Source organism: Eublepharis macularius, chromosome 13 (assembly GCF_028583425.1).
Source record: "Eublepharis macularius isolate TG4126 chromosome 13, MPM_Emac_v1.0, whole genome shotgun sequence".
Lineage (NCBI taxonomy): Eukaryota > Metazoa > Chordata > Lepidosauria > Squamata > Eublepharidae > Eublepharis > Eublepharis macularius.
In genome coordinates, this window is record NC_072802.1 from 43,236,877 (window position 1) to 43,356,044 (window position 119,168).

At 44.3% G+C, this 119,168-nt stretch overlaps 2 protein-coding genes across 6 annotated transcripts; one reads left to right on the forward strand and one right to left on the reverse strand.

Annotated features, from left to right (window-relative positions):
- The first annotated feature begins 6,137 nt into the window (after window positions 1–6,137).
- On the forward strand, window positions 6,138–7,352 carry LOC129340942 (nyctalopin-like). The gene has a single exon (XM_054995838.1). The coding sequence runs from the start codon at window positions 6,138–6,140 to the stop codon at window positions 7,350–7,352; it is 1,215 nt and encodes a 404-aa protein (XP_054851813.1).
- A 5,646-nt stretch (window positions 7,353–12,998) lies between these two features.
- PLS3 (plastin 3) lies at window positions 12,999–71,090 on the reverse strand. 5 transcript variants are annotated; one of them, XM_054996155.1, is made up of 17 exons: window positions 71,013–71,090; window positions 38,635–38,736; window positions 32,544–32,631; window positions 29,735–29,898; window positions 28,033–28,162; window positions 26,500–26,632; window positions 24,625–24,706; window positions 23,830–23,995; window positions 23,152–23,294; window positions 21,219–21,314; window positions 19,634–19,829; window positions 19,460–19,538; window positions 19,223–19,337; window positions 17,979–18,112; window positions 17,228–17,351; window positions 15,805–15,929; window positions 12,999–14,775 (listed from the first exon to the last, which is right to left on the reverse strand). In XM_054996155.1, exons 3-17 carry the CDS (start codon window positions 32,608–32,610, stop codon window positions 14,643–14,645), a joined length of 1,887 nt encoding a protein of 628 aa, XP_054852130.1. In that variant the 5' UTR covers window positions 32,611–32,631; window positions 38,635–38,736; window positions 71,013–71,090; the 3' UTR covers window positions 12,999–14,642. The 5 variants fall into 5 exon arrangements, with proteins under 5 accessions (XP_054852130.1, XP_054852129.1, XP_054852133.1 ...); XM_054996154.1 differs by lacking the exon at window positions 71,013–71,090 and adding an exon at window positions 53,065–53,187; XM_054996158.1 differs by lacking the exon at window positions 38,635–38,736 and having other exon boundaries at window positions 71,013–71,072.
- Between the last annotated feature and the right edge of the window lie 48,078 nt (window positions 71,091–119,168).

The following is a 119,168-nucleotide window of genomic DNA, read 5'->3' on the forward strand; positions in this document are numbered from 1 at the left end:
ATGTGCTGAGTTGACATCACTTCCGGGTGCATGGGAAATGACAGCATGTTGGGATGCTGCTGACACCCCCCCCTTTCCACCATTTGCCCCCTTCTAACCAGCTGAGCAGCAGTGGGGAGCGGCTGCTGGCACTGGGAGATTCCACACTTTGAACAGTAGTAAGACTGGGCAGTGTACGTGGTTCCTCCCTCACCATTTTTATCTTTACAACACCTAGGTAAAGTAGGGTAGCTAGCTGAACATCACTAAGTGAACTTCGTGGCAAATGGAAGATTTGAATCCAGGGCTTCCCATTCCTAGCGCAAGGTCCCCAACTTGTTGAGCCTGTGGGCACTTTTAGAATTTTGAGAAGGAGAAATGGACACCACCACAAAATGGCTGCCATGGGGAGCAATCACAAAAAGATTCCAGGCCAAAGATTCCAGCAGTTTCTGAATAGGTGATGCCTATATGCTCAAAGGTGATAATTCCCAGAGTCTTCTGAAGCACCTCCTGCTCTAGGGAGGTACAGGAAAACCAAGACTGGCCCTTGATTTCTAATGCTCATTTGACAAGCAGATGAGCATTAGGAAACACAATGAAAGGCACCATGGAATTCATGGGCACCATGTTGGGGATTGTGGCTCCCCAACACCGCACTGCATCACCACTACACCGCACTGCATCAGACACTCTATTTTGCAGTTTTTGCATGGAATATTTTTTAAGTTTCTCACCCACTTTTTTCCTCTTTTTGCTTGCTGATATCTGTATCACGCTTTGCAACTCTGGGGAAAAAAACTCAGCTGGTCTAACCAAGAATCACAATCTGCCAGGGGGAGGAAGGAGCAGCATGAAAGATTTCTTCTCCCAGATGCCAAGCTGGGCTATTTTAATCTTTCACCAGAAAGAGAATTTGGCTGCCGAGGCTGCCAATCTGACCTGTCTTCAAATCGTCAGTCATACACTGCCCTCCCCACATTCCTCCCCACACTCATTTTCTCCCCACTCCTATTTCCCCACCACTCCAAACTGTAGATTGGAATTAAAAAATATGCTTCTTGAAAGGATGGAATCTTGTTGTCTGAGGTCATCCTGTTCTCATGCTTTTAAGCTTTTCTTACATCACCCCAAGAATAAGAGCATTTGAAAAAATAGATGTTAGTATTCTCATGACTTTATTAGTTCAATATTTATTCCTTTGTATATGGTTAAAGTCACAGACTTTCTGCTGCCCTTGAGTTTCCTGGCCTTTGGGCCTCCCCCTCCTCCACCTGTTAACTAGACAGTAACATTTCGTGCATTAGACAAAATAAACAAGCCTCTGGATCATGAAAGCATCTGCCACACATTACTGCTGGCTAGACAAGAAGATGCCCCCTACCTCTTCCTTGTTTATTATGTTTAACTTTACACTTTGCAGATCTTTGTAATTCATGAATTGGAAAGTGACCAGTCAGACAATTTGGCAACTCTTGGTTTCTGGGCATCACTGGGATGTAAGTGTGTACACAGGGGCGGGGAGTGGGGGCAGGGGCAACCCTTGCCCACTGAGGACAAAACTTTGAACCAGTGAGGAAAGATGCATTGTTTAGACCCAAGGACACATAAGACCAGGGGGGGCGTGAAATGAGGCTTTCACCACATGTTTTTTCTCTGATTTCCCCCCAGTCTCACCTGGGTTGTGTCTAAATCAGCAAATATGCTTGAAAAAGCAGATTTTCCAGGCTTCAGCAAATAAGCCAATTAGCAAATATGGATTCTCTGGCATAGAATCTTCCAAACAGTGCAATATTTCACAATGTTCTGGCATGGTTGTCAAATCATACTCTTGAGTTTAAGAACTCCTCGGCATGCCAAATCTTCAATGTGGGATCCAGATGCTGAACACACAAGTTTTCCTTGTTGCTTTTAGGGAAATCAGGGGAAAGAGGCTATTACGAGCCCCCCTAAGATGTGGCACCAAATGTAGGTTACTGGAACATGTCAGCCCTATTCAGAGTTTCCAAGATGCTCCCATCCTTACCTAGCCGTAACTGTAGTGCAGCAATCTCTGCACTGCAGCAAAGATATATTCCTTCATTCCAAGCTGGTCTAAACCTGGTCCACATATTTATACCGGTGGTGGTAGAGATTGCCCTCAAGTCAGAGTTGATTTATGGCGACCCCTGGTGGGGTTCTCATGGCAAGAGACTAACAGAGGTGGTTTGCCATTGCCTACCTCTGCAACCCTGGTTTCCATTGGAGGTCTCCCATCCAATTACTGACCAAGGCTAACACTGCTTAGCTTCTGAGATCTGATGAGATCAGGCTCACCTGGGCTATGCAGGTTGGGGCAGGTATACTGGAAGTGACCTGAAACAAAGGTACTTTCTCCAATACTTGGTCATTTTTAGCCTCTGTATGTCTGTCTCCTTTTTTCTCCACTCAAGGGTGTTTCATAAAGAGAAATTTTTGTTGTTGTTTGTTTGGTAGACTTCAGTTTGTTTTTAATCTGAAGGCAACAATCTGTAAATTTTGTCAGTGATGATATTTTGAATATTGGAGAATAGATAAAAATCATTTCTCTATCTAAAATCTGTGTTGAAATTAATTGAATTTTTTTCCAGGTGCTTTATAACAAATATTTCCTTTGACTCCAGGCATAGAGAGGAGAGCGGGGGAGTGAGCTATGAAGGAAGGGAACAGAATGGAAGAAGAAACAGCAAAAAGAGACCCCTTGGCTTAGGAATGCTTAGAATTTGACCCCAAGACTCAGAAGGAGGCACTGAAGAGCTGTGATGAAAACCTACAGAATTCCATTGCAAAGATAGCCGGAGCGTTTCAGATCTGTGCAGAGATTTTGTTTGGGGTGTTTTTAAAATGTCAGCAGTGAGGGCAGATGAGCTAGCCAAATCAGTGTCTCAAGATAAACACTGTGATCTTTTCATGCCAAGGAATCCTCCGGGGCTTGTTGTGTTTTTGCCAAGGCTCTGAAAGCCGATTGAGTAAGTGCCTGAATCCAGACCACAGGCCCCTTCTGCTGCACACAGGACTTTACCCTTGACCTTGTGTGAGTAAATAAGGGACTGTCTTGCTTACACTGCAAGGATGGCTGCAGCCAGCAGCAGCTGAGCAGGGCATAATCCCCCTGAGAACTGCAGGACTGTTATCCTGTCCCTGCAGCCAGAATTCATGTCCGTGTATATTTTGTTTCGGTGTTCTGCAAACAAGTTTCACTCCCAAATACCAGAATTTCCAAGCTCAGCATATACATAACATAACAGCTGCTAGTCGGGAACCATATTGGGCAAATGTGCATTCTCTTAACCTATCTACATGTGTTAGGAAAATGTTTGTGTATAAACAGTGGAAAAGGGGCACTTTCTCAGCCTGAGGGTACATAAGGGGAGAATGCTGTGAGCCCCCTCCCAACAAATGAGAACCTCTGGGAAATTCCCTTGTCTCCTTTCAGAGCAGAGGCCTGGGGTTGGGTGACAGCCTAGGAATACTATGGAGACTTTTCCAGGGCTATTGGCAATTGCATAGAAGACAGGTCTACAAAAAGCTACTAGCTGTCATAGCTAAATGGAACCTCCATGGCCAGAGGCAATGTACTTCTGAATGCCAGAGGCTGAAGACAACAGGGGACGGCTTTGCTGGTGAGCTTCCTCCAGGGGCTTTCTGTAGGAAAAAATGGCCCCGGCCCTGCAAGGAAGGACATAGAAAGAGCAAGCTAGGTACCATGGCATCCTCCTTACCTTCCCAGTCAGCCTTACTCTGTCTCAGCTTGGGCCTTCTTGCCCCTGGGCTTAGGTTGCTAACTTCCAGGTAAGACTTGGAAATCTCCTAGAACTACAACTGATCTCCATAATGGCTGCTTTGGAGAGGGGATCCCGTGGCATTATAACCCCCTAAGATTCCTCCACTTCAGCACCATCCTCCCAAGGTTCCACCCCCAAATCTCCAGGAATTTCCCAATCTGGAGTTGGCAACCCTAACTTGCCTACACTCATCCCTTGTTGGGGGACAGGCCATCAGCCCACTGGGGAAAGTCCCAGTGGTCATAATGGCCAATCCACCCTGGCTTCTAGGAGTAGCAGACTGGCCACGGCTGGGAACGGGATGCAGAATTGGACGGACCCTTGACCTAACCCAGGAAATCTCTTCTCCCATAAGACACGCAGTTTTGGCTGGAATGTGTGTGCGCACGCACTGATTACTTGTATAATATGCAAAGCTGATCTGGTCCCGGCAGAATTAACATCCGATTATAAGCAGCAGGAAATCTGTTTTCTGTCAAGTAGGAATTGAGGCAATTCCACTTTATCTCAAGAAAACAAGCGTCTGCTGGGAAACCTGGGCCCTGGAGAACATTCTGATTCCCAAAGAGCAAAGATACAGAAATAGTATGGTGAGGTTCAAAAAAGTTGCCATCTCTGGGTTGGGAAGTTCTGGGAGATTTGGGGGTGGAGCTTCGAAAGGGTGGAGCTTGCAGAGGGGAAGGAGCTTGGAAGGGATATGATGCCATAGAGGCACCCTTGGAAGCTGCTGTTTTCTCCAAGGGAACAAATCCCTGTAGCCTGGAGATCAGCTGTAATTCTGGAAGATCTCCAGCCCCCACTTGGAGGTTGGCAACCCTAGTTGACGGGCACTGCCTCATCCACTTTAGCAGGCTAGCCTCCACTCCTCTTTACCCATGCCACCTTTTTAAGATGACCCCACCCCCATTTTCTACATGCCTGCAGACTAAGGTTGCTAAGTCCAGACTTGGAAATTCCTGGAGATTTGGAGGTGGAGTCTGGAAAGGATGGGGTTGGGGAGGAGAGGGACCTCAGTGAGTGTGATGCCACAGAGACCATCCCCCAAATCAGCCATTTTCTATGGAGGAAATGATCTCTATCGTCTGGAAATCCGTTGTTATTCCAGGAGATCTCCTGGCCTTACCTGGAATTTAGCAACCCTGCTGCAGACAATCTAAATACAAACATAAAGCTCTGTCCTGATCTTGTTCAGTCCAAAACTGAGAGATATGGAGTGGTAAGGCTGCCAACTCTGGCTTGGGGAAATTAGTGGAGATTTGGGGATGGTGCATGGAGAGGGCAGAGTTTGGTAAGGGGGTTCAGCAGAGATGTGGTGCCACAGAACCTGCCTTCCAAAGCTCCCCTTTTCTCCGGGGAAATTGAGTTCTGGGGATCAGCTGCAATTCTAAGTGAACTCCAGGCCCCACCTGGAGGTTGGTAACCCTTCCAAGTGGCTGCCTTGGCTGAGCCAGAGTCCAATGCAGATTACAGAAAGTCAAGAGCAGTTTAAGGTTCTGAAGTACAAATGGAGATGAAAAGGAGGGGGAATTCTGCAGTGACAGGCAATTGGTTTGGATGAAGGAGAGTGTTGGAATTCAGAGACCTACACACGGAAACGCAATTGTTTCTTTTTCAACAGCTTAAATGAATGCAGACTGTCACCTCTCTTTTCTTATATTTAAAAAATTCATTGCATTTTGCTTATTGCAATAACCAACTAATCTCTTTTCAGTCACCAATACCATAATAAGCCAGGTGGATCTGCATTCTTTTGTATTGCATAATTCTAAGACATCAAAAAGTAGAGTTTCTAATAAAGCAATGGTGTGTTTGGCTTCCTTCTCTTATCCGTGCAGTGGTGATCAGCATAACCATAGATGCAATACCCCAGACCTTAAATAATTTGTCCAAAGAAGGGCTGCTGGTGGTGCAGCTTTTTCCATTTTTCTGCAATAGCCTTTTATGCTGGCACTAGCAAATCTGACACCCCTTTTCAACCATCAGACTCAACTCTGTATTTTAAGTGTCACAGTACCTGTTGCCTGGTTTTTCTTCTTTTTACAGTGTGTGGCCCTCCACTCCTTAGTGATCTGCACGGGCATACGGCCTGGCTCCTCACAACACATTGGCTGTCATTAGACTAAGAACTTTATCCCTACCAGCAGCCATAAGCTCCCTTGAGTTCATTTCCTTTCTGCAGAAAACCTCATCGTTCTTACTGGATCCATCTGCCATTCACTGTCTTACAAAAGAGCTGCACGGCATTGTTGATGCTCTTTGGCCTATGCTAAGAACATGCTGTTCTTATTTTTTCTCTCTCTCTTTTCTGGTCCTCTGCCGTCTGGACTGGGCACCAGTCCCTCTTCTTGTCCGCCCATGTGTAAATGTTCTTTTGATGCAATTATCTACTGTAGCAGAGCTGGACTAAGAAGCCTCCCAAGAGACATCATAGCTTCTACCATCTCACTGAACCTGTCCAATAACTTTTTGCGTATCTTGGCTGCCGATGACTTCAGCAACTTGACCTTCCTCAATAGCCTCTGGCTGGATCACAACAACCTGACATTCTTGTACCCAGGTGCATTTAAGTCCCTCTACAACCTGAGGGTACTCTATCTCAGCAGGAATTCCAGGCTGACCTACCTTCATGCCAATACCTTCCAAGGTCTAGGCAACCTCATCACCTTGGACTTATCCCACTGCAACCTCTTTGAGATCCACCCAGTCGTGTTTTCCCACTTGCCTTCTCTGGAAGTGCTTGATCTGACTGCCAACAACATGCGCTACATCCCACAAGCTTTCCAAAGCCTGACCAGTCTCACAAGATTATCTCTGGAAAGGAATCACATCGAAGCTGTTGGCAGAGACTCCTTGAAGGTCATGAGAGCTCTGAAGGACTTGAACCTTCGCAAGAATCGCATCTGGGCCATCCATCAAGATGCCTTTCTCCAACTAGACAGGCTCAGAGTGTTAAATTTAGGACACAATTGTCTTTCTGATTTACCTAACCGGCTTTTCAGTGGATTAGCCCAGCTCAAGACCATGCACCTTGAGGCAAACAGATTCACTAGGATCAACTGTTCCTTTTACGGCCTGCGCAGCCTGAAGAAGCTGTACCTGAACAACAATCGCATCGCATTCATCGCAGCCACTGCTTTCTCTCATTTGAAAGAACTGAGCTTTCTTCACTTAAATAGGAACAACCTGAGCTACTTCTCCAGCCGCCTGTTCACAGAACTGCCCAAGCTGAGATATGTGTTCTTGTCCCACAACCCCTGGCAGTGTGATTGTGGCATGTTGTGGTTTGCCGTTTGGATACTGACCTATCAAGGGGTGATTGAAGGCTTACACTGCGCTTTTCCTGCAGTTCACAACACATCACTGCTTGGCCGTCTTGCACAAGATGCCTTAGCCAGCTGTTCACCTCCATTGGGGTTGATAGAGGAGGATGCCTGCGATGGACCCCACACAACTGGAGCTTCTCCTTCACCTGCTGCTCCTGAGAAATTGCTTGTCTTCCTGCTCTCCTTGCAGCTTTGGCTCTCGGCTGCTTGGTCCTTACGTGAACGACCCGATGTGGCTACTCGTTAAGGCTTTGAAAAACAGGGTCTTGTTTTCTGCATTCTGCCAATTCAAAAGGTGAGATGGATTTATCCTTTTGGGAAAGTTCAGTCCCAAAAGAAAAAGTCTGCTGTTAGCCATGGACACTCAAATGCAATTCATGCTGCAGGTGTGCACGCTAACAGGATGCTAATCTCGTTGTTTTAACTGGGGGGAGAGGGGGGCATGCACGCTTAAGCAGGTCAGAAATTCAAGAGATGGATTTCGAGACCAGGCATTTAGAAAGGTGGTGCTTGGACGTGGATGTTTGCAAGCTACCTGACTCTAGTGAGGTGCCTCTGATTCCCTGGCAGGCTGAGAGTACTCAGGTGAGCAGCAAGGGGCACAGACTACCCCTGAAGAAAGGAGTAGTGCTGGCCTAAGAAATATCACACCACACTATTTGCATTCTTGAGGTACCCTTTGGGGGACAAACTACAATAATCTGATGTATAATTTAAAATTTTAAAAAAGAACCGACACAAGGGGAGGGAAGCTGGATTGGGACCACAGCAGCAAGAGAAGCTTGTTAATTCTTCTGAGAAAAAACACTCCCCGCTCCTGCTCCCTGCCAGCTGCTTTTGCACTTAGTAAAAGACACGTGCAATACATTTGCCTTTCCCCCTATCAGGCTTAATCGCTACGTGGAAGGATTTCTCTTAAGAAACATCAAAATTGGAAAGAGCTACCCCTCCTATGGCCCCTATCCAGTTTGGTTCCCCCAAACTGTCTTTTAACCTTAAATTACATAGGGGAATGCTGGAGACATAGTTTACCTTGATTTCAGTAAGGCTTTTGATAAATTTCCACATATTATTCTTGTTGACATGTTGGTAAAATGTGGGCTGATTCCGCACACATTGGATAATGCACTTTGTCAATCGTTTGAGGTGGATTTTTTGTTCCGCACACAACAAAATCTGTTCCAAATGATCTATAAAAAGGATTGGAAGTGCATTATCCAACATGTGTGGAATCACTCGTGGTTTGGATCCTATTACCGTTAGGTGGATTTGTAATTGGTTGACAGACCACATCCACAGAGTCCTTGTTAGTGGTTCCTCATCTTCTTGGCGAAGACTGACAAGTGGAGTGCCTCAGGGGTTGGTCCTGGGACCTGTTTTATACAACATTTTTATCAATGATTTGGATGAAGGAATAGAAGGAATGCTTATTAAATTTGCAGATGACACTAAATTGGAAGGGGCAGCAAATACAGTAGAAGACAGAACCAGGATACAGGATGTTCATGACAAGCTGGAAAACTGGGCTAAAACAAATAAAATGAATTTCAATTGAGGTAAATGTATATAGGTAGGAAAAATCAAATGCATAATTATAGGATGGGGGAGACTTGTCTTGGCATTGTATGTGTGAAAAGGATCTAGGGGTCTTTGTAGACCATACAGTGAACATGTGTCAGCAGTGTGATGTGGTAGCTAAAAACGCAAATGTGATTTTGGGCTGTATCAACAGAAGTATAGTGTCCCAATCACGCGAAGTGATGGTATCGCTCTACTCAGCTCTGGTTAGAGCTCACCTAGAGTATTGTGTTCAGTTTTGGGTACCACAGTTTAAGAAAGATATAGACAAGCTGGAAGGAGTTCAGAGGAGGGCAACAAAGTTGGTGAGGGGTCTGGAGACCAAGTCCTATGAGGAAAGGTTGAAGGAGAAGAGAGAAGACGACTGAGGTAATATGATAACCATCCAACTTGAAGAGCTGTAATATAGAGGATGGCACAGAGTTGTTTTTCGTTGTGCCAGATCAAACCAAAACCAACCGGTTAAAATTAAATCAAAAGAGTTTTCAGCTAAACATTAGAATTTCCTGACAGAGTGGTCTCCCAGTGGAACAGGCTTCCTCAGGAGGTGGTGGGCTCTCCTTCTGTGGAGGTTTTGAAGCAGAGGCTAGATGTTCATCTGACAGCAATGCTGATTCTGTGAACCTAAGCAGATCATGAGGGAGGGCAGGAAGGGTTACATCAGGGCTTAGTTCTTGTGCCATCTTCTTACATGCCGAAGGTAATGCTGATTGCCATTTTGGGGTCAGGAAGCATTTCCCCCCAGGCCAGTTTGGCTATGGATCCTGATGGTGTTTTGCCATCAACTGGGCATGGAGCAGGGGTCAGTAGGGGTGTGGAGGAGGGGTAGTGGTGAATTTTCTGCATTGTGCAGGGGGTTGGACTAGATGACCCTGGAGGTCCTTTTCAACTCTATGATTCTAGGGAGATCTCTAAAATCACACGAGGCTGATTAGATGCCTGCCTGAACCAGAGCCTGCCCACACCAGGATGTGAGGCCTTAGCTAAGTGGTAAAATCACATCCTTTCTATGCAGAGGGTTCCAGGTTCAATCCCTAATGTCACCAACTGAAAAAGGATCTCAGGTGGCAGAGCTGCAAAGGAAGAGAGGAAGGAAGGAAAGTTTGCAAAGAGTTAGAGCCCATAAAATGTGAGGCTAGAAGGACTAGTGTTGTGACATCTCACAACAGAATGTACTTTTTAAACATTAGAACTGTTGTCAAAGACAGAGTCAAGCTGCAAGTGACGAATCACACTTGCCTGGCAAGTGAACAGACTCACGTGTACTCCTCCCTGTTTACGTGCCATTCACTTGCGCTCCACTTGATCAAGTGGAGCGCAAGCGAATGGCACATGAACAGGGAGGAGTACACGTGAGTCTGTTCACTTGCCAGGCAAGTGTGATTCGTCACTGGTAGCTTGGCTCACAGTCTTTCATCTGACCTGGTCCCTAAGGTCTGGAAACAGTCTCAGCCAAACAGCCCATTTGCTGGGGTTGAAAGATCTTGCCGAGTCTGATCAGCTCCCAATCCTGTATGTAATTTCCCAGGTCAATTTTACTCTACTCCTGGATCTGCTACCATTCGGCATTAAGGGAAGCGCGGAGTAGGAAAAGGAAATGAAAACGTCTTAAAAGAGCAGTCGAGGACCATAAAAAGGCAGCAAACACAAAAGGGAGTTTTGAGGCTCCAAGATCAGCACGTTTATTAAAGGAGTTTTTGTGGACTTCTGCTTCAGAAAATCCATTTGTCTTTAAGGTGTCCCAAGATGCTTCTTTGCTGGAAGAAACATTGTGACCTCCCCCCCATAAGCATGGGGACCCTGCTTTAATTCCTGCACTCTTCTGAAGACTCAACTATGAGGCTGCCCTGATTTTTTCCAGCCCCATAAATGCTACTAGTTACAAACTTGGCTAGGGTTGCCAGCCTCCAGGTGGTGGCTGGAGATCTTCCGGCATTGCAACTGATCTCCAGGCAACAAACGCACCCCCCTGGAGAAAATGGCTGCTTTGGAGGGTGGCTTCTATGGCATTATACCCTGGCTGGGGTCCCACCCTCTCCAGGCTCCACTCCAACATCTCCAGGAATATCCTAACCTGGAGCTGGCAACCCTATGAATCCAACCCCAAACAAAAACAACCAGGAATTTGGTTGGATCCTGCTGCTTAGAGAATAATGTTCTCTCTTGGGATACCAGCATCCTTAGCAAGCCTGAAAGGTACAGACTGCTGGGTATCATTTGAACAGAACTCAATAGCAAGTACTTGGCTGGTACTAAAGAAATGATTTGAAGAATAGAACTTTTGTGTGTGTGATAAGACTATGAGAAATCCAGACGAAACATACCCATGAAGCTGTGCTACAACCAGCATGAAGACTCAGGCTGGATGCAACTCTCTTGTTCTAATCTGAGCAGCTGAAGGGGCTAAACCATTCCATTATGCCTGGAGATTTGCAGGCGATCTTTTTTAAAACACTGGAATGAAGCTGGGGGAGAGGATTGCCATTTACTTGCAGCAGCCATGCTGGGGGTAGAAGTATTCCGCTTTCCCCCCACCTGTACCATTTTCCAGATCAGACATTCACAAGTTTCTCTTTGCCCTGCAAGGGGGAAAAACCACCGGTACCTACTTTTGCTTTGTTCTTTAAAGCCAAGGGATCAAAAGCAGGTCTCCAGGTACAATGTTCCATTTGGTTGTTTTCATGTTGCTCCATGGACAGCTCCTAGAAAGGTGCTGGCTGGCCCCCAGCTTTCTAAAGCAGCAATTCCTGCTACATTTCATTCCCACCCCCACCCCCCGGCCAGTCACTCTTTGCATTCTTGAACTGATGTTTTCAAGATCTTGCCTTGCTCTGCAGCTGCCCTGACCATGGGAGGCCCACCAATGTCACTGAAGCCTGCCATCACCTCCACCAGGAACCTCCTAAGCCCCTAGTGTATGCCCCCCCATGCAGCTCTCTTGCTTGCTAGATAAGAATGTCATAGAAAGATAATGATGAATTATGATCCAGGCGAAGTACAACCCACCCACAACTGGCACCCACCCCAAGCAGCTTTCCTCCAAGCAGAGAGACAAATTTCACCAGGGAATGTGACCTCCTGCTCCCATGCTTAGCTGCCAAGCTGTCTTGGCGCCCATGTGTTCCCTCCCCAGCTGTTAAGATAAACCCCGCTGCTTTGGTATTGCCCAGCAATGAGAAGATGTAAGAGGACCAGAAAGGCTTTCTTGAATTGCAAGAAGGCTGAGGAGGAGCGCCCCCTGGTGCCCTCAAAGGTTTATAGCAGCAGGATCCACCTTCGCCCCAAGTTGCCCTCTTCCCAAATTCAGTCTCATGCCTTGTATTCAATTGGCTGCCTGCAACCTTCAGCGATGCTCATTAAAACAATAAATACAGATGAGCATGTGTCTGCAAAATATATGGGGATGGCTAATTGTTGCTTTTAAGGGTCATGTAGAAAAGGGAATCCCAGCAGTTGCTGCTTTCCTTTTCTCCTGTATGCTAGGCTGAGCCTGCTGTAATCCCCTCTTCTTTATAAGCATTGCAAGCAAACGAGACTCATCCTCCTTTGCCTCTAGTCACTGTGGGTCAGTTGGGGGACATAGTGGAAAAGGCAGAGTTTAAATGGCTCTTCTTCCTCTTCTTTCTTGTACCTTCTCTGCCCAATAAGCTCACTGGAGTCTGTTTGTCTCCTACCCTTCTCCCAATCATATTGGAGTGATTTTTCCTTCTGGACATCCTCCAAAAGATCTTCACCTGGTCCAACCTGGTTCCAAAGAAAAGTTTTAGGCTCTTTTCATTTTTATGGGCTGAGGTTAAGTTTTGTGTGGTCTGCTCTGTAGATTCAAAACTCAATTCATGGAGCTTAAAAAAGTGTTTACTTAGGGCTCGGGACAACTAAGACAGAATTAATCCACATTAAGCAATACTGAGTCCACACTCTTGCTCAAGAATGCAACAAGGTGTCCCACTGAAGCAGACCAAGTTTCATGAAGTCTGGCATTTGAAAGTGTCCCACTACTGGCTGGCCCAAGAAACCCATTGAGGTGTGTTCTAACTTTCTACCTGTCCAGTTATATACCACATTGTAGTGATGATCCTTTATTGGGATATTGCATGGATGCTGGGCATCTTTTCTCCTTGGATGTTATTCTGAGGATCGTTTCACACATCATCCGGCCCCATCTCAGTCTTGTAGGGCCATTGTCCCCCCTTCTCCCCGGTGCAAGTAAATGGAAGTGGCTCTGTTTGAAGCTACCTGTTAGGCTAAAACTCATTTTTTAATCTAACTCAGCCTGGGGCAGCCTGATGCAAAGATGTTGGTTGACAGAAATCAGTTTGGCCTTATTAAAATGATTTTATTTCATCTACACTTTTGCCGTCATAGTACATTGCTTGGAAGATCCAGGGAGACAAATAGGATCTGAAGGATAAGCTAACAGCTTGCCAAAGCCAAAGTACACTTGATCCTATGGATAAAATGCTTCCCCCCCCCCCCCGCTCTTTGGTGACAACATTTTGTTTATTTATAAAAAAATACTTTCTTAAGTTTCAGCACATTCCGCTCTTCAAGTTACTGGTCCCTAACGTTTATGGAGCTGGCCTGATCCCATCCATCAAACACTTCTCACACAGTTTCACATACTTCTAAGAGCACTTTAAATAATTAAAAATCCAAAAAAAAAGGAGTTTGTCGTGGGAAAAGGAAAAAAAATACTATCTCAGCAAACAACAGACCCAAGCTATGGTACAAAAAAAATTGCATTCATTCAGTTCTCTGGATTTAATTAAGCCATTGGCAATGCAGTAGCCTTGGAAGGTGATACTTCTCACATGAAGAACTTTTTATAAAAAGGACATAGCAAAAATAAACTGGCTATGCTTACGTCTGTAAAGTAATCAAAAATATTGCTAGGCTGTACAGGAAAAACGAGCAGCACCATGAATGAAGAATACTGCAGGAAGACTGATCTTTGGAAGTATCTTCCCCCCACCCCCACCCCTCACACACACTCTACACCCTTCGACATCTGTGCCGTTGCCTGAACTATGCATATGCTGGGATGTTGTAGAAGTGCAGAAAACCCAAAGAACCTGGTTATTGGGCACAAAACCCCACTTCCTGAGAATCAAAGCTTTAATTATTTACGCTTCTATTTCTTGTGGCGGTAAAGACATCTTGGAAGTGAGTGGGTGTTGACTGCTTAAAATCTCAGAAGCCTGAAAGGAGGCACAACAGGTTTTCCTGTTTCTGTAACAGTAGGGTGTAGGGGGGCAGGGTTAGCGTCAGAGTCTTGCATAGCTCCCCCTGACTAAATTAAGCAAACTAGTTAAAACTGCAGAATAAGTTATGCAAAACAGAAGTTATGCAATTGCCCAATTTGAAGTTCTAATTTTTGCAGCACAGAACATGGCTTACACCCAGCCCCAGCTACAGCCTTTGTAACAACTGAGTGACAGCAAGCTCAATGAAAACTCAAAGCCTTCGCATGCCTGGACCATGAGATTTTTTTTTTAAAAAAAAGCCTTGTTTTAATTTGTAAGAACCGAAGAGCGAGATGTGTCTTTCTGAAGACTGGTGCCAGCCACCTCTAGCAGCTCACCAAAGAACTGAGCATGTGTGGGGAGAAAACTTTGGTCATCATCCTGGCAGGCTGCTCCAGGAAGCTGTTCTGATTCGGATGCATTTCCACAGGCACGTGAGGAGACAAACCTAACAAGGAAGTGTCAACACAACGCCCGGAACTCCATGGAAAGAGGTTCTGTGAGTTAACACTCCCCTTCCCCAGAAATTCTCTCTGCATTCCTGCCTTGCAAAGCGAAACTCTGAGTCCTTTTCTTAAAAACAAACAAACAAAAAATAAACAACCGCTTGGACAGTTCTTGAGGGCTGACAGCACTTCAGGCTGAAAAGGCTGATCCCGCAAGACGCGAGCCGAAGGGGAGGTGGACGTTTGGGCGCTTTGGTGTGGAGCCAGGTTTTAAACTCTCTTCATTCCTCGGCCCATCAAGCAAGCAAACACGGTCATCACCATCTTGGGCTTCACCTCTACGAGGTCTTCGGGGAGAGCATAAACTCTGGCACCAATTCTTCTAGCCATTGACACAGCATACCTGATGAGGACGGAGATGTATTATATTGTTAATACAGGATATAATGCAACATACCTTGAAAATAAAATTTGTTCTGGATCCAAAGACTATGTTATTGGGTATTTTGCCCCATAATTTCCCCCAAAGTTTTTAACTATATGATAAAGGTGGTCAGAGTGATATTTGCAGCCAAATGGAAAGCTGATTGTTGTCCCAGGCGAGAAGAATGGGAAGACAAAACTAGCGGATTATGCTACAATGGCCAAACTAACAAACTATACCAATGGAAGTCCCATATCAGAATTTCAAGAAGCTGGGGGAAGTATTATGCATATTATATTAATTAAGATAAGACGTGGAAGAAGTTTAGAAGAAAATAGCAGAAGTGGTATAACTTAATGTAAACGGAGCAATAAGACTTTGATTGAAATTTTATTTAGATTTGAAGAATTAGTTGAATTTTGAGATCTTTAGAATTATTGTGAAAGTGTATCTATTTTCTTTTTCTTTTAGCGTATATATCTTTTCTTTTATCTGTTTATATTCTTTTTTGTAATCTGCAATATGTTTTTCTGCTACATTTTATATTGCTTAAAATTAATTTTTAAGAGAGATATTATATTGTTGACTTATATATTTATACCTCGCTTTTCTACCCAGTGGGGACCTAGTGGCATACGTGCTCTCCTTGCCTCCATTTTATCACCTGCACAACAACCCTGTGAGGTGGGTTAGGCTGAAAGAGCATGATTGGCCCAAGGTTACCCCCCAACCTTCCTTGACAGAGTGGGGATTCAAACCTGAGCCTCCCTGATCCTAGTCCGACACTGATTATTATGCAACACTGGCTCTCTTGGCAATTTTAAATGCGAGCCAGTGTGTGTGGTGGTGAGTGTCAGACAAGAGCTGGTGAGACAAAGTACAAATTCTCACCATCAAATTCACTGGGTGATCTTGCACCAATTCATCTGGCTCAACATAACATACTCCAAATGGGCAGAACTCTTAGAAATGGGAGGGCAATCATCAATAAGAGTTGTAGAGGCTTACTTGGCATTACTGTGTTTGTCTTCTTCTGATAGATCTCCTGTCTTTACAAGGTCATAATTTATACAACCAGGTTGAATAGCATCAATCAAATCCACAACTGCCAAGCTGCTGCTGATAGTCTTGTCCTGGCAGAAAGTAAAGGAAGGCACTTTAACATTTTGAGGGGAGAAGGGAGGGGAAATGATATGCATACAAAAACAGAGATGTTATACAGCAAGTGCATGAGAAAATACACTCTGGAAACAAGGGCAGCAGTTGCATCTGGAAGGAACTAATGTCTCCTGGGGCCTCGTTCTCCCTGAAGGGCTAAACTGTGTGTGACTCTATCACTTCAGGCAGCAGATGGGAAGGGCACATGATTAAAGCATACGCCATACCAAATAAATAAATCCCCCTTCATAGAAAACTAGCATGATATAGAGGGTTCTATCCCAGCCTTCTACTTGACATGCTAGTTTTCTATGTGCAAGGGATTGGGGGATGGGAACATGCATTCAACCTTCTAAAATCCTCCCACTTCCCACCTGCAAGGATGCAAGCCAGACACATGGGTTTATCACTTCAGTGAAAACTAGGACTTGGGGGTAGATGTGTGTGCTTTAAAAAAAAGCCTGTATTTTTCAGATTCGGGTCTCCAGAAAGCCATAAATATTGGTATTCCAGATATCTGGGTCTGCCAATACTTGTTTTTGTATTTGGATTTTTTCAGAATTCTGGATATATTTGGCTCTATTTTTCCTTCTGGGAGAATCTCTCCAGGGAGCGTGAGGGTCTCTTTGTCATGCAAATGGCACCAAAATTGCAACAGATCAGGGGCTGCCTGTCCACTGAAGATTATTTGGGAATGCCAATACCAGTATATCCAAGAATCCTGGATTTGATTGGGATTCCCAAATAATGGCCGTTTTCACACTGTTTACCTTCTCTTGGAACGACCCTGAACATCGCGCAAAAAATGCGGAAGATCGTATTATCTCGTGCGAGATTTGCATGACATCGTGCAAATCTCGCACGAGAAAATGCAGTCTTCCGTGTTTTTTGTGCGATGTTCTGGGTTGTTCTGAGAGAAGGTAAGCAGTGTGAAAATGGCCAATGCCGATCAAGTATTTTTCTGGTATAATTGTGGACTGTATATACTGAATTAAACACCCCTAAATGGGGGCTGCGGAAAGACTGAAAAAACTGATCACCACAGAAGTGCAAGGGCCAATGGCACAGCATGCCTGGTGTCCTTCCTATATGTAGGTGTGTAAAGACATGCAGGACAACAAGTGGGTTGGCATCTCCACCAAGTGGGCATCTCCACCGAGTGTTATAGCCAAGGTGTTTTCAGACACAGAAAGCCAGCCTCCCTTCTTTCTCAGTTTGTAAAAAAGAGGGAAATTAAATGCCTATGCCCATGTGTGCATGCACACACACCTACCTTAAAGCTCTGAATGGAACTCGATTTCTCCGCTTCCCTCAAGGTCCTGTTCACCCAACTGACAATGATATCATCATTGGCTTTTTGACCATCTCCAAGATCCTCAAGGACATTCAGGGTGTACCTGGGCACAGAAGTGAGACACTGTTATCCCCTGAGTAAAGACAAGGAAGGACTTTTGAATAAAACTACCTTCTAGTTTGGAGCTCAGCATCAAGGAAGTGGGTCGGCCAGCAAAAAGAATCCCAACACCTGCTGCTCCCTGAGATACTTTAATTAGAGGTGCTGGGGATTGAACTTTGGGGCTTCTGCATGGAAAGAATTGCTGAGCAACACACTCTCCTCGTGGCTGTTTGTGTACGAGGGTGGGGATAGGAATATGGGTTGTTTTCTTGAGATAGGACCAAATTCTCTTCTTGCTGGTGATGGTGTTAGTATCTTGGTGCTGGTACTACTACTGCTGAGGCACAGCAAGATAGCCCACCCACACCAAAGCGAGGTGATGGTAAGATTGTTAGGATGAATTTCTGGGTCTTTTGGGATATCATCCATGAATGATGGCGGTTTTAGGCATATCAGGATCTACGGATGGGCACTTCTGGATGAGGCTCATGAAACAGCCTGGTTAACAAATGCAAAAACTTCTTCTACCCACACCTGTCTTTGGAAGCAGTGAGAGTCTCCTACCCCCTGCCCCCCAGGCTAGGGAGCAGCATGCGTTTACTCATCTCACACCACAGTTTGCTAATACCTTCTCATCAACTGCCAGACTAAAGCCAGCGTGAGGGTTGGGTTCCCGTCGTTAAGATCCTGCCCACCAATGCCAACCAGGGAGAACTTTGCCGGGTGCTTCCCCAAGTCTACGGCATAATTACAATTTTCTAGCTGTATGGGAGGAGGAGGAGGAGGAGGAGATGGAAAGGAGAGAAAGCAACAAATAAAATTTTGTGCCATGATATTCTACAAGGTGACAACATTTAAAGACAAATAGCAAAGGCAGGAGTGTCAAGCTGCATATTGTTAATGAAGCCCTAAACTACAGGTTGTAGAGACAGTTTGAAATAAGGTGGTACATTAATTTTAGGAAAGAATCATGCTCTGAAATAGACTACCCTGTTTTGGAGCCACATCTGAAGGACCCTTAAACAAAGCAAGGTCCTCCCAAATCACTCCAAACCACCGCATGAAACTCACAGGGAATGGAGAGGACTGCCCTGCCCTGGTAAAAGCCATCCCTGTCAAAATTGGGCCCTTTTGTTGTGCAGGGGTACACAACTCATTCACATGGGCCATAAGGGATCTTGACTGGCACTAAATGTGACAACATCCGTCTCCTTGAGTTCCTCTTGACCACTGGGAGGGTTAGACTTCCACCTCGGCTGTTCTCTGGCCTGTAAGATGGCGTTCTCCCCCTCCCATGAGAAACGTCTTGTGTTTGTGAGCACCCAGGAAGAAATCTCCCCATTGCTTCACAGGGCCTGCAAACGCCTCGTGGTGTTGTGATCTCTCCACCCTGGAAACTCCTCGTCAGGTCTGAGTGGACCAAATGAAGTAACAAATCAGCAACAACCAAAACAAACGAAATGAATATTCTCTTTTGCACACCCCTAGCTTTAACCCTGAGATTCCTCAGAAGCTTCTCAATGAGAAAATGGTGAACAAGCTCCACTGAGAACAAGTTTCTCAATGTCAAGGCATCCAGAGTTTTCAATGAGAAGATGGTGAACAAACTCCACTGAAATGCAGCTTGCACAACACAACTGATCTCCCTTTGCAATCTGGGATTGGTGGGTGTGTCCTAGAATGCGGGCAGTTGATGCCAGGCAGCAGTGAAAGCCAAGAAGTCTGTCCAGTGGCTGCCCTGAAACTTGCCCCAGAACCTTTTGCGATGCATGGGGTCTCCTCAGCAGACAAGGCAATGAGCAATGCCTTCCTGGAAGGCAGAAATTTGAAATGAAAACCCCACTGCATTTCAGCAACCAACCACAGTGTTACCTTTTTCATGTTTGCTCCAAGTTTTGGGTACGGGGGCTTGTTGACTTTATTCCAGTCTACAGGAACTTTGATCTTTTCGTAGAGCTGTAAGATCACCAGTGCATCTTGCAGGTCTCTAAAATGGAGAGGAGAAGTTAGCAAGGCCTGCTTATGAGCACTGTGCTTGTTTGTTGTTTTTAAGCTCTGTTTTCAGACGTCATTGGAACCTGACAGTTCTTGCAATTCAACAAGACCTACCCGTAGAGGTGGTTGACGTGTGGGTTTACTCCAAGGGAATTCATCCAGTTGCGGAATGTTCTCTCTTCTCTGGTCTCACCTAAGGAATGAACATGATATGGAACCAGTTCTACACATGCACGTATAGGCCTTTCAAAGACAGAGGGAGTCTGGGAGGAACACAAACATGCTCACCTTCCAGCAGGGTCCAATCAATGTCCTGGTTCTCAGGCTTGGTGAGTGCTGGGTACTTGTTAAACAAGTTTGCAACGAATGCCAGGTTCAGCTTAGGGTTGCCACTGACAACATCCGCTGGAGTAACAAATTGCCGGCAGCCCAGCCTGTCTGCCTGCTGCAGCATGCACTCAGCCCTCTTCAAGTCATCTTTCTCCTAAGGAGGAAGGAGTGGCACGTCAGTCATCTTGCCAGCCCTCATACTATTTGCTTATTTGCCGCCTTTGAGCCTAAGCCAATCTGTTCACAGCTGATCTTCTTTTCTATGTGTGAATGGTTGTCAACAGAGTAGCTTCTCTCCAAAGAAGACAGCACAGAGCTAGATTCTGGGGCTCCAGGTTGTATATGCCACTTTTATAATGAAAACTCACAACGAAGTGGTGTTTCTCTGCAATCAGTTGTGGGTACTCCAAGTTATAAGTGTGCTCTTATCTGGGGAGGTTTTTTTAAAAAATCCAAGTGTTTTATACCGGCTTTCCATCATCAACAGGCCTTCAAGGTTGCTTATACAAAGGATTTAAAATCCATCTACAATAAAATCCCATAAAGCAAAGATGCAATCATGTGTGGATTTCCCATTGTTATATCTCTCTCATACCCCATGGGGGTGAATTTAATAAGAAAGAGCAAACATAAAAGAATTACATGGTGGCATTTTCCCGGAAGACAAGATGGCATAAATCCATCTGCAAAGAGTGCCCTTATTTGTTTCCAAGATGAAACATTCCAGACAAGCACAGTGGTGCTTTTATAAAAGCATAAAGTGATGCATGGTGTGGAGAAACCAGAGAAAGAATTTTCTCTCTGTTTTCTCCTAGGTTCTTGGGTGCACCCAATGAAGTGTATGAGCAGTAGATTTAAGATGGACAAAAGTAAGCATTTCTTCACACAACAGAAAATGTCACAGGATTTAGTGATGGCTAGTAGGCTACTGGTCATGATGGCTAAAGACTTCCTGAATACTAGTAAAGAATCCAGTAGCACCTTTAAGACTAACCAATTTTATTGTAGCATAAGCTTTTGAGAACCACAGCGCTCTTTGTCCCATGCATCTGACAAAGAGACCTGTAGGTCTCGAAAGCTTATGCTACAATAAAGTTGATTAGTCTTAAAGGTGCTACTGGACTCTTTTGCGACTACATACTAATGCGGCTAACTTCTCTGATTCTTGAATACTAGTTGCTGAGGAGGCAACAAAGGGGGAGGGGTAAGGCTATGGCCTCCATGCCTTGTTTGTAGGCCTTCTGGACATCTGGATGGCCACAGATGTGGGGAAAGGATGCTGGACTATTTAGACCTTTGGACAGTCAAGACTTTCTATACTCTCTAGCCTGCCTCAATGACTAATCAGGAGCAACGTGCATGCTGTGCTCATCCTAAGGATACAAAGTCTGTTAATAGCATGTAAAAGAGTCTTTTGCAAGAAGTTGGAAATTTATTTTCAATAATGCCACAGACTGTACTAAATATTACATTTTCACTCAAAGCCAAAAGAGCCCCAAAGCTTGGTAGATTCACAGGAGACCAACAATGTGCCAATACTTACATTGAAGCCAGACATGTTAATATCAATCTGGGGCTCTCCTTCTTTCTGCCCTTTGGGTGCAATTTGGTTGAGGAGATGGAAATATGCCCTGGAGTCCTGGAGCCAATTTAAAATAAGAAGAGGAGTCAACCAGCAGCTTGCATGTTGCAACAACCAACATGTACAATGCACATTAGCCAAATTACTAATCTTAATGCTATACAAGTAGAAATCACAGCTGTACCTTAACAGAGTTATTGAAGTCAGTAAGCTTGCAAAAGTGAAATACAAAAGCAGAGGGGAAAGCAGGGCGAAAGAAAGGAAGCACGTCAAAAATCCAGGAAGCACAAGAGAAAAGAGAATGAAAGAGGTTAGTGGATCCCTTGCAACAATGGAGAAGAAACAGCCGAATGTCACTGAGTCCGTACAATTTTATATACAACTTTCATAGAGGCTGTCCACTTCCATCCTCTGTGCTTGCTAGGGAAACTGGACCAAACCAGACACCCAGATACCTGGCTAGCAATGAGTAAACTAGTCTAGGTAACACCTCCGTGGATTATGTTAACAAGACTACTGCATACCTAAACATTTTACATACCTTCTACGGCCACCGCTGTATATGCTATGGCTTTTCAAGAAATACAGGTGATGGAACTGGGGACAGCATTTAGCATCCTGAGAAAAAAAGCTTTTATTTTTCAAAAAGCGTATTTCTAGCCTTGTGATGGCAGGGATTTGAACATGGCAGGGATTTGGACACTCTGGAAATCAGCAGTGTGGCTGGATAAGATTTCAACTGCTTGGGTGGCAGTCTCGGTGCCCTGAGCGAGCTCCTTTCCCCTCAATGATTCATCAAAATAAAATGGGTTCAGTATGCATAAGTTACAAAATATTCTGATGCAAAATATTAATGTTTTTAGCACGAAGTACATTCAGTTCCCAAATGTGGACTATTAACAGAAGTTTAATGGAGTTATCATGGGATGGGGAAAGAATACTGACAACAATTCACAGCAGTGGAGGCCATATGTACCATCACAGGATGCAGAACCTAAAGGAACCCAAACCAAGCTTGCTTGTTGCGGTCTAATGGCTGCATGGATTACAGCGGCATGAAGACAAAACCCCATAACAAGCAGCTTGGGAGAAGAGGCTCCCCATCAATTTGCACCACACCGGCACAAAAAAAAAAGGGGGGGTGTATTTCTGAAACTGGTGGAATCAAATGGGAGCACTACCTCTATTTTCTTGCATTTCAGGCACCACAGCCTGTGTATGTAAATGGTGGCCTCAGCGTGTGAGAATCTGATCTGTTTGAATCAAGAGATGGGCTAGTCAAACTCTTCTTTTCAGACGTCCAAAGGGCTAAAGACGGTGTGCAGGCACGACAGAGAGGCAACAGCAGAGAGTGAGTGAGTGAGTGAGTGAGTGAGTGAGTGAGTGAGTGAGTGAGTGAGTGAGTGAGTGAGAGAGAGAGAGAGAGAGAGAGAGAGAGAGAGAGAGAGAGAGAGAGAGAGAGAGAGAGAGAGAGAGAGAGAGAGAGAGAGAGAGCGAGCACCAAGTGAAATGTGTGTCTAAAACACACTTCTAGTACTTTTTTATCCAGCTCTTCCTCCAAGGAGTTCACAGTAGCATACATGGCTCTTCCTTCTTCATTTTATTCTCACAACATACCTTTGGAGTAGGCTAGGCTAAGAAACTAGCCCAAGGTCACCCAGCATGCTTCAGGCAGAGTGGGAATTTGAACCCAGATCTCAGTCAGACTTTCTAATGATATTCCTTCAATGCATGCTGTTCACCCTGTGCTAGCTAGCTAGAAACATGTTAACAGCTGTGCCACCTTGACCCAGCTTTGGATTCTCTTCCCCAATCTTTTCAGTTTACTGAAGCTCCACAAGAATAGATAATTCAGGTGAAACCAGGCTGCCCCTTATGCCAGGCCTGCCGATACCTTAATCTCTGAGCTGAAGTTATTGATCTTGTGCCACCCAGCATTTTCCAAGTGGAAGTTTGCCCATCTCAGGAGCAGCTCCTCAGGGGACAATTTCATCAGGTCTTCTAAGGTTTCCCCATCTCGAAGCAAAGCAGCCAAAGCTGAAAAAAGAACCACACAGGCAAGATCACCGGAGGTGTCAAATAAGCATTTTAGTCCTCCCAGTGACAACTGACGGGGCAAGCTCTTTTAAATTTGAGAGAGGAGCAATCAAAACCAAGCAGTATTACACTGGGGCTTGGAAGTAGCCCATTTCCTCCCAGCCCTGGTGTACTACCGTGGTATCAGCCATCTTAAAATGGCAAAGTAAAATATTACGACTCTTGAGATGCCAGTCTAGTCATAGCAGGTACATCACATTCTGTGCACAGCATGGGGGTAATTCAAGTTCCATGCAGAGGTTAGAAACAAGCATTCATTCAGATTCTGTGACTAGAAGGAAAGCCCCCTTTTCTCTCCTTCCCCACCCCTCCCAGCCATGGTGCCTTCCCAGAAGAGAGACCAGCCCCTCTCCAAAACACAAAGAGGAAGAAACTAGCATGTGCACAACACAGCAAACCCTGCAGTTGATACAAGTGACTGGCCAGGCTGCGGTTAGTCTCCTATCCAGGTGTGAAAAGTTCAGGTCTTGTTTACCTTCATTTCGGCTGAGCTCTATGTCTGCAAACAAGCCAATCTTGATAATCTGCCACAGGAGTCCCAGGACCAGGTGCGGCTTCCCTTCCCGCAAATCCTCTGCTCCAATGTTGACCACGTGGCACCCAATGGCAGAGGCGGAGTTTAGAGCCAAGTTCAAATTCTCCTGCAGACAGAAAGGCTAGGTTAGAGAGGTCTTGTGTGAGGCTCTCTTCCACGCAAAAAACATTTTCAGTTAGTCAGATCTGCCATGGCCGTGCTGATGCCTCCAAGATTCCCAGTTATTTTTTCTTCCAAAAGTGTTACCTTTGAACTAGGTGGAATAAAAGCTTCACTAGACTGTGGCATTTAAAATTTCCTGGCAACTTTGCTGCAAAGCTTGAACATGCACAGCTGGTGAACTGTAAACAACCTTGCACTTAAAAGTCTGTGTTTGTTTTAGGAATGTGATCCAGCTTGGAGCTTTGAATGTCCAAGTGGAAAGAGAGAACTCTAATAGTTTTGGGAAAGTCAGTAAGATGGCCTCGCTAGAATGCTTTCTCAACCTAATAAGCTCCATGTACAATCATGGTCACGTGCAGAGACCCTGTCTTCTTACAGCGATTAATATTTACAGAACACTGTCCCTTGGCGACGAGGCTCCCTTTCAGGAGGAAACAAAGGCACTGTACAAAGGACCCTTTAATAATTAAAGGAAAACAAAACTCCCCTCTCAAGGCAATTCCCGAGGATCAATGAACAAATCCAGTGTTATTTCAGTCTGCTGGAAGAGCGAGTTGGAACAAGATCCCCCACCTGAATTATGAATGGTGTCAGCTTCTTCTTGTTGATTGCTCTTTCATCAATTGTGTCAGGAACAGAAAGGTTGATCATTTTACTGGGGGAGAGAGAGAAGAATATTCAAGTTAAAGTAAATTTGTTCAGTATTTCTGCAAAAGGAAAGCGAAATGTATTTTCAACTAAAACATACAGAATCCAGTTTCAAGTGACACTTGTGATTCTGTGTAACTAACTGCTAAACTAGATATTTTTTTTAATAAGAAATGTTCACAGCAAAAGTCTATGAATTAATCACAGTACCTTAACAGGCACTTCTGTTTTCGTTAAGAGAGACTATGGGAAGAATATATATTCTTCAATCATAAATTCTAAAACATACACTGTAAGTAAGCAATGTACCTGTTTAATCATGTACAGTGTGCAAACTTTAGAAGAGAGGTAAGGTGATGCACACAGAATACACAATATAATTCTATGAATGTATTGATTCCAGTCCTTCTAGCTGGTAGATGCAGACAGACTAAGATGACCTGATTTCAAATCTCCATGCAAGGCTCAAACAGACACAATGCTGGCTCTGCCAGTTAATTTTTTTCCTCTATAACTAGATGTGTGTGGCTTTGCTCGGATTAAGAATACAAACGATGAGGAAGGGGGTTTAATCCTTCTCCCTGCACCATTTTCCCCACCTGAAACGTCCCTGAAGAGCTATTTGCACTGCTGAGTAAATAGACAAGTTCTAATATCAGTATCTGTAAATTTACCCCAAAAGCACAAAAAAGCAGATCCCCAGGCCATGTCAAGTTGGAGAGGCTTAAGCCTCCATTCCCCCAATCTAAATTGGGCCCCTGAATGTCTGGATCTTTAGAGGGGGAGGAACAAACCTTGGGGAGGGGACTTATTCTTTCATTTTGAGCTTTCATTTAATATACAGATGTTTGGCTGGACTACTTTGCAACCAGTAAGAGAAGTTGTTTTTAAAATTTGAGATTTCTCTTTCTTTCTCTTGCTGTTCTGCTCCCTATCTTGTTAATGTCTCAGCTTTTTAGTTTGACCTAACAATTATTTACTATGTTCAGGGATCACTTATGGCGATGTTTTAAAAATGAAGTGAAAATTTTCTCAATCAGGTTCAAAAACAAAGGAAAATAAAATGATTATCTTTCTGCGATTTGTCAGCGCACAGGGCCATCGTCTTGCTGGTCTGGATCGGGTCAATGGCAGAAAAGACAGCCTAGAAACCCACCTCCCAACACACATGGACGCTACCTTCAGTTCCATGGAAGCAAGGCAGGATAAAATGTAATCAGAGTGTCTGTTCAGGCTTGCACTCTTTAAAGCAAGTCATTAAAATGTACTGGATAAAGAAAAATAATTGGAACTAAGAGTAAAACCAAAATTTAATCACATGAAAGGTAGTCACTGAAAATGCATTTGGTGGACTGCCCTGACCTGGACAGCCTAGGCTAGCCAAGTTTCTTCAGATTTCAGAAGCTAAGTAGGGTCAGCCTGATTAGCACTTGGAAGGGAGACGGCCAAGAATTTCAGGGTCATCATTACACAGATGCAGGAAAAGCCAAGCCTCCTCTGAATGTCTCGTGTCTTGAAAACCCTATAGGTCACCTGCCACCTGTGATGTGATGAGTTTTCTCCAACGCATTTGGTACACCGAGATCACATATAGCTGGAGTGACCTCAGAAAATTAATATGGAAATATCACTCGTGGTCTTTGCATGAACTCGCTTTTGAGCTTTTTGCAGCACAATCCTAGATTAGAAGGGTGTAATTCTGCGTAAGACTGCAGTGGGTGTGCAGCAACTGCAATTTTCTCTTCCCTGCACAGTCCCAGTTGCGTCCATAACCTGAAACAACCAAAGCTCTCAACTTACCACAGAACAATTCCATCCCCAACAGCTTTGAAGAGATCATCTGTGTTTGGGTTCATTGGAATGACATGCCTGCAATCTGGGTCATTTTCTAAGGCTTTGTTTATCCAGTTCACAAAGGCGTATTTTTCTTCCTCTAAAAAAAAGGAGGAAAGACTGTAAGGTCACTCCTTGTATATTTGCCACTCAGTTGCCACAGCAAAGTAACACAGAGCTCAATGCTACAAAAAATCTTGCACCAAGTCTACCACCCCTGCCCAAATTGCTTGAGAAAAGAAACTATGGAGGAATCAGGGGTAGAAGATTCTTCAGCAATGTGCCACCAAAAATACCAGCTATCCTGGAAGTGGTGCAGTTTTAACAGCTGTGTGACTGCAGCAACCAAAGGGTCAGGAACCTGCATGCCAAAAACTGCCCCATACAAACTGCAGAATATGGTTTCTAAGGAAGTGCTAGTCTGAATGGGGAGTCTGGACTTTGGTGTGTGTGTGTGTGTGTTTTAAAGGCCTTGATGCATGCATCAGCTCAGCCATAGCTTCCTGATCTCAACGGGCAGAGCTGGTGCCAGACAAGCATGGAACTTGCATACAGATGAGGGTAATGTTCTTTTGAAGTAACGATACAGCAAGGTATCTTCTCAGCTATGGGTAACCAAGGAGGTTGGAACAACAGAAAAAAATAGAATGGTTGAAAATGACTAAAAGTATGAATTAAAAACACTGGTATAAGCTTTAATTAGAAACTCAAATTAGATTAAAAACATCATATGGTTTTACATATAAATATTAAAACCTTGTATATAAATAAAATAAAATCACTAATATAGAGGTATAATAGGACAACTCATTGCCATATGTACAGAACCAATAAAACCAGACGCGTTTCAGCCCAAAGTGGTATGAAAATATCACAGACAACACCCCATCAATAAAATACATAAATTAAAAATAGATGACCTAACACACAACGAATGCTGAGATGAAACTGAAAATAACATGGAGTGAATTCATTCCTTAGAATTCTGCCCCGGAACAGCATGTGATAAAGTCAGGGCAATGTATTATAACAGGAGTTGTAATTTCTTTGCTCATAAAACTTATATAGCCAGGTCAAGATATACAATTCAAGATGGAATGCTCAACCAAAGATGAAAGAGCACTCCATCTTGAATTTTATATTCTTCTTGACCTGGCAATATAAAATTTATGGGCCAAGAAATTACAACTCCTAATATGATACATTGCAGCAACTAGTATTCAGAAGTATAGTGCTTCAGAAGGTGGAGGTTCCAATTATCCTGCAACATGGAGTTCCACAAGTTAATTAGGCTTTATGTGAATAAGTACTTTCATCTGAATCCCACTGTCTATCAATTTCAATGAGTACCTTCCAAGTTCTAGTTCTATGAGAGAGGGAGAAAAAGTTCTCTCTATCCCATACATCACTCTACATGCCTTTCTTGTCTCTTTTGGTAGCTTCCAATTCACAGGTTTATTTTGGTTTAACCCAAACGCTATTTTCATATCAAAGAAATACCTGAGTAAGAGTGCTGAGTGCCTTCACTAGACAGCTCAGATGTACCACCGATAGCACAAATGCCTTCTTTCCGGTTGATGGCTTTTCTGAACGTTTTAGCAATGTCACTGCTCTTCACCTCTTGAAAGATCTAATTATAGTACAAAACAGACAGCATTTTCAGTGGTATTACCCAGGCCCAGGACAAATTCACTAGATACACTCTGTGAGAATTCTAGGTAACAGCACCATGTTGTGTGTGTGTGTGTGTGTGTGTGTGTGGTGTGTGTGTGTGTGTTTCCCTGAAGGGCCATCAAATAAGGCATAGAGACTAAAGTCTTGATGTTGCTGCCTAGCACTAGTATTCAGAGATTCCTGCCTCAGAATATGGAAGCTCCTTTTAATCACCACAGCAAGCAGCCACTGAAAGACCCATCATTGGAAGAAGCCAGACACCACCCCACAGGATTTTTCCATCACATAAATTTCCCACTGCAGCAGGGTTCTCAGTGAGGTTTTAAAAAGGATTCAGGGAACTAGAATCTAGGCCTGGGTATAAGCCTACCCAAGCATGAGAGATAATGAGGTAAACTGACAGAAACATGATGGTTTACTTTCACAGTGAATAAGAACAAAGTTTATTCAGGATACACACAACTGAGGTAAATATTAACACTTAACCAGAAGTTGAGGGGAATTAGGTTTCAAATGATACATGCCTGAAGAAAAACACTCTCTCAGGCAGGATTATAGCATATAAATACATATAACATGTAAAAATATATAACATATAAATAGTTGCACTCTACTGCAACTACGTTAAATACTAGGCCTGGCAAACCCAGCTGGCATATTGCAACACATAAGTTACCCAAGTCAGGGGAACTTCACCAGAGGTGATTACTCCATATATCCTTAATTCACTCTCTTGTTAAACTAACCCTTCCCTCTCATTTCTAACTCCCACCATCTAATCCTCAAGTCCTAACTCCCTAAATCTCTCCTATCATATCTTAATCTCTCCCAGTACACAGCTCCTATGGACTGATGTAGATTTTTAATATGATTGGCTCCAGTAATGTTGGGGTACGTTTCTGTGCTCTACCTGTCACACCCGTTCAACTTCATTAGGTACCCTCAATTTCTAGTAAGAGAACTCTTCTCCTTGCACAGCTCTTTGAAAGCAGCTCACAGCTTACACTGCTGCATTTTTGGAGGGGAGACAAGAAATCCATCCCATAAAACTCAGGGAGAAACTCTACGCAGCTCAGTGTCATATGTAGTTTGGCCCTGAGGGAACCAGTTTTGAAAGACAATTTATGAACAGGCCTTTGTATTAAATCTTTCCAAAATCCAAATCGTAACAAAGGAGGACCCAGAACATCAAGGTCAGGAAGACAAAGAGCTAGTTCGTTCAAGCAAGCTAATATGTTTCCTACCTATTAAATTATAGCTTATGCCCAGGAAAACACATTTGACCTGCTTTGACTCTTGGCAACATAACAATTCTCAGTGTTACTGTATGGGTCACTGCTGGGGATAGGTGGAAGGTGGGAATGGTACTGCTTAAGGAATGGATGGGTTAATTCAAGTTATGGGCTTTTATGAAATAATTTCTGCTCTGCTGTGTAATGTTATTTTTCTATGGTTCAAAGGCAGGAGAGCAGGCCTTCTTGCAACGCAGAGAGCCACGGCCAATGAGGACTAGCAGCAGGGAACTTACATAAACAAATTCTTCAAAGCTGATCCTTCCATCTTTATTCTTGTCACCATCAATCATGAGCTTCTGAATTATTTCCCTGACTTTGTAGCCAGGAAGAGGCAGGTTGGCTTCTTTGAAGAGCTCGTGTAGTTCATAGTCACAGATAAACCCATTGCTATTGAGGTCTGGAACATAAAAGGAAGAGACAGGCTGAAAAGCAAGTTGCAAGCTGGACAAAATATTCCTTGGTAATAATCCAGCAAGTCTTGGACTTTGTCCTAGTGCATCTCCCCCCCACCCCCGCAACAAACTTTATGGAGGATGGTTGTTGGGGGTTTTCCAGGCTGTATTGCCGTGGTCTTGCCAAGACCACGGCAATACAGCCCAGAAAACCCCCAACAACCATCGTTCTCCGGCCGTGAAAGCCTTCGACAATACAATTTATGGAGGATACTTCGCTAACTCACCAGTTCCTCTAGCCCAAATGCAGTGCGTACCAAATCCCAGCAGTCCTTGGGTCATGTGCCCAGGGAGCCAACTTGGCTGCTGGCCTAACCTGTTCAGAATAAGCACAGCTCTCCAAGGCCTCAGGCAGAGAAAGGTCTTTTCCAACACCTGCTACCTGATATGGTTTAACTGCGGACAAAGAGGATTGAACTGGAAACTTTCTGCATGCAAAGCAGGTGTGTGACCAGTGAGCCACAAATAACTAATGCCACCAGTAAGTTTTCCTGCACTTGCTCCCTGTATATAGTTCAGCTTCGTGGCTTGGTTGGTATTTCCTTTATTGTTGTTGTTAATTTTTAAGTAAGGAATGCCTGCAGGACAGCATTTGTACACTAGAGGGCAATTTCAGATAAACGAGCAAGACTGGCACTGTGCTGGGGAGCCTTCTGTATCTGGCTGGCTCCCAGAAGTACAGAGGCAAATTCTCAGCGAAGGAAGTCTTCCTTTCTTTATGGATCAAATCTGACTTGAGCATCTCCAGCCATCTCTCCCCGTTTCTCAATCTTGTGCTTCCTCTGTCAACTTCACATGCGTACCAGCCGCCCGACTTCTCAGCTGCCACTCACCTGGTTGGTGAGGGGAAATGGAGGTGAGGCAGGCTGGGACATAGGCCAGGGATGCAGGAGCGTGTATGCACAGATGAGCTCCTGTTGCCTCCTGGCCCCCACACCTCTCCCCCGGTTTTACTTTGGGAGGGACCAGGCAACCCTACATCCTGCACAGTGTGGTTGAGCGTAGAAGCTCACGCAGGAGCCTAATATTATCCTGTGTTCACCAAACAACAACAACTCACCGGCTTTTCTGCAACACTCACAAGGACTAGGAGCTCCCTCCCATCCCAAGAGTGTCAACGGAAACACCTCTTCACCCCAAACTGTAGCAATCATAGGATTTGGAAGGATGGCCTTATTTTGACACTGGTGTATGTCAGGGCAAGCTGTGAACTAGGGGGGCTCCTGTTTAAATCTTAGTTCAGCTGCAGGACAAGGCAGGCCACTCGTCCTCCTTGGCCCCCTCCCCATTATAAGCCCCAGCTAGGGTTAATGCCATCAGATCTTATAAGAGGCTTGCAGGAATCACACACACACACACACACACACACACACACACCCGCTAATAAGGCCTTGCCTAAGTTTCTGTCTAAGGTGGCCTCCACAAGAAGCAGGGCCTTTTCTATCACAGCCCCAATGCCTCGAAAAGTTCCAGGAAATTATGTCTGGCACCCATTCTACCTGCAAGCTTTTCTTCTTTCACTTCACTTCGTTCTGTTCTGCTGCTGTTCATTGTTTTTTTTTTAAATCTGTTTTTAAAATTTCTTTAAAAGCATGCTGTAATTTTTTAGAATACTATAATAGCTTCTCACTGTGTTGCCTGTAGTGAGTTAAGAATTAATTGCCTTTGGGCAAGGCAACATGGTGAAAACTAGCTACCCATTTTCTTTTATGCCACAAATGATTAACAAAGGGATATTTAGATGTTAGTGGGACCAGCCTGTTTTATGGACATTCCTTTTTTTGTTTTTTGGCAAGGGTGTCTTATGAGCTTATTGTAAAAATCACTAAGACAGTGTATGTGAAATGCTCAGAAACATATACTCAGGAAAAGAAATATTATTTTATTCGCCTTCTCATTAGTGAAGGAATCTTGACGCAAAGAACCCGAGACCTACGTACATATGAAGCTGCTTTATACTGGCCTGCCTTTAGTCCCTATGACTCGGTATTTTTTATTCTGACCAGCCACTCTCTCCAGTATCTTTGAGATCTTTCAACAGACTTAAGTATTTCAAACAGCAGGCACTGGGAAACCCCCTTATTCTCCTCAGATACTGGAGAGTTTAACTGGAGATTCTGCAAGGGACTGCGGCTGGGACCTTCCCCTTCAAAGTGTGTGCTCCATCACGGACCCCGGTCATTTCTTCGAAGGATATGTTGGACCGCAGGGCTCAATTTGCTTGTCTAACCCATTCTTAGCCATCAGATCTTTCAGGTTGTTGACAGCCAAAGTTATAAGGATTTTGTGCAACATCTACCCCAACACTACCCACTTTTGACTGGAAGACAACATAATACCACAAAAGCCACCAAAAACGATGGAGGAATTTTGCCACCACATGGGGCAGGGGTGAAGAGCCCTATCAGTATTCCACCCCTTAACTCTAAATTTGTAATTCAATCTTGTGCAAATACAACGAAAGGTTGGAGGGGGGGACGTACAAATACACAACGGATGCACAAATGCTTTTACCGTGTAGCCAGGCCAATGTCCAGCTCTCGACACCCAATGTATAATTCATGACAGTGGAAGCCGTCAATCCACTTACCAACTTTGGCAAAGGCCTCTCTGAGTTCTTCTAGTTCATCTTTGGATATCTGTGTAACGTTGGCCATTTCATACACTAAAGGAGGGACCTGCCGGAAGGAGAGAGGAAGACATTACTGAGTCCGGAAACCAAAACCTGAGTCTGGAGACCAAAAGCCTCATTAACTAACAGAGTCTGCCAAGCAATGAACAGAAAATGGACTTCAACTGCTGCATCTCTTGAAGCAGAAATTTCTCCAACCACAAGAGGGATGCACACTATCCACCCCCCCCCACCCCATGCTAGATAAGCCGTTAGCGTTGTTAATATTTAGCCCTGTCTGTAACTATTTCCTTCTGAGAATGGCACAAACTGTGACTGCCCTTCAGGATTCAGTGCCACATGCTACAAACAGAAAAAAGCAACACACGAAAATCCATAAAATATCCTTTGGCAATGGAAGCACTGTTGATTTCCATAAAAGCTGAGCAGAGGTAATGCTTCGTGGTGCAAACCGTCAGGCGTCCAGTAGCCTGAGGCACCCCACTATTTGGTCTGGTGACTAGAAGGTCAGGAAGCAAGTTTTTCCTCCTATTTGGCTCCTAGGAAATCTCACTGGTTCCTGAGTTTTGCAAAACTACCTGGAAATACTGAAATGCTGCTTTCTAGATACACGTGTAAAATGCCTTACAATTGACATTGTTAAACAAGATGCACTATTTCACTCTAGTTTTGAGGTGTGCATTTTTAAAAAATGAATAGCTCTTAATTAAGATTCTGGGTTTTTAGTATCTACAGAGAAGACATTCCCAGTAATTTCATCCAGTTCTGCTTTCCTTTCTAACTTTTTCATTGTTCTGTCTTCCCACTAACCAGACACAATAGCAAATGCAAGTTTGAAACTGTTAGTTTCCCCCAACACAGTAATGGATCTGCATCCTCCTTGGAAAATCACCCAAGATGAAATAAGTTTCAGAAGTACTGTAAAACTTTCTCTTGATATGAGGATCCTTTCCAGTTAGAACAGATGAACTGACAATGTGGCAAGGACATGGGGAGAGGTTCACATAGAAAACAGGACCATGATTCTCCTCTTTGTTCTCACTTTTGTGGGAAACAATAGCAACTCCCCAAACTGGGGAAGAAACTTTGAAGGCAGAGCCATGAACTCATAAGCCACAAGTGTACTCATATTTGCAGTAATATGGAGAACTGTGCTCCACACCAGAGGGGGTGCTAACTCACCCTGTACTATCAGTGCCAAACCACCAGCTAGCATCCCGCATTACAATAACAGCTTACCCACTTCCAGCTGAATATGGAAAGGGCATTTCTAGCAAAGGGAGGAGCAGGCCCCAAAATGGGTCATATCAGAGCATTTTGTCAAGTGGCAAGAGACCGCAGTGGCTGTGCGCCAGACTATGTTGTTTGAACAAGCCCTGAAAGTGTCCCCCTACCCCCTGGCCTGTGTTTGCAGAGTGACTAAAGAGAACTTGCTTCTTTCGAGTGCACTTACAGGCAATTGTTATGTTTAGAATGCGTATCTGCCTGGGGCTGCGAACATTTTGTTGGAGAGTGTTATTCTGTGTGTTTGAGAAATAGTTTCTATGGGGTCGGTAATGAAAAAGAAAGTCACAAAATAAGGACACAGAAAGTGCCTCCAGGGAAAGGGCTACGGATGTGGGGAGCCTTAAACAGACTGCTTCTGTAACGCTGTCTGCCAAGGCTTTATCACACACATTGCTTTGCACCCAGAGCCTGGCTGATGTCAGAGTCAGGGAGGAATTTTCTTTCCCCATCTGAGATCAGAATGAGAAGTGGCCAGAGTGCTTGGTTCCCTTCCCCTACGGTGTGTGGCTTGACCATGTGCTTGAGTGATCCAACACTGCTGGCAACTTGGCTTACTGTACACCTCAAACTCCCCTGCTCTCAACTTGTGGCTAAATCTATGGGGGACTGTGCTCTGGAGCTGTGAGTGAGGAGGAATGTAAGTGCCACGCTTCTAGTTCCTACTGTTCCTAATTTTATGAAAGCATTACCTATGTTTAAGACCTGTTAGGAAAGAGCTTACTGAAATACACCACTGTTTTGCTTCCCAAACATTTTCTTTGGCTAGTCTGCTGTTTCATCTTGCTAGCGATTGAGCACATTGGATTTTGCATAGCGCACTAGGAAATGCGTGCAGATCAGCTTATCAGAGCAAGGCTCGTCTCCCTATTGTTATTATCATGAATGGACAAGACAGAACCTCCTACACACCAGAAAAATGGCCCAGGTTGCAGAAAAATCTGAAATCTAAAAAAACACAATGGGGGGTTTAAAAACCACAGGATGATAAAAGAAGCACCTGTAGCTTTAACCAGATGGCCCCAGTGGCTGATGCTAGACAACCATAACAGTTTAACCAGTATGCCAATCTTGGTTTCTGTCTGTAAAGGCAGGAGAAGTGGCAGCGCCCTTTCCAGGGCTGTTTTGATCTTTGAAGGAGGTCTCATTGGGGCCAGGCCCAGAAGCAATCTACAAATGACTTGATACCATGCAACTTACATGACTCACCCAGGCCAGGCTGTTTGCTATACTGTTCAACAGTGTTGCCTTCCTATCTCAAGCCAGTGTAGTGTAGTGGTTAAGAGTTTCAGAGCAGGATCTTGGAAACTCAAGTTCGAACTACCACTCTGCTGTAGAAGCTCACTGGGTGACTTGGATCCAGTCACACACTTTCTGGCTAACCTACCTCTCAGGGTTGTTGTGAGGATAATATGGGGGCAGGGAAAATGATGTAAGCTGCTTCGGGTCTCCATTGTGGAGAAAGGCAGTAAATAAATGAAGTAAATTAATAAATATATAATAAAAATAAACACGAAAGGGGGCAGATAAAATGTAAAGTTGTTTAGTGAGTTTGAAGAAGAGAAGGACATAGGTAAAGGTGACCATGTATAGGCTGACAGAAGGAGGGAAAGAGGAAATAGTGTGGGGGAGGGGATACAGGGGAAAGTGAAGTACCCCCGGCCAGTCCTTGCAGGTTCCCCAACATGAAACTGGGCCCAGCTCAGCCGGCACCACTCAACTGGGCCATAGGGGAGAGGCTGCCAGGGGGAGAAAAGTGAAGGGGGGCAGACCAAGGTGAGTGGGAAGGAGAGAAGGAAGCAGGAAAAGGAGGAGAGGCTATGGGGGGCAGGGAAGGGAAAGAGGACATGGCGGGGAGGGGAAAAAGAGATGCCCCTCGCAAGTTCTTGTGGGTCCGCACTTGTGTATTAGGAAATTAGCCTTCTCAGAATCCTGAGTATGTACAGAATGCTGGATGGGGAGATTTGAGTATACGTAGAGGAAGCTTCCAATTATTATTTTCCCCCATATTCCCTATTGCAGTTTTTCATTCACCCCCAAGCTTGTAAATTTATAAAAGCAAAGTGGAGCCAAATCTCCTCCTGCTTCCCCACTACCATCTTCTCCAGCCAACTGGATGATCAGTACAACTTGGCTGCACTGGGCAGCCACTCCCCAGGTCAGAAGACAATTTCCCGGTGAATACTGAATGTTCTCAGAATTCCCTGCAACAATGGAGAAGTGCTACAAAAAGACAGTTCTCTCTCACACACAAACAGGAAGAGAAGGCAAGTGACCACAAACTAGTTACAAGGGAAAGTGTGTGGGGGGGGGGGGGTGGAGGGGGGGGAACCAAAGGGGAAAGGAAGATTTCCAGGTTTGGCTAGTCCTCAGGCTCCCAGCTTCTGAGATGGCCAAAATTATCTTCCTGTTCACAACAGATAGGTTTGTTATAGCAAGCAAAGGGTTGAAATATCAGCAGATCAGGTTAGCTCCCTGCTAGCTACAACCCATTCTGACCAAGGTTCTGGTCATCTGGGTAATCTGTTTTAGCTCTGTTGACAGATCATTTCAAGTTTTATGAACTAGGTGACCGATCAAGGGCTGAGGCTTTATTTCTGTCAAGAGAACGGCAACCCCAGCTGCCACAAGGAGAGCAACACCCATAGTTTAAACACAGGCTAAACACCGGCACCCAGGGGAAGGGAGAGAGAGGAACGGCAGGTAAACAGATTGAAGGAACTAAGTCAGCTTTTATATGACTTCCTTGGACACACAGCTTGTCCTTAACAAGCCTTACATGTCGTGGCAACTTGGTTGCCCCTGCTTGCAAAAGTAAAAATGTTAAAGCCAAGGTCGATTCTTGCCAAGTAGAATCAATTTAGACAAAAGTAATATTCAATGGGATGAAATGAGGTTATGGCCATAAAAGTTTCTGCCATGATTGATCTGTTAGTCTTTAAGATGTCACAAAACTCTTTTGTTGCTGTTATTTTGGCTGCAAAAGGCTAACATGGTTGACCCCTCAGGGAACTGAAGTTAAAGAGTTATAGTTGTGTGAAAGTAGAGAGAAGAAAACAAAAAGATTTTTTAAAGAGATAATGTAGCATAATGGCTAAGATCCAGAGGAATTAGCCGTGTTAGTCTGTAGTAGCAAAATCAAAGAGTCCAGTAGCACCTTTAAGACTAACCAATTTTATTGTAGCATAAGCTTTCGAGAATCAAGTTCTCTTCTTCTCGAAAGCTTATGCTACAATAAAATTGGTTAGTCTTAAAGGTGCTACTGGACTCTTTTTCATAATGGCTAAGAATCCCTGGTTTGAATTTCACCTCTGCCATAAACTCATGGGGTGGCCTTAGGCACACTGCAAGCAATATAGCAGATAAGAATACTGACCTACATTACAGAGGCCCTAGTCACAGGTTACAGTGAACACACATACAATCCATGTACTGCATATACATGATTTTTCTTTATTAAGTACATTGAGCAATTCTTATGTTAAAGTCAACGCATGTACAGCTGAATGTGCAATACAAACCCCGCATTTATCCAGATACTGGTTTGTAGGGTTGCCCCAACTTGCCAGTCTTTCTGAAGGGGCAGGGGATTCCACTGTCAGGCCTATGGTGTGATGTCACTTTGGGAGGGGGGAATCCTAGAAGTAACATCATGCCTCTCTAGAAATTGCCAGAGATTCTATGGTAAAGCCACAGAGGAGCCAGTGATTTCTAAAGAGGATTAACATCATTTTCTAGTTTCTCTGGGTTTTACCATTAAGTTTCCAGTGATTCCTAGAGAGGTGTGATGTCACCTCCAGGGTTTTCCCAGAAGTGATGTTACACCAGCAGCTGCACCCCATGTCTCCTCCCCACCCAGCTTCCACTGGTTGCCAGGCCAGGCATACGAACCCTACTGGATTCATTCACGGAGAACATGTCTTTCTTACAAACAGATGTATGCATGTACAGGCGGGCTGTATGTGTGTTCACTGTAACATGTGAACAGAGCTAGAGTTTTAAGAATTGAGCTATGGTAGGAAAAGCACTTTGCAAAAATGCTAATGTGTTTTAAAAGTAGCCCACTGTGTATTCGGAAGTTTGTAGTTCTTGCCAGTAATCTAGAACTGAGAAAATTACAACAAGTCTACTGCTGAGACTGTGTCAGAGCAATACTGTTAGGCCAGCCCAAGATTTACTCTCAGCACACAAATAGCATGAGTGGAACGACACAGATGAAAAGGACGGTTTCAGATTATCCTGGAGATCACATGGCTGTTTTGGGGGGCAAAATTATTCCAGCTGGATGTAAAACGAGAGAATATATTGGAATCAGAAGGGCAGCACTCCAAAAATATACTGGAGGTTTGTGTACTGACAAAGAATACAAGAAGGCTACATCAATCTCTCTCTCATATACACACCCACAGAGAGAGAGAACTCGACTCCTAAGACGCTTCTCACACATACACCTAGGGTTGCCATCTCCAGTTTGGGAAATTCCTGGAGATTTGGGAGGTGGAGCCTGGAGAGGGTGGAGGTTTTGGAGGAGAGGGGCCTCAGTGAGATATAATGCCATAGAGTTCACCCGTCATAGCAGCCATTTTCTCCAGGGGAACTGATCTCTGTTGCCTGGAGATCAGTTGTAATTCCGGGAGCTCTCCAGCCACCACCTGGAGGCTGGCAAGCCTACATATATCTTTAAGGTAAAAGCCCTCATCATCAGGATTCTGAGAGAAATAACCAGGCCCGCTTCGTGAACACACACTTTGGAAGCTGTTCTTACCTACAGAGTTCTAGTTTGTGTAACGGGGTCACCCTCTGAGCCAGGAATGCATAGAAACAGAGCTGCTGCCAAATGGAGACTGCGGCTGTGGCGTTTCAGGGCCTGTCAGAGGTGAGGCGGGGTGGGGGAGGAGGCGAGAGAAAAAGAGATGTCTGTTAATAATGCCTGGTCGACTCTATTAAACACAGAGAAACAGTGAGGTCAGCTACTGCTTTTAGAAACAGAGCATGCTAATAAAACCACTCATAATGCTTTTATACAGAGGAAAAAGGCTCTGGGAGGGAGGAGTTGGAGGGGTCAGGCAGTGCTAAAGCAGAGCATGTCTGGAACACTGCAGTTAGACGAAGTCTCGAGGGTCACTTGGTTCAATTCTAGGCAGGGAAAATGCAGTTTATGAGCTGCAGAGTACGTTCCTGTAGCCCCCTTGAGATTCCCAGAGAAGTACAGTTGCTGCAGACCCAGTCCCCACTCGAAGGACAGCTGTGCACGCTCCCCACATACTTCTCTGCTATTTGCTTCCACTTAAGCTTGCAGAAGCCAACCAGAAAGTTCTCCATCAAGCATACAAGCAAATTCCTCAGAGAGTTCTGCAAACCAAGTCTGAAAACACGTCCTTCTCACACAAGGGGGGTGGGGACCTGCATACTCCATTACATGTGAAGATAGTGTCTCTCTGAGAAGCCACAATTGTCAACAGGTACCCAGAGAGTATTGCCCAGCAAAACATATTATGAGTGTCCTGGAAAGAATAACTTGCACCCTGTTTTCTTTGTGGCTATCACTCTGGGGAATTTATCCATTACCAGGAAAAAACGGTTCTCAGGCTGAGCAACAGCCATAAGCAGGCTGACATTTCTCCTGCGAGGAGCAATACATACTCTCAAGCACAGTACAGAGTTTCAGTCAGGGTTAGGGTCTTAGACATCCTGGAGTCCTAGGCAAGGGTCCACTTCTGGGACCCAGAATCATTACCATCCCTCACTAGGGACAAGCAAAAAGCAGCCCTTGCTCCAGATGGAGTGGGTGTGAAATGGTGTCACTTTAGCCCAAGCCCCCAACAGGCCAGATGTGAGTGGCGGCAGCAGGAGCCCTGCTCTTTTTATCCCTCCCCCGCCATTAGAGAGGTAGTGCCACGGGCAGTCAGGGCCCCTCCCAGCAGCTGCCCCTGTTGCCCATTGGCTAACACTGCCTTAGTTTCAGTTTCCTTGGCATAGTGAAAACAGAAGGTGTAAAGGAGGAAAGAGTCCAATTTCATATTATTTGTTCTAACCGGGCCTGGAGAAGCACAGCTCAAGAACTGAGGGTTTTCAGATGTACCATCTCCATTTTCCCACAGCAATGACAGCCAGCCAGAAGTATTAACCTATTACCCTGTTTACCGAATTCCTCCCATGCCAAGGGCACTGTTTGTTGCATCAAGATCACTCCCAAATGCTTGGCTGGAGGCACTTCAGTTCTCCTTGAAAGAGAAACCAGAGCTTGGAGGATACGGTGATGAAGACTGAAGAGTGGCTGAGCAACTACTTCAAAGGTCTCACCCACGACAAGGACCGCAGGCTTCAAGCTAGCCTTTTGATTCCACTGGGTCTCCTTCACCCTCACTGTGCAATGGACTCCCACCCTCCCCATCACTCTGAATGGGGCTTCCCTTGGAGGTCTCTTGCTGAGCACACTTCCGCCATTCTGTTCTCTCTTTCTGCACTATTTAATCCCTTTGTTCTGTTCTTCAATATTTGTATCGCTTCCTTTTGTTGCTGTTCTTCCCTAAACTTCACTTCTGCTTCCTACTTTCACCACATCTCCGCAGAGACCACAACAGGGTAATCCTTTCCCGTTTCCTCTGGGGCTTTAACTATTTTATTAAGTATTTCCCAACCTCTCTCTCCAAAAAGGAGCCAAAGACAATTTATGCATTCATTCTTACTATACAGATACATATACACACACACAGAGACTCAGCAAACATTTAAAAATGAGCATCACCACATGCTAAGCAGCAAGAAGATCACAAAGCATTAAACAAGTCAACAGACCGTTTAAAAGCATGCAGACATGACATAACACCAGCCCAAAGCCCTTTGCGGGAAAGTGACCTTGCAATGCTTCCTAAAATCCAATAGAGGGGGCTCTTCCGGACTGTTGCCTCAGAAAACTTGGACAATGACTGACCACGAGAACTACAAAGGCCCAGGGGGGGGAAACAACAGCATCAAATTGGGGGAAATAGGCCACAGCTCTCATTGTCAGATGCATCTGACGAAGAGAGCTGTGGCTCTTGAAAGCTTATGCTACAATAAAGTTGGTTAGTCTTAAAGGTGCTACTGGACTCTTTACTAAATTAAGGGAAATATCAGTGTTGCAGCAAGTGGTGCAGGACCAGGGAAGAAATGGCATTCACACACATCCATGCCATGTCGCTCACTGCTGCTGCCCTCTGCTCCTCCTCCTTTCCCCCTATCACGCCTGCACAGAAGTATCCCTGTGACGGTGATTTTGCCAGGATCCTTCTCCCGTGGCCAGAATTACTCCCCTCACTTTCCCTGATGTGAAGGTGCCCCTCATACACTGAGCTGCTACTTTCCTCCTTGTTGAAAACATCCAGAAGAAACACAGGCAACTGGTCTGTTTCCACCAGACAGGCAGGCAAAGGGCAGCTCAGGAGAAGGGGCTGTTTACAATCCGAAAAATACAACTCTGCCTCAATCCAAATCCATCACACAAACACACTTCAGCTGTTACTTCACAATTAAAAAATCACACCGGATATCCAGACATCCTTCTAGCATCTCTAGTCATCCCATTTTTGTCCAGCTCTTCCTCTGCCATTCTCTCCTTTTCCATTTTCTCCTCACGAAACCCCTGTGGGCTAGGTTAGCTTGAGAGAATGCCAGCAGCTCAAGATGACCCAGTGATTCACTGAGGAGGGGCTGCGGCTGAGTCTTGGACTGTCTGCTTTGCATGCAGAAGGTCCCATGTTCAATCCCCGCCATCTCCAGTTTAAGAAGTCAGATAGCAGGTGATGTGAAGGACCTCAAGCCGAGACCCTCGAGAGGTGCTACCTGTCAGAGTAGACAGTACTGACATGGAGAGACCTGATTTAGTATAAGGCAACTTCATGAAAGTAGCTTCAGCTCAATGGGATTTGAACCCACGCATCCCCAGTCCGAACTCTAAACTCTACTGGTTCTAATCTGGTTTGATCCTCATGCACAGTATGTAAGTTCTCAAGTGATGCAAGTCTATATGCTTTTTGCTTTGTATGAAAGTCTCTCCATCTTCATTTACTCCAAACTGCCCAGGAATATTATTTGCTGCCTCATGTTTAAACAGATTTATTAGATGGCAGAAAGACATCTTCTGGCCCACCTGGCATCCATTTTCCCTGTCCCTGCAGCAGCCATTTCCTCCCTCGCCCCAGCCACTTGGAGGGCTTATTATTTTTTCAAAATCAGAACTAGAACATCATTGTACTGAAATGCCACTGTAGCAATAGGTGTAGCTGGTTCTCTGGATTCCCAGCTTTCATTGGGGGGGGGGGGGAGAGTAAGTCTTTAGCCCCTTAAAAAGGCACATCTTTTTTAAAAATGAAAGCTGGATATTCAGAGAACCGCTATACTTATTGTTTACAATGATATAATGACATCACAATATTCTTGTGGAGTTTTTTTTTAATTGCAAAATTCCTGGTGGCCCAGGGGAAGGCGATGCCACTTCGGGAACTGATACTGGGGACAGCCTCTGTCTTGTTGTACTTCGGGAACTGGGGCAGGGAAACTGTAGGGAAACCTGCTATTTGGAGGTCCTGTGGCTGCTGTGCTTTATCTGCGGCCACACTAGCAACAAGGAAAACAACAAAATTCTGTCCCTGTGTGGAAGACACCAAAGTCCAAATGCCTCGACACAATGCAATCTCCACAAGATTGTCCAAGCTCAGCCTTGGTTTCAATTTGGTTTGTGGGAAGCCATCCATAAGAATGCTGATGATTGTTGACTGACTGATACAGCCACAATGTCTCAACGACAAAGTCACTATTTATTTAGTCAAAGGAGGAATTTATTCACAAATTAGTTAAGTATTTGCTTTAGCTTGCTGGATGCAATCCGAGGCCCTGACAGAGAGCAAACCCACAAGGTCAGGAAACGCCCAGCTCAGAGGACAAGAGAGACAGGCCCAGTTCATTCATTCTGACTAAGGGAAGACTCACCAGCCACACCGAAAGGAGTGGAAACCAGGACAAAGGAACATTTGGGTGCAGCTGTGGAAGATGCTCAACGTCTCTCCTATTACCTAACCATGGCTGCCAATAGCTGGGTTTCTGGACAGTAAATAGCTCGGTTCAGGGTTGATGTGGGGACCCTGGCAGATGAACTTTTGTGGAACAAATTATTTTTATCATAATTTACAGGGGTAACTCTTAATGTGCAGGCATGCACCCATGTCGGCTAGTGCTTTGTACCATTCATATTTTGTCCATTCTCACAACCATCTATGAATTCAACTGCATTCCCACATGGCAGACAGGGAATTGGAGACAAGAGAGAGGTGTTTCTCCAAGGCCACCCAATAAAATGACAGGAGAGGTGAGATTTCCCCTCCCCCTGCTCCCAATCTATAGGATACAGGCCCAAATCTTCCATGTGGTTGGCACCTAATGACAGATACCTGGAAGGCAAGTTTATACAATCAGCTTCGGCAGGAAAAACATTACCAATGCAAACAGGCAGAGGCAGGAGAGCAGATGGGATCAGCATTCCTCATGGAAGGATTTTGATTTTTTTGGTAGCACAAAGCAGGATAATCCTCCTGATTAAAAACGAGTTAATACTGGGGCTTAACTTAATAGGGTTTCTCAAATTTGCACTGGAGAGTATAAGACGGCTGGGACAGTTTTTCTTTATGATGCTATTGTGGCTGAAAGAAAACCGAGAGGAACGGTGCCAGCCCCACCCCTCAACACGTGCACACTTACTCTTTCCTTGGAGGAGCAGACACCACATGCCAGTTTTATGGCTTTGGCTGTAGAAGGTCCCAAATGATGATCCACGCAAGCAGATAACCCAGGTCCACTGAAACAGCTCCAATGTCTGGGTGCCAGACTCAGGCTAGATGGTGCCCACCATCAGTTTTGTTAGATATCACCTGGCTCCAAAGCAGTTTCCAATAGTATGACTATTTTCAGCCCTGCCTTTGCTAACACAAGGCAGCAAACTGGGGCAAGGTTTGGCTGGCAGGAGAGCCTCTCTTTTCAGACTAGGGAAACTCCCAGACACGTTAAAAGCTACTGCTGGGCACCTGGGAATGTGCAGAGCCTGCACTGCACTGTACTTCACCACTTGGCAGACCCACCCACTTCCTAAACAGTTGGAGCTGTATAAATACCAGGCCCAGCAGCTAGAAATGCAATTAATTTTTCAGTTGGCTCTGGTGAAGAGACATGTTTTAAAATAAATATGTGTGAGTGTTTCTACTACAACTGGAAGCAAAGAGCAATGGGAGTTTCCAAGGAGAGGCCTGTTTTGATCACATGAGCAGAAGCATAGGGAGTTCTTTCATGTTGTGCAACCGATTTTAAAAGTTGCTGAAAACGAGGGATGTGGGCTCACATGTGCACATGCACACACCTGGCACCATTAAATGTGGTGTGGTCCAATGCTTTGATGATCAGGTAAAAGACAAAGGATGAATAGAACATCCATGTAGAGAGGCTCTATACTTTTCAGCCATGCTCCACAAGCTGGCCTTTGTTGGAAACAAAATGCTGGGTTAGATGAATCTTTTGGTCTGAACCTGCAAGGCAGCTTTTATGTTCTTACTAGCAACAGAGCCCGTTGTGTGGAAAAATACAACAGGCTCTAGAAAACGGATTTGGCAGGCCCTTGCTGTGAGGCCTTGGGAGGGCCATGTTGCCGTGCCAGGCCTCTCCTCCACCTCCATGGCTGCTGAGGGGCCTTGGGAGGGCTGCGCCGCCACACTGGGCCTCCCTGCCACCTCCACAGCCCCTCAGCGGCCTGGCACAGGCATAGGATGCCCTTCTGAGAGCTTTGGAGGCCGTGTCTGGTTGGGTGAAGCAGAGCAGACTGAAGTTGAACCTCATGAAGATGGAGGTCCTGTACTTGGGCCTTGGGCTGTTGGGTGCGAGGTTCCATCTCCCAGCCTTTGGGAAGGCCCCATTGGTGCCCGTCTCATCGGTTAAAAGTCTTGGCGTGATCTTGGATTCCTCCCTGTCTATGGAGACCCAAGTCACATCTGTTGCCCAGACTGCTTTTTTCCACCTGCAGCAAGCCAGGCAACTTGCCCCCTATCTCTTAGCCCAGGAACTAATGACAGTGATCCATGCAACGGTCACCTCCAGGCTGGACTACTGTAACTCAGTCTATGCAGGGCTTCCCTTGGGTATGATCCGGAAACTACAATGGGTCCAGAATGCGGCTGCTCGTGTCCTGATGGGTGTTCCATACAGGACACATATTACACCAATCCTACAGCAGCTTCACTGGCTCCCCGTAGAATTCGGGATCCATTTCAAGGTGTTGGTTTTAGCCTTTAAAGCCCTAAATGGATTGGGACCAGCATACCTGAGGGACCATCTGTCCCTGTATGTGCCCCGGAGAATGCTTCGTTCAGCGAGTAAGAACTTACTGGTGATCCCTAGCCCCAGGGAGGCTCGTTTGGCCTCGGCCAGGGCCTTTTCGGTCCTGGCCCCAACCTGGTGGAACTCTCTGTCTGAGGACGCTCAGGCCCGCCAGGATCTTGTATCATTTTGGTGGGCCTGCAAGATGGAGATGTTCCACCAGGCTTACAGTTGAGGCCACCGTCAGGACCATCACTGATCCTCCCACCAGTCTCCGGTATTCAAGTACAGCTCGTGTGTCTGTCCGTCTCCTTTGTATGCAGGGGGCAGGAATGTGTAGCCAACTATATCAGGTTTTTGTATATATATAATTTTAATTGCTGAATATTATTGTAGAATCTGCTATGTAATTGTATTTTATGATTGTTGTACCCTGTCCTGAGCCCACTTGTGGGGAGGACGGGTTAAACACCGAATAAACCAAAACTAACTAAACTATAGGGTAGCCAGGTGCCCTTACCCTCCAGGCGGAAGACCAAGCACACATCTCTGGGTAGTCCTCATGCACATGGGCTACACAATGATGTCACTTGTAGGGCGTGACATCATTGTGCAGGCCACATGATGCCCTGGGAAGTGATCCTGCGCTCCGCAGTGGGGTGCATCAGACCCAATTCGGGCCAAATCAGGCTGCTACAGAGCGTGGGAGCATTGCCAGGGCAGCACAACCAGCCATATGGAGTGCTCATATGTTCCACAGTGGGCTGAATCAGGATTCAGGCCAGATTGGACACATTTCAGGATGAATTGGGCTGCTGTAGAGTCCGAGAGTGCTGCTGGGGCAGCGCAAGGGGCCCTGAAGCACTCCTGCACTCCGCAGTGGCCTGATTTGGCCCCCATTTGACCTGAATTGGGCTGCTGCATCACGCGGGAGTGCACCGTACCATCAGGGAGCATGCCTTCAGAGGCGTGTTCTCCCACTTTTTCCACACCGGCCAGGTAAGCAGGGCGGGGGTAGAGGGGGGGCAGGGGGTGGTGTAGGGGGTGACGTGGCCTTCCCAAGGCCCTACTGCAGCCAGCTGTGGCCACCTCCTCAGGACCTCCAAGGCAAGTAGTGTTGCCCAGGACTCCCCTTTTATCCTTCTGAGGAGTGTGTGAGTGCACCTGCGTGAGGATAAAAAATGAGTTGCCACCAATACGGCTTGCCCTTTTTATAGTAGGATGTACCTTGGGAGCAGCTAAGTGCCCCCTTAATAACGTACAGCCAATGGAGATGGAATTACCCAGATAACTTTTGCAAGGTGATGATGGGTGAGGGTGTGAACTATGGAGCCAGAGCACTGCCTCTCCGTGAAGCCAACAGCTCACCGAGTAGCTTAAGGAAAGCTAGCATCAGCTGCCCCCATATAGATGTTGATGATGGTATGACCTGTATTACAGAATTATTCAATGGTCAACATCTGTTCATACACAAAACCCAAAATATAAATACCAAGTATTGTATGTGTGTGTGCCATGAAATTGTTGTATGTGTGTGTGCGTGCCATGAAATTGCAATCAACTTATGGCGACCCCAGCAAGGGGCTGTCAAGGCAAGTGAGAAGCAGACGTTGCTTGCCAGTGCCTTCCTCTACAGAATCTTCCTTGGTGTTCACCCATACAAGTACCGACCCTGCTTATGTTCCAAGATCTGATGAGATCGGGCTATACCATGATGCCTTCTCTCCCCCTGTGATTATTACTTTTCTTTTATGTCTCCCCTTTACCTGGCAATCAAAGGCAAATGATCTCAGTGCATGCAGGTTCCATTATTTGCCATTGTGGCTGATGGCTAACCTGTCTGACATATCCTTTAAATCCATCTAAGCTACTAGATGCCACCACCACAGTTTGCAGGAAGGAGTTCGTAATTGGTCTACAGTGCACACTTCTCTTTCCCCTACTCCAGACAGCCTGTTTTTCATGCCACTTTGCAATAAGAGGGCTGGCTCTGATCCAGCTTTGAGGCCATTCAAAGCAGCAGTTCCAGCTGCGTCAGTTTAAATTACCAACACTGGAAGAATCCAGGTTAAAAAGGTTAAGCTCTCATGTCTTTAAAACTGTTTAACAGCAGCAACAACGACAGATTATGGGGGGAAATTAGCCAAATAAAGGTGGCAATGCAAACACTAGTGGGACGCTCACTGCTTACTGAGCTCTTTTGAGCCATAAAAAGTGAGTCTTCTGCATTCCTGAACCTGACGCCAGAGACTGACAGACCCATTTCAGTAGCTCCTTTTCCGGGAACTGTAGCCGGTTCCACATTGCCTGGCAAAAGCAGCAAAAATTCTTCAAACACATTTTTCAACAAGGTCATCGAAGCAGTACAAGAGTCAGACAGATGCAATCTTTAGACCGCAAAGGTTAGGAACAGGATGGCACAAATATTGCAGATTATAAACAATACATTCTAACAGAAATAAAAAATTCCAAGCTGCCAGCAAATACATTCCTAGCAAGAAAAGACACCCACAGCATCAAGACGTCATTCTGGTAACCATATACTAGAGAATACAGAGGAAGAAAAATCTCCTAAAAATCAAGAGCAGGGATTGATTTTTTAAAATCTATTTATATTGGAAGCCTACCCTATCACAAAAGATCATGGCAGAAACGAATGCCCCTGAATCTACAGATTTTTTTTAAAAAAATCTGCCTTCCCAGTCAAAAGCCAACTGGAAAGCTTTTACAGCTTTCCAGACAAGGGTTCTGGTGAGTCTTTAGGAGAAGGGTATTTCAGAGTTCACGATGCAACTAGGATACGATCACATCAGCTAAATGGGAGCAGCAGGGCAGACTTATAAACACCTACTTACCAATGGCAGCTAAGAATCAGGTAGGGAAGCTTCACAAAAGTCAAAGTTTCTTTTCCTTTAGCTCACAAACCAGCTGGGGGCCCATAAAGCACTGTTGGAGCAACAATTTGGAAATTTCCTGTTGCACAAAACTCAACCACTCTGCAGTGCTATAAGCTCTCAGGTGCTTGAGCTGTCCACACACATTCCAAACCTGACCAACTCTCAGCTGCTCTTTGTATTCGGTGCCCCCTGGAGCATGAAAAGCCCTCATCAGGCCGTTTGGGAGGGAAAGGTGGTGGTATTTTTTATTTTTGTTAATTTACAAGGTCTTGTTTTTCTGCACATCTGGGAAGTTCCCCGAATATGGAGAAACCTTCACTTTATCTGCCCAGTGGTGCTGTTTCTGTGGTTGGCACAAAGGCCTCCAGAGTTTACTATTAGATAGTGTGACAGCTAACAAAGGACGGTGTGCTAGTAACAGATTTCTTTACAAGGCTGAAAACTGGACATGAAGTAAAAAATGCCCTGGTATGAAGCAAGTCATTTGAGGTATTGCTTGGTAATCCCCTACAGTTTTATTTTTTTATTTCATTCACAGCCTGCCTTTCTAGCTGACACTCAAGGCAGGTGACAAAATATTAAAATATTGGCCGAATCCACACTTCCCTACCTTCCGCTTTTCATGTGCATTAATCGCGCTGGATTCTATCCCGCAATGTCCCAATCTGTGTTCACATCGCTTCTCTTATTGCCGCTGCCTCACGCTATACTTCATCCACATCCCTGGTAGAATCGTGCAGTACAGGGTGGGTTTAGATCCGACGTCACCGATTACGACATCACATTCATTTTTTCCCCCATTTTTTCATCAGATTTCCTCTATAGCGGTTTTTTGCTAAATTGCTATGGCGAGGCCACACCCCTATGATGCCTGTGATTGGTTAATGTTATTCTATGCCTTCTTCTTTGAAATCCATTGGACCATTATTCTGGCGGGCTAATTTGAACTGAATATTTAAGGTGGGGGTGCTCCAAACTCTCCAAACGGGCAGACTAATTATTTGACGCTTGAATGTAATGTTAGAATGACGGATTTCCGCTATAACGGTAATTTCAACAGTTAAAAAAAATTTTTTTAACAGCCACCGATATTTCTGACTGTTTAGCTTCCTAAAAATGACACGGAAATGGAAATGACGCCACCCCTTGATGTCTCCGCGGGGATTTTGGATTTATGGCCGGGATTGTGCAACAATGCTGGGAAAGTCCCCTTTTTAAAAAAAAGGGGGGGGGGGAAGGGCGGGCAGGCAGGCATGCTGCGGAGAGAGTGGTAAAGCTTGATAATTGCATGGCAAAGAGGGATGGTGTTCCGGAAAGGCTGCAAACACGGAAGTGGGGTGGTTTGAAGGAGGCGGTCTCCTTGTGAAATGCTTCTATTTGTCCACATCCATGGTGAGAACCGCGCAAGAGAAGCATTTGAACGCATGACAAATTCGTCTGAGGCGCTACGCGAAATACGCAAGAGAATGGCGAGATTGAGGTAAGAGTATGTGAACAAACCTCTGAGAAGTGAATAATGGGCGGGAAAAAAAGCGGAAAACTTGAGACATGTGGATTCGGCCATTGATCAGAGAGCATAAGACATCCAATAAACAATTACAGAAGTGGAAAACAATGCAAACAAAAAGTTATGTCTAAGTGATTTGAATTTTCTGGGCAAATTAAAATCAGAAAATTATCCAGTATCCTAAATACAGCACAATCTGATGTAGCACATTTATTTTGACTTATATTTTGTCAATTTAAAAGGTACTCCATCTTAATTTTATGTCCGAATTCCAACAAATACTTACAGCGAAATATTTGATGGGGGGAAGGTGTGGTTTAAACATTATATGCAAACAAATTTCAAAGCTTTATGTGGAAATTAGTTTTATTGTAACAATACTTATAAACATTTAAATATAATGTACCTCTCTTACATGGTGTAAATTTAGTAACTTTGGTTAAACCATTTTAAGATATTTGTAGTTATGACTTATATATCTATGTCAGAGTGTTTTATGTGTTTAAATTGTAAAGGCCTTTGGCTATAGGCAATAATCTACCTGCCTACCTGATGTAAATTCTAAAGGGGGGACCCATCCAGTCTGATAAGGGGCTCCGAAGAACTCAGAAGTCAATGTGTTGTGTTATTCTGATTGGTCTAAATGAGAGCTGTTCCATGGATTACGTTCTTGGAAGTGGGCACACAGAGGCTGCAATCCTAAGTACACTTACTAGGCAGAGAGCTACATTGAACTTAATGGAATTTACTTCTGAGTATGCATGCTTAGGACTGCACTATACTTTCAGTACAAAGTACTGTGCGTCATATACTGTGGACATGGTTGTCCACTCACAGATTTTACAACAGAATGTAACTCTCGTCCTTAGAAGTTACTGGGGAGCCTCAATGCTTACATTACTTGTTAGTTCCATATCAGACTGGGGAGTACAATATTGCTTCCTCCATGTGAGAACAGACCTCAAATTAAGAACTCTGGCTGTGCAGTTCAGGTCAAAATGAAAGCTAATCAGGTGGATTCACAACTTCTTTTTTTTTTAAAAAAAGGACTATTCTATGTATTTGTGATTTCATCCGCCTCTCCATGTTCACAAATTAATAAAACTTTAATAAAACATACATATACTCTCTCATACAAGACCAGGGGAATAATCATTTGAAAACCATTAACTGCAACTTCAAAACTGGCATGCTTGCTTAATATTGTATTGGCAATGACATCCATTCCTTGTAGTTAATCTTATGACAAGACGAATCTTTAGAAGAGGAAAGCTCCACCTCCCACTCACACACTTGTGCTCCTCTGCAACATGTGCTTGGTTTGAGGAAAAGACGTCAACAATAATAGGGCGCAGTCGCCATCAATGGAGCCCTATGGTTGGTTGCTCAAATGGCTAATCCAAGAAGTATGAACTCTAGGTGGGAAAGAGATGAAGGGCAATATGGGGGCTAGTTTATCATTTTAGTGCTGCAAGAACCATGCAGGCAGACACAGGAAGCTTTGCCCATGCCAGTGGACCATAATGGTCTCAGCACATAACAGCCAGGTTCAAACCCCACCCCCCCTCAGCTAACAAACCCATCGAGTGGGCTGGACTCATTAACTTTTTACCTGCAAGTGTCTGATGTGATGTAAAAGATAAAATGAAAAGGATACCCTGTAACCTAACCAATACCTTCAGGATTTGTAAATAATTCATATGCTACGTTGTTGACTTGGCAATTTTTTTTTAATAGCCAGAATTAGCCGCCTCGTTAACTGTGTTGATCTTTTCTACACAGACATCTTGACTGGAACCTACACTGAAAACAGAAATTAAAATGGGATCTCCTGAGTCCTCCCATACCTTAATACCGGTAGCCCCTGCCTGCTCTGAAGAGGGAGCTTCCAGAGGAGCCTGCACTGGGTAGATGACAGGTCAGCTCAGCAAAAACAAAAAGGAGCGTTGTGGCATCTGAAAGACTAATGGAGGTATTGTGGGTGGCAGAAGCTTTCATGGGCTGGAGCTCACTTTGTCAGCCAGCCCACAAAATCTTCTGTCACAATGTAACTGTCTGGTCTTTAAGGTGCCACCGCACTTCTTTTTGCATTTGCTGGAATAGACCAGCACGGCTCTCCTTCAGTTCAGATAACAGATCTGCAGGGTTTGCCCTGGGAGGAGCTGGCTCGCATTTCAAACACTGCGAGAATAAACTTGCAAAGAAAACCACTTTCATGTCTCCTCACCCATCTGGAATTACTGGGAGCCTTTTAAACCTGTAGGATCAGTGGTTTTAAACAAGTTTAAAATAATTACCCTGCTCAGTTTTATGCATTCTCCAAGTTTGGATCCTCAGCTTCTGGAAGTCTGGCAAACTGCTTCTGTTACGATTTTTATTCTGTTTCTAATGGGGTTGTTTACAATCATTTACATTCATTTTCAACCTACTGTTACCTGCCTGTAGACTAATGGCACAAACCGGAATCAAAATACATACAGGCACTCATTACAGCAATACTTGGATTTGATGATCAAAAAGAAACCAGCTCCTTTAGCCAGGAATGAGAGAAGAAAGGCAAAACATGGACTGCAAACAATTTGCCTTCAAGCAAAATAACCGCGTGCGCAGGATTGCAGCCATGAGCTCTAACAGCTTCGCAATGAACATTTAAAGAGTCGGGAGGAGCACAAAACTCTCAAAACAATGTGTCACCAGGAGGACGGTCTTTTGAATCCCACACAACTTTCCTCCCCCTTTCTCCCATTTTCACACTCAAGCAAAGAACAGTTTTATGGGAAGATCCAGCACAGAACTTCTATTAAATTGCAAGCTCCTGAACGAAACCATGCACGCCTGTGCTCGCCATGAATTTTACAGTGCCTTATTACCCGATTGCTTCAATGCTGTCTCTAGTCTATGGCAAACAGCAACTACTTTTCTACAACCCAAACTGCTGTTTCACATTAGATCTGCAAAAATATTTACTTAATGTGCAAGGCTGCCCCCTCCTCCCTCTGCCATTTCCTGATGCCCCCCCCCCCAAATCCTTAAAACCCTCCAGGCCTTCCCTACTTCACAGGATTTAAAGTTGAAGGACCTGGGTTAAACAACCCCCTAGAAAGAAACCTGACAGGCTATCACCAGGCACTGACCAACCCAGCATGAAGCAAATCAGAATGTTCCAGCTATGGATCCATCCCATTACCGGACAGACAGAAGCATACTCAAGGGCACAAGCAAAGGGAAGAGACACACCTGCTTGTGTCTTTTGCAAGAAGCGTCTTCTTAAAATTTCTTCCCACTGAATCCACATCCCTCCTGAACCGCTAGCAAAGGAATGCCACAGACAAAGGTAGAAAGTAATTGGAGAGGAATCTAGCCAGGCTGCTGAGCCTCAGAGTTTCTCTTCGCTGCACTGCAGCAAAACTGTACCCAAGTTGCAGTTCTGGATTCTCGAATTTAGCCCCCTTACCTTGCCCTGTCGGGATTTCTGAGAAGAGCAGACCTGATCCCTCGCCTAGCCCAGGCGCAATGTGGAACTTTCTCCCACGCCCAGAAAATTAATCTGGAAGGCCAGCATTCCTCCGACAATTGTAATTCTAAGCAGCAAGTCACAACACTTCCTGCCAGCAAATGAGAGCATGCTGACAGAAGGCTGAGCAATTTAAAGCCCCCCCAACCCCGCCTGCTCCAGAAACTTGCATTACACAGCAAAAACTTGGACAAAACCCTTTGCAAGCCTGCTCTGAGCCTGACACCAGACAGATCAGTCAATCCCCGCCATCTAGGGCACGAGCGTCACTGAAGTGTGACTTGTGAATTAAACAGCAGCCCCAAGAGAAAGGTCTGGTTGCAAGGAGAAGGCAGTGAGGCATCTTTACACATTGCTCCAGCATGAGTCAAAAGGCAGTGGCATTGCCTAGCTTATCTTCTAACTGCATGCATGAAAATTATTCTTTTCTAAGCAATTCCCTTTAATGCACACCAATCCACTTTTCATCCCAGAAAGGGGGACATCTCTCTTTTTTTATATCAGTACTAACTGCAAGGAGCTTGAGTAACCAAAGATGTCACATTTTGAAAAGTAGTAGAGCCTGACAAAACATTTTCTTGCAAAGAACCACCCTTCATCAACAGGGAAAATGAGTCACCCCCTCATTCATGTTCCTCAGCCATGACCTAGAAATGCAGATTCAAGCAGCTGGATTTCCAAAGTGGCAAACATTTGGGTTCTTTGGGAGGAGGGAAGCATTAAACATAAGGGCTTGGATCCAAACAGCCTTGCATGGATTACCACATGTGTAGTGGGGTTCTCCTGCCCTTCTTCCTGCTACACATACCTCCATAAGGTGCTTCTTTGGACCCAAGCCAATGAAAACGTCAGAAGAGAGTTTTTGTAGCAAAATCAATTGCGCTAAAAAGAGTACGTAGCAATAAATTCATACACAGATTTGAAAGCTGTATGGCATTGCCCAGAAGGGGCCTGCCACGCAAATCAAACCCCCTGAACAGCCTTTCCATCAGGTACGCCCCCAATTGTATCCCAAGACACAAGTGGCAGCCCACAGACCATTTACAAAAATGTATTGATCTCCATAATGAGCTGCTCCCACAAAGAATGGGCTTTTTAAAAACTAGCCAGTGTGCTCTTCTCAACAGGGGAAGCGGCCGTGCGCCAGATTTTGCACCCTAATGTAAAAGAGCAGGACATATGCAAGGCTGATTAAATAGCCCCAAGGGATTAATTTCATACTTGCAGTCTGAAGGGTTGAGGCAAACCTCACCTGTGTGTCAGGGAAGTGAGAAGATTAAATACCCATGACAGTCTCCTCCAGTTGTAATGCTTCATTCTCATGGCCTTCAATGAAAGGCAAAAGGCTCCTCCACCCCTCGTCAGGACAAATGCTACCAAAATGATAAAGCCGATAGACACTAATTTGGTTCTTTGATACTTGAGCAGAAATGCAAAGCTCTTCTGCAAACATGCTCTGGAGATGAACAATCCCATTTTCCCTACAAGAAACCCTTTGATTGCCATCAGTGATTGGAACAAAGGCCACGATTAGCACTGATTGGAAAGGGGAAATCTGGTTCTGAACCATGCAGCAACACCTGAACAAAGCAGCTCCCCAATCAATACGGGGTGGGGTGGGGAGCTGCAACAGCAGTGGAAGAAGCAGGAGAAGAAGGGTTGTTGTGAGGATACAAAGAAGGAGAGAATTATGTAAGCCACTCTGGGTTCCCACTGGGGAGAACAGCGGAGTATTAATAAAGTGAATAAACAGAACCAGAGAAACCTTCAAGCCCACCTGGTGTGAGAGAATCTTCAGTTAACACTGAATGTTACTATCCAGTGCAAATTTGGCTTTTCCTGGTTCAAAACTCTTGGAAGTTTTAGCATCAGACAGGGGCTTGCAGACTTATTCATTTCAAAGAGTTCTATCCTCCTTCCCTCTGTGTTTGAAGCAATTTCCAGTATTCAAAAACAATACAGTGACATTCACTAAGCACAGCTTCAGAGGAGTTAGCCATGTTAGTTTGAAGATGCAAAATAGTAAAAGGTCCAGTATACCCTCCATGCATATGATGAAGAGAGCTGTGGTTCTCAAAAGCTTATGCTACTTTAATAAAGTTGGTTAGTCTTAAAGGTGCTACAGGATTCTTTACTATTAAGCACAGCTTCAAAACATTCCACTAGTGTAGCCACCCAAACAGCAGAGATTTGAACCAGTGTGGAGTAGTGGTTAGAGTCAGACTAGGATCTAGTCGACTAGGATTCGAATCCCCCACTTTGCCATGGAAGCTTGCTGGGAGACCCCGGGACATCAGTCTCTCTCAGTTCAACCTACCTCACAGGGTTGTTGTTATGAGATAAAATGAAGGAGTGGAGATAGATGTTCTCCCCATTGGGGGAAAAAGCAAGGTATAATTATCTAAAACAATAAAACAAACAATAGGCAACATACAGAATCCACAGTCAGTCTTTCCTTCTTTCCTTCCTTCCCACAGTAATGTTCAAAATGCCATAGTTGCCTCAGCATATTCAGATCAGGCTAGAGGCAGAGAAGAACAAAATTAAAATGTGATCAAAAAACCCACAAAACTTTAAATGCCCATCAGTTCCTGGGAAGTAGTGGAGGAAAATCTTGGGAAGCGGTTGGCTGCTCCGGGAGCCTCCCAACGCTACCTGCCCTGGTGATGCAAGATACAATTATACACAGGAAGTGAAGTCAATGTACACAGAAGATGCCAGCTCAAACCTGACATGCCTGGACAAGGAAAACAGCTCTTGACTCACAAATACACCCATTGCACTTTATATACAGGGCGGAGGAGCAAGGCCAGTTTCCCTTGCAAAGCAGGGATCTATGCTCCACTGCCACTGTTCTTTAATATCAAAAACACACATGCTCCACTTCCTCTTAATTATACTTTTTAGAGTCTAAGGCCATACATTTCCAGAGGCTTCAGTCCCAAGATCTCTGCTTTCCTCATCTCTGTCATCTAGTGTGAAAGGCATTTGGAAGACGCTGTGGCTAAGAGGAGACAGCAATAAGCTCAAGATTCCAGGAACACATCAACAGTTCTTCTTCCAAGAATGACCCACCCAATTTTTCCCGCCCACCCTCAACTCTGAAACCACCACTTCATCGGAGTGTGGTAACAGAAACCTCCTGGCCATTTTTGCAGAAAGCTGATAGCAGATACTGTCGGAGGCAGGCACTTGGCAGTGGTCTTTCCGTATTTTCACAGCTGCTCTGCAACATGGGGCAAGTGGTGTATAGCCAGCTTGCCATTGCCCAGGGAAGTACTGGGTGGGGGGCAAAGAGGCTTTTTCAATAGAGACCAAATGGCTGACAGGCAAATACAATGGTTAGAACTAAATTGGGCCACAAAAATAACACTGGGCTACAACTCTGTACACCGATGTACAATGTTCTCTGAAGCCCTTCAGCACCTTGGCTGCGCATAGGACAAGACTGAAGCTTTGGTTAGCCTCTTACAAAATCAGGATGGTTATATCCCCCTTCACACAAGACACTTTCTCTCCTCTTTCCAAAGTAAGAAGCCTAAAAAGCAACTGTCTGGCACACATGCCATAGATGTATATTTGGCTTTCATTACTGGGCATTTTCTCATCTTTTGTTCTTCCTCCGTACGTTTACCCCGAGATTTGAGATGTAATAAAGCCTGTGAGTCAGAGCTAAATTTAAAACATGCCTCCTGCTTTGTTCAGCTTGTCAGCATCAGGAAATGAATGGGTAGAAGGAGCTTATTAGAGGCTCCGAAAGAGACATTTGTCTGTATTGTGCTTGGATTACACTTTTAGTCTCCAATTCTGTCAGTACGAGGGAGCCAAAATTCAACAAAGAAGCCCACCCTCCATCAATATGTGCAGGCTTCTAAAGGTGCCAATAACTCTCCTCCTACTCTTTGCTGATTGCTGTTTCTATTACAGCAAAATAGCCACAACAGAATGATAACTGAAGAAAGAACAAAAGAAAAAGTCGCACTATAGGAACCTTTGAAGCAGAGCTCCTAGAATGCCCTGTCATTATCTCCTAGTCCTTTATCTGCCTGAAACCTCTCCTTAAAGATTGTCTCCTAGAGAAAAGGCCACTGGGCCAAGATGCTCCAGAGAGTTGGCTCAGACACACATCCTGTTTTCGAGGTTTATATCACAAGTGAAAAGCATTCAGAGAATGCAAGTCACTCCACATGAAATCTGGAAAACTCTATATAAGAGCACAGGCAGAAGGAGAGGCACAGGTGCTGACCTGGGGGACAAGTAATATCTGTAAGATCTCCTTGTTTCATCCACTGCCAGGGTTTTCCCCTTTCAAGGTTTCCCTTCTTTCTCAAACCTCCTTTGCTACAATCTTTCTTGAAAGACTTGGAATCAAAGCAGGTTTACAGCCCTGTGGAAGAGAAGAAGTACATTTTCAAATCTCCAGCTCACATCAGAGCCATTTTACTGCCATCATCCTATCACACCTGCCATTCTCCCCACAACCACCAGAGGTCTTCTTTTTTAAAAAAGGCAGTTGCTATAGTGCTATAAAGCTATAGGCTATAAAGCTATAGCAATATAGCAAGTATGATTTTTTTTAAAAATGCTGGCAAAAAGCCCTCTGGTGGTACAAGGGAGGAAAATAATGAGCACCAGGGGATGACTGAGGGAAGTATGGAGAAGGCACCAATGTGGATGTTCTGATACAGAGATATTCACTGCGGCAATTAGTAGAAGCTACCTTATTTTTAAGATGAGTCAGGACTGTTGCCACAGGAGAATACTTACGCAACATAAGAGAGGCAGCTGGGAAACCTTCCATAACAGGCCTTGTGGAAGGTGGTTCTCATACTAGCTTGGAAGCGTTTTCCTGTTCAAAAGCAGGCAAGAGGCTTCCTGCCTGAACAAGTTATCTGCCACTTAAAAGAGTTTGCATACTACTTGGAAAAAGTGTGTGATTCTCCAAAAATGTTATCATGCAAGACAGAAGTTAACTTCTTTAAATGAATTGATCTAGAAAACCACCTCTGGGGCTTATCTAGCACTAAAAAACATTGATATGCTCACCTTACTGACCCATTTCCTTCTCCTTGCATCCAGTCATAATCTCCTATAATCTTACTTGCCATAGAAGTTTTATTTTTTTAAACTGCATTCGGTATGACAAAATGTGTAGGTATATTTCACTGAGCTGAAAGTTGATATATCATGCAGTGGTGCACATCCAAAACATTTTTCCCCATTGCCTTCTGGAGTGAAACTGAGTAGACATTTTTGGTGTGGACAATTTTACTGCCCCAGTTGTGTCATTTCCCCCAAATGCTTAAAAACAGAATTTAAATATCATATTAATTATTTTCTTATGGCAGCAAGAATATTGTTAGCACAAAACTGAAAACAAATTACCTAACAGAGACATCTGGATCTGCCAGGTATGGTTTATTATGCTTATGGACAAAATTTCCACATCTAGACTTACATTGGAAAGGAAACAATTCGCTTAAGAAAGATTTATTACAAATTGGCAACATTTCATTGCGCGTTGGAAAAGGATCAAACCCGATGTGAATGTCAAAGGCACAAATGGCTAGAAGTTGAGCATATGTTGAGTATATATTGTTATAATTCAATCTAGACGCAATGATAATTTTTAATATTTCTTTCTGCATGTTTACAATACTTTTTTTTAAAATCACTGTTCCATTGAACCCTACTGGAACTAGGGAAAGCAGTTGCAATTAGGAAAATAAAACTAGGAAAATTGTGGCCCAGGTCTCATAAACATCAGATGAAATGCTGAACCAATGTCTGCACTGAACCACTTCAGGATGCCAGTGGGCACTCGCATGGAATGCTCCCCATACAAATAATTCCACCACCACCACCCCTATAGAAAAAGTACAGTCCAGGCAAGTATGCCACATCATCAACAAAACCTAGGACAGAATGCATATGCCTCTGTGCTGCAGCAATCCCTTAAGCTTTGCATAGACAGAGGATACAGTTAACTCCTTTTCACAATGATAAACTGAAAGCAAATATGGTGTAGTGGTTATTGTCACACTAGGTCTGGGAAAAGCCAGATTCAAACCTTGTACTTAAAATGCTCACTGGGTAAATGTGGGCCAGTCCCTTGCTCCCAGCCTAGATCACCTCACAGGGTTGTTGTGAAAAAGGAAGAACCATGCATGCAGTCTTTGGAGGGGGGGCAGTAAAACTGTGACACATAGATAAACCTCTTGTAAATAATATGCATCATCTTCTTAATCTGGTGATAAAAATCCTAAAATAAAGATATTCTTGCTTGACAATGAAGAGTCTAGACTCCTTCAGATTCTCTGTCTGGAGTGTGTGAAAAATCGCTTATTAGCTATAGACTGCATCTAGACATGGCAAACAAACCAGAGTTTTCTCTGTGGCTGCCACACCCAAACTGAGGGCTTCCTTATTCTACACGTCCTCATTCTGACCACAAATTGCTATGACATGGAGAGTGGGACATTTCAACAAATCAGAGTTTGTTTCTTGTCTACAAAATGGGACCATGGTTTAAACCTGGTTTAGAATTCCGGTTTGCAGTCAAGAGACCTAAACCAATTTGTTTTAGCACCCCAGTCTTGAAGACGAATGCTTTTTGGAAGCAAAACTCATAAATGTAAATATTTCAAGAAACACCTCATATTTCTCAGGTACTGGACTTCAAATGCTCATGACCAAGGTCACCAGCAGACAATGCCAAACAAGATTGAGTGGTGCAGACTTGAACTTACTACGCTGTTAGCACCCACAAGCTTTTTAAAAGGACGTTTTTGCCAAGGAAAGCCATCCAATCCAAAGCCTTCTTCATTTGTAACCTACCTGGAAGATCTATTCCCCCCCTCTTCCCACCAAACCAAGGACCTGGAAATGTTCTAGTAGCTGCCAGCAAGCCTCTGAGCACCAGTGGATAGGTCGCAACTGAGAGTGGCTTTCACCTTCGTGCCCTGTTTGTGGGCTTCTCAGAGAATCTGGCCGGTCCTTACTGGAGACAGAACGCTTTGGTCTAATCCAGCAAGGCCCTTAGATTCTTAGCATCCTGGTGTCATGAGAACATGGATCAGCCCAAAGGTCCATTTGGTGCAGCAGTCCACTTCCAACAGCAGCCAGACAGATATTTTTGAGACAACCTCTCTTGCTGTTTGTCCCCCAAGTATACCGCCTCTGTACAAGGAGACTCCGGTTACCCATGAGTAACCCCATCCTGCTTGGAAAGATGAACTTTTCTGAAACAGAGTCAAACCAGCTGCCTAAGGATACTTTCACAGGCTCACTACAATCCTTCACAGCAGAGCTACAAAAGGATACACCACCCTCCTTTGTGTCTCATTTACCAATTCAGGAATCAATTAGGGTGTCATTTACTTCCCAAAGAATCAAATCCTCTTCCAAAAGGTCAAAGCATATACCAGCCAATATGGCACAGGGAGACAATTACCTGGACACGCCGAGAATAGAGCAGCAAATGTTTAACTTGCCTCTGTGAGCTAACTTGGCCTAGAAGATCCTGGGATTCTTCGGAGGCTTTTCAACATCATGCCATTCTGAATCCTCTGCTGATATGGGAGCACAGAGCAAACAGCTACTCGTTTTACGGGTGAGGATGTTATTTGTGCAATAACCAAAGCTGGGTGTGCCTCAGACTCTACTGAAGCCAAAATAACCATTATGTTCCAAAAGACTGATGTCTGGCGACCTTTATTTATAGATCCCCTTCTTCAGCTATTCAGGGAAAGTGACCTCACTTCTTTGGGGTTTTTAAAATACAATAACATCTGCAGAAGAAGAGACAAGAGGGAAAATCCATCCATCCTCTGTATTTGTTGGCTACTGCAGGAAGGTGGGCAGCTCAGCTAGCTCAGAATTAGCAAGTTCCTTTTCATTGTGGATACTGTACTTTTTTATTTTTAAGAAGTACAAAAATGGCCAGTGTCAAATCTGTCCCTTAAATGGAAATAGAAACAAAACATGGAATGTATTCTTAGGGCAGATACAATGTTTCAATGCATCCACAGCAACATTTGCAAAGCTGCTCAACGGAGGAGAGTAATAATCCCCACAGCAACCAGGCAGAATAGCTTTTTGTAAATGGGGAGGTGGTTGGCTTGCAGTCCCACTCACATAACCTGAATGGTCAGCCTACTGCTGATGTGCCCTCACCCAGTTCTGGTCAGACAGACAACCGTCCACAGAAAACTGATCTCATGCACAACTGGTTCTTCCTGTTTGTCACAAAGTCAGCTGTGCAAAGGGTGAAATGGCTGACCCTTGTGTCAATCACCTGGTGTGACGCTTAGAGTGTTAGAGTAAGAGTCTCTCTACACGAGACTCCTTACACAAGGACATTCAAGTGAAGAGAGATGCAATGTTAGCCAGGAAGCCGAGTTTTAAAAGACAGAGCAGGAGGCTCTGTCAATTTCACCTCTCTACAGGAAGGCAGTTTAAAAAGACAGAGCAGCAAGGATTGCTCCTCAGAGGCTTTGTTAATTTCATCATCACTTCCTAAAGTCTCTGCCAATTTCACCTCCCCTTTGGGGAGGTAAAGATGAAAGTAACAAACCCTCTGAGGAGAAATCTCTGCCAGCTGTGTGTAAAGAGGTGAAATTGACAGAGTCTTTGGCTCTATCATTTTAAACTATGCTTCCCAGCTAACATTGCGTCTCCCTTCACTTGAGCAGCTTCATGTAGTGCAGAGAGACTCTAAGCCTGGGAAGAGCCAGGATCAAATTGCCACTTAACCATGAAGCTAAGAAGGTGACCATGAGCCAGTCACTCTCGGCCCAATCTGTTTTACAGGGCTTTCATAAAGTTAAAATGGAGCAAGGGAAAACCTTGTATTCTACCCTAAGCTCGATCAAGAAAGGGTAGAACAAAAATGAAGCAAGAAAATAAAATCACAAATCCACCTCCCTTCCCCAGCTAGTTGTGTAGTGTGCTGATTGGCGGATCCTGGTGAAAATTACAACACCGTCCCTGCCATCTACAGCAGAGATTCAAGCTCTTTTAAAAAGATATCACAACAAACGTTCTACTGGAAAACCTGCTAGGTGCTTGCTTTTTTTAAAAAAATCCAAGATCCTGCCTGCAATATGGGAGGAGGGTGCATTTAGAGCCAGAAAAGTAAGTCACTATAAGAATAAAGTATGGGGGGGGGGAAGAGAATTCATTCTGCAGTAGTAAAACCTGACCAGCCCTTGCAAACAGAGTATATCGTTATTCACTCTAATATTGCTATGAACACACAAGAGACCAGTCAAACTCTTTGTTGTTTAGTAACTTTTATGGACTTTGCAATACAGTAATACACTCTGACTGGGCACAATTCACCCCAATTCTCCTTTGAAAGCTATAATAAAGTGAATGAGAATTGCACGGGAAAACTAAAATGTTCTTAGACAATCCCCGCTCATTTCAATGTGGCTTATGCAGAGAAATACACATGGTGGATCATGCACAAAGTCATCACAATTTTTTTAAAAGCATGATGATCATTTCTTCCCACTCTTACTCAAAATTGCCACTGGATCTTATGGACTGCAGTCCTGAGCTCATATCACCTACCTACAGTGCTATCCTAAGCAGAGTTCACCATCTGAAGTTCATGTGCTTAGAAGGGTGCAACTCTGCTGAGGGTGGCATTGCCAGAGATGTAGTCCAGTCCACTGGAATCAGTATGACATACTTCCAAGTTTAAGATCCGAGTGCTTAAAGTACCTAGGCAAAATCATCCTGCAAGGAACGTGCATACAAACAGCACAGAAGTGAACAGATTTAGACTTTTAACTGTACTAACAGTGCAATCCTACGCAGGTTTACTTAAGAAGTAAATCCCACTATATTCAGTGAGGCCTACTTCCAGGTAAATGTGCGCAGTTACAGGACCAGGCTAGGAGTCCTGAATTACAGAGACACAGGGGAACCCACTCTCAAAGAAACTTACCCAGTTTGCTACAAACTAACCAAATCTGACAGGTGCACCTGCGAGTCACATTTTCCATGCACAGACAGGAGACATCTGTACACAAAGTATCTCTGAGACTGCAGTAACAAATGCAAATAGCATTGCCCCTGTTTATGGAGTCCAGTGCTCCACGGTTCTGGAAGCAAAGGGATACTAGCAGCTGATGCTAAGGTGGGGAAATGACTCTCACTAAATAAGAGGAAACTTGGCATGGGAAGAAGCTTAAACATCACTCCTGTGCAACTGTCAGAAATTACCATTCATTATTATACTTCCTAGTTTATTCATAGCCCCATACCTGCCCAGAGAAAAACTGGATTGGAGACTGTGTGTTTTCAGTTCAGGAGAAGGCATTTGGGGTGTGTGATATTGGCTGATGCTTTGCAACTTTGTCTGATCTCATGTCTTTGAACTTCTGGAAATATGTTACAAAATTCGAGTAAATAAATAGGAACCATTAACTTCACATCAAAAGAGAACCCCCTGAGAGAAGGGAGTTCTAAATCTGGAGAGCAGCCACCAAAAATGCCTCTCTCTGTATGCTCACCAGGGTTTTTCCCTGCCACTATGAAATACTAGCGCCTCTTTTGGCCATCAGCTCTTAGGCAGTCTGTGCAGGGCTACTAGCACTTTTTAAAAAAAGCTCTGCTAGCCAGTATTAAGACTACAATCCAATGCACACTGACTGAAGTGTACATATGTCTCTCTTATTTCAGAGTAAGCTGGGCTGTTTCTCTGCCACTACACACTGATACACAGTAATGGCACCTCTTTCAGCCATTAGGACTTGGGCTGTCTGTGCTGAATTAATAGTACTTTTTAAAAAAACACAAAAATGCACTGGATCTCTCCATTCATACTTGGCAACCCAAGGGATGCTCTCCAGAAACACAGGTAATCAGTGAATATAATAAAATGGCCATTACAAACAATAATAATAACATACTTTGTAAACTGCTCTGAGTGGGTGTTAAGTGGTCCTGAAGGGCGGTATATAAATCAAATGTTGTTGTTGTTATTATTATTATATTTGGGCCCTGTAGCATGTTGAGTTTCATGAGTCAAAAGTCAATGCCATGAATGATGCCTCAAAAGTAACATGGACATTGGAGAAGACCTACAAAGTGCTCTACATGACCCAGATCCAAAATCTGACCCAGCTACAGAATTTGAGCATATCACAGTGGTTAAATATTGGGAGTTATAAAAGGGCATTAATGCTTGTCATGTTAGGTCAGAGCTCCTGAAACATATTTCATCCTAAGCAAATGAATGGACTGAATTATTCCTAACCAGCATGGTGGTGCTTCAGGAAACAAGGATAATGTACCACTGCACACAAGTAAGGCTTACTCTAAGAGATTTGCTGGATAAGGGCCATAGCAACCTGCAGCCTTTTCCAGCACAATGAAAATGGCATCTCCTATATCCTCACCTGTGTTTCTGTGGCATTTTGAGTCATTGACTTATTTAGAAACACATGACTTCCATATCAATCATTTATGAAAACCATCTCCAAGATGGTGCAGCAAATATGCAAGCAAGCATATGCTACCATGTAGCATGTGTCAGCGTGCGGTATTGACCTGTGCATATATCTGGGGGCAGCTGTTTGCAACATTTGTTCAGGGAGGAAAGAGGAGAAGAACAGAACCCTTTCAAAGCAGTTGCCCCAAAGGGGCAGGTGGGAAGAGAATCTCTACTTCGCTGATAAGTCAACAAATCAACCTCTGGTATAAAGATGAGGATTTACCACATGTGTGGCTGGACAACTGGCAGAATGCTGGACAACTGGCAGCATGCACAACAAATGCTGTCCCGGGATGCTTGGACCACTTTCATTTGGACTAAAGCCATTGCTTGAAATATCCAACAAACTGCAGAAATGAACAGGGAATGAGTAGTCTCAGAGTGCTTACAATTGATTTAATGTCATTGTTTGTATCAAGGCAAGTGTAATGAAGTGCTTAAATGTTGGACTAGGTCTTGGGGAGATCCCACTCAACCATGGACTCTGCTGGGTGACCTTGAACCACTCTCTCAGCCTAACTTACTCACAGAGTCCTTCTGAGGATAGAATGGACAAGGGGATATCCACGGGTTAGATCCCAAAAGCATTTTTGTTCTATCTTACCCAATCCTGCTCTTTACTTTAGCCCCAGTCCCACACGGCTTTTATCTCTCCAGATCCCATGATCCCCATCATAGCTTGTTTAGTGGTCAATGGTAACCCCTCCACCCTCTTTCACTAGGAGAAAACCGGGTTGGATTTATGCTGCTTGGAGATCCTGAAAGGACGGACAGGATAAAAATGCAGAATAGAACAGAAGGCGGCATTCCACGCAAAATTCTTGGCAAAATGGGTTAGGTGCAAGAGACGTCTGCTTGAATTAACCCTCTAACCACTGCTCTACAACAGCTCAGGAGCATTTTGAAACTCTTTCTTTATATACAGCAGTCTGCAATGGCCAGCTTGGGGGGTTTCTCCCCTCGGCTTCTGGTGACTGGTAATAGCTCTGCCAGGCTGAGCCTGCCAGAGTTGGCAGGAAGGGAGACTAAAGGAAACCCAGCATAGCCTCCTTTCTTATTAGCACCTCAGCTCCTGCAGAGGAAGTTGCATGCTTGGTCAAAGCAACAGCCAAACCTTATCAGAAAGAAAACTTTGCATTCTGCAGACTCTCTGCCAGCCACATCGACCACAAGCCTAGTTTGAGACACAGCAAAGACACAGAGAACACACAATGTTCTCAGAACAGAAAGTCAGAGAAAATTGTGCTGCTGTGTTACTCAAAATGAAGAAATGGCTTCGGCGTAGCCTGATCACTGACAGGGACAATTGGCACCAATGGACTGCCTTCTGCTCATTCTCTAAAGACACCCTGGAATGTGTGTGTTTTTTAATCACACCCAGCTGTAAGGTAAAAGTGGGCTGTAATTGGTTTTGCTTGACTAGAAGAAGCCATTTGGGAGTTTGAACACATGAAGCTGCCTTGTTCCGAGTCAGGCCTTTGGTCTATCCAAGCTCAGCATCCTCAACTCTAACAGGCCCTGGCTGTCCAGGAGCTCAAGGAGATGTCTTTCACATCACCCATTGATTTAACTTGAGGATGCCAATATTGCTTTGAGACTAAAATGGTCTGCCTGTGTATCTGGCACTCTGCCCCAGAAGGCCTTTTGACCAACACCTGACCAGAGGTGAATGCAAGGATAAAGGAAACCCAGAAATCTCACATTATAAGGTCCTTGCATCCCCCACATGTCTGCCTCAGTCCTCTCAACAGACAGAACTTAAATCTTCAGTTGCATGGGGGCCTGACCTGGGTCTGGACTGTGGCACACAGAGAGAGAGGGCTGAAGCTTCCCCCATAACTCTGCCTCAACCTGAAGTGGCCCCGGGGGGAGCCTCTATATGCCCCACAGTAGAAACTTATGTGTAGCCTCAGTCCCAATCCAAATCAGGAATATGTGCAGCTGGAAATTAAGCACTGAGCATGGAACACAGGGAGCACATCTGTGAACAGTACTGGGTCAGATATATGGGGAACATGATAACTTTGCATCATGTGATTCAGATCCTGAGATACAAGAAATGCAAGGCTTGGAACTGAAACTGCATACCTCAGTATAAAAAATATTAAAGCAAAACTGCAAATTCAGGCAAGCCGATACTGTATGATTTCAAGTTCCATCTGGCATTTTCTCCTATAAAAAAGTAGAGAGTCCTGCTAGAAGATCAGCTCTAGCTATGTACAAACCTGAAAAGAGAAATTACTCTGAAGGTAGCATGCATTGGATGCACTCCACGGGGAAACACCGTCTTCACTACATTTCCAGCTTCCTCTGACATTCCATATCTGCTTCTGACCAACAAGGAGCTGTACACAAAACTGTTTCATAATTCAACTTGCCCCGCTACGTACATCACTCTGTAGATCCTAACCAACTAAATCGATTTACTTTTCATAGTAAATCATGAATCATTTTGCCGCTACAGCACTTCCTTTCTGTTTCAAGGGGGTGGAGGTGGGAAAATCCCTCCACAGAACAGTGTGAAACCTCATGGAACAAGAAACTTGGGGTGGGGGTGACTTATAGGTTGAAATACTTTTCAGTGAAGAAAAATATGCCATTGACTTTTAACCCCCACACAACAAACAAAATCTGTTGTTTTAATACCACATGTGGGTTGTTTGTTGTGTTTTAAATTTTTTTAAGACATATATACCCCACATTTGTCCTCAATGAGGACCTAAACGCAGCATTTGATATTATTCTCCCCTCTTCCATTTTATCCATACAACAACCCTGTGAAGTAGGTTAGGCCAAGAGTGAATGAATGACCCAAAGTTGGTCAGTTAGCTTCCACAAAAGAGCAGGGATTCAAACCTGAGTCTCCCAGATCCTGGTCCAACACTCATACCACAGCATCATTTTTGGCTAAAGGTCCCCCAAGGCAGCTAAGGGTAGTTAAAATAAAAACAATGATGAACACCAAAAATTATAAACAACATGCCAGCAGGAGGCAGTACAAAACTACGTTTCAAAATACCTGGCAGAATTTTTTTTAAAAACTCCAAACTGCTCTTTTTAAAAGAGCCAATGAGATAGATCTGCTGAGCCCACTTGGGGAAGAACCACCACCCCCTCCCAAGAGGAGTCACCACCACCAAGACACTATTTCAAGAAAATGTCAATCTGACGGTGGTGGAATGGGGTCACTAAACAGGACCACTAAACAGGTATTCCTGCACATGGGTTTGAAGCTTGCAATCCTGCCCCACCTTTGGATTTAGGAACATCAACAACCGACCACAGCAGCGATTAAACACATAACAGTTCAATGGCAACATTTACTAAGTCAGGAATCTGGGCAGTGCTAATAAAGAAGCAACATTAAATCAGTCCTCAGCTACATAACCAGAAGCATCTGTATATTTTACATACTGATTTGTATATTGCCCTTTGGTTACAAATCAAACAATAATCAGTTAAGAGAAGAGGCTGATTGGTGCTTCAAAGCAGTAATGCTTCTCCTGTCTAATGTTCAGGGTGGCGTACATAATTCTTTCCTCCATTTTATCCTCACAACAACCCTGTGAGGTAGGTTAACCTGAGAGTGTGTGACTGGTCTAAGGTCACCCAGCAACTTCATGGCATAAGTGGGGGTTTAAACTTGGGTCTCCCAGACCCCAGTCTGATACTCTAATCACTAAACAAAGTCAAGAAATGCTGGATGTTATCCCGCAAAACAGTTATTCTGTGGGGAGGGCGGGGTATACATCGAATAAAATAAATAAATAAAATAAATTATTCGCAGGTAAGTAATTTTATCCATGTGAATGAAGCACACTAGTCTTTAGCCTCCAGACACTATCCAAAACCCCATTAAAAGCAGCAGTGGCAGGAGGTGTCATATTTATTCCCCTACAGGGAGAACACATCCGTTTGTGCCTGCGGATTCTCAGGTGGGCTGTTTTCTTGCTCGCAAAAAGATCGGTGAGCACTCGATTCCAGTAAAGAGCTGGCAGACTCCTATTTCCCTTGGAACAAAGTTCTTGTACTGAAATTCATGCAATGTCAAGAACTGTCCGTGGAAGTTTTCTGTACAAATGTGATCCCACTACCTCTCTACAGAGGTAGAGAGAGAGAGACAGAAAAAGAACAGCTCTGCCTTCAAAAAGCTAAAATCTGAGATGTGCCTATTGTATTTATGTGCAGAAAAGAGCAAAAACAGGAAGCATGGTTTGGGTCGCACACCCACATTCCACTGGGAATTATGCAAGACTGTAACAGCAATTTGCTGACTAGTAACTCAGTAGCATTTGCTTGGGGCTCTATCCCCAGTAAAGAAAGGATGGATGTTCGAAATTACAACTTTCCCTAAGGGCTTGTCACCCTTACTCAAGGAAACCTTCAATGCTGTTATTTTAGGTTTTTATTCTGCTATACCAGTTTGCATTTAGGAACAAAGTATCTCTTAGTCATCACCGAATTGTGATGCTCGGCCTCTAACCTAAAGTATATAATGTTTTTGAATCTGTTCCAGCTTTGACATTTGACAGGAAAGCCAGAGGCTTTCAAAAGCTTCTTAAGAAAGCATGGCGGGCGGGCGGGGAAGACGCCAGTCTGGGGGAAAGTCTGAAGTACAGATCGGCCTTCTTGCTACCGGAAGGCTAATGGCACATCCATCCTGGAGCAAGGGTGTGGCTACATCTGCTCTCCAGTAACAAACTGTCATCCTTCTAGAAGCATCAATTCCTAGATAAATCAGAAGGACCGCTACATCAACGCTCTCCCTCCCTGCCAGGGGCACTTCCCCTCTCTCCAGATTGGAACAAAGTCCTAATCTTGCAGCAGGGCAGCCCCACAAAGCAAGCATCTATTGGAGTCGCTGCCCAGGGGAATCTTGTGCAGAAGACCAGTTGCAAACGGAGTTGTTAATGAATCAACCCATTCAGAGAAGATTTCTTCACCAGTGTCTCCAAATGGGAACCCCCACCGTGGCAGAAAGTTTAGGCAATCTGAGTTCTTGCAGTTTGGCTAAAAAGCTGAGAAAAACCACATTGGGGATTTTCAAATTAAAACAAAACAAAAAGACAGTCCCTTGAGTTAAATAAGAGCCATATGGGTAGGAGGCCTTGAGAGGAAGGGGAGACAGGAAGGGTTCTTGGGGCCCACATCTTCAGAGGACCTTGCATGGTGCCTGGAGGGCTTCCTTTCCCCTCTCCTGCTGAGGCATTTATTTGTGGAGGGGGGAATGCAAAACAGACACAACCACTGGGATGGGGCTGATCTGAACAGCTTCTTTCTCTCAATTCTGTTTCATCATCCCAACCCCTTAAGTCCAGGGCAAAAAAAAGGATGTGTTTTTAATCAGCAGGACAGAGGAGCAGTTGGCAAGAGGGGGCTGCCATCAGAACCTGTGGGATGTAGCAGCCAAAGTTCAAACAGGCATTCTGGTATGAAGCTAATGGTCTGAGCTTGGGACAGCCACTCTCTCTCTCAGCCTGAACTGCTTTGCAGAATTGTTGTGGGGCTACAAGGGAAGCAGGACTGGGGTTTCCCCAGTATTTTTCCTCAAAGGGACCTGACTTAATTAGACTCTTACACTCCGCGCCCCCACACACACACCCCAAGCTACCTAAAGAGGGAGGCTCCATATTGGGTTTGAAACGCGTCACTCAGATGAGCAATGCAGTCAAGCCAGGAGGTCAGGTTCCGAACTCGTGGCGTATTCACACGAGCGCTCTAGAAAAGCAGCGTGGGTCACCCCATCGACGGATCCCGGGGGAGTTTTGTGGGTCTGCTGGCCAACAGCTTTCTCACCATTACGGGAGTCCGCCAGTCCCTTTGGAAGAGCCACCCTCCATCCCCGGCGCGCCTTTACCACCGCCGAGGCAACCTGCGGCCAGGCAGGCGGAGCCCTGCGAGCAGCACCCTGGGCAGCTCAGCCAGCCGCTCCAGGATGCTGCAGGAGGGAGATGCGCCGGGCGGGGCTCGGCACGTACGGCTGGCCCGAAGTACCTAAAGCGGCTCCAGCCTGGCCGAAAAGCATGGTGCAGAGCCGCCCGGCTTTGGGAGACGGCAGCAGGCGCGCTTCTTAGACGTCCGCGCCCAGAAAACTCTTCCCACGTCCAAAAGGGGCCAGGGCGCGCCAGCGCTCCCAGGGATCCCCCTGCCTGCCCAGCGCGCGTGTGGCTCTCCCCGCCACGCGGGCGGCGGGAAGTTTGGGGACCTGCGACTCGGCCCATTTCCTGCTCGGCCGTAGCCCAGCTAACCCCGGGCTCCTCGAACGGAGGCGGCCTCCCCTTCCGACCGCCGGGCTTGCTTTGGCCACCGCGGCGGCTGTCCCCGGGGCCGGAGTCGGGGGGGCCGAGTTCCCGAGGCTGCAGGCGCCCCGCCGGCCACTCACCGCTGGCGTTCGTCTTCGGCTGCCCGGCGCGCTCCTCGCGCCTCAACACCACCGGCGGCGGCTCTGCCTGGGCTCTCCACGCCCAGCAGCTCGTCGCCGCATCCCCTCACCCTGCCCCGTCAAGACCCGCCTCCGGCCCGGCAGCGATTGGCTTGCGAGCCCGCGCATCAAGGAGGCAGAGGGAGGCCATTAGGCAGAGAGGCGGTCAGTCACTAACCCGCGGCCGGGATTGGAGAGGCCCACCCGCCCAGGGGCTGAGGGACCCGGCTCCAGACGGGCGGGCCCGGGAGAGCGCTTCATGGCGCTCGATGGAGCGCTCGATGGAGTTTGGTTGTGTCCCGCGAAAAGTTCAGAAGCCAGGCGGAAACTGCCCCCTTGCCAAGCCGTGTTTCACACATGCTGCTCCCCGGGCAAAGTTTCGCGCTCAGCTGGAACGCGCTGCTTCGGAACACACTGCAGACTGCTTTCCCCCTGCGAAACAAATGGGCGGCGGCTATATATTTTCGCGTAATTTTCTACATCTTTTAAAACCTGACGGTACCACACATGGATGGAGGGATGGGACGCTTGATGCTAAGCAGTTGTCTGGCGCTTTCAGTGTTCAAATTGCTTCCCACCCAATAATCCTTCCAACAGCCCTATAAGGTAGACCAGTATTATTATTCCTTATTTTGAAGGGGGGGGGGGTAATGCTGAGAGTGACTTGCTTGGAGTTCGTGGCAGAAGAGAGATTGCAGCTAGTGATCTCCTCTTAACCTGGTGGTCCTCATGTCCGAACATGGGTCGTGACTCGTGACAAGCTCTTCAACTGAGGAACCTTTTATAGAACTGCAGCAAAGATTTCAGGGATGCATCTCCAGCTGAGAGCCCCTGCAGCGGGAGAACAGTGATCTATACTTTCCTTGTGCTCCAAAGACCTCTCAGATAACAGACTCATTAAGTTTACAGCATATATTGCCATATGAGAACAAATCCACAAGGCAAGTTACAGTATTTTCTAAAAGCCACAATAAAATAAAATGCACATTACAACATCTTGTAAAAGAAAAAAAATAACATCATCCGACATCATCAAGGAGCCTTAAGCAGCTCCAAAATGCAAGTCTCGGAAACAGCAGCACCCTGAGGAATTTATATGACGAAGGATTAAGGAAAAGAGGGTAGAACAAACTTCTGGAGGAATTCCATGACCGTGGAGCTACTACCCAGAAGGCCCTGCTCTCTTCTGGCCACTCTTCACATTTCTGAGGCAGAGGCCCCAATGGAGAAGCAACTTGGGTGATGTCTTCAGTCTTGTATAGGAGAAGGTGGTCTGTGGTCCCACATAGCTGCAGTTTCAAATGCTGGGAAATTCATTGCATTAGGACTGCAGTGCTTATGAGATTGATTAATTTAAAATCTCTTAAGTGTTTTGAAGGGCGCCTGCAATTAATTGATCAGAGGTTTTAAAACATGTTAAATCTATTGGTGGCAAGTGCCTTTGAAGAAAAAGCATTCCTCTGCACGTTCACAGGAGAGAATGCCTCTTCTGAGATGGGACTACTATCAGATGAGCCTGTATCACCTAAAAACAGCTTTCTTTCTAATTGGTTTATTCTTATAGAAATGTATGTAGATTTAATTAACTAAAACATACAGTTTCTTGATTTTTTAAAAAAGCAAATGGCAGTCCTAACTGCAGTGTGAACTGATTAAATGTCAGGCCGCTCCATTCGGTGGCTCGGGTTCAAGGCTCATCACCATGTATTACAGCATTTTGCTCTGAATTCTTGCCAAGGTGTTTCAACATCTCCCCCTACAACTTCCTTCACTTGTTCAGTATTTCATCGTTGTTTTGCAAATTATTGCTCTACTTCCTGTTTCTTAACCGAGGCTTTTTTTAAACAGAAAGAGTCTTTTTTTTAAAGTGCTTTCTTTCCCACTACCTTTTCGATCTTCATGCCACCCACACTCGCACCACCTGTTGGTGGTGAGCTATTTCCTCATCCAGCAAACCCAAGTTGTATGCCAGCTGTTGTGTGGAAAGTCAACCGTACTGTCCGAAAGACAGTGCTGATCTTTAAGATACCTGATATGAGAGGCCCCAGACAAGAGGCTGATGACCACATGCTCTCCTTCTCAGGATGAGGGCAGTGGTGGTGGACCTCATAAGTAATTAGCATTTACCAAATGGAGGTGCATTTTCCCCTACCAGCTGGGTGGAAGAAGTGAGGAACAATCCTTCAACAAAGACTCCTGTTCATAGTATGCAACTGGGTGCTATTTATTGCATTTCTCCCATTATGGAGCCTAGAGTAGAGATTCCCAAGCAGCGTCCTATCCAGGTCCTAACAGGCCCAGATTTGCTTAGCTTCCAGCCACATGCTGGGCCCCCTTTACCCATCTACAGAAGTCACTGGCTGTACACTGGACTTGGAAACCCCCAGTATACTCATTCCGTCCCACCCCCACCTTCAGTCCAATCACCCTTTCCTACACTGGTAATTTTACTTCTGATGAACGGAGGGGGAAAATGCAAAATTTAAAGAAGAAACGTCAGAAACCCTGTGAACCCTCTTTGAATAGATTTTGGGTAGATGTAGGGCAGACTCTACTGAGAGCAGGATATGGATACTGACTGTGTTCTTACTGATAAGATATATTTGATTGCTCTGTATGTACGTGGCTGTTGGATTTGACTGTAGTCAGTCAACTTGGCCCATTGACTGGTTTTAATTATTTTAAATAATGATTTCTGATTTTAGTATTACTAGCCATTGCCAGCTCTGGGACAGCTAACAGATTCAAATAATCTATTTGGTAGATACAGACCTAGATGCAAACGTTATTTTCAGCTCCACAGTGTGAACTTGCTTCCTTCCTGCCCATCAGCAGCCAGTGGGTACAAACCGTTTTTTTAAAATTTGAACACACACACACACATTTTAATTGCTATGATATGAAATGATTGTAACAAACATTGCATAATAAATTCTTTATCTCCCCCTGCAAATAAACTAAGGTGCTTAATAACTAGAGCTATGTTACTTCAGAAAGTCGTTTTTAAGACAACTTCCTTTCCATTCTCCTGCAACAAAGAAGAGATCCGAAAGATCTACAATCAAAGCTGTATTCAAATTGATCTACATTTCCTCATTTCTCAGACATAATTATTTGTGTTTCATCTGCCTGACACCAGATAGCACCCCTTTCTGTAGCTGTTGGATTTGCAGTTGGCCAGCAGCTGCTCTGGGAATTTAAAACCTTAGCAGGAAAACGGGAGAAGGAAGGACACAGCAGCTGCCCATGAACTCCATAAGGTGTCCAGAAACCATCGTGCCTCATAGCTATCAGCCTAGGGCTGGGCCTAGAAACTCAAGGCAAAATCTTAAGAGGTAGCACTAGACACAAAATAAAATAAAATCACCCTTTGTGGGGGGGCGGGAATAGGGTCTGTATGCCAAACACAGCCTGTGTGTTATTGTTTTAAATCTCTTTTGTTGCTGTATCTTTAGACAGCTGTTAATGTACTTTAAATTATTATAGTATTGGAGAAATTTGAGATGCTTCCATTGCTTTGCTAAAAATCGGAAGCCTGAGAATAAAGCAAGAGCGATACGCACTTTTAAATATGCCGAATCACTTTCTTGGAGGAAGGTGACATTGTATTCCCCACCTTTAGTTCAACTGTACATTATACTTTACCCCATTTTGGGGGGGGGCATACCCCTCTCCCTCATAACGCAAGAGTGTTGTGCTCCCTTAGCCACAGTCACATCCTCCTTAAGTGCTTTGCTGATTGCCAGCCTGAGCCAGGCGCCCATCATTTATTTATATGCTTGGCAGCACATCTTCAAACAGACAAACAGATCACGCCAGGCGAAGACGTTGTAGCTGTGCCAGAAAATGCTGGGCTTTGGGCAAGTGGCTTTGCAGCCTCTCTGGAGGCAGTCAGTGCCTCTATGTCCTTTGCTGTTGGGGCTTCATCGTGGCTGGAAATGAGAGACAGTGGGAAACCATAATTTGAAGAGCAGCAAAAAGATGTGGGACAAGAAAGCATTTTCTTATAGTTGCCTTGCTGCAAGAGTCCAGTACATCGAAGGGTATGTCTTCCCCAGAGAAGTATAGCTGTCTGAAAGAGGTTAGGAGTCTCTACAGAAAGAACTACCTCCCCAAACTAGCTTTCCAGACTTCTTAGGAGGAAGCAATGACAGTTCAGATTGCTATAAAACATATCTACATATTGGGTACATCTATGGCAAAGATGTCAAGATGAAATTTTTGTCCCATGCAATTGTTCTCAACATAATGGGGAGGAATTCCTGTAGCTACTAGGATACTGTCCTAGCCTGAAGTAGGCAGCCAGCCTAGGGTCAGTGTGGGGGAATGGTGGTTACAGTGTCCATCTAGGATCTGGGAGACCCAGGTTCAAATCCCCACTCTGCCATGGAAGCGTGCTAAGCAGGGCTTTTTTTCAGGGGGAACGCGGGGGAACGGAGTTCCAGAACCTCTTTAAAATGGTCACATGGCTGGTGGCCCCGCCCCCTGATCTCCAGACAGAGGGGAGTTTAGATTGACGCAATCTCAGCTCCCCTCTGTCTGGAGATTAGAGGGCGGGGCCACCAGCCATGTGACCATTTTCTCTGAGGGCAATCCACTGAGTTCTACTACCTCTTTTCCCAGAAAAAAAGCCCTGGTGCTGAGTAACCTTGGGTGAGTCACACACTCTTAGCCAGGACTGATAGAAAGATAATATGGAAGAGAGGACTGCTTTGAAAGGTGGGTTATAAATGAAGTAAAAAAATAGTTGAAAATTAAGGAAGACAATGAGGGTCTGTCAGAGACTCTGGGCTTGGGAACATCACAGCCTAATGCTCCAGTTTGGTTTTTCTCAGTTCTAAGACTGATCAGACCAACAACACTGACTGAAAAGTAAGCGCAGGAAGGAAATATTCCTGAATAGAACTTGTGAAGAAGTGGAACTATATGGAACAAGTGATAAAGGGGAGAATTATTTTTTCTTGCTTTCACTAAACAGAATAACGAAACAGAAAAATAACACTTAGTATCCATATAGTGTTTTATTTAGCAAAGCTGCCCATGGGGATGACATACAAAAACAGCCTCAGATTAAAGTCTAGTACAGGATCTATATAAAAATTTAACAACATAAATAATCTGCAAAACGCAGCAGCATATATCATTTCAAAAATGACACAAAAAACCAGTATCAAAAATGGGCCAGGAGACCTGAAAGCACATCTGAGCAGAAGCAGTAATCAACTGTAAAAAGCAAGGGGTGGGGGGGACAGCTATAGAAACACAGAAGTAAATAATCTTTACACATTACCTCCACAAGTGGTACAATGATTCTGTACAGAGAAACAGAGGCCAATTCATGAGCCATTGAAGAACTGCAAGAAGCATGTTGTTCCCTGACCTAGGGTTGCCAGCCTCCAAGTGGTGGCTGGATATCTCCCAGAATTACAACTGATCTCCAGGCCATAGAGATCACTTCCCCTGGAGAAAATAGCTGCTTTGGAGGGTGGAATGTATAGCATTATATGCTGGGGGTCCCTCCCCTCTACAAACCCCTTCTCTCTCCAGGCTCCATCCCCCAAATCTCCAGGAATTTCCCCATCTGGAGTGGGCAACCCTACCCCTTTCCCTGGTGGTCAGTCACTAGGCACGTCCCTAAGAATGACCTTTAACAGTTGGGTTGTGCTGATCCATCATCTTCTAATATGAAAAAGTGAGCCATTAAAAGAACGCCAGCAACAGGCACCATTAAAAAGGGGTTTCCTTACACTTGGCCTATCAAGGTCAGTATCTAACTGTCAGTGGCTCTCCAGGACCTCAGGTTAAAGCTTTTTGTTTTTTTGTTTGTTTATGTCATTTATAGACCACCTTTCTCACTGAGACTCAAGGTGGATTACATAGCGTGAGACTGGTACAAATCAGTATCGAGGACATTTCCATATGGTATCAAGCCGGTCCTTTTAATTGGAGATCCTGGGGAATGAAACTGTTTCCTCCTGCACACAAAGCAGATGCTGAGCCACAGACATGCTCCAAATGGCTCATAAATTCAATGGCTCATTCAGACATCTCCTTCCATCATCCTACAGACAGCATCCAACTACTGTCACCATTGATTCGAAGGGCTATGCAAGGACACCCAACTGTTGAATAGCTGCAATCTGGTTATTTGTTTTAAAGTGATTATATTTTTGGCATTTTCTGGAACGAATGGACGTCTGGAGAGTTGGTCAACATGTCCTATGAGTTCTGATTCGAAAGAATCAACAATAGAAGTGACAGAGCTGGCAGTCTTATTCTGGAAGTGCAGGAATGGTAAGCAGGGCTTTTTTTCAGGGGGAACGCAGGGGAACGGAGTTCCGGAACCTCTTGAAAATGGTCACATGGCTGGTGGCCCCGCCCCCTGATCTCCAGACAGAAAAGAGTTTAGATTGCCCTACGTGCCGCTGAGTGGCATTTTCTCCGAGGGCAACCCACTGAGTTCCACCACTTCTTTTTCCAGAAAAAAAGCCCTGATTGTAAGTAATCATTCTCTTCAACTAAGCAAGTTTTATATTTTCATTGCTAGAACTTCCCACCACCATCACCACCAGCAAGGTTGGCTTTTTATAAGATAGATAAACCTCTTACTTATAGATGTAATCTTCAAATCCTGTTGACCCATGAGGAGACACACAGATAGATAGCCAAGGGTGATAGATGACACTTGAATTTGATATGCTGTTTTCTTGTCGCTGCCCCCACCCTGTGCCTCAAGAAATGGTTTTAAAGTGATGAAAAGCCGATAAGGGGAAAGAAACCAGAGGATGTGGGTTTACTGATGCTTTGCCTTACTGAACATAGGAAGCTGCTTGCTATTGAATCAGACCAATGGCCCATCAAGGTCAGTATTGTCTACTCAGACTGGCAGCAGGTCTCCAGGATCTCAGGCAGAGGGCTTTCACATCTCCTACTACCTGATCTTTTCTACTGGAGATGCTGAGAATGGAACATAGGACCTTCTGCATGCAACCAGAGCTCTGAAAAGCAGAGAGGATAAGACAAGATGTATGGGACTAGGCAGGGCTTTTTTTCTGGGAAAAGAGGTGGTGGAACTCAGTGGGTTGCCCTCGGAGAAAATGGTCACATGGTTGGTGGTCCTGCCCCCTGATCTCCAGACAGAGGGGAGTTTAGATTGCCCTCTGCACTGCGGCGTGGAGGGCAATCTAAACTCCCCTCTGTCTGGAGATCAGGGGGCAGGGCCACCAGCCATGTGACCATTTTCAAAGGTTCCGGAACTCCGTTCCGCTGCGCTGCTGCTGAAAAAAAGCCCTGGGACTAAACAATGTTTGTACCTGCTAGGGTTTTGTTGGGTTCCAGTTAACTCTTGGAAGAGGGTCTGGTAGCCTTGAGTCATGCAGAAGAGGTATCATTACCGTTGGCCAGTGGTGTCATAGGTGGTAACGCTAATGCTAGATGCTGATCCTGTCTTGCCTTCCCATCTTAAAACAACTTATTTGCCTAGGCAATGTGATGGCTAGGGCTGGTGCTCTGGAAGTCAATGGGCTTAGAAGAGTGTGGCTCTGCTTAGGACTGCACTGTAGGTCAGGGAGCAGAAATGAGCAATCTGAGAGCAGCTCAGACTGAAGAATCACACCAGAACATTGAACTCTAAAGCCTCCTGATCTCTCCTAAGCTGGTAACCTGCTGATCACCTACAGTGGTGGTGCAGAAGTACAGCAGTCATCACTGAGTCAGATCGTTGGTCTATCAATGACTTCTCTGTAGACTTCTTGGACAAGCAGTAACTCTCAGAGCCTTTCTCATCACTTACTATCTACCTAATGCTTTTGGCTGGAGATGGCAGGGATTGAACCTGGGGTTTCTGCATTCAAAGCAGATGCTCTGCCACCAAACCACAACCCCAAATGGCAAGCCAGCATGCTGCTGCAAAGAAGCATCTGGGTTCCACTTCAAAATCCAGGGTTGGGTACCCCAGATGCTTTATAGCAATTAGTGGTGGTGGAGAGTGCTGTCAAGTCATAGCTGACTTACGGCATCTCCTGCTGGGGTTTTCAAGGCAAGAGACTAACACAGATGGTTTGCCATTGTCTCTGCATAGCAACTCTGGTCTTCCTTGGATGGCTCCTATCCAATTATTAACCAAGGCTGACCCTGCTTAGTTTCCAAGATCTGATGAGATCAGGCTGTCTGGGCTATCCAGGTCTGGGAATAGCAATTAGTTGTTTTAATTGACTGGATTCTTCTCACTATTCCAGCTTGCCACCTTGAGGTTTCCCAGACTGAGCCTCCTCTACATTTGGTACAGCCATTACCCAAAAGAAATCTTTGATGCCATGCAGTTTTCCATTGGCCCTTCTGGGCTCAACCATTTCCTCCTACTGCCTAGAGAGGTCTCCTCCAGCTGCTGGGTCTTCTAGGCTGCTCCAGGAGAATTCCCTATTCTAATCTACCCATCTCAGTGCATGCCATCAGTGCATTGAGAAACAAGTGGGGGATAGAAATGCAGAAGTTTGTGCAACATCCTGGAAGTTGGCCAACACCACAGAAAGAACAGAATAAGCTGAGGCGCGAAGCTGAAACTACAGCCAAGGCAAGTAGAGCTTGTGTTTCTTTCAGAGGCAGTAACCTTGAAAGCCACACAGAAGGAAACAGAAATTTAGAAACAGAATGACAAGAAGAGCCATTTGAGGAAAGGTTGATGAAAGGCAGAAGATCAATAGCGAACGCAAGGAGAAGAGGGGGATGTTTTTAGAAAGCGGAATAGCCAGCAGCCAAGCCAAGCTGAGGAAATGGATCTGCAACCAAAGAAGGAAGGGGGAAGCAATGCAGAGAAACTGGGCAGGTGCACAGAGTTGTGGCAAAGGGACAAAGTGTGTTTATGATAAGAAGATATCTTAAAATTTCTAGAGGAAATTTCTACTCTTCATCAGAAAACATCGTTCCTTTTTAAAAATAAAATATAAAATATCACATAGCTCGACAGGGCTAAAGTCACCCAGACACAAATAAACGGCTCATAAGTAGAATTGCTAACCTGCAGGTGGGGCATGGAGATCTCCTGAACTTACAGCTGAGCTCTAGGCTACACATATCAGTTTCCTTAGAGAAAATGGCTGCTTTGGAGGGTGGACTCTACGGCTTTATCCCACACTGAGGTCCCTTCCCTCCACAAACCTTGCTCTCCACAGGCTACCTCAAATCTCCAGGAATTCCAAACCTAGAGTTGGCAACCCTAATCATAAAGCAGTGGTTGGGACAGGCACATTTTGCATGTCTTTTGGCAAGTGGAGAACATTGGGTACCAGCAGGTGTCCCTGAGCAGCCAGGTCCCAAGAAGGAAGATGTAGGCAGCTCAGTGTGGATCCTGCATTTGTACAAGTGTGCCATGTGAGCAACTGCTGTTCTGTGATGGATGAAAAGCAGGGTGTATGAATGAATAAGCATCATACCTTGTACTGTGCGCAGAACTCAGCATCCCTATAACACCAGCATTGTGTTTACAAAAGCAAGTTCCTCACCCTTCAGCTATCCACTAGCAAGATGTGTGTGAGCAAAACCACAAATGCCAGGAGGTGCTGAGGGCAGCAGAGTGTGTCTTGCCTTCCCCTGATCAGTGGCAGCAAAACTGCTTTGGCAGAATATATAAAAAATGGTAGCATAGTAGTTAGTGTAAGATCTTGGGAAACTGTGTCTGAATCCTCAGTCTGCCATAGCAGCTCGCTATGTGGTCTCAGGCCATCACTCCCTCTTTCAACCTAAACTACCTCACAGGGTTGTTGTGAATAATAAAATGAAGAATGGGGAAATGTTGTTGGGTCCCCATCGGGGAGAAAAGCAGGGGGAAATTAAATTGTATCTATTTTACACAATTTTGTACGCCTCCTTTTCTGTCCTCGTAAGGGGTACCAAAGTGGTAATTGTGGGCTGCCTTGGCAAAGTAGACAGAGCCCTTTAGGGTTGCCTGCTCTAGGTTATTAGTACTATTATTATTTAGGAAGTTCCTGGCGATTTGGGCAAGTGGATCCTGAGGAGGGCATGGTTTGGGGAGGGGAGGGAGCTACCACAGAATCCACATTCCAAAGTAGCTGTTTTCTCCAGGGGAACCGATCTCTGTTGCCTGGAGATCAGCTGTAATTCCAGAAGATATCCAGCCACCACCTGGAGGTTGGCAGTCCTACAATCAAAGCTGCCTGTGATTGTCTTGAGCTCCCAGAACCTCCTGTCTCTTGCCCTTTATCTTACCCTCTTGCCATCTCTGGTTCCCTCCCACCAGCCACTGTTCAAACCTTCCCACGAACAAAACACTGCGGAAAACATTACCCATGCTTGTGTGCTTTCTGCAAAGTTTGTCATTCAGCAGCTCCTACCCAACTGCCTTTTATGGCCTTCTCTCGCCTTCATTCCCCGCCCGCCCGCCCCAGCCTCTTCAGTAAAGGAAGGAAGTCCACTGAATCATGCCAGCCAACAGGGAAGTGTGTAACAAGCAAAGGAAATGAAACGAGAGACACTCACACCCCTTCTCCATTTTATTGATTCTCAACAAGCATTTTATACATTCAATGGATGTTTATGCAGGCTTGCGAACAAACATTACATGTTTGCTTTAAAACAGAGCATTGCTGGGCAACTGCATTGAGTGGATTCAGAGGCAACTGATGCTCCAGACAACTGGTCTCCCAGTGAAGTATCTATGACCGCATGAGGCTGATGGACGTTGAGTAAGACCACTTGGTCTCCAGCTTGGGGCTGTCTCTCCTGGGCTACTGCAGCGCTCATAAACCTCAGCGGGGGAAAGATCTTTCCCAACACCTGCTCCTGGAAATATTTTAACTGGAGATGGCAGGGATTAAATGCAAGACCTTCTGCATACAGCTTTAACCCAAATTAGATGATTGGTTCATCTAGCTCAGCTAACAGACAGCAGCTCTAAGTTTCTCAAGAACAAAATAACGTCTCCTAATACCTGCTGCTTTAGGGGAAGATGTCTAGAACTGAACAACAGACCTTTTGTATGTGAAGCAGATCCTCTCCTCTGATTGGGGAGGGTAAATCCATGACAGGCAAACAGGAAGGCCATACCTAATTGAAAGGCTAGCCTATGTTTAGTCTCTGAGATATACTTTTCCTATGTGTCAATGCATTTATCATGCACAGTCTCATGTTATGATAGGCTAACTTTTGTGGAGCAAAGGGGAGAATGCAGAAGTTCCTTCTCAGACATGAAGCAAAGGAGAGAGAGGTCCCTTCTCAGAAACAAAGCATGTCAGGTGCCACAAAGCAAGGTGTCATGAGCAGTATGGGCTAGGAAACAGTACTTAGTTGTGCCCGCCGGTGTGCTTCATGCTGGGAAGGGATACCTACTGGAGTACTTTGAGGCTAACAGGAGAGAAGAGTGGGCTGCGAATGTAATCGATGGAAATGAACGGGTGAGAGATGGTGACTTGCCTATATCTGACCAATTAAATGGGGGACATAGGAAACTACTGTGTGCCCATCCAACCATTGGCTCATCTGCCTGTTCCAAGTGGCTGTGACTGTCCAAAGCTTCAGGATAGGGTAACCATCCTCCCGGTGATGTCTAGAAATCTCCCAGAATTACAACTTATCTTCCACCAAGAGAGATCAGTTCCCCTAGAGAAAATGGCTGCTTTGTAGAGTGGACTTTATGGCATGACACCTTGCTTACCTCCCTCCCCTCCCCTTTCCAGGCTCTACCCCCAAAATCTCCCAGAATTTCCCAACCCAGAGCTGACAACCCTACTTCAGGCCGAGGCCCTGATCAGTCCAGTTACCTGAGAGATTGCACCTCAGACATCAAGCATGCAAACCAAGGATGTCTTCTGTTGAGGTCAGGCCCTGCCTCTTTGCTTATTCTGAGATTTGAACCAGGGGCAACAGGTCATATGAGTGCTATTCCAGCTTCATACCAGATGGCCTTTTGCTAGATCTGGTAATGGTAAGAAATAAGGCCTTAATCATAACTAGGTTTATTGTCTTAGTGGAGCACAGACAACACCGACACAGAACTTCACCTTCTTCAGTCATGCTCCAAAACTATAGGGGCTGAAGAGGTCCAAACAATCCCAACTAAAAGGCACAAAACCCTCAGACATATACAGCTCCTTTGTTAATCAATTACTGCTCATTAAGTCCATGGTTTGTCAGATGCCTCCGATGATAGAGACAAGAACTGAGGTTAGACAGGCTCCTGGTCTGACAGACAAAGCAATCTTATGCAGAGTTACCAACTCACTGCTAGTGGATTTAGACTGGAGTAACTTTGCATATGACAGCAGTGTACATCTGGCACATTTTATTTTGAGTCTCATATGGCCATATCAGGAAGAAGCTCCAAAATGGGAAGCCCATGTTCATTTTCAAATTTTACTTCCATGTTTTAGTTCCATATTTTCTGACCTGCTTCCTTGTTTCTTATGTTTTCCATAATAATAATAAATGCAATCACAGGACTAAAAGCTGACTTTAAAAAGAGAATTGTGAACATTGCATTCATTGCTCTTATGGTACAGAGTCTGGGCTTTGCACAGTGTAGCTGCAGTTATCACTACAGTTTTATGGAAGGATTCAGTCAGTAATCTCTCCTTGGGGCCTAATGTTTTTCAGGACTGTGCAACCTCTCAGGAAGATTTTCATTTTGCAATCCATGTTCCCCATCTGAAACAGCAGAGGGGGTTTTTGGTGAGAAACCTATCAAGTATTGTGATTAACAGTTCATAACAGCAAACGTATTGAAGACTGGAAGCACACAGACAGTAAACCAGGCTCAACAGGAGCCAATTTATACATAAGAAAACCACACCCCTTTTTAGCAACAGCCAATACAAAACAAGTAGTTAGAATCCTTTCTTTGCATAAACCATATACATAGAAACTTATTTCCAGTATGGTGATTATTTTTTATTAGGGGTCATTTCGTAGAAAAAGAGCTGGAGGAACTCATTAGCATAACTCATTAGTATAACTCATTAGCATATGCCACACCTCTTGCCATCACTGGAAGTGTGTCATTGGTATAACTGATTTGCATTTGCCACACCCCCTGACCTCATCTATTCTGGCTGTTTTGGACCCAATCCTGGCCATTCAGGGCCAAAATTGGGCTCAAAATGGCAAAAAGGGGCTGAAAATGGCTGAAAAGGGGCCCAAAATGGTCAGGATTGGGCCGCTGAGAAGCGGGAGAGTGATCCACCACCCATCAGGGGCCCAATCCAGGCTGTTTTGGCCCCAATCCAGGCCAAAATGGGCCCAAAATGGCCGAGAGTCAGGTTGGCAGGGCCACCTGACATGTGACCTCTTTGGACAACTGCCGGAACTGCGTTCCTGTGCGTTCCCCCTCGAAATGAGCCCTGGTTTTTATTATACAGATCTTTTTTTTTTTAAAGTTTTTTATTGGATTAGAAATATTTTAATGTCCATTACAATCAATTTCCTTTAAAAAAATTCCAATTCTAACCCCCTCCCTTTCCCCCCCCTTTTGTTGACTTCCAACAGTTTTCCAACCCCTTATCTATTTTCCCCTACTCATTTCAAACTTATTTTACCTATTAAACATATACTTTCACTCTCTTCTAAGCTTACCTATTATATCACAATGCTGTCTCATTTCCCTTTCCATTTAACTTAACAACTAGATAATACATTTCTGGCATATATTCTTCAATAATCATTTTGGTAACCTGTACTCTATCTTACTCATTCTGATCTCCTCTATATTGAACAAACAATTTATTCCTCATTATACATAACTTTAAGTACATTATAAACATCGCATACCTTCAATATAGGTCAATCAATTTAACCCATACTCCATATATTACTCTTTGTTTTATACTTTAAGCATAAGTCAATCAATTTGACCCATATTCTGTATATTACTATATATTTTCCCCTACTTTCTTGTATTCATTCATTTTGATTATACAGTTTCTCCATTATACCATTATCTGCCAGCAATGAGATTAATCAGTTTCTATCCCTAATAGTCAAATAAAATAATTGCTTAGATATTTTTCAACTCTCCCCCCCCCCCCCCCGGTATAGTCACTTCTCTCTTCTTTTGTTATATTTCAGTAATTTTCAAACTGCCACAGTTCTCCTCCCACCTCCCATTTTTTCACCAAGTATTGTTTCAGCTTCTCCCAGTCTGTGTTAAACTGTCCTGGATCAAGGTCTCTCAGTCTTCTTGTCATTTTGTCCATCTCCGCCATGTACAGCAATTTATAAATCCAGTCCTCGATGGTTGGCACTTCTTGTACTTTCCACTTCTGCGCGTACAAAAGTCTAGCCGCTGCCGTCATATAAAATAGCAATGTCCTGTGTTGTGCTGGAATATCCTCCATTCCCAAGTTCAGTAGCAGGAGTTCTGGGTTCTTATTAACTTGAAATTGTAAAATCTCACTTATTACTCTTATTATTTCCCCCCAGTACTGCCTAGCTACCTCACAAGTCCACCACATGTGATACAAAGATCCCTCATGTTTTTTACATTTCCAGCACTTGTTAGACATATTTAAGTTCCCTAGTGCAATTTTCTTTGGTGTCAAATACCAACGATAAATCATTTTATAGACATTCTCTTTAATGTTAGTGCATGTCGTAATCTTCAATGTATTTTTCCACAAGTATTCCCACGCCTCCATTGTTATTTCTTTATTAAAGTTTATAGCCCACTTCACCATCTGCACTTTAACTGTCTCATCTTCAGTATACCATTTTAACAACACCTTATAGACCTTAGAGATTTCCTTTTTATCTTCTTGTAGAATTACTTCCTCTAGTTCTGAGTTCTCTATTCTTATCCCTCCCTTTGCACAATCCGAGTTGTAAAGGTCTCTAATCTGTCTATATTGAAACCAATCATAATTTGAAGACAACTCTTCTTGCGTTTTTATTCTTAACTTGGAAAGGTCTGTTCGTGTTATTTCCTTATATGTTAAACATCGTTGTTCATTGTCAACAGTTCTCGGGTCTATTACTTCATAAGGAACCACCCAAGAGGGAGTTCCTTCTTGCAGGTAGTTTCTGTACTTCTTCCAAATTGTGAAGAGGCTTCTACGGATATAATGGTGCAAAAACATAGAGTCTGCTTTTACTTTTTCATACCACAAATATGCATGCCATCCAAATATTTTTTTATATCCCTCTAAGGCCAGTAGTTTACGATTTTTCAGAGTCATCCAATCTTTCAGCCACACCAAGCAGATTGCATCATAGTAAAGTCTTAGATTGGGCAGTTGCATTCCACCTCTCTCTTTTGCATCCTGTAATACTTTCATTTTCACCCAAGGCTTCCTGCCTGCCCAAACAAAATCCGATATTTTCCTCTGCCATTTTTCGAATTGTTTAGAGTCCCGGATAATTGGTATTGTCTGTAACAAAAACATCACTCTTGGCAGCACATTCATCTTAACCACTGCAATTCTTCCCAACCATGACAAATTCAATCTATTCCATTTAATCAAATCTTGCTCTATTTGAGTCCACAATTTCTCATAGTTATTCTTGAATAGATCTATATTTTTTGCAGTCAGTTCAATTCCCAAATATTTCACCTTACTTGTTACTTCACAGTCTGTAATTTCCGTTAATAACTGTTGTTTTTGTTTAGTCATATTTTTACATAATATCTTTGATTTCTTTTTGTTTACATAGAAACCTGCCAGATCTCCAAATTCTTTAATTTTTTCTATTACCTTAGGCATGTTTTCAATTGGATCTTCCACAATTAACATTATATCATCTGCAAATTCTCTGACCTTATAGGAAAAGTCTTTTATTTTTATTCCACGGATCGTATTGTCTTCTCGAATCTGTATCATCAAAATTTCCAAGACTAAAATGAACAACAGTGGAGACAATGGGCAACCTTGTCTTGTACCTTTGCCAATAGTCAGTTTTTTAGTCAGCTCGTCATTCACCACAATTGCTGCACTCTGGTCTCTGTAAATTTCTTTCACTGCTCTTATGAATCTTTCCCCCATTTGTAGCTGTTCCATGGTGGCAAACATAAAGTCCCAGTTCAAATTGTCAAATGCTTTCTCAGCATCCACAAAGAAGAAACCTTGTCGTAATATTCAATAGCATTTATAACTGTCCTTAGATTGTCTCTGATTTGCCTATTCGGTAAAAAACCAGCTTGTTCTTCTCCAATAACTTCGGATAACCATCCCTTTACTCTTTCTGCCAGGATCTTCGCAAAGATCTTGTAGTCATTGTTAAGTAAGGCAATTGGCCTATAGTTTTTAACATTAGTCAAGTCTTGTCCTTCTTTGGGGATCAATGATATATTAGCTTCACTCCAAGTATCTGGAGTTCTTTGGTCTCTCAAAACACCATTGATCACTTCTTTTAGGAATGGTACCAGTTCATTGACCATTACCTTATAAAATTTAGCTGCAAGTCCATCAGGTCCTGGCGCCTTTCCCAGGTTTGTTGTCTGAATTGCCTTTCTTATCTCCTCCTCTGTTACTTCACTATTCAGTTTGTCTCTCCAATCTTCCGAAATTACTGGAAGCTTCATTTTCCCCAAATATGCCACTATTGAGTCTTTATTCACTTCTTTTTTGTCATACAATTTAGCATAAAATTTGTAAAAAGCTCTACTAATAGCAGTCTGTTCCAAATGTACTTTATTGTCCTCACATATTTTATTTATTGTCTTTTTCTCCTTTCTCTTCTTCAATTGCCATGCCAGGTATTTCCCAGGTTTATTTGCGCCTTCAAATGACTTTTGGTTCAATCTCTTAAGATTCCATTCCAGTTCTTTATTATTTATTGCCGTCAACTGCTCTTGAAGGATTTTAATATCCTGGTAAATTTTCTTTTTCCCTGGTCTTTTCTTTAATTGTATTTCTTTGGCTTTTATTTTTTCCATAATCTCCTGTCTCTTCTCCTCTCTTTTCTTTCGAGCTCTTCCATTTAAGCCCATCAGTATACCTCTAATTACTGCTTTGTATGTATCCCATACCTTGTTGGTTGGTACTTCTCGGTTCATGTTGTACTGTATGAAGAACTTAGTTTCCCTTCTCAACATCTCCATATTTTCTCCCTCTTGTAACAAGTCCTCATTTATTCTCCATCCTTTCCTCTTAGTTCTTTTTCCAAACTTCCACATGATTGGGTTGTGATCTGAGCCTACCATAGGCATTATTTCTACATCCTTAGTCCAAAGCACTAAATCTTTTGAGGCCCAGATCATATCAATTCGTGATAGAGTGGAATGTCTTGCGGAGAAAAATGTATATTGTCTACCTATGGGGTTCTGTATTCTCCATACATCTTCCAAAGTTTCCTGCTGCATTAATGCAAAAAAAGTCTTTGGTAATAATCCTCTTTTCTTTTGAGCCGTTGCTGATTTTTTATCCTGCTCCAAATTTGTGACTCCATTGAAGTCTCCTGCAAGAATTATCTGGGCCGATTCCAGATGACTAACCTTAAGTCGCTTCATGCCGCCCTCTTCCGGATCGCGACGGGGAAAATGCGAAATATCGCGTTTCCTCGCGTGAGTTTTGCGTGTCGTCGCGCAAAACTCGCGCGAGGAAACGCGATATTTCGCATTTTCCCCGTCGCGATCCGGAAGAGGGTGGCATGAAGCGACAAGGTTAGTCATCTGGAATCGGCCCTGGTCATAAGAAAGTTCATCTAATTGCTTCCTCAAATCCTCAAAAAAACTCTCTTTTGCTCCATTAGGTGCATAAATTCCAATCACCAACACTTTCTTTAAATTCCATGTACATTCCACTGCTAGAAATCTGGCTTCCACATCTCTAATCACTAACTTTGGCTGTAGCTCCTCTCTTATATATACTGCCACTCCCCTTTTTTTCTTTTTTGAGGCCGCTACAAAATCATTGCCCAATTTGCTCAATTTAAGATATTTTACATCCTGTTTTCTAATATGAGTCTCTTGTAGGCACACAATATCACATTTCTGTTTTAATAGCCAGTGGAAAATACTTTTTCTCTTATTGGGTGAATTAAGTCCATTTACATTCCAAGATATAACTTTACACTCCATATTCATAGCCTTGTTGCTGGTAAGTCCTTTTCATTGTCCCTCATAAACTTTTCCATTTCAAATTCAGATCTGATGCGCTTTTTCACTCCTCTAAACTCAAATGACAATCCTTCCGGTAGTTCCCATCTGTACCTTATTTTCATGTCCTTCAAGATTTGGATTAAAGCTTTGTATTTTTTCCGGTCAAGCAACACTGATCTGGGTAACTCCTTCATAATAATAACCGTCTTGCCATCAGCCTCCAATGGGTCTTGAAATTGCTTACTCACAATCATTTCTCTCATGTTTCTGGTCGTAAATTGCACAATTACGTCTCTTGGTAGTTTCCTCTGGGTCGCAAATCTTGAATTTATGCGATACACCACGTCTAGAATAGCCACAATTTCCGCCTCCTCCTTCCCCAGGTATTCAGCTAACACCTCAACAATTTGTTCTTGGGCTGTCTTTCCCTCTACCTCCAGCAAGCCGCGAAACCTCAACTGCTTCTCCATATACTTGCTCTCCGCAACCGCCATTCTTCCCCTCATCACCCTCATGTCCGTTCGTTGCGTATCTGAAAGGTTCTCCACTGCCTTCTCCACTACATTGACTTTTTGTTGTGCTGCTTGCACATCACTTTGTATTGTTTCCATTCCCTTCTTCACTTCTGCCAGTTCATTTTTTACTGTCTCTTTAACCTCTTTAACTTCCTTTACCAGCTCCTGTTGGACCTTTAACATTTCCAAAAATCTTTTATCCAGATTTTCTATAGCCGTTTGCCACTCTTTCTTCGACATCGTGGGGCTTGACTTGCCTCGCTCCCACGTATCTGCTCGTTTCCTTAGCTCCGTGGCGCCTGGCTTAATGTCCTTTTAATTTAATTTAAATGTCCCGGTTTCATGAAGAAAAAAAGACGCTTAAAGAGTCCAAAATGTCGGGCGTCTTTTCTCTATGGTTTTTCAATAGTTTTTGTAATCCAATATGGCCTACTTCCTCTTCTGCTGAAGTCAATGCCCTTCCCTTTCCAAAAATGGCGATTCCCTTCTTCCTGTCTGCCAGTGAGGGCCGTCTCTCTCCCGCAGCTCTATCCCTGTTACGTACTTCCTGTTTCCCGTCTCCTCACTGCAGCTCTCGCGATGGTAGAAACTTTCTCACAGTCCATTATCTCCCCACAGCCGCAGGTATGAAAAACAATTATCCAATTTCTCTATTAACTTCATTTAAAATAGTCCTTTTTCTAATCTGTTTCTTGCCGAGTCTTCCTTTAGTTATAATCAATCTGTTGCAGTTTAAAAGTCCACTTTAATGCTTCATTACTTTAAGTATTTCGTCCCGTTTCAAGAGATAGTGATCTTTACCTTTTCAAACGTCTTTCTGGGTTGTAATCACTGCTTCAATCTCAAGATCTCTTCCACCTTCTTTCCCCCTGTTGAAGCTTGGGCATGTAGGTCTTATGCCAGCCGCACTGGCCCCAGGACTGCCGCAGAGATTTAAGCCGACCTGTCGTAGGGTGGGACCTCAAGAGTCGGGAGAGAGTCCGTTGCGCAGGACCCCCCCTCGCCCGAGATCAACGTGCCCTGAGGTGCTTGAGCGTTCTATGCCTATTCTCCGCCTGAGAATAGGTGGCCGCGGGCTTTTTGGCCCCCGCCGGCCGCTGAAACGGCAGCCCGGTCAGCTCTGCTCTTAGAGCTGCTTTAGACCTCCATGGATCCCAAGCCGGAAGTCAGTTTTTATTATACAGATCTGATTGGCCACTGCCAGTATGAAACAACCAATAGTAATGAAGGCTTTAGGAGCCTTAGCTCAGGCTGAAGCTATGCCAATACATAACAAAACCCATTTTCCCTTTCAGATTTTACGTGTTTTTGTTTACTTCAGTCTTATTTCATTTGTAAGCTCTGAATACTTATGTACCTGTGTATTTGGCTCATAGTTGCACTGCATCAGAGGTTTCACAGTCTTAAGGCTGCAGAAACAGTCGTACATGACACCGCAAAACTACAATCTGGGTTTTTTTTGTCCCCAGCACTAAAAAGAAACCCCACTTGCTCCTGGATGGATTTGCAGAAGAGCCGACAAAATCAGGATGTGAATTATGGTAAGTCTACCTATTGTTTCAGAACACAATTCTGAATGGCTTAGGCCCAAGTTTTTACATGAGCTACATTTCAGATTGAATTAACTGACAACACTAGTCAATTCTCTCTCTCTCTCTCTCTCTCTCTCTCTCTCTCTCTCTCTCTCTCACACACACACACACACACACACACACACACACACACACACACACACATGTTTGATTTCCATTGGAAATAAGCCATTTAAATTCTATAAAGGGCAATAATTAAATCCTGATTTTTTTTTAACATCAAATGCTATGTAAGCTAGACTGTCAAGTATTACATTAATTTGAACTTTTATTTGGACCCTTTCCATAAAGAAAGCCAAACTAATGCTGGCTTTAGGGGAGGAAATACTTCAACAGTTATCTTTTTAAATTAAAGACTCTTTGTCTGAGGCTGATTAGAGTTTCTAGAAAACCTCTATACACTAATTCTTGTTGTCTATTTGTAGCACCTATGTATTTAGCCACTGCAGCTGCATTAAATAAAGTGCTTTGGGGTTCCACTGTGTCAAACTGATGCAAAATGAGAAAAGATACTAACTGTATCTCAGGCCTATTGGAAGCAACGGCCTTCATAAGATGGGCTGGGAGGGTCAGAGCCACGTCCACCAGTCTAGCCCAGCATTCTGGTTCTTGCCAGTGGCCACAGGTAGGGCTTGAAATGGATGCCTTCCCCACATACGCACATGGACAAAAGTGTTGTTGACACCACAAGCCATTCCTATCCTGCATAGGGTTGCCAGCCTCCAGGTAGTGGCTGGAGATCTTCCAGAATTACAACTGGTCTCCAGGCCTCAGAGATTAGTTCACTTGGAGAAAATGGCTACTTTGGGGCGTGGACTCTATGGAATTATGCCATGCCAAGGTCCTTTCCCTCCCCAAACCCCACTTTCTCCAGGTTTCTCCCCCTAGATCTCCAGGAATTTCCCAACTTGGAGCTGGCAACCCTAATCCTGCATGCAACTGGTAGTCAGGGCAACTCCTATGGAGGCTGATAGACAAGGACAGAAAGAACAGTCCAGTGAAGGAGTCACGAGAGAAACAGTAGCCAAAACAAAAAATCATGATGACCTAACTAACAAGTACAATAATAATTACTCTCACAAACCAATTATTACAATATTTCAGCATGCATTTTATAAATAGTATTCAAGATAACCAATTGCGCGCGCACACACACACACACAAACCTTGCCACGGCAGCTGCAAAATGCAGTACAATAAGTTGAATTCATACAGGGTTTTTTTTAACATAAAGTGCTAGTGCCAATTCCAATATTTATACAACACTCATTGCATAATGAAAGTGCAAATGCTACAATGATTATGATTCATAGAGCATAATGTGCCACCCCACAGTCATAACATTGCATAGAAATTCTGCAAGCAGACAGCTCGTGGATATAAGTCAAACAAAAGCTGATGCAATCCTTACTCTGCTTATAATAGGATGACAATTTACCATTCACGTCAGCCCATCACCCTCACAAGGAATTCATAATAAAGTACACTTTATTATGCACTTCCTTGTGAGGAAGTGCATCAGCTTTTGTTTGACATCCTGCCGTCAGCTTTTGTTTGACATCCTGCCGTCTTTGAAAAAGATCCGAAACGGTCCTACGCCCAGGAACCGGTCCAACCGTCAGATGGCACGTCCTTGATTGGACTTCTTCTTCCCCTCCACTTATATCCACGAGCTGTCTGCTTGCAGAATTTCTATGCAATGTTATGACTGTAGGGTGGCACATTGTGCTCTATGAATCTTAATCATTGTAGCATTTGCACTTTAATTATGCAATGAGTGTTGTATAAATATTGGAATTGGCACTAGCACTTTATGCTAAAAAAAAACCCTGTATGAATTCAACTTATTGTACTGCATTTTGCAGCTGCCGTGGCAAGGTTTTTGTGTGTGTGTGGAATACTATTTATAAAATGCATGCTGAAATATTGTAATAAGGACAGAAAGAAGGCAACACAAACCCTCTTGTAAACCCTCGGTATTGCCAACTTTGACAGCCAAGCAGACAAGACAAGCATGCTAACCCTCCTGGGTGAGCTGGATTTTTTCTTCTTAGAAGCAATGCTTTTCACAAGGAAAATTTGGGACTGCGGGGTGGTATGTGATTGCAATTCAGGTGCCAAGGACACACATCTTGGGTAGAGAAGGGGATACACTTCATCAGGCTCTAGAGTTTTAGAGGACCCCATGGGACTCTTCATCATCGCTTTTAACATGAGCGAACACAATACAGCTTTTGCATGAGTCTCCTTTTTGAAGCGCACAAATGTTCTTTTGGAACTGCACATCCTCCCCACCCACCCTGGGAAGTGCACATTTTGTGCCTGGCTGCACTTTTTTAAAAGCCCAGGATTCTCATAAACCTTGAAGGACAACCATTGGTTTTTGTTTTCTACGTTTTCAGCCTTGAGAGATGGTGCCTCTGTTATGGGTGGTGGTGGTGGGATATACAGTGAAATCTAACTCCTGGGGCCTGGATGGCATCATCTTTCTCCTCTCTATTTCCTCTGTCCTCAAGAGGACACCCATGCAGTACAAAGAGACCCCTCAGTTCCTTTTAGAGGCCACAGTTATGATTATGAGGCCATTCTCTCTCTCTCTCTCTCTTTCTCTTTCTCTCTCCTGCTTAGTTCCAGAAGCAACTTGCATTCCTGTGGTTTCCTCAGCTCTACAACTGCAGGCGGCTCTGGTTGCAGCCTGCTTTCCTTCCTATCCTTCCACCCTCTTCTGCCAACTAGCAAAGGACACACAACACACAGGCAGCTCCCACCCTTCTCTGAAAACAGCTCTGCTCTCAAGGCTGGGTGGAGAGTTTTAAATCACTCCTGTTGGCTGCTCTTCTGTCATTAACTAAGAAGAGAGAAAAAGTCAGACTCCAGAGGAGGCTGGATTAAAACTCTCTGGCTGCTTTAGGGCAGCTTCCATTCAGGCATGCTGCCGCACTTACTTCTTCTTGCACAGAAATTGGCTGGCTCCCTCCGCCCCCAGCTCTCCATGTAGCTCTCAAGCAGAGGCTCAGAAGCTCCTTAGCCCCCCCCCTCCCAGCAGTTTCAAGGCCCTGTTCAATCCACCTGAACATTTATTCATTGTATTCAAATATTTATATCCTATGATAGCATGTCCTTCAGGCAGCTCATATCAAGAAGAAAATGCACTCAGATGCTGCATTAAAAGTACAATGACAAAGAATAAAAAGGCGAACTTGACATAGGCACAATAATTCTGAGAATCCACTGCTGAGTCCAATGAATCTTGTATACTAATAGCCGAGGGGTCCTAATGTGAGAACACTTAAATCTGAGACTGGAGCCACAAATAGACAAGACAGATCTTCCTACACATCTGGAAAATGTCCCATGTTTGCAGAAAGAACTGAAGTCTAAAAAAGGAGGGGGGGAAGTGGTAAAAAACCCAGATGATAAAAGGAGTGCCTATGGCTTTAGGCTCGTATCTTGTCTTTGCTCTGTAGCAAGGAGGAGCTCTGTAGCACAGGGACAGGGGCAGACTTCATGAAAATGAAGTAGGAAAAATTGCACAAGCTTATGCTCCATATTTAAAGATTCTCAGTAAATAAAAAGTCTTTTTACTTAAAGAATATTTTAGAGAACAATTCCACAGTATTTTCTTTATAGATTTGCCTTTTGCTGAATGGACAACGATAGACAAACCTATGCTTTGTCCCCAGCCCTTTGCATTGGCTCTCCTTGACTCCCACAAGACATTTGTATTTTCCACACTATATTATATGCTAATAGCCAAGTGGCCCTGATCTGAGGATATTTAAATCTGGAGATTGGAGCCATGAATGGTCAAGACAGATCTTTCCACACACCTCAAAAATGCCCCAGGTTTGCAGAAAAATCTGAAATCTAATACACACACACACACATACACCCCCACACACAAATTAAAGGGTTTTTAAAAACATGAAATGATAAAAAGAATGCATGTATCTTTAACCAGATGCTTTCCATGTACTGTTGCTAGGCAACCAAAACAGTTTAGCCAGTATTCCAGGGTTTCTCAGTAAAATACAGGGGGAAGGCGCAGGGCCCTTTTCAGGGCTGTTTTTGCATTTGAGGGTTGCCAGGTCCCTTGGGGCTGAAAGCAGGGGATGGGAGGTGTGCCAGCAGGACCTTACCTTGTGTGTACACACAGTGTACATGCACTCCAGAATGCTCCTGCATTGCCCTAAGAACGATGTTATTCCCAGCACAACATGAGAGCAGAGCAAACTGGCAAGTTTCCATCCCCATGTCTTCCGCTGCCCACTGCCAGTCTGGTAAGAAGTGGTGGAGGACAGTGGCTGGAAAGGGGGTTGGTAACTCTACACTGAGGCCAAGCCCAGAAGCAACCACTGAACAACTTGATTCCACATGACTCACCCAGGCCTGGCTGCTTGCTGCTATTCAACAGTGGCCTCCCCTCAAAAAACAAGTATAGTATAGTGGTTAGAGTTTCAGAGTAGGATATGGGAGAGTGAGGTACAAATCACCACTCTGGTGTGGAAGCTCACTGGGTATCTTTGATCCAGTCACACACTCTCAGCCTAACCAACATCTCATGGTTGTTGCAAGGATAATATGGAGGCAAGGAGAATAATGTAAGCTGCTTTGGTTCCCCATTGTGGAGAAAGTCAGAATATAAATGAAGTAAATTAAGAATGATAGATGAAGATAGGGTGGCAGATAAAAGGTAAGTTGTTTAGTGGATTTGAAGGAGAGAAGGACATAAGGAAAGATGAGCATATGGGTGCTGCCAGGAGAAGGGAAAGAGGAAATAGTTGGGAAGGGGGTGGAAATACAAAGAAAAGTGAAGTAGCCCCGGCAAGTCCTTGGAGGTTCCCCACCATGTAACTGGCCCCAGCTCACCTGGCACCATGCAACTGGGCCATAGGAAAAAGGCTGGCAGGCGGAGAGAGGGAAAGGTGAAGGGGGCAGACAGAGGTGAGTGGGAAGGAAAGAAGGAAGCAAGAAAAGGAGGAGAGGTTATGGGAGGGCCCTTTTCTTTGTTCTGGGAGGAGGTTTTGTTTGTTTGTTTAACTGATGGTGTACCAGTCAAAGAATTAGATGTGGCTACTGTACCTCATTTTATTTTTCAAATACCAGCTTTATAAAGGGATTCAAATAACCAAATGTTAGATGAATCTGAGAAAAACCAATCAACAGTCCGGGGGAGGGGTGCAGGCAGCAATTCATTGTTAATAGAGTTGCCCCTCTGTCTGTGTTGTACTTTCTGGTTCCCATTTATGCCTCAGCTTCTTAACAGTTAAATGATTTCTAAACTCTGGTACATTTAAAATTTGGCAAAATAACAAAGCAAGTGACCAGTCAAGATCCAGATGGGCAGTTCTAAGAATCTATTTGACAAGCAGAATGCCAAGGATCAGGAGAGATTTCTGGGGGCCCATGGAATCAGACCTGCCGTGTAATTTGTTTTCAAATTATTTAGGGGTTGGGTCTTGGTAGTGCCAGCGGAACCTCAGAGGGAATCTTTGTCTGGGGGCCTGTGATTGCTCTCAGCAGCTCCAACAGACAATATTAATTCCCTCATGTTGGAAGTACAAATGGACGTATTGTAATGCTCCCCCTCTCCAAAAAATGTAAGTGGCATCAAAGCATTTGGAACATGACGTTAATGGGAAGATTCACCCTTCAAATTAAACTGACAAAAAGGCTGAATTAAGCCTGAGACATTTATTGCAAAATAGTCTCTTTCTTTCTTCCATTTTCCAGAGTCATTTCAGAAAGATGCAGACCTTCTTTGCACCAACTCTGAATTTCAGGAATTTAAATGCTCTGAATTTAGACATGTATGTATTTCAAATACTTTCTTGGATTTGGCTCTTCATTGGGTTCAGATTGAGAATGCTGTAAAAGCTGGTTTTGTTATGAATTTGCTTGCTTTTTCTTTTCAACTTTCTGCATATCAAACAAAATTTTCAATAATGGCAAATATAAAAAGTACAAAGGACACCTGTGTAGCAAGACTGGAGACTGTCAGGGGTAAATAATCCTGTTGAATAAGCAAACAGCATCCCTGGTGTTTCCAGAGTAGAAATCTGGCTCCTTCTCCGGCACTGGAGAATTTCTCTGCAATATCTTCCAACCTCATTGGAGTCTTTCTGGTCTGGTCTTCCTCCATAGGGAGATCCTCTTGAACCATTTGCAAAATCTCTGGGAGTTGGTTCCAATCAGGGGTCATTTCGTAGAAAAAGAGCGGGAGGAACTCATTAGCATAACTCATTAGCATAACTCATTAGCATATGTCACACCCCTTGCCATCGCCGGAAGTGTGTCATTAGCATAACTGATTTGCTTATGCCACACATCCTGACATCACCTATCCTGGCTGTTTTGGACCTAATCCTGGCCATTCAGGGCCGAAATTGGGCCCAAAATGGAAAAAGGGGGCTGTAAATGGCCAAAAAGGGGCCCAAAATGGTCAGGATCAGGCTGCTGCTGAGTGGGAGACTGATCCACCACCCGTCAGAGGCCTGATCTGGGCCTTTTCAGCCCAAATCCAGGCTGAAACGGGCCCAAAATGGCCGAGAGTCAGGTGGGCGGGGCCACCTGACATGTGACCTCTTTGGGGAACTGCTGGAACTGCGTTCCTGCACGTTCCCCCTCAAAATGAGCCCTGGTTCCAATAGGGACAAATGACATGCCTGCTGCTAAGACCCACATTTCTATAATCCTATCAGACACAGGAAGCAGTGGAGTAGATGGCCACATTTCCTGTTTAGGAGTTTTGCTTGGAGCTGGCTTGTGTGTGCGTGTGAGAAATATGTATTTTGAAGAGAGAAAATGCTCACATTGGCACACATGTGAAGGCAAGTTACAGCAGAAAAGGAAAGAGAAACTGATTACAGCAATAATCTCCCACATCACTGTAGATGCAGTACTGCTTGTCAATGGTCAGTGATTTGATGAAGCTTGTTTCAGTTTAATAGCCTGCTAAAGTAAAAGTACGCCCCAGAGTTCCCTCCCCAGGCTGTATGCCCCTCTCCCCGCTCAGAAGTCAACATTCTAATAGTGCAATCCTAAGTGCACTTTCCAGAGAATCAGCTCCATTGAACGGACATGAGTAGGATTCTGAGTAAACCTGCTTAGGATTGCCCTCTAAGACACTTAGATGTTACTATCTATCTATCTATCTGCAAAAAGGTGCCTGTCTCTTATAACAGCGAAGGAAAGTTTGAAACAATGCAGCATGTTCCCCTTTCAGCTTAATATTCAGCACTATTGCAAGAAGGGAACATACCAGGTCTTGTTCAGCAGGAGACAGCTTATTTCCTTTGATGATGTAATGTGGAAATAGGAGGGGGGACTCTTTGAAGATGGGGAAATGATATTGACATCAGTCACATGAGAGACAGGGTGACTGCTGAAGAACAGCCAGTCATGCATGTGAGAACAATGGGTCCTTGTATCAAGGGGCAAATGCTGATGTGCCAATGGGAAATTTAAGTGCCTGTGAGGGATGCCAGTTGTTAAAAATAAATATGGATTGGAGAGAGAACTAGAAGGGAATGTGGATCAGAGAGAGAACTAGATGGGGATGGTGGTTCTGTCAAGATCATGGAGCACTCAGACAATAGCTAGGATGAGAGACATCACAAGACATATACCTACAGATACATGTATATAGAAGCAAAGGATGACTCGAGATGGCTGACGTCTTTAACAAGGATGCTTCTGAATTTCAGTTCTCACAGGGGGTTGGAACTCTGATTTTGCATGACTGTTGCTGATTCCTCTGCCCTGATCCTGCTAGTACATTTGCAGTGATATCCCAAGCAGAGTTACTCCAGTCTAAGCCCATTGTAATCAATAGTCTTAGACTGAAGTAAGTCTGCTTAGGAGGACTTAACTTTGTAGATAGTGTCTCCTCCTCGGGGGTGGGGGGTGTCCAATTGTGAACTCAATTAGGCTGAGGTCACACTGTTGGCTTAGCAGCAATCAACATGGGGACTGATACAAATGCATGGCTTGCAGGTGACTGGCCCTTACCCTGACATGTCAGTCACATGCAAAAACTATATTGTCTTTGTATAGTTCTTTCTTGCACAGCAATAACACTAGATACAGAAATCCTGAAATTTGCTCCTGGGCCCTCCTTCTCTCTTCCTGAAGTGGCTGCCCATTCAGTTCCTCTCTTGGTTTGCTCAGCTAGCACACTCCCAAGAGCACAAATCCTCCTTCTTTATGATATGTACTGTAATTACATAAACACATGTTCACTTTTCTTTATAACTAACAACCTTACCTATGTATACAACTTCAAACCACCAAAACACTCTTGATTAAGGAGAAGGGACTATTCAAATTATGTGAAATAAAATGAAGTGAAATCTAGGAATGTTCCTGCAGGTGAAGTGTCATCTTCTCCCTTTCTACACTGGCTGCCTCTCCTACCATGCGTTCTCTCCAGAAAACCCACCACTCCTGCAACAGATGCACAGCATGGGTGGCCACGATTATTCAGCCAGCCAGTCTGCCAACAGCAGCCAACAGTGGTCTGTGAATAGCCTTTAGGTAGCACAATGCCTATTACTGAAGCATATGGAGTCAGGCCATTATGGAGGCCTCTGCTTGCCAACTGAGGGAGCTCACTCAGGTTTTACAATAAAAAATTGGGGGGCAAAAAGCTTCTTAGCCCTAGCCAGTCATTGCCTGAGAACCACAGCTTGACTCATGAGTAACCAGTCAAAGTCTGAATGACCAGAATCAAAGGGAGGAACTGGGAAAGTTCCTTGAAGTCCTGGAGAAGTTGCATGAGCCTCTAAAATTATAACTCCCTGTCTAATTGCATGCTTGTCCAGATAGAGAAGGCAGGTTTATGGTATCTGTTATTGCTTTGGTGCAGAACATGGAATAACTGAATGATGACTAAAAAAGAGATATGTCCTGTAAAAAAACAGAACAAATGGCTACTTCTTGGTAATAGAGGGAACCACCTTCTCAATCTCTTTCATGTTGCCACCAAAAGAGGCCATGCCAGTGGATGTTTGTGCTGCACTCTTATAAAATGCCACACCCTTCTTATCTTCCTTCCAAAGGATCCCTATAAATAATCAACTGTCCTTGAAGATGGAAGAGGACAGGACAAGAAGTGGCTGTAAGCCGTGAATGTCTCCAAACGCACCTCAATCTGTGTACCTTGTTTAATCAATATTGTGCCTTAAGAGACAGAATGCAAGTGAAATGCATCTAAAAATGGTGTTGAAATTGCATCAGTGGAGAAACTTTTAACCGCTACATTTCTCATTTCCTTCCTTCTTATGAGGTCAGTTTGCTACAAAGTCAACCATGTCATTTCTTTCTTGTGCCTAGACTAGCCCAAAGGATGAGACATTTGCCACAGGAGCAAATGGGTGCCATTTAAGCAGCAGCCTGCCCCCCACTTGCTCTCCATGTCCCTTGCCTCTGCTTTCTTCCTCTTGGAGCTCTGGGAAAATCTCAAGGAATGCTCTACCAAGTGACCATATTTGTTTCTTTCTTTAAATGAGTGTATTCTACTTTTCTAAGCAGCTTGTTTGAAGCAGCTAACAACTTATCAGCATAAGAATTCTATGGTCTTTGGCCAAAACATGCACAGACTAGCCAACTTGGTGTCTAATATATTGCAGCATGAGGAGCAAAAGGTGAGTCCATCATACATGGTGGTTTCCACATGGGGACAAATCCCTGTTTTGCTCTCATTGCCACAGTAAATGCAAAGGTGTATTCTCAGTGGCAATAGAGTCTCTGCATGGGGATTTTCTCCACGCGGGCCCCTCATATCCACCATTCTCACCTTGGTTCTGGCAAACGTTTTGCCAGATTTTTGTTATATTGATCATACAGATAAAACAATTGTCTTTTAATACTATGGGTTGGATCCTATTACTCCCTTCCGTGAAGCCTTCCTCTAACAGACAAGGATGTCCTTCAACAAAGAAACACTTTTCTCCATCAGAGAAAATCTTTCTTCAACAGAAAAAAGTCATTCTCTGTTGGAAAAAGTTTTTCTCCCTTGAAGGAAGACTTAGCAGAAGAGAGTCATAAGATCCATGGAAGGAAGTCATGGGATCCAACCCTATAGTGATATGTTAATAACTGATAATTTTTTAAAAGCAGCAAAAAGCCTGCTGTGTGTGTGGGGGGGGGGGGGGTGCCAAATGTATCATTGGATGTGGGCAGGCTGCAGGGAGATACAGAAATCCATACTTTCCTATCCATACTTTCTCCAAACCCACTCTGGGTTAAAATATTCCCGGAAAGATCATAACAAATCAGATTTAGGGAAACCTGCAGCAGAGCTGGAGAAGACATGGGCGAATGCATGATGATATTGCATGGAGCAAAAGCAACCGTGTTGCTCCAGGCCAGGGTGTGGGTGTGTGGGTGGAGGGGGGGGTCCACATTTCCCATTAATAGAGTTGCCAACTCCATGTTGGAAAATTCCTACAGAGAACCTGGGGAGGGCATAGCTTAGGTAGGGGGTAACCTCAATGGGGTGTAATGCCATGCAGGCCACCCTCCAAACCAGCCATTTTCTCCAACTGATCTGTATTGTCTGAAGATCAGCGGTAATTCTGGGAGATCTCCAGGCCCCACTTGGTAGCTGGCAACAATTCCCATTGAAGCATGAGATTCATACTCTGGGTCTGTTCCAGGCTCTGTTTTTGCTAATTTATGGTCCCGTGGAAGCCATAGTGAGCACATTTTATCAGATTTTGGATGTGCTGCTGACTACCACCCTTTCTCATGGATGCAGATCTTTGCTAACTCATTGCCTCATGATGTATTGATGGCCACTAATTAGATGGCTTTAAAAAGGAAGTAGAGACATTTGTGGAGGAGAGGCCTAGCAATATTATTAGGGTTGCCAATTCTAGCTTGGGAGATTCCTGGAGATTTGGGAGTGGAGTTTGGGGAGGATGGGCTTTTGGGAGGGGAGGGAGCTCAGCACAGATATAATGTCATAGTGTTCCCTCTCTGAAGCTACCAGGGGAACTGATTTCTGTAGTCAGGAGCTATGTTGTAATTCTGGGAGATCTCCAGGCTCCACCTGAAGGTTGGCAACCCTAGCTATGAGCCATGATCCTTCTGTGGAACTCTCATGATCAGAGGTAGTATAATTCTGAATACTGGTTTTTGAGGAAGGTAAGAAGGGAAGCTTGTCTATCCCTGTCTTCTGGAGGGAATGCGCTTGGAAATGGGATGCTGTGCTAGATGGAAGTTTTGGTCTGAACTAGCAAGGTTCTCCTTATTGAGGGGTTATGATTTTGAGTGTTTTGTAAGTTATGAATTGTTGTATTTGTTGTTACCCCCCCCCTCGCAAGGGCGGTGAGCTAATTTATGCTTGCCTGCAGAGACTTATGGGTCCGATTGGTTTCCAGAATGCCCTGTGGGATCCAATGCTCCACGGCGGTTCGTTGGATGAGCTGGTGAGGCTGGCTGTTCAAAGACATCTACAAGATTGCTCCCTGTCACCCTCTTCATCCTCGTGTCCAACGGGCCCCTTGGTATATAGAGGAGCGATGGCAGAAGAAGCAGGAACTATGACAGCTTGAGCAAGTGTGGCGTCAATCTCATGATGAAGATGCAAGATCATCTTATAGGGTGCTTATGAAATCCTATGAGGTGGCAGTGAAGACTGTGAAGAAGGAATTCTACACAGCCTCTATTGTGTCAGCTAACTCATGCCCAGCAAAATTGTTTAATGTGGTTCACTCGTTGGTCTCCTTGACGGATGGAGACCATCAAATTCTGAATTCAGACATCAGCTGTGAGGCTTTTGGGAGGTTTTTTGCTGATAAAATTGTATCTCTCCGCTGCAATTTGCCAGCCACAGTTGATACAGTATGTGAACTAGAGACCCCTTGGCCATCTTTGGGGCCAATATTCGATCATTTCAGTCCACTCAGTGGGGATGAGATCAACAGGACCCTGCAAGCAGTGAGGCCTACCAATTGCTTCCTGGACCCGTGCCCGTCGTGGCTGGTAAAAGCTGGTGTCAATGGAGTACGGGGCCAATTGGAGGCCATTGTCAACTTGTTCCTAAGCTCTGGAGTTTCCCCTGGGGCATTAAAGGAGGCCATGGTGAGGCCTCTCCTAAAGAAGTCATCTCTGGACCCCACTGATCCAGTCAATTACCACCCAGTTTCGAACCTCCCGTTCCTGGGTAAGGTGATTGAGTGGCCAGTGGTGGAACAGCTGCAGGGGTTCCTGAATGAAGTCTCAGCCCTAGATCCCTTCCAGTCTGGCTTTCGTCCAGGGCATGGGATGGAGACACTGCTGGTCGCCCTCACGCCCTCACGGACGACCTCCGCAGACACCTGGATCGAGGTGGATCGGTGCTGCTGATATTATTGGGTCTGTTGGCAGCGTTTGATACGGTTGATTATGAACGCTTGACCCACTGCCTCACTGACATGGGGATACAAGGAGTTACCTTGCAATGGCTTGTCTCCTTTCTCCACAGTTGAGGACAAAGGGTGGTGCTTGGAGAGAGATTGTCATCCTGCTGACCAATGGTGTGCGGTGTCCCACAAGGGGCAATACTCTCCCCACTACTGTTTAATATCTATATGCACCCCTTGCCCAGTTGGTGCAGAGTTTCGGACTTGGGTGTCATCAATTTGCAGATGACACCCAGTTATATCTGATGAAGGATAGCCAGCCTGGCTTGGCCCCAGATGTCCTGGAGCATGCTTTTGAAGCCATGATGGGTTGGTTGAAATAGAGTCGACTGAAATTAAACCCTATGAAGATGGAGGTCCTGTATTTGAATCGTGGAGGTCCAGGTACCAGACTTTGACTCCCGACCCTCAATGGGGCACTGCTCACGCCAGTGTTGTTAGTTAGGAGCCTGGGGGTGATTCTGGATACCTTCTTGAAAATGGAGGCACAGGTCACAGCATTTGTCAGGTCCTCTTTTTTCCATCTACGACAGACCAGGCAGCTTGTCCCTTACCTTTCAACCAGTGACTTAACTATAGTGATCCAGGCAATGGTCATCTCTAGGTTGGACTACTGTAACTCGCTCTATGTGGGGCTTCCCTTGAGTCTGACCCTGAGACTACAGCTGGTCCAAAATGCAGCAGCGCTTGTTATTGTGGGAGCACTGAGCAGAGCGCATATAACACCTATATTGGGTCAGCTGCATTGGTTGTCAGTTGAGTACCAGATCAGGTTCAAGATTTTGGTATTAACCTATAAATCCCTATGCGGACTGGGACCAGCGTATCTGTGGGGCCACTTTTCCCCATACGTACCCCAGAGGATGCTCCGATCAGGAGAGAAACATCTGGTCCCTGGCCCCAGGGAGGCCCACCTGACCTCAACCAGAGCCAGGGCATTTTCAGTCCTGGCTCCAGTCTGGTGGAACTCTCTGTCTACTGAGACCAAGACCCGACAGGATTTGTTATTGTTTTCCTGGGCCTGTAAGACAGAGATGTTCCACCAGGCATATGGCTGAGGTCAGGCTTGGCCTCCACCAGCTGAAAAATGAAAAATAAAGAGGAATATAAGATCTGAACCCTCCCCACCTTGCTCTGCTGAGTTGAATTGCTGTTTTATTGATTGCCGCCACTATATTTATTATATATTAATGTATATTTATGATTGAATGTTTTTAAATTTTGATTGTTTTTATATTGTATAAATTAAAATTTTTAATGTGTTTTTAACTTGTTGTAATCCACCCTAAGCCCTTCGTGGGGAAGGAGGAATAGAAATGCAAAGTAAATAAATAATGTTTATTATACTGTAGAAAACCTGTGTGGGGGAGAGAAAGAGAGAAAGAAAAGAATGAACACGCAGCTCTTGCTTGGATGACAAGAGAGCAGAGGTGGTGTAAACTTCAATTCAAAATCTTCTCTTCCGGCCCCCTTTCCTGTTTCTTCAACATTAGGTAGAAGTGTGTCAGATTCCTCCACAGCAGTGGCTGAGCTTCTAAGCCCATGCACTCTTACATTAAGCAGCTCCAAATGCAACTGCGCAAAGGACAGGAAATTCTATTTCAAAGGTGTCTGTGCTCAGGCAAGAGTGTTGGCGTAACTCTTGTTTTGGATCAGCATTTGCACAAAAATAAGAGTAGCTATTCTTAAAAAGTTTTTCTTGAAAAAGCATCATATTTAAAATGGTCTCCTCCCCAGATGTGCTTGCTGCTTCCTGAGCCTATGAGATAAAAAGGACCTTTCTGGATTTGTTAACCTCAATCTAAAAAAGGAACTCAACATGCACTGTTCACAAATCATGCTTGGCTCAAGTCCAAGTGTTGAAAACAGCAAAAGCCCAGTTCTTTGGCTCAGAGTTGAAATGCTGATATACCCCTTCTCTGTGGCCTGCTGGTCAGCTGGTGCCTCTACAAAGGCCTGGTTGTCTAACTTTAGACCTTTCGCCTACACCTGCTATTCTGGGCAATGAAACAACTGCAGCAATTGGCCCCTTCGTTTGCTACAATTGTGTGTGCAAATATAGACTCTGGCTGCTTCTGCCTTTTCCTTACTGTGCAACATCTGTTCCCTCTCAAGGAAAATCTCTTTAGAACAAAACTAACCCTCAGTGGAGAATCAAGCTTGATCCTATATTTGCCAAATCAAAATACTCCAAAGAAGAGGCTTGTTTTTCTAGAGTTTAGAGGTTTTGCAATAAGGAATGTTCCTTTTTTATTCTTAAAGTGTAGTTCTGAAATTCCTTACAAGAATGATTAATTTTTGAAACATGAAGTGCTGGGGCTCAGAATTCCTTTGCAACCAACCACACCGTCTCTATCTGGCTTGGAAGCCCTTAATCCAAACCCCAGATGTGCAGAAGGCGGCTGTAGTTATTCACTGGAATGAGAAAGGAAATCTACACATCATCAGTGGAGTCCTCTTTGTTTTCTTTTCTGTTTGACAAGAGATTCTGGGGCTAAGTTTTAGACCTATCTGTCTGCAAAAAGCACACAGTGCTTAGATTGCTAATTTTGGCCCAACTCTAACCATGTTTACATGGGGGAGCAACCCTGAAAGGCGTCAGCCTCTTGGTGAGGTGGCATATTCTAAAGATAAACTGGAAGGAGACCCAGGGGAAAAGGTCGCTTCTGCATACTTTTCTGCTCCTCCAAAATTAATTTAGAATTGAGCAGAGTTCTTTCCTCTGTTCCTATTGCTTCTCCCCCTCGCTTCCTCCCTGCAACCTCAGGGCAATTCATTCCTCCCATGGTGTTTAACCAGAGTTAAGGCTCATTCTGTGACAAAAACACTAAAAGCAAAGGGTGTAGATCATCCAAAGGTAAATAACACCTTCTTTGGGTCCATCAAACCATTAGCTTTCTTATGTGTGCTGGCTAAGCCTTGTGAAGGGAGATAGAAAATAAGTGACATTAGAACTTTTTGTTCAGTTGACTTATGCAAGTTTCCATGCTCTATGGAACTCTTTGAGGACTTGCCCTCAAAGAGCACATGACCTTTGTTAGTTCTAGAACAAGGCTTATAGACTGCTGTACAAGAAGTTTTAGTTGTGTGTACATTTTAAATAGTTTCAGATGGGTAGCCATATTGGTCTGTAGAAGAGCAAGACTTGAGACCAGTAGCACCTTAAAGACGAATGAGATTTCCCAGGGTAAAAGTTTTTGAGAATCAAGTTCCTTTTGTCAGATACAGGTAGGAATGGAGATCCCTGAGCCTCTATATCCTAGGCCGTTTTCACATGCACCCTTAAGATCGAGCAAAACTCACAGAACGAAGCGTCTTCCTAGCGCGATTTCCCGGCACAATCCTCAAATGGTGCGATGATGTCAGATTCGTGCCATTAAACAGGATCGTGCCGGGAAATCGTGCTAGAAAGATGCTTAATTCTATGAGTTTCGCATGATCTTCCAGAGGCTTTGGCCATGTGGAAACAGCCCTTGTCAGGGGGTAGAAGGAATGCTGCAAAAAAGGGAGTCAGATGTAAAGGTTCATTTTCAGTCATTTTTCATTTGATTAACTGTTGATCTGTAGACTCAGAAATATTCCATAGTGTAAATGCCTTGGGGAATTCAGAAGTTGCTTATCTCAGAGTTTATTCTAATTTTTCCTTGAAGTCCAAAACCAAGTGTATTCAGTTAAGACTGTCTCACTAAGGAGAGAGACTGCTGAGGCTCAGAACCAAAGAGATGGTCTTAGAACAATGGCTGTTGCATGCAGAATGTTATCTGTTCTGTATCTTCTCTGGAAGAACAAGCATTTTATTAAGGAAACGAGGCATGCAAATAAATGGAGCACCAAACAGTCTCCAGTCTGATTAATGGGTCGCAGGCCACAGAGCTGTCAGGTTCATACAATTTATAGTGCTGTTTTACACAGTGACTTAACAGTGTGCCAAGTAAACATCCAGGTAGCTAAGATCACATTGCATTTTTTTAAACTTTCAGTTTATAAATGTTTGTATGTGGATTTCATTAAAAAAATACAGATGCAGTAGGTGAAGCTGGATGTAGGAGGTTCATAACTAGAGATGGGCGTGAACCAAAATTCATGATGAACCAGGCTGGTTCATGGTTCGCGAACCAGCGGTTCCTCAGATCCCATTTCTGACAAACCGCCACGAACTTTAGTCTGGTTTGTTTTTTGGTTCATCACTGCAGACAGCCTGGTGCTGATCAATCAATTTCCTAGGCAACGGGGGATGGACTTCCTGCAGACCTTCTGCTGACACAGAAGTGACGATTTTCTGACCTGGATGTGACATTTTCATGAACCAAATGAACCGGTTCGCGAACGGGGGGCAGGTTCCTGAAAGTTCGTGGGTCATGAAATTTGATGAACCACGAACCACATGGTTCGGTTTTTTTCCGGTTCGTGCCCATCTCTATTCATATATGGTCAAAATAAAGGAAAAGTCTAATGGCACCTTAAAGACTAACCACATTAGTTTCAATATAAGCTTTTGTGAGTCATAGCTCATGTCTTCAAATATCAGAATGGAAGCTCATACAGGGAATTCTTCTTATGAGGTAGATTAGAGGTGGTAGGAAAATAGTTTCAGGTGGGTAGCTGTGTTGGTGGGGAGAAGGAGACAAAGAGGTTTGGAGTAATGATGAATTTGAAGTGTAAATTATCAGTGAAAGGCAATAAAGGAGGCATTGAGGTAGGAAGGTCAAAAGCTCTGGGTAGTCATGAAGCTTGCATGGCCATATTGAGCAAGACATGGCCTCATATAGGAGAAGTGAAGAAACAAATCAACAGGGCCAGACTAGTACCCAGAAACAGTCTGCTCCAGGACAAACCTAAAGGAACTAACAACAGAACACCACTGGTTGTCACCTATAGCTCCCAGCTCAAACCCATCCAACGTATCATCAGTGAGCTACAACCCATCCTGGAAAATGATACCTCTCTCTCAGAAGCCCTGGGTGGAAGACCTTTCCTTGCCTACAGACAGCCCCCCAACCTTAAACGACTTCTCACTTACAATCATGAATCGGCCAGCAGAGTCACCAGCACAGGTACCAGGCCCTGCAACAGACCCAGATGCCAGCTCTGCCCCTATATCTACCCAGGGAATACAATTACAGGACCCAATGGCATCAACTACACTGTCTCTGGCTCTTACAGCTGCTCATCCTCCAATCTGATATATGCCCTCATGTGCCAACAATGTCCTTCTGCTCTGTACATTGGACAAACCAGGCAACCTCTACGCAAAAGAATAAATGGACACAAATCTGACATTAGAAATGCCAACTTCCAAAAACCAGTGGGAGAACACTTCAATCTACCAGGACATTCCATCAAAGACTTAAAGGTCGCTGTGGTTCAACAGAAACCTTTCAAAAACAAAATCCAACGGGAGGCTGCTGAATTGGAATTCATATGCAAATTTGACTCTGTCAAGCTGGGACTGAATAGAGACTATGAATGATTATCACATTATCACAGGTTACAGATTTCCTTTACAGCGGCGTGGTCTGGGGGAGCCCAGTGGCGCCTGGTATGGGCTTTTGGGGACCACAGTTCTCTTTGTCAGATGCATCTGGCAGGGAGAGCTGTGGTTATCGAAGGCTTATACTACATAGGAATTGGATGCTTATACTGCTACAAACTAACACAGCAAACTGACTCCACACCAAAAGGAGATGTTTACATTTACTAGCAAAGGAATGTTTTGGTTGCCTCCCCGCTAATTGCATCCTGTCCCCTTCTGATATATGTCCTCTTCTCTCCCCTCTCCCTCCTCCTCTTCTGTATTTGCCCAGTTTGTATCATGCATCTGACGAAGAGAACTTGATTCTCGAAAGCTTATGCTACAATAAAATTGGTTAGTCTTAAAGGTGCTACTGGACTCTTTTTGATATAGGAGAATTGTGAGGCTATATGGAAAGATGGCCTGTTGCAGGGAAGAGGAATTGGTTTGGAGACAAGGGTTGATAAATATATTTTGCAGACTAGCTACAGATTCTGAGGGCCATACATGTCACTAGCTCATTTCCCAAAATGGGTTTTATTTTAAATTCCACAATAAATAAAATCTACATTCACCAAAGCTTTTCTGTCCCAGAAGCAAATTTATAAAAGCCACTCAGATTAAACAGCTGTGTTTGCAGCCAGTTTCTTCAAAACATAACAGCAACTGCACTTATATACCACTCTTCTAAACAGATTAGTGCCCCACTCAGAGCACTGAACAAAGTCAGTGTTGTTATTATCTCCACAATACAGCTGGGGAGCTGGGGCTGAGAGGAGTGGCTTACTCAAGGCCATTTGCAGAGTTTGTGACAGTAGTGGGATTTGAACCAGCAGATGGCTGGCTTACTTGCACCCCAGCTACTTAACCACTGTGCTACAACAGTATGATCCAAAAGGGGCCTGCTCTCTGGACTCACAAGCACTATTGTGAACTAAGAGTTTGCAACTTGTTCTTACAGGGCTGTTAGTGAGAGGCATGACTTCCATTGCTCATGAAGAATGTGCACCCAACTGATCATGTGGTGTTTCAGGATGCAGTACCAGTGTCAGTTTGCTTTGTGGCTGTATAGTCTCATGGCACCTGCTTTGCTTTGATTCTTGTGCTCTTTTTTCTTGAGTAATTTACATTGTGGTTCACTGGATTCTGTCCCAGCAACTTCTGCAAGTCATTCATGTAAACCGTTCTCCACTGGGGCTCTTTTCTTGGAACCTCTCTGGGCATGTATGGGGTCAAGCACTCCCCTCCAGTGACTTAGCAGTTTTTCAGACGCATGGGATTTGCTTTCATATACACCCCCGCAAGGTGTAGAAGATAAATTTTCCAGAACTCCATCTTTGGGTGGAGCTAATCTCTCATGGACAGGCATGAGGCTACAGATGCAAAGTTACCTGTATTGAGGATAGAAGCTGTGGAGGAAAACAGATGTAATATGTTAAATGAAATGAAGGTGGTCTGAGTGCATATTGTCTGCGCTGAAAAAGAATGCTTCAAAATGCTACAGATGTGACTTCAACCCCAATTCAAATGTTCTATTTTTCTTCACCTTAAATCAGGAAGCAGATGAGGAAGCTGCAACTTTAATCAAATTAAAGCAAAGTAAGGAGCTAGCTACCTTGGCAAGACGTTAAAAACCAACAGAACAAACATGTAGAAAAAAGTGAGTGTATGTCAAGGAGGGAAGCACCGTGGCTAGAATGTAAAGAACAGGCAGTAGAGTTGGAAGCAGCAAGCATAAGACTACCAGCTACAAATAGGATTGCCAACCTCCAGGTGGAGCCTGGAGTTTTACAATCACAAAGGAACTTTGTACTACAGAGATAAGTTGCCCTAGATGGGATACCACAGATCCATGTGAAGCCACCATAGCATAGCTACAGCAAATATCTTTGCATTCACAACAGCAATGAGAGCACAGTAGAACCCACCTTCATGCGGTGTGAAAGCAGCCTAGGCCAGGAATTCTGTTACCCAATCACAAATGAATACAGGAAGCTGCCTTTCACAGCATCAGACCATTGTTTTTCATTTTTTTTAACATGCAAAGCATGTGTCCTGTAACCCAGTCATGGACTCTCCACACATATCAAGTTGCCTTACACCAGCTCAAACCACTGGCCCATCTCAGCACTGTCTACTGTGGCTTGCAAGGGTTCTCCAGAGGCTTAGGTAAAGTCTTCCCCAGGACCTGCTTGTTGAAGATCTTATAAGCAGAGGTGCTGGGGATTGAACCGGGGGTTCTCTGCATGCAAAGCAAGTGTCTACTACTAAGCTATGGTACCTTTCATGACAATGGACAGGTCAGTCAGGGCCATCTACATGAGATCCAAGGTGATGTAGTGGCTGAGCGTTGAACTGGGATCTGGAATGGAAGCCAATGGGTTTTAAAGGGTATAACTCTGAATAGGATTGTGCTGTTCATTTCTCAATCCCATAGTCTGGAAGGATAATGTAAAAGACGGGGAAAGATCAATAAAGAATATTCATTGGCAATTATACAAGTACAAGAAGACAATTGTAGTTAGCAAATAAATGAAATTTTTGTTTTTAAAGAAAGCACATTTCCCCTTCAGGTGTTACAGAGGCAGTAAAAAAAAAAAGGAAAATCACACAGGAGCCCTATATGCAAAATGGCTGCATGATAACAGAGAATTCTGTTCTGTAGATATAAGCAAGCCAGGCAATCTACCTTTTATACCAGCTAGCTTTCTCCAGAAAATATGTTTTAAGAATGCTGATTTTAAGGGATTTCTCATCTTCAGAATTGTTTAAACTCAGTAAAAGGCACCTAACACAGACACACCCAAAAGAATTACTATAAAAGGAACAGTAGCATTGCTAAGTCCAAGTTGGGGAAATCCTGTAGATATGGGGGCAGATATGATTTGGGGAGAGGCAGGACCTCTGCAAGATATAACACCATAGACTCTACCTTCCAAAGCAGCCGTTTTCTCCAGGGGAACTAACCTTTGTTGTCTAGAGATAGGTTTACCATTCCACCAGTTGGAGCAGGGCATTCCCCACTGCCAGCAGACACTTCCTGCAACTGCTCAGCTTGTCAGTGAGGAAGGAATGGAGGGAAACATGGGAATATCAGCAGCATCCCAATGCACTGACGTCACTTCCTGCACACTTGAAAGTAGGGTTGCCAGATCCACTGGAACTCAGCCCAGGGGATAGGAGTGGTGGTGGGGAGGTGCACTGGGAGGGAACTTACCTTGCACATGCGCTTTGCACACACTCACTCCAAAGCTCTTCCTTGTGCCATTCCTGGCACAACAAGGAAGTGCTCTGGAGTGCATTCCTGCACACTTTGGAGCTCCTGATCCCATTCCCTGCACTGTCCCCCCAACCTGCCAGGTGAGTGGTGGCAGGGGATGAAGTCTGGGAATGGGGGATTCCCTGCTCCCACGGGGGGAATGGTAACCCTACTTGGAAGTTGGAAGTGACATCAGTGTGTCACCAGTTGAAGCCAGGGATCCTCTGGTATTTGAGTAAAACTCTATGGTTTGCAAAAATACCGGCACATCCCTGGCATTGTGTTGATGTCACTTCTGAGTGCATGAGAGTGATGTCAGATTATCACCAATGATGTGATGATGTTGCTGGCAATCTCCCCTGCGACCGGGTAGCCCCTTGGCCCCTGATGGTTGCAAGGGGGCACCATGCAACCCTATCTGAAAATCAGTTAGAATTCTGAGAACTCTCCAGGCCCCACCTGGAGGTTGACAACTGTACCTCTGACACAATGGGGGATTGTTATGAGTGAAGAAAAAAACGGGTAGTTATCAAAGCAAATACAAAGAAGCTGACTGTGTAGGATTTAAAAGAAGTTAATGAGACAAAAACTGGTGCTGAACTAAGCAAGGAAGCAGCTGAAAAACAGGAGAGTTGAGCTGAGTCATACTTAGGAATGGGCTTAGGAAAAACACGAGACAATGAGGAAGCTTCTCTTCGGGCTCTACACTTTCCCCAACAACTCAGATTCTTCCAGCTCCTAACATTTCCCACGTGCGTTAATGTTAAAAACACTTCTGCTAAATAAAATGGCAAACGTTTATAAACACTTCAGAAGTGGGTAGGAAACGAAACGTTTCAAATGAAAAAGGAACTCAGAGATGGGTGGGTTGACTCTGTCAACTTGATGGGTGAGGTTTATTATGTTATTGACAAGGCCCAGGTGGAGTCGATGTACAGGTGCAATTACGTTGGAGAAGTTGGTACACAAACATTTATTTTATTTATTTATACATTAAAGTAATGGGTTAACAACGAAGAAAGCAAATAAATAAATCTTTAATTACTTCTGATAAGTGGAATAATATAATCTTCTTCCTCTGCACCTTAACTCTAGCATGCGATCTTTTGCTACCAAATCTAAACCCCAGCTATTTGTCCGGTTTAGGGCTGCCAATTCTGAGTTAGGAAATTCCCGGAGATTTGGGAGTGAAGCCTAGAAGGGCAGGTTTAGGGGAGAAAAGAGACCACAAAGGGGTATAATTCCACAGAGTCTAACCTCCAAAGCAGCCGTTTTCTCCAGGAGTCCAGTAGCACCTTTAAGACTAACCAATTTTACTATAGCATAAGCTTTCGAGAATCAAGTTCTCTTCGTCAGATGCATGATACAGAGACTGGTCAAATATAGAAGAGGAGGGAGGAGAAGAGGAGGAGAGAGAAGAGGCAATTAGTGGGGGGGAAGGGGAGGGAGCAACCAAAACATTCCTTTGCTAGTATATGTAAACATCTCCTTTTGGTGTGTGGATCAGTTGGCTTCAAAGGAGTTTGCCTTGTTAATTTGTAGCAGCCAAACAGCTAGACCATCCAATTCCAATGCAGTATGAGCCTTAGATAACCACAGCTCTCCCTGCCAGATGCATCTGACAAAGAGATCTGTGGGCCACTGATCTCTATATTCTGGAGATCAGTTGTAATTCCAGGTCATCTAAAGGTCCCTGGAGTTTGGCAACCGTAGCTCAGACTTTACCTTCCTTTTATGTCTCATGTCACACAAACTGGAAGTGATGTAATTGTATTGGTGTGATGCTGTTGCATTTACCAAAAACTCTATGGGTTAACCATAGAATCTAACCATAGAGTTCTGGATAGATCCTGGAGCACCATGCTGGTGTGATAACACCACTTCTGGTTTGTGCCAAAGGGACACTGTAGCTTTGGTGTAATGCCAAATGCCACCCCCTTTTCCCCAGTGCCCTGTCAAGCACTGGCAGGGAATTAAGGGTCCAGGGCAGGAAATCTCATGCTATAGCAGGAGACCTGGCTGCCCTGTGCTTGATTGGCTTGGACCTCCTCAAATAAATAAGTTCTGTCCATAGAACTACAGTGTAGGCTTGTGTGACATAACTGCTTCATAACAGCTGCCCTCTCATCACAATTTCACTTACACACAAACACACTTTCTGAAGCCCCACACATGTAAGGAACCAAAGATTTAGCCAGGTCTTGTTTTTCAAATGTGTATTTTCTAACTCTACATACAAAAATAACTATTAAAAAAGGAGATTCAGCATTTCTTCCAGGACAGGTTGTTATTTATAAAAGTTACATGCATTAGCAGAACTGGGGACTCTGAAAACGGTTTTAATGCTATCTTGCATTAAGTGCCAGGATATTCAGTATTGCAAAATGCTATTGGCAATTCCTGATGGTTTATGTAAAAAATACTTATTAGACATTTCCTTAACTTCATTGGGAAGCTTAGTCATTGTCTGAAGAGCCCATTGCCGATAACACCCAACTGAGCTACAGCAACGTTTGGATATCAATGTGATTTAAGAGGTCGTATCTCTGAGCTTTAGGCTGTTTTTACACTGCTTACTGGCCATGGAACATTGTGCCGAGCTCTCAGAATGACAGCGTCTTCCTGGTGTGATTTCACGCAAAATCGCGCCAGGAAGATGCTGTCATTCCGAGAGTTCGGCGCGATGTTCCATGGCCAGTAAGCAGTGTGAAAATGGCCTTACTTTCTTCACATGGGTTGGATCCAGCCAGCTTTTCCATTGGTGAAAATAGAAGGAGGGGTCCCCTCTGGCCATCAAAAAGCCTATGCTGGGGATCATGGAACCTTCATGTGAGACTGAGGCTGTAGTAAGAAAGACAGGAATGGAGTTTGAATAAAGAAGCTGGAAGGATCTAACCCCTAACTTCACTTTTGCACACAGATAGCATCGCCAAGTGATATTTTACTCCATGAAATAAGTAAAGCTCTATTTTAAGGGGGCCTCTCTCTCCTCCTCCCCTTTCCTCAGTACTCCTATGCTTCTTATCAAGATTTTAAAATGGGATGGGGAAAACCCAGCTCCATCCATTAAAATAATTACTGTACATTTTAAAAAGTCAGAAGGGCATATTGACAGGAAGTGGCATCTAGTGATTTCTGTCTTTTTTTTCAAATAGGAGAGTTTGTGTCATCTAATTAATGCCTCCAGTTAGGCACCCCCTCCCTCACCTGCCCACCCTTGTTCAATTTTGCATAAAGGTAGAGGAGATGGAATGGAAAAGTCAGATTGCCCAGGGGCCATTTTAGGTGCATTTCAAGTTACAAGTGGATTCCCTATAATGACGCTGTATGTGTTTGAGGAAGCGGATGGGCTGTGGTTTAAGGCTCCAGTAAAGTTCAGACAATCTGTCTTGAGACACAATAGTCACATCCAGGGGAGTCCAGGGCATCCCAACCCCATTACCAATACTGCCATTCCTAATACTGCAGCTTTGACAGCCTACTGGCCTTTCTATTGCAGCTGCCATGTTTTTGTTAATGCTACTGCATGTGTATGCTGGTCTTCTGCTGGTCTTTCAAGTGCCAGTGGGCAATGATGGGAACTGTCAGGAGGTATGAGAGACCTGGCAAGCCTAGTGGGCACAGAGCTTGTGTGTGTTTCCAGCTGCCATTTTCATGCCTATGCCTGTTGAGTCTTGGTTGTACACATAATGGTGCAGGATCATCCTGGATGTTTTGGTAAAGCTTAAATGTAGGGAGAACATAGAATACAGAATTCACCTAGAAGAGGGAAGAGGAGAGAGAGAAAGAGAGAACTGGCTAGCCTTGAGGGGAATTTGTTATGAAGTATTGGGTGTGTGTGTTATGTATTGTCAAGTCCAGGGGTCATTTCATAGAAAAAGAGCTGGAGGAACTCATTAGCATAACTCATTAGCATATGCCATGCCCCTTGACAGCACCAGAAGTGTGTCATTAGCATAACTGATCTGCATATGCCACACCCCCTGACATCACCTATCATGGATGTTTTGGACCCAATCTTGGCCATTCAGGGCCGAAATTGGGCCCAAAATGGCAAAAAGGGACTCAAAATGGTCAGGATCAGGCCACTTCTGAGTGGGAGAGTGATCCACCACCCGTCAGAGGCCCGATCCAGGCCGTTTCAGCCCCAATCCGAACTGAAACGGGCCCAAAATGGCCGAGAGTCAGGTGGGCGGGGCCACCTGACATATGATCTCTTTGGGCAACTGCCAAAACTGCGTTCCTGTGCGTTCCTCCTCGAAATGAGCCCTGGTCAAGTCACTTCACCAGGACCCTAGGAATTAACAACCTCAAAAATGTCCTATTATTAATAGCAGAGCCGAGATCCTGCACACTGGAGGCTTTGCCTTCCTTTATTGAATCAAGCCATCTTATTTTCTGTCGTTCTCTTCTCCTACTGCCTTCCACCTTCCCTAGTATTATTGTCTTTCCCAGTAAGTCTTCTTGATGTCACTAGATTAGATCAAGGCAACAATTGCACGTTGTTAATTCATACAAAGTCTCCTAAATACAGTTTCTGAAAACAGCTGCCACCTGTGGAGACAATGTTAAGAAGCAGGTCTTACTGCTTCCAAGCAAGAACTCCCTTGCAGCCAGTCTCCCAAAGCCCATTAGACTGTCTTTTTAAAGAAAGGAAGGACTTGGGAGTTCATGGCTTCCTCTGGTTTGGAACCTGAGAACAAAAGCAACTGTGGCAAGAGACAGGCAGTGCTTCAGAGGCTGAGGTTGTTGAGCTAGCTGAGAAGCTGTTGAGTCAATAGAGGCCCTGTCTGTCAAAAACTGGGTGGGGGCTGAGCAATGATCCCATCCCATGCTGACTGCATGAAAAGGCAAATGGTTCCTTCCACTGCCCTTTTACAGCAACATCTGGTCTTGGTTAGTAATGCAGACCTGCAGGTCTTTTATCTTGCCCTTTACAAGGTTCTTCTAGGGACGGATCAGGTGGCAAAAGGAATGTGCAACTACCCTCGTTTGGCTTGGTTTGTCCACAATGCCCATTTACTGCACTTTCCCCTTTTTCTGCTCTATTTTGTCAGGACAGTAGGCTATTTTGGGGTCAACTAATTACAAAACATAACAACAACACAGTCTGTGCACAGAGGTAAGTGTACGTTCTTTTACACAACAATTTTGCTACAAAATCCACAGAAAAACACCCCAAAATCTGAGCTTCTAATCTGAGATTAAATGCTACTATTTTGTATCATTTGTCATCTGCAACAAGCCTTCCGTTTGGAAGAAACTGCAATATCCTTAAAGGCCGGAAGATTGCTCAGAGCACATTTCTGTGCTTTCCATCATGTACACTGACTACTCGCTTAACAGCCGAGTTTAGTTCCAGGACTTTTGGATATCTTCATCTTTTTCTTTTATTAAAAATGAATTAAAAGATCAGGAAGTTTAGTTTAGAAAAGCAAAAGTGTATGGCTAGTTTCAATCTGTGCTTATGGAAATCTCATTAAAAGGTTTTGGACTGGGTTCTATGCTGCGAGGGAGTTAACTTGGGTTAAGTGTTCAAGTCAGAAAGTGTATCAGAAAGGCTGTATGCATCTCTTATGGAACACATCAGCTCTTCATCTTTCTGCTAAAACTTATGAGGCTGAAAAATGTGACTAGAAATAATCTTTTTATCCAAGTGCATTCAGAGTTTCAAACCTTGGCTGTTTTTCAGAATGTTATCAAAATGTTTCTCTGCTCTAGCGAGATATTCCCGTGTATGCAGTAGTTTAAAACATTTATTTATACCCCACTTTTCTCTCCATTGAAAAAGTAAAGTGGTTTAAAACATCACTCTCTCCTCCTTCCCCTTATCCTCACAACCACCTTGTGAGGTAGGTTGTGCTGAGAGGACAGACACAGGATCACCCAGTGGGCTTCCATGGCAGAGTGGAGATTTGAACATGGGTCTCCCAGATCCTATTCTGACACTGACCACTACACCAGTAGGACTAATGAAGCTATGTGCCCTGTATTCTTTCTGATTTTCCAGGGAACCAACTCCTGAGAAACTTGTTAACATAAATCAGGGGAGTTACTAATGAGGCTACTTTCTGGTTGTTATGCATTTAATATGTTTATCGTTAACTTTATTTATAGTCCTCCTTTCTTGCTGATACTCATTGTGGATCACACAATTAGAAACAATGCAATAAGATCAGAGTCAAGTTGTTTTACAGCCAAGAAACTCCGGAAGGAATTTTTGCAGTCTGATGTGGTTGACTGCCAAGGTTTTACACCATACTGAATGCTACATTTTACCATCTAGTTGCTGTAAACAGTTGTGACTCTTTCAGTGACAAATGAAACGTGAAAATATAAACCAAACCTCCAACTGTGTAAATAACAGAACCTCCAACTGTATTGGTGTTCACACAAACAGTGCATAGTTTTGGTCTAATGGGATGGGGAATCCACCTTCCCATTAAAAATGCTGGACGCCTACAGTGCATTGGATGGCGTAAGGTATTCCGTATTCCGTACAAGAATAGCTTTGTAGGACAACTTAAGGAAATATTCTTCAGAAACTGAGGTCTATCAGTGCTGGGCAGAAGAGAATAACCAAGCTACCTCAGAATCATAGAGCTACCTCCAGAGTTCAATTTTGTTACAATCAAGCAGTGGTAGAAAAATTAATGCAGCTTTTTGGTTGCAGATGTTTTCCATGCTACCTGCTGACTTGGTTGGTTAGCAGCCACTTGCTCTGTGAACACATGGTTTCTCTATAATACACAAGAATCTCAATGACATCCAGGAAACCATTTATTTGAAGCC

Excerpts from the sequence above, each read along its gene's own strand:
- PLS3 (XM_054996155.1), bottom strand. The coding sequence starts at position 32,610 with ATGGCCAACGTTACACAGATATCCAAAGATGAACTAGAAGAACTCAGA. Across the intron at positions 19,338-19,459 it reads CACGTCAACCACCTCTACGG|AGACCTGCAAGATGCACTGG; the intron begins GTAGGTCTTGTT and ends TCTCCATTTTAG. Across the intron at positions 18,113-19,222 it reads TTGGAGCAAACATGAAAAAG|CTAGAAAATTGTAATTATGC; the intron begins GTAACACTGTGG and ends CCTCCCATACAG.
- LOC129340942 (XM_054995838.1), top strand. The coding sequence starts at position 6,138 with ATGTGTAAATGTTCTTTTGATGCAATTATCTACTGTAGCAGAGCTGGA.